The following is a 131052-nucleotide window of genomic DNA, read 5'->3' on the forward strand; positions in this document are numbered from 1 at the left end:
GTCAACTGTGGGACCTTTATATAGACAGGTGTGTGGCTTTTCAAATCATGTCCAATAAATGTAATATACCACAAGTGGACTCTAATCAAGTTGTAGAAACATCTCAAGGATGACAAATGGAAACAGTGTAGATTGACGAGGAAAATGTTTAATTGAATCCTTTTTAGAATAAGGCTGTAACATTACAAAATGTGGAAAAAGGAAGGGGCCTGAATACTTTCTGAATGCACTGTATGTTTGATGTGTTTGATATTGTTCCATATATTCCATTCCAGCCACTACAATGAGCCTGTCCTCCTATAGCTCCTGCCACCAGCCTCCTCTGCACATTGACCTGGTACTGTTACTCCCTGTATATAGCTCCACATTGACCTGGTACTGTTACTCCCTGTATATACAGTGGGGAGAACAAGTATTTGATTCACTGCTGATTTTGCAGGTTTTCCTACTTACAAAGCATGTGGAGGTCTGTAATGTTTATCATATGTGCACTTCAACTATGAGAGATGGAATCTAAAACAAAAATCCAGAAAATCACATTGTATGATTTTTAAGTAATTAATTAGCATTTTATTGCATGATATAAGTATTTGATCACCTACCAACCAGTAAGAATTCCGGCTCTCACAGACCTGTTAGTTTTTCTTTAAGAAGCCCTCCTGTTCTCCACTAATTACCTGTATTAACTGCACCTGTTTGAACTCGTTACCTGTATAAAAGACACCTGTCCACACACTCAATCAAACAGACTCCAACCTCTCCACAATGGCCAAGACCAGAGAGGGTGTAAGGACATCAGGGATAAAATTGCTACAGGACAATATGCAAGCAGCTTGGTGAGAAGGCAACAACTGTTGGTGCAATTATTAGAAAATGTTCAAGATGAGTTCAAGATGACGGTCAATCACCCTCGGTCTGGGGCTCCATGCAAGATCTCACCTCGTGGGGCATCAATGATCATGAGGAAGGTGAGGGATCAGCCCAGAACTACACGGCAGGCCCTGGTCAATGACCTGATGAGAGCTGGGACCACAGTCTCAAAGAAAACCATTAGTAACACACTACGCCGTCATGGATTAAAATCCTGCAGTGCATGCAAGGTCCACCTGCTCAAGCCAGCGCATGTCCAGGCCCGTCTGAAGTTTGCCAATGACCCTCTGGATGATCCAGAGGAGGAATGGGAGAAGGTCATGTGGTCTGATGAGACAAAAATAGAGCTTTTTGGTCTAAACTCCACTCGCCGTGTTTGGAGGAAGAAGAAGGATGAGTACAACCCCAAGAACACCATCCCAACCGTGAAGCATGGAGGTGGAACATCATTCTTTGGGGATGCTTTTCTGCAAAGGGGACAGGACGACTGCACCTTATTGAGAGGAGGATGGATGGGGCCATGTACGCGAGATCTTGGCCAACAACCTCCTTCCCTCAGTAAGAGCATTGAAGATGGGTCGTGGCTGGGTCTTCCAGCATGACAATGACCCGAAACACACAGCCAGGGCAACTAAGGAGTGGCTCTGTAAGAAGCATCTCAAGGTCCTGGAGTGGCCTAGCCAGTCTCCATACCTGAACCCAATAGAAAATCTTTGGAGGGAGCTGAAAGTCCGTATTGCCCAGCGACAGCCCTGAAACCTGAAGGATCTGGAGAAGGTCTGTATGGAGGAGTGGGCCAAAATCCCTGTTGCAGTGTGTGCAAACTTGGTCAAGAACTACAGGAAACATATAATCTCTGTAATTGCAAACAAAGGTTTCTGTACCAAATATTAAGTTCTGATTTTCTGATGTATCAAATACTTATGTCATGCAATAAAATGCAAATTAATTACTTAAAAATCATACAAATGTGATTTTCTGGATTTTTGTTTTAGATTCCGTCTCTCACAGTTGAAGTGTACCTATGATAAATTACAGACCTCTACATGCTTTGTAAGTAGGAAGACCTGAAAAATAGGCAGTGTATCAAATACTTGTTCTCCCCACTGTAGCTCCATTCTTGTTTATTTTATTCCTCGTGTTACTATTGTATTTTAATTGCTTTTAAACTCTGCATTGTTGCAAAGGGCTCATAAGCAAGCGTTTCAAGATAAAGTCTACACCAGTTGTATTTGGCGCATGTGACAAATTTGACTTGATTAATAATGAAAGACCTGTAAGGTAACTTGGGCCTCTGACATGCATTGAACTGAGTGTCTCAGACGCCACTTTAAGAGTACACAGAGCAGGGCAAGTACAGCCAAGTATTTTTTTTTAAATCAAGAACAAGTGTGTTTGTTCCAGGCCAGCCAACAGGATATATCGAAAATCCCTTTCCTCCCTCAGCTCTCTGCGTCAGCATGCTGTGTACTTGAGGATATGACTATTTTCCCAAGTCTGCACCTTGAAAGTACATGGACAACTTTGCTTTTACCAGTGCTCAATCAGGAAGGATTCTGTATGCAGGAATGGTCTAAGATCCCTCAGTGTGTTCTCCAACTCATAAATCATTTAAGAAAAAGGCTCAGTGGCGTTATCATCGCAAGGTGAGGTATTGAAAACCGGGTTGTTAATCATTTTGACCGCTACCTTTCTGACAAATATAATTAATACTTGTTAAACAAAATCTCCTTCGGACCCCACAGTAAAGTATATAGCACAGAATGCACACATCAAAAAGTACTAGTGTTTCAGTGATGAAAGTTCATCCTCACCTGGACACCCTGCATCTCTGCAGGCCTTGGAGGGGTGTCGCCAAAGACCATCTGTCCAAGGTTAGATGTGTTCGCCACTGATCTCAGGACTAAACCTTCAGAAACATACACAATACCTTAATACATGCTTTAGTGATAACACAGTTCTTGTTTTCCTTTAAACCATGTTTTATTATTCCTAATATTAGATGTAGATACACAAGTCAACAAACATTATTTTCGATCTGTAATGAAAATGCTCCACAGCACACTGACATCTTGTGGAAGGGTCTGGTATTACAGACACGTACCTGAAAATGGACAGCAGTTATAGTTGTAGTAACAAATATGTTGCAGTAGTAAGAGTAGTAGTAACAGTAGCAATAATAATAATTAATCATAGTAGTGGTATTCACAACTCGCAATTAGTTAAGTCACAGAAGAAGGAAATGACATTATAAAAAAAAAGGGAAATGGCAGTGGGTGGAAAGGTTTATCAAATGCTGCAAAACAGATCAGACCACTGGATGAGAAAATACAAGAACCCCGTGAGACCGCACATCTCCTGTCTAACTCTAGAAAATGGAAGCTCAAATTTGCCATCAGTCCTCTGGTTAATATATACTGTGTTTCTTTTTCTCTTCAAATAAGAGACCAAGAAACCTTTTTAGGTGTTCCACTAACTTTTTAAACCAAAATGCTCAAAACCGTCTTAGGCTCTCTCTTACCATTAATAATACAGTCTATCCTTTTACGCTCAGCACTCACCAGTAGCACACAGACTGCACAACATCAACCCAAATCTGGCACCAAATCACAATCAGCTCCACATCTTTCTGCTTGACTGGAAGGCCAGGGTCATTCCACCTTGGTATATCTGTGTGTGGATATGTGTGAGTGTGTGAGAGTGTAAGAGAGAGAGGAGAAAGCAAGAGAGAGGTAGTGTGTCTCCAAGTATGTCCATCACATGACCAATTTGTCCAACCCATCTTAAAAGCCATTAACATTAATAAGAATTCATAGTAGAATGGGCCTGAGGAACCTGCTCATGTCTGTGTATAACCTGCCTGGGACTTGAACTGGGTCACTGTGGGAGCAGTTCAGCCAGTAGAGGGCAACACAAGCTACTTTTAGAAGTGCTATGGCCGATCTGGCATCAACTGCCCGATAGTAGTTTTTCACAGTGAATACCACAGAGCGAGGCTCACTCAGCTCTACTCTTGAGCATCGCAGACTTTGTTGTCTCATTTAACAGGTCAGTGGGGTTCGAACTGTGACTAGGGAGCCGAGGGTCAGCTCAGTACATTAGGCTGAGATCAAGAGCTTAGGCTCACAGCTGGGATACAAACCAAGGCAGACCAAGTAGTCTACAGCCTCTTGTATGGCTCTACTGCTGCTTATTTACCCCAAATCATATGAACTGAAATGGCAATAGTCCAATAGTCTTGCCTGTTGAAAAGCTGCACATTTCTGACATGTATTCACTGTGGTTCTTTCCCTCTCTGGTTTAGGGTGAGCCATCTCAGTCAAACAATAACCTAACTGGGCTTTGATATGCCACACCCTTGCCCCAGATAAGCCTACCACCGAGTAACAGATACCATTGGCTACATGAAATTTGGATTTTTCTGTGTTTTGAGCAGTTTCTTGTACAGAACCCTTCCACTCATCTCAGACACTAAAATAAATCACTCACTGTGCCAGGACCCGACGTCGCTATCAATGTCCTCTTTACTTTATTATTATTTGATATAATTTAATCATTTTCTTTTTGCCCAATGTGAATTCTTTCCAAACTGCTGGAGGGGTACTAATGATACGCCTGGGCATTCTGGTGTAATACACCACCTTCCACAGCATAGGCTTCATGGTATCATGGGCTTCATGGTATCATGCCATGCTGTACATCGCTTACGGGTGAATCTCATGTACCAATAACATCAAAGTAGAAGAGAATTGGCGACAACAACGAGACACATACAAGTACAATCCTATAATGAAGTCATGCCACATATGGAGGAGCTCAAAGCCCTCCAGAAAAACAATTTAAGACTATTCTCTCGGTCACCATCAAGTGAGGAAAGCGCTCCATGGTTACGCCTCTTCCAATCCAACACAGCTATGCTAGCATTTCACTTGCTTCAACCGCTGATGCGGGGGAGCCTGTCCATATACGCTCAATGGAACCTGGGTACAGAATCCATATACATACACGGAGTCGATGCCAAGGGGCACATATTAAACATTCTTCTGAGATTTGTTTTGTGATCGATAAAGCCTCCTTTGTGATTAAGCACTATTCAAATAGAAGGAATCTCAGCCCTCAGAGTCCAACCCTACCCCATCTGAAATGAACCCTCCACCCTCCTCTTCCTACTAGCCAACCTCCGCAACTCTATGCCACATTGATGTGCTTCTGCTTACAATCCTCACTAGTGTTTGGCAATGTCAGTGATAACCAACAGTGTTAACCTGCCCCAGCCATCCCATTACAAAACAACAGAGGGATCAGGAGGAAGTATGTGAAGTCTGAAAATCATCTAGAAGGGAATGTTTCATTAATTAGCATTGTCATCTACATATTCAAACCAAAAAAACAAACAAAAATCCTTAAAGAAAGCCATCCCAACAACTTATTTGAGCGTGTGTGTGTGTATATATGGTGAGTGTGTGTGTGTGTGTATATATATGGTGTGTGTGTATGTTAAGTCAGAAAAGCAGCATCCAACTGGACGCTTCGGATTTAGAATAACAAAAAAAAAAAACACATGCAAAACCCATATCACCATAACTCCCACTCTCACCCTTACTAGAAAACAAACTCTCTGGTTTGAATAGAAACAACAAAATTCAAAATCAGAAATAATCCCTCAGAAGAACAAAATCAAATACAGGCAAGATCCAAGTTAAAATAAAACCACTTTAAATATATATAATTTCCCACTGGTGAAAATCACTTACCGCACACTGCTAAAAGTTACCGAGCTTCATTTTTTTTAAACACCTCAATAACAGTCTTTCCTCAACAAAAGAAACAAGACCAACATGGTCCCGTAGATCAAACTCTTGTTTTGCTCTGCAACATGACTCAAGAAATCTACTGACATACTCTTTAAATTATTTATTTTAATTTTCCCCCCTCAAAACCTGCAACAGCAAAAAGATAAATAATAATAACACCAATACCAAAAAAAATAAAAGATATGGGGCTTCCCAAGGAGCACGATAGAGAAAAGGAGAGACTGGAAGAGGGGACAGCACTCTTTACAACAGTTTCTCTGTTATTGGTAAAACAGCATTAAATCATTTTGCTTGTCTAAAGATTGGTTGAGCCAGGACTAATTTCAACCAACAAATGATCCAGTGTGGGTGAATGAAAGAGAATTGACTTTGAGGGTCCTCTTAGCCTCTCGGTTCTAATGCTAACTACCCCCTGCCCTCTCCTCTCCCAACAAACCCCTTGGTTTCCCCCGATGATGAGGCCAAAGAGAGTTCTTATTAGTGACTCTGATCAACAAACCCTGCGTATCGGCTGAAAATGCAACTAAAGCTATGGACAAGGGCTTACATTGGTAGGATGAAGCCAAATGTGAGAGATGGAGAAGGAAAGAGAGATATAAAAGAGAAAGAGATGACAAATGAAAACAGAGAGGAGAGAGCGAGAAAGAGCAAGCTCTGTGTGAGCCAGAAATTAGACAAACCCCTCAGGACCCCGGCCGACAGCGATGCGTTTATGCGACAAGAGTGCTTTCATTTCTGCCCGTTTCAGTTTGTTGGAATTTTGAGGAATATAATTTTCCTTGAAGTTGTTGTTTTACAAATGTTTTATTTCTTCTTTCCAAAGAAGCTGAACCTCTTCTCACGGTCCCTCTCCTTGCCCTCCTTGTTGCGCATGGTGACTCCGGCAGCGTCTGCTGAGCTGGGGGAGATGGGGGGCATAGTCATGGCTCGGTTCAGGGCCCTGGGGCCTCTGGGGGAGTGGTCTCCTGACCCCCCTGCTGGGATGGAGCTATGAATGGAGTGGATCCACGAGGCCATCTCCGTCTGGGACAGACAACACAGGGTTAGTCCTCAGTAGACCACATACATCAGAGGAGCATCAGAATCTTGTTTGGTTTGAAATGTGACACTCACCTCATCTTTAGCTTGGAACAGGAACTCCTTACCGTCCCCTAGCCTGCAGACACACAATGTGGAACAGAAAACTTGGGTCAGTATAGATGCATATCACACTCCCTTGCTTTTAAGTTAAGTTTACAAGACTATTCTCTATTCAAACCGTCCAGTTCCCCCTCCCTCTCCTCTCACCGTAACTTGAAGACGTGTTTCCTCTTCTTGTAGTCGTGTGCCACCTCACACACAGCCTCTCCCAGGCTGATAGGGACTTCTCCGTGGTAGGGGATCCCGCTGGAGGCGCTCTTCTGGTCCTTGTAGAAGCCAAGGCTGCCCTTACGCAGAACACAGTACACATTCTGCCAGGACCTATGGGAAGAGAGAGAGAAGCTGTTGGCGGAAGGCATGCAGGCATGCGCCTGAAAAGGTTAGGGACATCACCAAAGAGTTCATGGCGACACACCACATACAAAATGTAATTTTCTGAAACAAAAGCATGTACATTTCATAAATTCTATTTAAATTTAACTTAATCTTAAATTGATATTGCATTTGCTTAAATTAATCCCATCCTTCAACAGAAGTCTATATGAACTAGGGCTCTCCATTTACCCTTCAGGGAACTCTCACTCTCCCTCCAAGACGGCCCTCCATGCCCCCTGCCCCATTCCCCTCCTGATGTCTTACCTGCTAGCTGCCTTCTTGGCGTGGGACTCCATCTCCTGCTTGCGGTAGAGCATGCCCTCCATGGCATCTGTGCCAGGGTCAGCTCTCTTGCTGGGTAGCGTGGCAGACGGGTCCAGGCGTGAAGACGCCAGCCCGCTGTCTCTCCCCGGACCATTCACAGAGTCAGAGTCAGAACCCTGTTGTCCAAGATGGAAAACACACGGCAGTCAGAACAAAACCATTCCAAACTATAAGCCTGTAAGTCCAGTCCATTGACTGTCGGTCTGAAGTTGACAAAATTATCAATGCTTTAGGGACACCAGCAAAATGGCCATATTCATATGGTAGCTTTGAACATGGTGTAGAAAACATACAGGACTACACAAAGACTGACACAGAAACACACCAACAGACACATGGAGAACAGAACAGCTACAAGCCCACAGATGGAGGGTCAACCTTCATCTGGACGTCATATCCTGCCTTAGAGGGCAACTGAGAAAAATGTTGAAATATATGTTTACATTTTTACAATCCAGACTTGGAACATGACAAAGGCAGCACAACGTGTTCCAATGGTGTTGCTATGATATGCTTAAAGGGGGTGTGGCATTGTTATCTTCGTTTCCTGGCACACAACATCAAATTCATTTTGAAAGGAAATCAACATTTCCTCTCGTCAAAAAACCTTTTCCTACTAACACCGCTTTCAAAACCACCTACCCAAGCTAGGCCCACACCACCCAAGGACCTGTTATGTAGGAGACAGCTATGGTTTCCCATTTAGGACAACACTCACATCGTACTAACAATAGCTTGGTGCTGAAACTACTACAGCAACTAACTGCTCTTACAAACACTCATGTCCTGGTCCTTTTGAAGATGGGCACAAACGGAACAGCACCCAGAAAGGCTTGAGAGCCCAAGATTCCTTCATTGAGACATAATGACATCATTATTGTAATCTGTGTAAGGCATGGAAGCCTGAACATCAATGGGACTGTGTGCTTTCCCTCAATCAAATAAAGCAAAATGGTACAGCAGTGACAGACTGATGGCGCCCTCTATTCGGCCATGCTGAGGTACTGCAGTAGACCAGGAGCTGAGTGAGGGCAGTAATGGGGGGGGATGAGGAAGCTTGGCTAGGGCTAGGATAGGTACTCACACGCGGCGGATGCTTTGGCTTAGACACAGGTTTAGAGACAGGTTCACATTTCTCTTTCTTTCCCACTGACACTGATGATACTGATAAAGACTGCAGGTAAAGATGCAACAAGACATTGTTAAGAAGTCCTTGTGCTTGAAAATAGCATGCTACACTATGCTAACATGTTTGAAAGAGACCCTGACACACACACATACACACACAAATAGATATTACAATTTGACGCACACTTATATCATAAATAGACAAACAGTTACTCACGTCTAACGTACAGTACCAGTCAAAAATTTGGACACAGCTACTCATTCAAAGGTTTTGCTTGATTTTTACAATTTTCTACATTGTAGAATAACATCAAAACTATGAAATAACACATATGGAGTCATGTAGTAACCAAAAAATGTGTTAAACAAATCAAAATATATTTTATATTTGCGATTCTTCAAAGTAGCCACAAATTTCCCTTAACGACAGCTTTGCTCACTCTTGGCATTCTCTAAACCACCTGGATTGCTTTTCCAACAGTCTTGAAGGAGTTCCCACATATGCTGAACACTTGTTGTCTGCTTTTCCTTACACAGCCTGAAGGTGCGTTGGGTCATTGTCCTGTTGAAAAACAAATGATAGTCCCACTAAGCGCAAACCAAATGGGATGGTGTATCGCTGCAGAATGCTGTGGTAGCCATGCTGGTTAAGTTGTGCCTTGAATTATAAATAAAATTGGTGACAGTGTCACCAGCAAAGCACCCCCACACATCACACCTCCTCCTCCATGCTTCATGGTGGGAACCACACCTGCGGAGATCATCCGTCCGCCTACTCTGCGTCTCTGAGACACTGCGGTTCGAACCAAAAGTCTAATTTGGACTCATCAGACCAAAGGACAGATTTCCAGGGGTCTAATGTCCATTGCTCGTGTTTCTTGGCCCATGCAATTCTCTTCTTCTTATTGGTGTCCATAATTATTGGTGTCCTTAAGTAGTGGTTTCTTTGCAGAAATTCGACCACGAAGGCCTGATTCGCACAGTCTCCTTTGAACAGTTGATGTTGAGATGTGTCTGTTACTTGAACTCTGTGATGCATTTATTTGGGCTGCAATTTCTGAGGCTGGTAACTCTGGGTCTCTGGTAACTCTGGGTCTCTTATCCTCTGCAGCAGAGGTAACTCTGGGTCTTCCTTTTATGTGGTGGTCCTCATAAGAGCCAGTTTCACCATAGCGCTTGATAGTGTTGGGTTCACCTTGGGGTTATGAGAGGGGCTCTACCAATTGTTTGATGCATTATAATAACTGATTATGCTTATGTGGTACTAATAGAAGGGAAAGGGTTATAAGACCCCTCCCTCTTTACATTTATAGGGTCCTAGACTACAGATTAACAATATATATATATATGCATTATAAGGTTTAATATTGCTCCACAGTTATTTTCTAGTCTCTGCCTCTTATAAAGAAACGGTCTGAGAGATGTGTGAGTTATGGCAGTCAAAACAGGGTGTCTGTGAGACTTGGGGAGTGGACGTTCACTGCTGAGCCTTTAGATAAAACTGAAACTCTTGTTTGTATAGCTGTGTATGCTTGGTCTCATGAGTCGAAGGTAATGACATAGGCAGTGACATCACTAAGGCTGGACTTCGGGCTTAATAAAATAACTTGGACCCTTTACTATTTTGCAGAACTTACTGGGAAACATGCATGCTATGTTCCTGTTGTAAACGTCTGTCTGCAAATGCATTAATAAGTGAATAATTGATTTACTTAAAGATATTGTCTGAATGCTAATTTCCCTAATAAGCAAATGATTGACAAGGAACAAGGAACGAACCCCAACAATGGTTTTTGTAACAGCACATTTTCCAGATTGACTGACCTTCATGTCTTAAAGTAATGATGTCATTTCTCTTTGCTTATTTGAGCTGTTCTTGCCATAATATGGACCTGGTCTTTTACCAAATAGGGCAATCTTCTGTATACCACCCCTACCTTGTCACAACACAACTGATTGGCTCAAACGTATTAAGAAATGCGGACACCTCATAGGTAAGGAAAGAAATTGCACAAATGAACTTTTAAAGAGGCACACCTGTTAATTGAAATGCATTCCAGGTGACTACCTCATGAAGCTGGTTGAGAGAATGCCAAGTGTGTGCAATGCTGTCATCAAGGCAAAGGTCAGGTACTTTGAGAAATCTCAAATATTTTTTTGGTTACTACATGATTCCATATGTTATTTCATAGTTTTGATGTTTTCACTATTATTCTACAATGTAGAAAAAAGTAAAAAATTAAGAAAAACCCTTGACTGAGTAGGTGTGGCCAAACCTTTTGACTGGTACTGTATACTTAAAGGTTTGAATCCAGTTATCCACATGAGTTACACTAAATACATTCTCTCACACATAGAACATAAAAAAATTATTTCATTCAAATCTCCTCAAAACATATGGACAAGACAACACGAAGAGGAACAAGACATAAAACAACACTTGATGGACTTACAGTGCATTCGGAAAGAATTCAGACCCCTTGAATTTTTCCACATTTTATTATGTTACAGCCTTATTCTAAAATGGATTAAATCGTTTTTTCCCACATCAACCTACACTGAATACCCCATAATGACAAAGCAAAAACGGTTTTAAAAAAAATGTTTGCAAATGTATTAAAATAAAAAAACTTAAATATCACATTTACAGAAGTATTCAGACCCTTTACTTAATACTTTGTTGAAGCACCTTTGGCAGTGATTACAGCCTGGAGTCTTCTTGGGTATGATGCTACAAGCTTGGCATACCTGTATTTGGAGAGTTTCTCCATTCTTCTCTGCAGATCCTCTCAAGCTCTGTGAGGTTGGATGGGGAGAGTCGCTGCACAGCTATTTTCAGGTCTCTCCAGACATGTTAGATCGGGCTCAAGTCAGGGCTCTGGCCGGGTCACTCAAGGACATTCAGAAACTTGTCCCGAAGCCACTCCTGCGTTGTCTTGGCTGAGTGCTTATAGTCGTTGTCCTGTTGGAAGGTGAACCTTCTCCCCAGTCTGATGTCCTGAATGCTCTGGAGCAGGTTTCCATCAAGGATCTCTCTGTACTTTACTCTGTTCATCTTTCCGTTCATCTTTCCCTCTAAAAACATTACCACAGCATGATGCTGCCAGCACCATGCTTCACCGTAGGGATGGTGCCAGGTTTCCTCCAGATGTGACGCTTGGCATTCAGGACAAAGAGTTCAATCTTGGTTTCATCAGACCAGAGAATCTTGTTTCTCAGGGTCTGAGAGTCCTTTAGGTGCTTTTTGGCAAACTCCAAGCGGGCTGCCATGTGCCTTTTACTGAGGAGTTCCTTCCGTCTGGCCACTCTACCATAAAGGCCTGATTGGTGGAGTGCTGCAGAGATGGTTGTCCTTCTGGAAGGTTCGCTCATCTCCACAGAGGAACTCTGAAGCCCTGTCAGACTGATCATCGGGTTCTTGGTCACCTCCTTGACCAAGGCCCTTCACCCCTGATTGCTCAGTTTGGCCGGGCGGCCAGCTCTAGGAAGAGTCTTGGTGGTTCTAATCTTCTTCAATTTAAGAACGATGGAGGCAACTGTGTCCTTGTGGACCTTCAATGCTGCAGAAATGTTTTGTACCCTTCCCCAGATCTGTGCCTCGACACAATCTTTTAGAGCTCAAAGGACAATTCCTACGACCTCATGGCTTGGTTTTTGCTCTGACATGCACTGTCAACTGTGGGACCTTATATAGACAGATGTGTGCCTTTCCAAATCATGTCCAATCAATTGAATTTACCACAGGTGGACTCCAATCAAGTTGAGGAAACATCTCAAGGATGATCAATGGAAACAGGATGCACCTGAGCTCAATTTTGAGTCTCATAGCAAAGGGTCTGAATACTTATGTAAATAATGTATTTCAGTTTTTTTATACATTTGCAAAAATGTTAAAACTTTTCGCTTTGTCATTATGGGATGTTGTGTGTAGACTGATGAGGACATTTTAAAAAATTAAATCCATTTTAGAATTAGGCTGTAATGTAACAAATCATGGAAAAAGGGAAGGGGTCTGAATACTTTCCGAATGCACTGTATAATGTGGTGAAAATCTGGAATATTTAAATACGAAGTTTAATGGGGGGCTTTTAAATTGTTTAATTTGAGTATATTAAACAGGAGGTAAGAATCTTTGTCTAGATTTGACTCAATATGGATATTCTGTCTCGCAATGTCCTCTCTCACCTGTGAGGTGTCCTGGTCGCTGTGGATTCCATTCACTGATACTGACTGGTTCAGTGTGGTCTGGTCCAGGCTGGTCCTGGGTTACACAGGAGGAGGAAAGGGAGTGAGAACGACATCTAGCGGGAAAATATGATGGAAAAAAAAACATCAAATATCTCTGGTTGCTAGGAGTTCGTCCAGTCTTACCTGGCATCATGTGTTTCAGCCTCAGACGGGGCCACGTCTTCTGTAGGTGGTGGTGTGGGGGGTCGCCTCGCCCGCTCCTCCTCCTCTCTCTGCCTCTGGATCTCCTGCTCCTCTAGCTAAAAGAGAAGCCCAGGTTAGTGGCTGTTAGAGGAGACACTACCCTACCTTCCTAACAATGCCAAGCACATGAATCCTCCCAACTCTTGCCCTGGTCCACCATCATCCAATTTACCACCTCTTAATAAACCTTGACCCATTTTCTCCTGCCCCTTGTCCCCCTCCTCCCTCCAGTCCTGCCCCGTCCCCCTCCTCCCTCCAGTCCTGCCCCCTGTCCCCCTCCTCCCTCCAGTCCTGCCCCCACCCCGTTGCCCTCCTCTCACCGTAGTGAGTTTCTCCAGCAGGGTGAAGCGCTCCTCCCAGCCGGCGGCTAGCTTTTCAAAGGCCTCGTGGCGTTTGATCAGGCTCTCCACCTCATCCACGTTAGAGCCCAGCTCGGCCCCTCGCACCAGGGGCTCCTGGCCTGCCAGCCATGTCTCTGCCACATATGCATCCCGGCCAAACTGCAGCACCTCCAGAACTGAGACAGAGGGACAGGAGAAATGAGTAATGAGTAACCATGAAAGGACCCCTCCCTCCCTCCCTCCCCACAAACACAGCTGAAACACAAACATACAAACACACACCCAAACACACATGCTAAAACACACCTGAACACACAAGCACTAACACACGCGCGCTAACACGCGCGCACACACACACTTGTAAGTCGCATCTGCTAAATGACTAAAATTAAAACATTTAAAATGTATTACAAACACAAACAAATTAAGAAACACCACCACCACAGCCTGAAGTACACATACCGATCTGAAGGTGATCCATCTTGTCCTGCCATTTGTTGTTGATCTCGTCCCTCTTGCCTTGGAGCTGGTCCAGTTTCTCCCGGATCTGAATTGAGGCAGATCAATAACACCACATGAACAAACTGCACAATACAAACCCCACTCACACATTGCATAAACACACCTTTGACATTGGATTTTGTCCTAATCCCTTTTTTATTTGTTTAATATTTATTTCACCTTTATTTAACCAGGTAGACAAGTTGAGAACAACTTCTCATTTACAATTGGGACCTGGCCAAGATAAAGCAAAGCAGTTCGACACATACAACGACACAGAGTTACACATGGAGTAAAACAAACATACAGTCAATAATACAGTAGAAACAAGTCTATATACGATGTGAGCAAATGAGGTGAGATAAGGGGGATAAAGGTAAGAAAAAGGCCATGGTGGCAAAGTAAATACAATATAGCAAGTAAAACACTGGAATGGTAGATTTGCAATGGAAGAATGTGCAAAGTAGAAATAAAAATAATGGGGTGCAAAGGAGCAAAATAAATTAAATAAAATAAATACAGTAGGGAAAGAGGTAGTTGTTTGGGCTAAATTATAGGTGGGCTATGTACAGGTGCAGTAATCTGTGAGCTGCTCTGACAGCTGGTGCTTAAAGCTAGTGAGGGAGATAAGTGTTTCCAGTTTCAGAGATTTTTGTAGTTTGTTCCAGTCATTGGCAGCAGAGAACTGGAAGGAGAGGCGGCCAATGAAATAATTGGTTTCTGCTGGAGCGCGTGCTACAGGTGGGTGATGCTATGGTGACCAGCGAGCTGAGATAAGGGGGGACTTTACCTAGCAGGGTCTTGTAGATGACATGAAGCCAGTGGGTTTGGCGATGAGTATGAAGCGAGGGCCAGCCAACGAGAGCGTACAGCTCGCAATGGTGGGTAGTATATGGGGCTTTGGTGACAAAACGGATGGCACTGTGATAGACTGCATCCAATTTGTTGAGTAGGGTATTGGAGGCTATTTTGTAAATGACATCGCCGAAGTCGAGGATTGGTAGGATGGTCAGTTTTACAAGGGTATGTTTGGCAGCATGAGTGAAGGATGCTTTGTTACGAAATAGGAAGTTGATTCTAGATGTAATTTTGGATTGGAGATGCTTATTGTGAGTCTGGAAGGAGAGTTTACAGTCTAACCAGACACCTAGGTATTTGTAGTTGTCCACCTATTCTAAGTCAGAGCCGTCCAGAGTAGTGATGTTGGACAGGCGGGCAGGTGCAGGCAGTGATTGGTTGGTTGAAGAGCATGCATTTAGTTTTACTTGTATTTAAGAGCAATTGGAGGCCACGGAAGGAGAGTTGTATGGCATTGAAGCTTGCCTGGAGGGTTGTTAACACAGAAGGGCCAGAAGTATACAGAATGGTGTCGTCTGTGTAGAGGTGGATCAGAGACTCACCAGCAGCAAGAGCGACATCATTGATGTATACAGAGAAGAGAGTCAGTCCAAGAATTGAACCCTGTGGCACCCCCATAGAGACTGCCAGAGGTCCGGACAGCAGACCCTCCGATTTGACACACTGAACTCTATCAGAGAAGTAGTTGGTGAACCAGGCGAGGCAATCATTTGAGAAACCAAGGCTGTCGAGTCTGCCGATGAGGATGTGATGACTGACAGAGTCGAAAGCCTTGGCCAGACCAATGAATACAGCTGCACAGTAATGTTTCTTATCGATGGCGGTTAAGATATCGTTTAGGACCTTGAGCGTGGCTGAGGTGCACCCATGACCAGCTCTGAAACCAGATTGCATAGCAGAGAGGGTATGGTGAGATTCGAAATGGGATTTGAAGACCTTAGAAAGGCAGGATAGGATAGATATAGGTCTGTAGTAGTTTGGGTCAAGAGTGTCCCCCCCTTTGAAGAGGGGGATGACCGCAGCTGCTTTCCAATCTTTGGGAATCTCAGACGACACGAAAGAGAGGTTGAACAGGCTAGTAATAGGGGTGGCAACAATTTCGACAGATCATTTTAGAAAGAAAGGGTCCAGATAGTCTAGCCCGGCTGATTTGTAGGGTCCAGATTTTGCAGCTCTTTCAGAACATCAGCTGACTGGATTTGGGAGAAGGAGAAATGGGGAAGGCTTGGGCGAGTTGCTGTGGGGGGGTGCAGTGCTGTTGACCAGGGTAGGGGTAGCCTGGTGGAAAGCATGGCCAGCCGTAGGAAAATGCTTATTTAAATTCTCAATTATAGTGGATTTATCAGTGGTGACAGTGTTTCCTATCTTCAGTGCAGTGGGCAGCTGGGAGGAGGTGTTCTTATTCTCCATGGACTTTACAGTGTCCCATAACGTTTTTGAGTTAGTGTTGGAGGAAGCAAATATCTGCTTGAAAAAGCAAGCCTTGGCTTTTCTAACTGCCTGTGTATAATGGTTTCTAGCTTCCCTGAAAAGCTGCATATCACGGGGGCTGTTTGATGCTAATGCAGAACGCCATAGGATGTTTTGTGTTGGTTAAGGACGCCATAGGATGTTTTGTGTTGGCAGTCAGGTCTGGGGAGAACCAAGGGCTATATCTGTTCCTGGTTCTACATTTATTGAATGGGGCATGCTTATTTAAGATGGTTAGGAAGGCATTTAAAAAAAATAACCAGGCATCCTCTACTGACGGGATGAGATCAATATCCTTCCAGGATACCCCGGCCAGGTCGATTAGAAAGGCCTCCTTGCTGAAGTGTTTCAGGGAGCGTTTGACAGTGATGAGTGGAGGTCGTTTGACCGCTGACCCATTACGGATGCATGCAATGAGGCAGTGATCGCTGAGATCTTGGTTGAAGACAGCAGAGGTGTATTTAGAGGGCAAGTTGGTTAGGATGATATCTATGAGGGTGCCCGTGTTTACGGCTTTGGGGAGGTACCTGGTAGGTTCATTGATAATTTGTGTGAGATTGAGGACATCAAGCTTAGATTGTAGGATGGCTGGGGTGTTAAGCATGTTCCAGTTTAGGTCGCCTAGCAGCACGAGCTCTGAAGATAGATGGGGGGGAAATCAGTTCACATATGGTGTCCAGAGCACAGTTGAGGGCAGAGGGTGGTCTATAGCAGGCGGCAACGGTGAGAGACTTGTTTTTAGAGAGGTGGATTTTTAAAAGTAGAAGTTCAAATTGTTTGGGTACAGACCTGGATAGTAGGACAGAACTCTGCAGGCTATCTTTGCAGTAGATTGCAACACCGCCCACTTTGGCAGTTCTATCTTGTCTGAAAATGTTGTAGTTTGGGATGAAAATTTCAGAATTTTTGGTGGTCTTCCTAAGCCAGGATTCAGACACAGCTAGAACATCCGGGTTGGCAGAGTGTGCTAAAGCAGTGAGTAAAACAAACTTAGGAAGGAGGCTTCTAATGTTAACATGCATGAAACCAAGGCTATTACGGTTACAGAAGTCATCAAAAGAGAGCGCCTGGGGAATAGGAGTGGAGCTAGGCACTGCAGGGCCTGGATTCACCTCTACATCACCAGATGAAAAGAGGAGGAGTAGGATAAGGGTACGGCTAAAAACAATGAGAATTGGTCGTCTAGAACGTCTGGAACAGAGAGTAAAAGGAGGTTTCTGGGGGCAATAAAATAGCTTCAAGGTATAATGTACAGACAAAGGTATGGTAGGATGTGAATACAGTGGTATTGAGTGATGATGAGAGAGATATTGTCTCTAGAATCATCATTGAAACCGGGAGATGTCATCGCATGTGTGGGTGGTGGAACTAATAGGTTGGATAAGGTATAGTAAGCAGGACTAGAGGCTCTACAGTGAAATAAGCCAATAAACACTAACCAGAACAGCAATGGACCAGGCATATTGACATTAAGGATAGGCATGCTTAGTCGAGTGATCAAAAGGGTCCAGTGAGTAGTGAGGTTGGTTGGGGTCACGGCGATTCAGACAGCTAGCCGGGCCATCGGTAGCAAGCTAGCATAGGATGGAGGTCTGTTTTTAGCCACCTCGTGCGTTTCCGTCGGTAGGATTAGTGGGGTTCCGTGTGGTAGAGGGGATCAATCCAATTCGCAAAAAAATAGATATAGTTATAGAGGCCCAAGAAAAAAGAAAAAAAAATGTCCGATAGGTCTATTCAGATAGCAGCTGATAAGACAGCTAACGATTAGCGAACCGCAGATGGGCGTTCAAGTAACGTCGCGACGGAGGAGCCAGCTGGATAACTCCCTCGGGCAGATAACATCGGTAGTCCAGTTTTGAAGGCCCAGTGGGGCTCCGCGTTGGCAGTAAAACGGGTCCGAATAGGTGATTGTAGCCCAGGAGTGACTGATGGAACTCTTCAGCTGGCTAGCTCCGGAATAATTGATGTTTGCTCCGGAATCGACGTAAGCCGATAGTCACACGGATAGCAGCTAGCTAGCTGCGAGATCCAGGTATAAATGTCCAGAGCTTGCGGTTGAAATCCGGGGACATGGAGAGAAAAATAGGTCCGGTATGTTCCGGTCTGAGCCGCGCCGTATAAAACTGGTGATAGATTTTCGAGCTAAAGGATAGCTGATGACCACAAACCGTGGTTAGCTGAATACTAACGATTAGCCAGTAAAGAAGCTAACTAGCTTCTGGTTAGCTTCAGGCTAGCTTCTGGTTAGCTTCTGGCAAGCTTCTGGTTAGCTTCTATGGAAGATTACAGATGAGGTAAATAATATATATATATTTTTTTACATATATATAAATTGGTGAGGCGGGTTGCAGGAGTGTTTTGAAGATGAGTTTATGGAAAGGAAAAAATATATATAAAAAGGTATGCGAAGAAAGTTATATATATATATATATATATATACATACATACGGGACACGACAAGACGAGGACAAAGGACGTCTGACTACTATGCCATCTTGGTGACAAAAGGATGACTTGACTACATACTAGTGTGTGTGAATTGACGGGAGTGTGTACTGTACTGTATGTGGTGTAACAGTGACATGCCCAGGCCCATACCTCATCAGCTGCATAGTGGTTGTTGTTGATGAGAGAGTGTCCCATCTCATTGCAGGCTGTGAAGCTGTCTGCCCGGGTCTCGATCTCAGACTTGATGTCCTGATGGTTGGCTATGACCAGCCCTGCAGAGGACACGTCCCTGAGAGAGAGAGAGGATGGGAGGGTGGGGCGGGGAGCGGAATACATTAGTGAAAGGGATTTTAAATTGGGACTCTAACCATTGACCTTAATAAAACTAACATTGGAGAACAACAATGACACACAACAGAAAGATGATCAGGTCTGACCTGGGGCTGTCGTGGGCGTCGATCTGCAGGTTGACCCCGTCCATCCACAGCATGAGGTCACGCACCATGTTGAAGAAGCGGAACTTCTCCACGGTGTCCAGCAGGAGGTGTCGGCGAGCCTGGCCGGCCCCCAGCAGATCCTCCCAGGCCTCAGTGACAGAGTGCTCACTCCGGTGGATCTCCTCAGCCTTCTCCCCAGCGTAGGCCTTCTGCAGCCGTGCTGCGTCGTCCTGCACCTGGTTCACCTGGGGATGGAGAGGGACGGGGCAGACGGGAGCTTAAAAACCATTAACCTTTTGCTCTGACAAATTGCTAATATCACGTAGTGTCTGCATTAAAGTGTGTTCAGAGTGTGTGTAATGACTGGTGTTCCTGTAAGTATCCCTGTACTCCCGTTGTATGGTGCCAAATTAATTTAATGCAACTTCTTTATTGTCCCTGAAGGGAAATTCATGGTGCAGTCAACAGTTAAAAGCAGCAGGCTACCTGTCCACTGAGGGCCTGGATGTCGTGCTCATAGGCATTGTGCTGTCGGTGGAGGTGCTGGACGGTGTTGAGGTCACGGCCCAGGTCAGAGGGCAGCGCCTCCTTCTTCTCCCGGACCCTCCCCATGGCCTCGCGGGCGTCCTGGTGGAAGCGGTGCAGCTCGTAGGAGGCGGCCAGCATCTGGGTGCGCGTGTCGATCAGCTCCAGCAGGTCGGCCCACGCCTCGTTCAGCCCGTCCTTCCACTCTGCCACGCTGGCGTTCTCAGGGTGACCCGACTCGATGAGGTCATCGGCCTGACCGTTAACGGCGTCCACGCGCTCCTGGCCAATGGTGCTGGTGTCCCGAGCAAACTCCCGGAACTTGTCCCGCAGCATCTAAAGAGAGAGAGGGATTACATATGGTTGAACATCATACTGACTTGTCCCGCAGCATCTAAGGAGAGAGAGGGATTTCATATGGTTGAACATCATACTGACTTGTCCAGCAGCATCTAAGGAGAGAGGGATTACATATGGTTGAACATCATACTGACTTGTCCAGCAGCATCTAAGAGAGAGAGGGATTACATATGGTTGAACATCATACTGACTTGTCCAGCAGCATCTAAGGAGAGAGGGATTACATATGGTTGAACATCATACTGACTTGTCCAGCAGCATCTAAGAGAGAGAGGGATTACATATGGTTGAACATCATACTGACTTGTCCAGCAGCATCTAAGGAGAGAGGGATTACATATGGTTGAACATCATACTGACTTGTCCAGCAGCATCTAAGAGAGAGAGGGATTACATATGGTTGAACATCATACTGACTTGTCCAGCAGCATCTAAGGAGAGAGAGGGATTACATATGGTTGAACATCATACTGACTTGTCCAGCAGCATCTAAGAGAGAGAGGGATTACATATGGTTGAACATCATACTGACTTGTCCAGCAGCATCTAAGGAGAGAGAGGGATTACATATGGTTGAACATCATACTGACAAAGAACAAAGTGTTGTTGGTGAGAAATCAGTGCCTGTGTGAGTTGTGTTCCTAAGTGTGTGTTTGTTTGTGGGTTACTAAGTAATTGAAGGTCAGTAATTGATGCTCTACAGATGGTCATACTAACAAACTATCTGTTGATAAGCAACTGCTTGCTAAGGTTACAGTTAGGTTTAGAATAAGGGTTAAGGTTAGTGCTGGGGTTAGGATAAAGGTTAAGTTCAGGGTTAGGGCTAGGGCTAGTAGATAGTTGAAATGTCACTGATAGTCTGCAGAGTAACTACAGTAGAAAAGGGTTACTCACTGTGACATGTTCATAGTCCTGTCCCAGCTCATGGGATCCAGCCACCACCTCCCTCTCAGCGATCCACTGCTCCAGGTCGTCCACCTCTCTCTTCAGCTGGGTCAGCCTCAGACTCTCCTGGAGACGCCCACGACGCTCCTCAGCCAGGTCTTTCAGCCCTGCGTACAGCTTGTCCACCTGGGCTTGCCGTAGGTTGATACGCTCGCTAATAGTAGTGGCGAATAAGAAATAGTCAGGCCAGTTGTAATGAGAGAGTCAGGCCAGTTGTAATGAGAGAGTCAGGCCAGTTGTAATGAGAGACTCAGGCCAGTTGTAATGAGAGAGTCAGGCCAGTTGTAATGAGAGAGTCAGGCCAGTTGTAATGAGAGAGTCAGGCCAGTTGTAATGAGAGAGTCAGGCCAGTTGTAATGAGAGAGTCAGGCCAGTTGTAATGAGAGAGTCAGGCCAGTTGTAATGAGAGAGTCAGGCCAGTTGTAATGAGAGAGTCAGGCCAGTTGTAATGAGAGAGTCAGGCCAGTTGTAATGAGAGAGTCAGGCCAGTTGTAATGAGAGAGTCAGGCCAGTTGTAATGAGAGAGTCAGGCCAGTTGTAATGAGAGAGTTAGGCCAGTTGTAATGAGAGAGTCAGGCCAGTTGTAATGAGAGAGTCAGGCCAGTTGTCATGAGAGGAACATTGTGACTGTAGTTAAATCATATTGTAAACTTTTAGCTTTACGTATTGAGCTATTAAAGCATATTTTTTTATTGTCACATACACCGTATATGTGCAGTGAAATGTGTTGTTTTACAAGGTCAGCCATAGGAGCAAATTCGAATTAAGTGTCTTGCTCAAGGGCACAGACAGATTTTTCACTGTGTCGGCTCAGGTATTTGTACTAGCAACCTTTCGGTTACTGGCCCAACGCTTACTTGGTTACTGGCCCAACGCTTATTTGGTTACTGGCCCAACGCTTACTTGGTTACTGGCCCAACGCTTACTTGGTTACTGGCCCAACGCTTACTTGGTTACTGGCTCAACGCTTACTTGGTTACTGGCCCAACGCTTACTTGGTTACTGGCCCAACGCTTACTTAGTTACTGGCCAAACGCTTACTTGGTTACTGGCCAAACGCTTACTTGGTTACTGGCCAAACGCTTACTTGGTTACTGGCCAAACGCTTACTTGGTTACTGGCCAAACGCTTACTTGGTTACTGGCCCAACGCTTATTTGGTTACTGGCCCAACGCTTACTTGGTTACTGGCCCAATGCTTACTTGGTTACTGGCCCAACGCTTACTTGGTTACTGGCCCAACGCTTACTTGGTTACTGGCCCAACGCTTACTTGGTTACTGGCCAAAACTTACTTGGTTACTGGCTAAACGCTTACTTGGTTACTGGCCAAACGCTTACTTGGTTACTGGCCAAACGCTTACTTGGTTACTGGCCAAACGCTTACTTGGTTACTGGCCAAACGCTTACTTGGTTACTGGCCAAACGCTTACTTGGTTACTGGCCAAACGCTTACTTGGTTACTGGCCAAACGCTTACTTGGTTACTGGCCCAACGCTTGCTTGGCTATTGGCCCAACCCCACATTATAAACCTGTTGTGTTCTCTCACCTCTCTGGGTGTTCGCTGGTCATCATGGTGCGGCTGCTGTTGGCCAGCTGGTGGATGGGCTGGGCGTAGTCCTCCAGGGCCTGTTCTAGTGTCTGGTGCTTCTTCACCATCACCAGAGCACTCTGCTCATCCTGGGTCACACACATCACAGACAGACACACACATCACATATATGGAGTCAGCATCATTAAGCAAAGGATAAACAAAGCAATCGAGTGTGCAGAATGGACATCATTAGCATCATCATTAACACAGAAAGCTTTTTAACTACAGCCCGTCGTTGCTACAGCCCGTCTCTCCACTCACCTTGGCCTTGTCCTCTGACATCATGTGTAGCTCCTGCTCTCCCATCCAGGCCTCGGCCTCGGCAGCGTCGGTGTAGAACTGCTGGGCGCGGTTAGCTTCCACTAGCCGGGCGTGGCGCTCATCTGTCTCAGCGATGAGCTGGGCCCAGGACTCCCGGAGCTCCACCAGACGTTGCTCCAGAGCAGACTGCCACTCCCCGTCCACCTCCTCCTTCCCTGGGGACATCCCCCTGCGGTGGGTCTGGATGTCATCAATACGGGGCTGGTGGCCCTGGATCTCCTTCTGCAAAGTCTGGGAGACAAAACAAAGGTTTAGACAAATGCAACATCTCTTCTCCAATGTGAATTATTTCCTCCCACTGTCCTTTCACTCTGATAGAAGTCCAGACTTCCTCCCTCATCTATGCACCTGGTTCTTCTTGATGAGCAGCTGTACACTGGGCAGGTCCTTGCCATGGTCTGTGGAGGTGGCTAGGGGCATCCTCTCCTTCACCCACAGCTAAGTGATGGAAGAAAGTAAACAAGAATTACAAACAGGAGAAAACTGTGCATACAACACACATGATGATTCAGTATTAAAATCTCTGAATTTAGAGTCAGGTGGTCCCACTCACAATCTCATCCTCCAGGTCTCTGTTGAACTGGTGGGCCTCCTTGGATGCCAGCAGTTGCTGCCTCCTCTGGTTGAGGGGGTCCTGGAGCTGGGAGAAGCTGTCAGTGACTCTCCTCTGCTGGCTGTCCACCTCCACCACCGCCACACCAGCATCGTCCTGGGACAGCGCCAGCGCCTGGGACTGCAGCGACTGCACCTCTTTCTCACGCACCTCCATCTGGTGCTCCAGCATCTACACAGAGACACGTGGAGAAGGAGAGCATGTTTTATTACCTCTTTTATATTGAAGTGACACTTATCCATTCAAATGGTCACAAAGGAGTATGACAACTGAGGACTTGAAGTGGTAAAGATGATGCTTGGATTGGACAGTGTAATGTCACCCACCTGGTGCTTATTGAGCAGGATGTTGACGGATGTCAGATCCTTTCCGAAGTCGTCACTCTGCAGCTGTCCTGACAGGTTCTTCAGCCAAATGTCCAGGGCAGAGCAGCTCTGGGTGAAAAGCTCTGCCCTGTTGGCATCGAAGAGGCACTGTGCCTTGGCGCGCGTAGTGCTCTCTAGCTCCTCCCACTGGCTCTGCAGGCCTTCAAGAGTCTGTTGGACAACAGACTGCAGCTCCGGCTTCTCTGTCACCAGCACTTGGCCCTCCTAACGGGGGAGAGGGGAGAGAGAGTCAGACAGTAAAATACTGGCACACACACCATATCTGATTTATTTTTCCACTTTTCCTCTCTTGAATATTTAATCCTTCATAGTCATACTGTACCTTGTCGATCTTGTCCAGCCAGTCCTTGTTGGAGGCCAGCTCAGCCATGAAGGCCTGGTGTTTCTGCCACTTGCTGTGGAGGTTCCTGGCCTCGTCATACGACATGTCCTGAGCTGTCAGCATCTTCTCATTGATCCACAGAGTCAGCTGCAGAGGAAAAGGAGAATGATATTACTCAATGAACTGTACCTCAGGTTAATTACCTTGACTACTGATTTGTCAGATTTCTGAATACAGGACAAAGAACGTCTCAATTAAATGTATCACACCACCATTATTATAGTAAGAGTTAGTTGATGGTTTGTACCTCCTGTCCGTCCTGCAGGAAGTGCTGAAGTTCACGGTTGTCCTTCAGTTTAGAGAGGAGTTCATTTGCAGCTTCCCTATTCTTCTGATGTCTCTCCTGGATGGAGTCGGCCTTCTCCTGGATCTTGTCAGAGTTGGCGTTGAGGTCGTTGACCAGACGGCGTCCAGCCTCCACCACGCCCGTGATCTTCTCCTCGCTGGCCTCCATGGTGGTCAGGAAGTCCTCGTGCTTCTTGATGGCCTCCTCTGCTCCCTGCAGGCTGGAGGGCATCTCAGTGTGGGACAGTACATACTCCTACAGAGGGAGAGAGAACTATTAGTAACTTCATCAAGATAAACAGTATATTTGTATGTTTCTTCTCCTTCCCTGGTGTCCTGGTCCTCACCTGGCTGTTGAGGAAGCCCTCAGCCTGCTTGACGTCTCTCAGGAAGGTCTGGAAGTCGAAAGCTTGGGCCAACAGGCTGTGGCGGTTCTCCCACATGCGGCGCAGATCTTGCCATCCGGTGTCCAGCGCCTGCAGTCTCTGGGCCAGGAACATGTACTGGGCGTCCGTCTGACCCTGAGTCACCTCATCACCCACCGCCCGCATCTTCTCATAGTCCTCCTTGTAGTTGTCCCATTCATTCTTGATGCTCTCGTGCTGGGAGAGCAGGCGCTCAGCCTCTGGCAGCGAGGTGGGGATGTCCTCGGACGCCACGGCGGTCTGCGTGCGGGACAGCCAGGACTGGAAGTCATCCAGGTCCCGGAGGAATCCCTGCAGCTTACTGGCTTCGCCCAGAGACTCCTCACGACGCTTCATGGTGGCGTTGAGCTCCTCCCATACTTCCTGGATCCCCCCCAGGTGGGCATGGATCTCCTCGGCCTGGTCCGGGTGCTCCTCAGCCAGCTTCTCTGCCTCATTTCTCAGGTCGTCCAACTTACCCTGAAAAGATATGGAAAATATACCTGGTTGTCATCAACATGTGACATAAAATTATTCAAAGTATTGATGATGTCTTTAACAGTTAATGACTCAACAATACTGATCATCTCTTTAAAATGATCTGATGCTGTGGTTTCATTAGGTTTACCCTAAGTCTTTGTCCACCTCCATAACCGTTGACCCTGCCGTACCTGAATGGCCTCCAGGTCTCTCTCCATGCCGGTGAGTTTGCGCTGCAGGGCCATGACACCAGCCAGGTCGTTGCCCAGGCTCTCGGTGGACTCGATCACCTTGGTCTTCTCTCTCATCCAGCTCTGGATCTCGTTACACTCCAGGTGGTAGTTCTGGATGTTGAGGGCCGACTCCAGGGCCTGTTTCCTCTGGTCCGCCAGACGCTGGAACTCCTTCCACCTGGGGACCAGAGCAAGGGGAAGTCTCAATACCTGTTCCCAGTGCTAACTTTATACAGAGTATTGGCTGTGTATCAGATGGTATGTGTGTTTTTCATGTCCGAGACATGTCGAGTACCACTAACCTGTTGTTAAGCTGGTCTTGTGTCTGGTGGATCTGCTCTTTGCTGCGGTTGTCTGATCCCAGGAGCTGCTGGGCCACCTGGTTGACATCAGAGATACGAGTCCCCAGGTTGTTCATCTCAGGCTCCAGGGTCTCAAACCTGCAGACACACAGATATATCAGACAGTCTCATTTCGCATCACTCATATTTCCATTGCTTTGTCTCTACAAGGGAGACTAAAGGTGAAATATTATCATACTCAAATGTTGTTTGATGTCAGTTTGATCATTTACCGGAGCACAGTGAGTATGCAGATCGATATCGCTCAAGGAAAGGCCATTTAAATCATTGCCTACAGATAATGTCTTTCTTCTTATAACATCATTCTAACACTCCTCCCTTATTCCTCCCTTCCCCAGCTCACCTCTGCTGCACCACCTCCAGGTCTTCCAGTTTGGTGGGGATCATTATGCCGTCCAGCCACTGTTCCTTCTCCCCCACCCACAGCTGGCAGGCGCCCGCCTCGCTGTACATGCGGTAGAGGGCCAGCGCCCCCTCCAGGGCCTGACGCCGCGATGCAGACAGAGACACCAGCTCCTCATAGCGCTGCTCAATAGCAGGCAGACGCCCCTCCACCTACACAGACAGCAACAATCAGTCTGGTAAGAGAAGCATCTTCTAGATGTGTCAATAACAACCAGTCAGCCAGAAGACACTCCTTTGACCAGAGTCAATAACAACCAGTCAGCCAGAAGACACTCCTTTGACCAGAGTCAATAACAACCAGTCAGCCAGAAGACACTCCTTTGACCAGTCAATAACAACCAGTCAGCCAGAAGACACTCCTTTGACCAGTCAATAACAACCAGTCAGCCAGAAGACACTCCTTTGACCAGTCAATAACAACCAGTCAGCCAGAAGACACTCCTTTGACCAGAGTCAATAACAACCAGTCAGCCAGAAGACACTCCTCTGACCAGAGTTAATAACAAGTCAAGAAATACAGAATGGGAACGATAAATAAAATATGTCTCACTTAAGCGGAGACATTGAGAGTCTGTATGTAATACATATGGGCCAGTGTCTGTATATATCAGAAAGAGAGAGAAACAGCGGGAGAGTGTGCAGTAGTGTAGAAAGTGGGAGTTGGCTTGGTATACTGTTCCAGGGGTAACTGACCTGAGGGGCGTTTGCATGGACCTGGGGCAGGCCGAGGGCCTGCTCATGCAGGGAGTCGATGAGGGTGCGGTGGCTCTGGATCTCCTCCTCCACCTCCCTCTGCTTGCGGGCTAGGGTCTGGGTGGAGAACTCGTCGTGGCCCACCTCCTGGCTGGACACCTGGCGCAGCGTCTCCAAGATCCAGGCCTCCATGTCATTGGCGTCAGTCTGGAACTGGTGCAGGGCCACCGCCTCCTTCAGCTGCACTTCCCTCAGCTGGGATGTCTGGGGACGCAGGGAGAGAGAAGGAATCAGAATACAAACAGAGGAAATACATCAACTTCTGAAATACTAATACTCTATATATTAATTTTGCTCGTGGACTGACTACTCTCTAGACTTGTCCATCTCCTTTCCCCTGCCCACTGACCTCCTCCAGGTGTGCCCACTGAGCACGTACGTCCCTGATCCTCTCAGTGCACTCTGGGGCTCCAAAGTGTCCCTCCTCCACCAGAGTTTGTCCGGCGGCAATGCTGTGGCCGAGAGGACCGTAGCGGGCTGCCATCTCGTCCCTGAAGGCCTCGTGCTTACTGAGGAGGTGCAGGGCGGAGGTGAGGTCGCGGCCACAGTCTCCTCCTGACAGGATCTGCTCCTGCTCTCTGATCCAGGCCGCCTCTTCTCCCATCTCCCACAGGAACTGCCAGAGGCGCCGTGAGGCCTCCAGGCGCTCCCTCCGCTCCCCAGCCAGCTGGCCCAGCTCCTCATAGGCCCGGCCCAGCAGAGACACCTTCTCTCCCACCAGCGCCGGCTCACACGGCTTGTAGACTGAGAGAGAAAGATGGAGAAAAATAGCTAGTTATTTAGTTAGCAGTGGAGGGGCAACCAAACAAATGTTGCATAGTAGTCAAATGTCATCTTTTTCATAATTACTCAAACAGTAACAATGTGTGTAGAAAACTTGTGGTCTCACCCTGTTGGTCGGAGGTGAAGCGCTGAGCAGCTCTCTGGACCCCGCGGACCCTCTCGGCCTGGGCTGAGATGTCTGCCTCCACCAGGTTGTGAGTCTGCAGCAGGTCCTCCACATCATGCAGATGCTTCCCACTGTCCTGGGACTGCAGACGACCCTGGGAGAGCACATGGCAGGAATACATGTTAGAAACACAGTCATTCACCATGTCTGGACTATGTAGGCCTATAGTATAATTATCTCTGTTATCTCAGTACAGAACCTTTATATTATCATATACATGTATGTAGCTCTGTCCTTGAGCTGTTCTTGTCTATCAATGTTCTGTGTGGACCCCAGGTAGAGTAGCTACTGCATTAGAAGTAGCTAATGGGGATCCTAATAAAATACTAAATTCTCTACCTAGTGAAGACATGCTCGTAATGAGATGGTAATGGGAGAGAGAATTGGTAAGACATTATGGTTCCAGCAGTCACTGAGAGTTATAGATTAAGCAAAGCTGTCAATATCGTAAATGAGGGGCAAGCTTTCTTGGTGACTGATAAGCAAGACTTTATCTTGAGAAAACAGAGTGCTCATTTGGTATTGATGAGGCAAGGCTCCCTGAATCACAACATAATCACAATAACATCAATCTGTTAAAGGGCAATTCTACCACTTTCCAACATTTTCATTATCTCTAGCACAATACCAGTGTCTACATATGTGAAAACGGCACATTTCTAGAATTTAAAATAAATATTAAGTTAAAAAGTTCTATAAAAAATGAACCCTTTCCACTCACAGTCCCTGTAATCCCGTATAAGGGTTGAAAGTGGCACATTTTTGTCATTGATACAGTCAGTGCCTAAATTGGACCAGAGTGGCTGTACATGCTATACATGATGTCAGAGCTCAGGTTCTCTGCTTCACAACGCTGTATGGCTTTTGACTGACAGTCATTATAAAAACTTGAGCACCGTGTGCGACAGGAAGATGTCCCCATCCCTTCCGCTACTTTTGCACATTTGTTGTCTGAGTGAGGGAATTGCTGTGAATCGAAAGGACTTGATGTGTTCTGAAAGACGAGACATTGGGGATTATAATGAATACCGCTTTGACGTCGTACAAGCAAACCACACAGCCATGAGTTCAAATGTGCACTTCACATTTCCATATTAGAAAACGTACATTTAAAAAATGTACAGTATCAATGTTTATGATCGCTATGTTAGATCCACAGTTAGAAGGCTGACCTGAGTTATACCCTGGGTTGTCCTGAAAATAATGAGCCCGTTTGTCGAATTGTGAAGAAAATAATTAGCAACAGAACATTCACTTGGATGCACTTGACTCCATTCTATGCACACCAATATTACGATCTGATTGTCTGAAGTGCTTTTTGAAAGCCTAACACTAAGATTTGTAAAACTTAGCTAGCCACGTTGGTACTAGAATAATCTTCCAAAATGATGCATACCTAACCCAGATTGCAATTTATACTGGAACGTTTTTGGATTGCGTGTGAGGGCTGTGTTGCAAACAAAAAACTACAAGTGTGCTTGCTTCAGTTCCTTAAATGGCAAAGCTAGGAAAGCTCAAATAACACCTTATAGTTCTTTCCTTGACTCATAAAAGTGCATTGAAATTACTTAGGAACTGGAGAGGTGTGTGGCCACTTGGAGACACCAGTTAGTCCTCTCACTCAATTAAAAACATTTTTTTAAATAATCTTGCACCGACTCCAAATTTCAATGAATATTCTTATTATGTTACTGAATGTATCCAGAGTATTTTCACATTTCGTTATTGACAAATGAAAAGTACAGTAAATGAAAGGCACATAAAATCAAGAGTGTAATGTTTGGATTCAGTCTTGTGTCAGGTGAACTGTTATTCTGATAATTTCCCCATAAATCTCCATAGTGTTCTTTCAATTGTTACCATGGTCATGCATATGCTTTTTGTAGTTCTGTTAGAAGCATATCCATTTGACCCTATCCATATAGGCCAATTTCCACAAGTGTAAGGGATTAAACCATTTTAAAAACAGTTATTTTCAAACACTGAGATTCACGGTGAAGTGAGGAGCAAGAAAATACCCTCACCCTGGCTAGAAACTCGCTGCAGGCTTTGAAAATCACTGCTTTTCTTATTTTGAATCCTGCCCTGTGATGTCACAGAAAACATTTTTTTTAGGACCTTTCTGCTTATCTTGTTAACCACAGGTCATACAAATATGCCATGTTCTTCTAGGGATGAGCATCTTTCCCTTTCAAAATGATTGGATACGTATCTAGTAGACACATGGGCTCCGATATGATACAGGAACAATACGTTTTAGTTTGAAATTATTCGGTGTGATTTGGTTTGATATCAGAATGAATCAATGCGTTTCGGTGCAATTCGATGCACTAACATTTGTTGCATAAACACATTTTCTATTCTAAATTAACATCTGCTGCTGATGGAACTCATGAGCTGAGCCTCTCAGAGCTGGATCTGTCTGAGCCGACTTCTGTGTGTGTGTGTGTGTGTAAATGATTCATGGCTATGGTGTATGTACTATGTAGGCACCTGAGCTGAGCAATAAGGGAGACTAGGCATCTAACAATATCAGAAAACGGAGGGGCAATGTAGCGTATGTTTTTTTGTCCCAGACTTTGGTTCTGAAATCACCATCACCCACTAATTAACTTGATATTTTTGCAGATGAAGTGTTTGTGCTAGTAATGTATCAATATTTATGGTTTACAAATGAGCTTTGACATAGCTCAGTGGACCATTTATTAGGTACGCCATCCCATTCACGCAAATGGTTGCTCCTACAGACAGTGGGTCACGTGGCCATGGCTTGCTATATAAAACAGTCAGACAGGCATTGAGTTACTGTTTGATTGAATGTGAGAATGGGCAAAACAAATGGCCTAAGTGACTTTGAGCGTGGTATGATCGTCAGGGCCAGGCGCGCCAGTTCCAGTATCTCAGAAACGTCTGGCTTCCTGGGCTTTTCATGCAAGACAGTGTCTGGGGTTTACAGAGAATGGTGTGACAAACAAAACAAAAAACATCCAGTCAGCAGCAGTCCTGTGGGTGAAAACAACTTGTTGATGACAGGTTAAAGGAGAATGGCCAAAATCATGCAAGCTAACAGGAGGCCACAAACAGGCACATTACACCACAGTACAACATTGGTGTGCAGAACGCCATCTCGGAACGCACAACTTGTCGGTCCTTGTCACAGATGGGCTATTACAGCAGACATCCACACCAAGTTCCACTCCTATCAGCTAAAAACAAGAAGACGCGGCTCCAGTGGGTACAAGATCACCTACACTGGACAATTGAGCAGTGGACAAACATTGCTTGATCCGACGAATCCGACGAATCCGGTTCCTGTTTCATCATCCTAATGGCAGAGTCAGGATTTGGAGTAAGCAGCAGGAGTCCATGACCCCATCCTGCCTGGTGTCAACAGCACAGGCTGGTGGCAATGGTGTAATGGTGTGGGGAAAGTTTCCCTCGAACACGTTAGGTCCCTTGATACCAATTGCGCGATGATTCCATGCCACAAATAATTCAGTCTGTTCTGGAGGCAAAGGGGGGTCTGACCCGGTACTAGATGAGTGTACCTAATAAACAACTTTGAATTTCACCCTCATTTCTAAATCAAATGGTTTTGACCGGTTTGTGAGTGATCATCTCTTCTCTCGATTCGGCCATGCTGTGCGCCTTGCAAAAGTGATTGCTGTCCTCGTTATGAAATTATCAACTTTACCCTGTATATCAAAAAATTCCGATATACACATTGATTATTTAAAGAAAAACTACCAAAACTACTGCTGATGGTGACCCTGAACAATCTAAATAAAATGCATTGTAAGCAGGTATAGCCAGATGAGAGTTGTCTCCAATAGCTTACTTTTATTCTGGTAAAAACCATCTGCAACAGCGCAGGGATAACAATAACCTATCAAATGACAAAGTAGGCTTTATTAGTTGAGTGACAACCTATCACCCAAGACATTTCTGAAGGTGCTGCGCAGATGTGCAAGGTCAGGAACAGGCCGTATACCTCACATTGGTCAATGCACTAAGCTGGGCATAGTGTGCAGTTCGACAAGGCCTGGGGTTATTCGGCATGCAAAATTACTTGCAGATCAATGACTGTCAACACAGTTACATGCAGTTGGACACTGAAAGAGAGGACACATCAGCTGTCACAAAAGATTAGGTATTTTCGGAAGGTAGAAATAATGTACTAGGAGCAAGACATTTTTGGGAACCGGCAATTCGTAACATTTGAATTCATTTTCTGACTGATGCATGCTACATTTGGATCGGGTTGGGGTCCGCAGACCGATGCACTTGTATCTTAAACATTTGAATCAGCGACAGATGTGTATCGGTGAATTGTTACATCCCTAATTTTCACCTAAATTTATATAGACACTGGTATGGTGCTGGAGATAATGAATACAGGGATGAAAAGTGGCGCATTTGCCCTTTAAGGTAGTCAGGGGAAAAGGAATCAGCTGAGGCCAAGAGCTAAGAATGCACTCAGACAGACTTAATTCACCCAGTCAACCTCTGTAAACCCATTACACCCAGGAGTAGTAACCATTTTGAAAGGAGTACTCGCATGCAGGGTTGATAGTGTGAAATGTACAGGATTACAGAAGGTTGTCAATGACCAAGAGTACATATTCTACACTGGGAGTATATACAGTGGGGCAAAAAAGTATTTAGTCAGCCACCAATTGTGCAAGTTCTCCCACTTAAAAAGAAGAGAGGTCTGTAATTTTCATCATAGGTACACTTCAACTATGAGACAAAAGGAGAAAAAAAATCCAGAAAATCACATTGCAGGATTTTTAATGAATGTATTTGCAAATTATGGTGTAAAATAAGTATTTGGTCAATAACAAAAGTTTCTCAGTAATTTGTTATATACCCTTTGTTGGCAATGACAGAGGTCAAACATTTTCTGTAAGTCTTCAAGGTTTTCACACACTGTTGCTGGTATTTTGGCCCATTCCTCCATGCAGATCTCCTCTAGAGCAGTAATGTTTTGGGGCTGTTGCTGGGCAACACGGACTTTCAACTCCCTCCAAAGATTTTCTATGGGGTTGAGATCTGGAGACTGGCTAGGCCACTCCAGGACCTTGAAATGCTTCTTACAAAGCCACTCCTTTGTTGCCCGGGCAGTGTGTTTGGGATCATTGTCATGCTGAAAGACCCAGCCACGTTTCATCTTCAATGCCCTTGCTGATGGAAGGAGGTTTTCACTCAAAATCACGATAGATGGACCCATACATTCTTTCCTTTACACGGATCAGTCGTCCTGGTCCCTTTGCAGAAAAACAGCCCCAAAGCATGATGTTTCCACCCCCATGCTTCACAGTAGGTATGGTGTTCTTTGGATGCAACTCAGCATTCTTTGTCCTCCAAACACGACAAGTTGAGTTTTTACCAAAAAGTTATATTTTGGTTTCATCTGACCATATGACATTCTCCCAATCTTCTTCTGGATCATCCAAATGCTCTCTAGCAAACTTCAGACGGGCCTGGACATGTACTGGCTTAAGCAGGGGGACACGTCTGGCACTGCAGGATTTGAGTCTCTGGCGGCGTAGTGTGTTACTGATGGTAGGCTTTGTGACTTTGGTCCCAGCTCTCTGCAGGTCATTCACTAGGTCCCCCCGTGTGGTTCTGGGATTTTTGCTCACCGTTCTTGTGATCATTTTGACCCCACAGGGTGAGATCTTGCGTGGAGCCCCAGATCGAGGAAGATTATCAGTGGTCTTGTATGTCTTCCATTTCCTAATAATTGCTCCCACAGTTGATTTCTTCAAACCAAGCTGCTTACCTATTGCAGATTCAGTCTTCCCAGCCTGGTGCAGGTCTACAATTTTGTTTCTGGTGTCCTTTGACAGCTCTTTGGTCTTGGCCATAGTGGAGTTTGGAGTGTGACTGTTTGAGGTTGTGGACAGGTGTCTTTTATACTGATAACAAGTTCAAACAGGTGCCATTAATACAGGTAACGAGTGGAGGACAGAGGAGCCTCTTAAAGAAGAAGTTACAGGTCTGTGAGAGCCAGAAATCTTGCTTGTTTGTAGGTGACCAAATACTTATTTTTCACCATAATTTGCAAATAAATTCATAAAAAATCCTACAATGTGATTTTCTGGATTTTTTTTCTTCTCATTTTGTCTGTCATAGTAGAAGTGTACCTATGATGAAAATTACAGGCCTCTCTAATCTTTTTAAGTGGGAGAACTTGCACAATTTGTGGCCGACTAAATACTTTTTTGCCCCACTGCATAGTGTGTGCAGAGTTGACATGTTGATATGTTCCAGTACCTTCATATCTCCCATCCAGTCCATGATGTATCTCATCTCCTCCAGCAGTCTCTGCAGGTCTCGGTGTGCGTGGAGTCTCTCCCTGCGAGCGGCTAACAGGTCCTTCAGGTACTCCCACAGCCGCAGCACGTTGTCCCTCCTCGCCAGCACGCGACGCACATCATGGTAGTTCTCTGCCTCCAGCTCCCTGGCCACCGCCTCCACGGCCGCCACCCGCTCCCCGTACGCCCCGATGTCCGTCTCGATGGCCTCGTGTTTACGGGTGGCGGCCTCCACCGCTCCCAGGTCAACGCCAAAGTTGTCCTGAGGGACAAGAGGACAGATTGAGGTTAGAAGTGGGAGAGGTCAGTGTGTACATTGGTCATAAACGTATATGTGATTGACTCTTTCTATGTGTTCAAATGCATACAAGGGTATTAAATTGTCTATTAAATTGCTAAATTCACTCTCACTTCTAGAAATGACAGTGATAGCAAATTATAGTTGTAAATGCCATTAAAATGGAGATCAGCTAGCTACAGTGTGTCTGTAGTCATTTATCACTCCCCTCCACATTACTAGATAATTAGACTGGCTGGTCTGCAGTAAACATGTCTCGTCAAAATAATGTAATCACAACCATCACTTATGATTACTGATATCTCTGGTCTGTGGACACCTGGGAGACAAATATAACCACCCTCCTCCTCATTGTGAAAACATTATCAGGTCTCAGCCAGGGGTGTTACCTGAGAGACGAGCCGCTGGTTCTCGCTCAGCCAGGTCTCCCTCATGGCGGCCTTGCGGTCGAAGCGAGCAGCAAGCATCTCCAGCTTCTCCTGTCGAATCAGCTCGTTCCTCAGCGCCAGCTCCCGCTCGTGCTCTGCCTTCTCCAGACGCTCCCACGCCTGCAGAGCCAATCAGAACACAGCTAGTCAGAGAGGTCCCTTAATTAAACCAGGGGTGTTATTCATGATTTTAAAACACCTGCAGGGTTAACTGTTGTTTATTGAAGCTCCACTCAGGACAAGTAATGCATTTAAACAGCGAGTAACTGCAGCCCTATGGGTGATACCTTGTTGATGTCAGAGATGAGCTTTCCCTCCCTGGGAATGTACACCTTCTGGTTGTTGGCTCTCATCTTGCTCTGAATGGTGAACAGCAGCACCTCCAGGTTGCCTTTCTCTGTGAACCTGAGGAAAACCAACACAGCCAGGTAAGATACCTAACATGGAATATGCGCAGTTATGATTCCAACCTGCTAGAACATCACTCCTGTTCTTAAATTCTAAATTTCCCCCCAGCGTGTCTCCTTGTCGTACTTTGGGGGTTTCTCCACTGTGCGGTAGGTGTTGAAGGCCTGCAGCTGGTTCTGCACACCGTTTAGGGAGTTGGCCAGCTGCCGGTCATTCAGAGTCAGGATGGTCTGCTCAATCCACTGCAGCAGCTCTGAAGCCAGGCTCTCATAGTTCCCTACCAGCTGGTCAGCCTCAATGGCATAGTCCAGCACCTGGGAGGAAGGGAGGGAGAAAGAGAGGGGTTAGACAAGCTCCAAAGACAGTGACAGGAAGACATGCACGTACGCACGCACACACACACATAAAAAGTTTAACAGCCGTTGCACCCCACCTTGCCAACCCTCTTGCCCTCCACAGCCAGGGCCTTCATCTTGGAGAAGTAGTGGTAGTAGGTGGCCACATAGGTGATGATGGACTTCTCATCTGGCTGGTCAACGTTGACATCTGGAAAGAGAGACATTTGATTCTCATCTCCTCTCCACATACTACCCACACAGTCAGACACACACTGACACAAACATGCACACACACAAACTTCCAATCCCAGTCGCACACACATACACACACACACACACACACACACACACACACACACACACACACACACACACACACACACACACACACACACTGTCTCCCATCTTAAACACACATGGTGCTTGTCTCTAAATGTGCCCTGATTGATGGCCCCAGAGCGTTGCCAACCCCTCACCATGTATGGACTTCCTCTGTGATGTCAGAGGGTATCATTAAGCCCTGCCCCATGGCCAGCCTGGCCACATAGACCCTATTCTCACTTAAGTTGTAATTCATTCCAGTAATCCTCCTCCCTTCTTCCTCCCACACCCCATCCAGCTCGCCTGGTATATGACAGGAGCACTGTGTTGGTGACAACTAGCCAGAGGGCGAGGGCAGAGACCATATACAATTCCGACACTTGTCCAGTCTGAGCTCTGACCTCCCTGACTCACCTTCTGGGTCGAGGAGTTTGGTGAGGCCTAGCTTATTCTCTGCTGTGTTGAAGGCATTCTGGAGGTTATAGTGGGCGTTGGACCGCTTCAGGGTGTCAAACTCAATCACGTCCGGTCTGGACGGGGAGGGGAACACAGGTGTTGCTTTTAATGAAAGGAATCTCATATATAATGCGTAAAGACAGCATCCTAACCACTACATGTTGAGTTCATCAACACGTGACCATGATTTTGTATGGTGAGACACTAAGATGTGTAGGCAAAGTCAACTTCAACATTGTTCCATTTATTCAGATCGACTCCATTCTAATCAGATAAGGAAAATGGCAGTGACAGAATGTACATGATTGCCTTGTAGCTCATTCAGTCCACATTTCAAACTACTCGTACTTTGAGTCTCAAGTGAGCAATATACACTAGCTGCAGGCATACATTCAAATGTGCCAGTACTTAACTGATGAGCATCATCCATGGGCCTCCATTTGTTACAGTACTTGTCATGATAAAAATCACACTCTAGGGGTCTTAGTCCCACCGTAATGCAGTAGGAGTCACCAGCAGATGGCAGTGGTGAGTCACCAGGCATGGCCTTGCATGCAAAATGAGTTGGTTTTATTCGTTATCTAGGTCAACTAACTCCTATTTTATTTTCATCCATTTATGGGGATACAGACCCCCCCCCCCCCTGTCACCAGGCCTATTCCTCAACGGCACTGCAAGGACAACAGGCCAAGGTACTGGACATCTAGTCACGGACAGAATAAATATATCACTTCACACGGACAGAGTGCCAGGTGAAGGACAATGTCAGGGCCTACAGTTAACATGAGTGACTAACTTATTTCATAGTGTGACAGGCAACATGGATAAAGGGGGAAGGTAATTGACCTGTGTTTGTGCACGATGGCGTTGAACGCCAAGCCATCTCTCCAGCTGGTGGTAAAGTTGTGAACGTTGACGTTGGGGTACCTGCAGAGTCAAGGTAATTGCTCATTAATCATCAACTCAGTACCCAGGCTCTTTTGGTGTCGACCAACACTGGAAATTATTAAAATAAAATAACTCAGCATTTCACATATCTTCATCATACATTCACATTACTGGACACATCCTAGAATCTCTCCCTCTCTCCCTTCTCACCCAGCGGTCTTCATCTGGCACCAGAGCAGCAGAGCCTCCTTGGCTGACTTCCTCTCCTTGTTACCCTCAGTCTCCACACTGATGTCCTGGATCTGTTAAGCAGAGCACCCTCTCAGTCAGACACACTGCCTACATATTTCTCTCTCTCTCATTAGGACCTCACTGAAATCATCGGTCTTACATACAGCTCTTTGTTAAGTTTGATGATGAAGCTCAAACGTCAAACAGGAGAATATGTAATTGTCATGAAAAGAAGATGAGGGGAAAAAAGAACACTGAAATCTCGTTAGAATATTAACATTCTCTGAAACCAAAGCCTCAGAAAACCACGGAACAGAGGTAATTGCTTCCATTCCCATTAGTTTTGAACTAGGCAGGGTGGGGTTGACCCAGGTGAGGGTGGTGAACGGGACACAAGTGGGCTGGGATGTGTAATATTCACTTGCGCCATCTACTCTCTAGGAAGGCCCATAGAAAGGCATTGTACAGAACATTACAAGGAGTCACACGGTACCTGGAAGCGGAGGATGATGGTCCAGATGAGACCCAGGGTGAGGCGGTGGTTCCCGTCCACAATGTCGTGGGAGCCCATGTTCTCCAGGTGGACCTTCTGCTCCTTGAGGAACTGCAGGGCCTTGTCCACGTTCTCCAGGCAGTGGATACGCATACGCCCCTTAGTGGGCTTCGGCTGGACAGAGACAAGAGAGAGAAGAGGGAGAGAAGGAGGAGAGAAGGGGGAAATTCAGGATGGTGTGAGAGAGTGATGGAAAGTGACATGAAAAACAGAGAGGGAGAGGAAGAGGGTATAAGAATGAAAATAGATTTCATGTTAAGCAGAATGGAGCACAGCGAGGGAAAAACAACGAGAGAGGACAAGAGAATACAGGAATGAGAGAGGGTTAGTTCAGGACAAACAAGGTGAGCCATGAGTGATCGGTCAGGGTTAAGGTTAGGGTCAGGGTTAGGAGGACAGATAGAGGTATTCTGAGATACTGACCAGCTGTTCTCCTGACAGCACCTCCAGCAGGCGGATGAGCATGCGTCCATCTCTCAGGTCAGTGTACAGGTCCCCGATGCGGCACGTCACGCGGCCCAGGTGAGAGTTCACCCACTTAGTAAAGGTCTTCTTCTGCACCGCTTCACGCTCATCTGGAGAGGAGAGGAGGGCAGGTTGATGTTAAACCAATCATCTGGAGAGCAGAGGAGGGCAGGTTGATGTTAAACCAATCATCTGGAGAGCAGAGGAGGGCGGGTTGATGTTAAACCAATCATCTGGAGAGCAGAGGAGGGCGGGTTGATGAGAGGGTAAACCAAATCAGAAACCAGCTCATAGGGACTGGCAGGCAGGTGTGAAGTCATTCATTGCTTTGTAATAACCTATTCCATGTTCAATAATCCAATACTGTCAGCAAAATAAATATTTTTGGGGATTGGGGATGCAGTTTTGTTGGAGAAAAACACTTATGTAGTCTTATACAGCCATTAAAATGCCTGAATCACCCCTCAGACTGAGACTGATGCCAGTGAATCATGGGGACCTAAGCTCCGCTATGCAGCACTTCATTTCACAGATGAGCTACGCCATTAGGTCGTTGGGATTACTGCGTTGACAGACAGCGTAGTAGAGAGTTCTTTAGGCCTCTAACTGAACCTAATTGACTGGGCTGCTGACGGGGCGTCCGTCAGTCGCCTGGGACTACACCATCTGAATAGAAGACCAGTCTTGAATAGCCAAGCTAACGGTTCACAATGACGCTAACCGACACATAGGTGAAAGACCGAGAAAATCAATGATGCAATATTGCAGGAACGAGCACAGAATTGTGTTGGGGTCTGAAGAGAATAGTTCCCTATAATGTTACAGGAAGATAAAGGGGACACAATGAATTAAACAGTAGCAGAGGCAGCACAGACATATGCAGCAGAGTAAGATGCTAAACATGCCTCCAAACAAGGTGACCTCAATTCTAGGTCACATGGTCTTGGTCTGTGTGAGTAAGATCTAGGGCAAAATATAGCATTACAGTCTAGTGGCTAGAGGCCCACACATAAGAAATTAACTGTGAAAATAAACTACAATTGTAATACAATGCAATTCAAATCAGATGAGCTATGAGGTAAGAAAGCAGTGAGGTAAAAGAGCAGATCATTTGTGAAACTGTGTGATGTTAACTGTATTAAAGATTAGAGCATCTCCAAATCCTATCAGAAAAAGGTCATGGCTTCACAATCTTAAAATTCCTGGTGGGCTTCCCGCTATCTCTAAGACATAGTGAAATGGTTCTCCATGTGACAGAGAATTAGTGTGCGTGAGATACATGGAACTCCTGGTGAGATGTGCCATGTGACACAGACAGGCCTCTGTGATGGACAGGCGCAATAGGTCATGCTCTGTTGGAAAGAAACACCGATATTTAGTAGCTGTACTGTGACATACAGTTGAAGTCGGAAGTTTACATACACCTTAGCCAAATACATTTAAACTCAGTTATTCACAGTTAGGATCACCACTTTATTAAGAATGTGAAATGTCAGAATAATAGTATTATTTATTTCAGCTTTTATTTCTTTCATCACATTCCCAGTGGGTCAGAAGCTTACATACACTCAATTAGTATTTGGTAGCATTGCCTTTAAATTGTTGAACTTGGGTCAAACGTTTTGGGTAGCCTTCCACAAGCTTCCCACAATAAGCTTGTGGAATTTTGGCCCATTCCTCCTAACAGAGTTGGTGTAACTGAGTCAGGTTTGTAGGCCTCCTTGCTCGCACATGCTTTTTCAGTTCTGCCCACAAATTTTCTATGGAATTGAGGTCAAGGCTTTGTGATGGCCACTCCAATACCTTGAGATTGTTGTCCTTAAGCCATTTTGCCACAACTTTGGAGGTTTGCTTGGGGTCATTGTCCATTTGGAAGACCCATTTGCGAGAAAGCTTTAACTTCCTGACTGATGTCTTGAGATGTTGCTTCAATATATCCACATAATTTTCCAACCTCATGATGCCATCTATTTTGTGAAGTGCACCAGTCCCTCCTGCAGCAAAGCACCCCCACAACATGATGCTGCCACCCCCGTGCTTCACGGTTGGGATGGTGTTCTTCAGCTTGCAAGCCTCCGCTTTTTTCATCTAAACATAACGATGGTCATTATGGCCAAACAGTTATATTTTTGTTTCATCAGACCAGAGAACATTTCTCCAAAAAGTACAATCTTTGTCCCCATGTGCAGTTGCAAACCATAGTCTTGACTTTTTTTCTGGCAGTTTTGGAGCAGTGGCTTCTTCCTTGCTGAGCTGCCTTTCAGGATATGTCGATATCAAACTCGAATTACTGTGGATATAGATACTTTTGTACCTGTTTCCTCCAGCATCTTCACAAGGTCCTTTGCTGTTGTTCTGGGATGTTGTTCTTTTCGCACCGAAGTATGTTCATCTCTAGAACGCGACTCCAAACTAAGTGTATGTAAACTTCCGACTTCAACTGTAGCCTTCAGCATGAGGACTGTGGCCTATGTTACTTGTGAATGAGGTATAGGCTATGTCTGACAGAATCTCTCTCCCCAGGGCAGAGTCATGTCACACAGTGACTTAGGATAAATGACCAGGACCAGTCCCATCTGGACTGACGCTACCCTGCAGTCTCAGGCCTGGAGCAAGAGGTCAATTAGGCGGAGCCGTGCCCCACCTCAGTCCAGCTTAACAGTAGTGATGGGGGGGGGGGGGGATCAATAGTTACATATCGGGATATTATCTTTGACGATATGTTGTATCGGTGACAATATCACAATATTATTTTTGCACTAGTTGGCTGTACCTGCACTAAAACTCAATTTTAATAGGGGAGTCAATTAGTTTTCAGTACTTTAATATTGTATCGTGACATCCCTGGCAATTCCCAGCCCTAGCTAACAGCTCGCATGCTGGGGCAGGGGACAGAGACAGGCGGCACCCCACCCGGTGCCCTGCCCGATGACAGGGCCGGGGAGCAGCTGGCTGGGTGGCAGAGAGGTGGTAATCCTGAGGTGATTTACGGCAGTACTTGAAGGATTAGGGGGGCCACTTTACAAGGTTTAAAGAAGCCCATTCTCCATGCTGAGGATCCTTTCAATCAAACACTAATGGGTTTGTTCAGGAGGAGAGAGAGGTAGAGGGGGGAGACAGTGACGGGCAGGCAGCCAGGTCAGACAGGCAGGCGGTCAGGCAGAGAGGTCTCAGAGGTCTGGAGAGGGCCCGCAGCAGCTCACTCAGAGATCACCTCCTGCAGACTTCCCAGCTCTCTTTGGGTGACACTAGGATGGAGTGAGGCATGTGGAGGAATACTATTGGTGTGCATCCCTTGCTTTAACATGGGGGTAACCTATCAGGGAAGGAGGGTTTTCAACTTCAAACACTCCACAGTGCATTCCAAAAGTAGTCAGACCCCTTGAATTTTTTCACATTTTGTTATGTTACAGCCTTATTCAAAAACGGATAAAATTTTGTTTTTTAATCGTCAATCTACACACAAAACCCCATAATAACGAAGCAAAAACAGGTTTTTAGACATTTGTGCAGATATATTAAAAATAAACAACTGAAATATTACATTTACATAAGTATTCAGACCCTTTACTCAGTACTTTGTTGAAGCCCCTTTGGCAGTGATTACAGCCTCTAGTCTTCTTGGGTATGGCGCTACAAGCTTGGCACACCTGTATTTGGGGAGTTTCTCCCATTCTTCTCTGCAGATCCTCTCAAGCTCTGTCAGGTTGCTGGTCATTGTCCTGTTGGAGGGTGAACCTTCGCCCCAGTCTGATGTCCTGAGCAGGTTTTCATCAAGGATCTCTCTGTACTTTGCCCCGCTCATCTTTCCCTCGATCCTGACTAGTCTCCCAGTTAATGCCGCTGAAAAACATCCCCAACCGCATGATGCCGCCACCACCATGCTTCACTGCAGGGATGGAGCCAGGTTTCCTCCAGATTTGCCAAAGAGTTCAAACTTGGGTTCATCAGACGAGAGAATCTTGTTTCTCATTGTCTGATAGTCTTTGGGTGCCTTTTGGCAAACTCCAAGCAGGCTGTCATGTGCCTTTTACTGAGGAGTGGCTTCTGTCTGGCCACTGTACCATAAAGGCCTGATTGAAGGAGTGCTGCAGAGATGGTTGTCCTTCTGGGAAGATTCTCCCATCTCCACAGAGGAACTCTGAAGCTCTGTTAGAGTGACCATCCGGTTCTTGGTCACCTCCAATGCCCTTCGCCCTTGATTGCTCAGTTTGGCCAGGAGGACAGCTCTAGGAATCGTCTTGGTGGTTCCAAACTTCTTCCATTTAGATGGAGGCCACTGTTCTCGGGGACCCTAAATGCTGCAGACATTTTTGGATACCCTTCCCCAGATCTGTGCCTCAACACAATCCTGTCTCGGAGCTCTGCGGAAAATTCCTTTGACCTCATGACTTGGTTTGTGCTCTGACATGTACTGTCAACTATGGGACCTTTATATAGACATTTTATTTATTTAACTAGGCAAGTCAAATCAGAACTAATTCTTATTTACAAATGACGGCCTACCAGAAGGCAAAAGGTCCCCTGTGGGGATGGGGGCTGGGATTTTTTTTATTTTTTTATTTTTTTAAATACAGTTGAAGTCAGAAGTTTACATACACTTAGGTTGGAGTCATTAAAACTCGTTTTTCAACCACTCCACAAATGTCTTGTTAACAAACTATAGTCTTGGCAAGTCGGTTAGGACATCTACTTTGTGCATGACACAAGTAATTTGTCCAACAATTGTTTACAGACAGATTATTTCACTTATAATTCACTGTAGCACATTTCTAGTGGGTCAGAAGTTTACATACACTAAGTTGACTGTGCCTTTAAACAGCTTGGAATATTCCAGATAAGGATGTCATGGCTTTAGAAGCTTCTGACAGGCTAATTGACATCATTTTGAGTCAATTGGAGGTGTACCTGTGGATGTATTTCAAGGCCTACCTTCAAACTCAGTGCCTCTTTTGCTTGACATCATGGGAAAATCAAAAGAAATCAGCCAAGACCTCAGAAAAAAATTGTAGACCGCCACAAGTCTGGTTCATCCTTGGGAGCAATTTCCAAACACCTGAAGGTACCACGTTCATCTGTACAAACAATAGTACGCACGTATAAACACCATGGGACCACGCAGCCGTCATACCGCTCAGGAAGGAGACGTGTTCTGTCTCCTAGAGATGAACGTACTTTGGTGCGAAAAGTGCAAATCAATCCCAGAACAACAGAAAAAGGACCTTGTGAAGATGCTGGAGGAAACAGGTACAAAAGTATCTATATCCACAGTAAAACGAGTTTGATATCGACATAACCTGAAAGCAAGGAAGAAGCCACTGCTCCAAAACTGCCAGAAAAAATAAGTCAGACTACGGTTTGCAACTGCACATGGGGAGAAATATCGTACTTTTTGGAGAAATGTCCTCTGGTCTGATGAAAAAAAAATTGAACTGTTTGGCCATAAGGCAGGCTTGCAAGCCGAAGAACACCATCCCAACCGTGAAGCACGGGGGTGGCAGAATCATGTTGTGGGGGTGCTTTGCTGCAGGAGGGACTGGTGCACTTCACAAAATAGATGGCATCATGAGGGAAGAACATGATGTGGATATATTGAAGCAACATCTCAAGACATCAGTCAGGAAGTTAAAGCTTGGTTGCAAATGGGTCTACCAAATGGACAATCACCCCAAGCATACTTCCAAAGTTGTGGCAAAATGGCTTAAGGACAACAAAGTCAAGGTATTGGAGTGGCCATCACAAAGCCCTGACCTCAATCCCATAGAACATTTGTGGGCAGAACTGAAAAAGCATGTGCGAGCAAGGAGGCCTACAAACCTGATTCAGTTACACCAGCTCTGTCAGGAGGAATGGGCCAAAATTCACCCAACTTATTGTGGGAAGCTTGTGGAAGGCTATCCGAAACATTTGACCCAAGTTAAACAATTTAAAGGCGATGCTACCAAATACTAATTGAGTGTATGTAAACTTCTGACCCACTGGGAATGTGATGAAAGAAATGAAAGTTGAAATAAATACTATTATTCTGATATTTCACATTGTTAAAATAAAAGTGGTGATCCTAACTGAAATAAAATAGAGAATTTTTACTAGGATTAAATGTCAGGAATTGTGAAAAACTGAGTTTAAATGTATTTGGCTAAGGTGTATGTAAACTTCTGACTTCAACTGTATAGGACAAAACACACATCATGATAAGAGACACCACAACACTACATAAAGAGAGACCTAAGACAACAACATTTCATAGCAGCAACACATAACAACACAGCATAGTAGCAACACAACATGACAACATGGTAGCAGCGCAAAACATGGTACAAACATTACTGGGCACAGACAACAGCACAAAGGGTAATAACGTAGACAACAATATAGACAGGTGTGTGCCTTTCCAAATCATGTCCAATCAATTGAATTTACCACAGGTGGACTCCAATCAAGTTGTAGAAACATCTCAAGGATGATCAATGGAAACAGGATGCACCTGAGCTCAATTTTGAGTCTGATAGCAAAGGGTCTGAACGCTTATGTAAATAAGGTATTTCTGTTTATTTTTAATATATTTGTAAAAAATTCAAAAAAAGTTGTTGCTTTGTCATTATTGGGTATTGTGTGTAGATTAAAGAGGATTTAAAAATATATATTTTAGAATAAGCCTGTAACATAATAATGTGGAAAAAGTCAAGGGGTCTGAATACTTTTCGAATGTATTGTATAATAGTATAAACTCAGAATACCTCTTCCATTATGCAACGTTGTGTACAGTATAAGAATAACTACTCATAGCGTGGAACAACTCTACTCATAGCGTGTAATAACGACTCATAGCGTGTAATAACGACTCATAGCGTGGAACAACTCTACTCAAAGCGTGTAATAACGACTCATAGCGTGGAACAACTCTACTCATAGCATGTAACAACTACTCATAGCGTGTAATAACTACTCATAGCATTGAATAACTAGTCATAGCATGGAACAACTAGTCATAGCATTGAATAACTACTCATAGCATGGAACAACTACTCATAGCGTGTAATAACTACTCATAGCATTGAATAACTAACTAGTCATAGCATGGAACAACTACTCATAGCGTATAACAACTCTACTCATAGCGTGGAACAACTACTCATAGCGTGTAATACCTACTCATAGCGTGTAATACCTACTCATAGCGTGTAATAACTACTCATAGCATGGAACAACTACACATATCATGTAACAACTACACATAGCATGGAACAACTACTCATAGCATGGAACAACTACTCATAGCATGGAACAACTACTCATAGCATGGAACAACTACTCATAGCATGTAATAACTACTCATAGCATGTAATAACTACTCATAGCATGGAACAACTACTCATAGCATGGAATAACTACTCATAGCATGTAATAACTACTCATAGCATGTAATAACTAGTCATAGCATGGGTTCCAAGCTATGAGTAGTTATTATAGTACTCATAGCATGTAACAACTACTCATAGCATGGAACAACTACTCATAGCATGGAACAACTACTCATAGCATGGAACAACTACTCATAGCATGTAATAACTACTCATAGCATGTAATAACTACTCATAGCAGCATGTAATAACTACTCATAGCATTGTAATAACTAGTCATAGCATGGAACAACTACTCATAGCGTATAACAACTCTACTCATAGCGTGGAACAACTACTCATAGCGTGTAATACCTACTCATAGCGTGTAATACCTACTCATAGCGTGTAATAACTACTCATAGCATGGAACAACTACACATATCATGTAACAACTACACATAGCATGGAACAACTACTCATAGCATGGAACAACTACTCATAGCATGGAACAACTACTCATAGCATGGAACAACTACTCATAGCATGTAATAACTACTCATAGCATGGAACAACTACTCATAGCATGGAATAACTACTCATAGCATGTAATAACTACTCATAGCATGTAATAACTACTCATAGCATGGAACAACTACTCATAGCATGTAATAACTACTCATAGCATGTAATAACTACTCATAGCATGTAATAACTACTCATAGCATGTAATAACTTCTCATAAGTGTCATCTTATCCAATCACAAATTGTGTATGAAAAAATGATTTAATCAATTTTAGAATAAGGCTGTAATGTAACAATATGTGGAAAAGGTGAAGGGGTCTGAATACTTTCCCAAGGCACTGTATATGTATTAATCAAAGACCAACTCAGAGACTGGCTGTGGCAGGTGTTTTATTTGAAGTGTGGGGTCTGGGAGGAGCCCTTCATAATGAGTTAGACTCGGCTAACTATGTTGACTCTATACACATCTTTTTGTTGCAGGGTCTCTACTGCTAGACCAGAACAGACAACACACAAACTCACACCAGACAAGTCCACACATCCCAAACATTTATTTTAAACTATGTTACAGTAGCGCTATATAGTTATTGTGTATGATGCCCGAAGGCTCTATTGTGGAGCATATAAGCTCCTTGCAGGCCTTCGCAAACTATTGTTGTAAAGCAGGATTGCTTGGAATGAGATGGACTGAGGTTAGTTGTTATCAGACCAGATACAGAAATGCACAGAAGATAATGGAGGACCATTAAATCTAACTGAACTCCTATTTACTGAGCACGTCCCATGACGACATGCTAAATGTCTTATCTGATAGCTCAGACAGAAACCAGTTCAGTGAGTTGTCGCCTTGTAGTCATGCTCGGATGGCAACCCAAATGACTGAAACGTCTGCTGTCCCATAAACAACTAACCCAGATACCAAATAAAAATGTACTCATTCTGGATAATCAGAAACCACCAGCGTGACCACTCTGCTCGTTGGTTGTTGGCAAGAAAATCTGCTTCAGCCATCCCAATTAAATTCCCCCAAACTGTGCTTGACCCTTTGAAGCAGTTCTGACACCTCCTATACCCCACTACTACTACCCCTGACTGGGAGGACTGGAATGTTATTTCTCCCTCTATAAAGAGTGCTAAGGGGTACAAGGGATGCACTGCAGTTGGTCACTATTTGGCAGGCTGGGATTATAATGGGATGTTTGACGTCCATATAAATTCTTAAACATTAAATAAAGATAGCAATGAACAAATAAATGGAATTCAAAGGCTGTGAATCTGGCTACTCGTGCATGGAGTTTAGCAACAGAACACTTACCACGGTTATCTGGGATTCATGGAGGTCTTAGAGAGGTGGTGGGCTTGTGTGTGTTCTTGTGGGTGTGCGTGTGTGTTCTTGTGTGTGTGCCATCATAACCTCACCCCTCCTGGACAGAGTCTAGGCCTGGATCTGGCAACCTTGACTGTTGGAGTGGAGCAGACAGACAGACAGACAGACAAGCAGAGTGACCTGAACTTCACTTCTGTACATCATCAGCTTTTCCAAGTGCCATTCCTATTAGTCTCCATGATATGTTTTGATAGCGCCAACAATCCACAGCTCAGCAGTTGAAAACTTGGCTGGGGAAAACGAACGCACTCTGCAGAGAGATCTAGACAGAAACAGGTCACTGTGACATGCAACGGTCAGATGGGCCACAGAAAACAGTCAAGAGTTAGAGCACAGAGAGAGAGAGAGAGAGAGAGAGAGAGAGAGAGAGAGAAGGGTCAAGTGTGCAGTGCAGTGATGTCCCATTTCATCAGGACAGGGCTGCTTTGCCATGCAAATCAGTCAAAAGAAATGGTCCTCATTTGCCAATAACCTCCAAACAAAGCCCGGAAGAGAGATTTTCCACAGTTTAATTAGTTATTCACAGGAGTTTTCCAGTAGAATGGTCATGGTAAGTTAATATGTTCCATGGTCAGGGTAGGTAATATACTACTGTCTAACTGTAATAAATTTGTCATATTCAAACTTGTTAAAAAAGCCAAATGTGCTGTCCTGAGGTGTGCTACAGTGAGGGGGTAACTGAATGTTCTAAAGTGTTCTAGAACATTCTGACCAGTGGGGGGGGGGGGGGGGGGGGGGGGGGGGGGGGGGGGGGGGGGGGGGGGGGGGGGGGGGGGGGGGGGAAACAACAACACATTCTGCCCCACAGAATTCCAGCTCCGCTCAGGGGTATGGATGGGGGGGTGTCAGGGACAATGACTGTCTGAATAACAGGCAACACAACACAAAGGACGGTCACTCCATCTGGCCTTCAGTACACTGCAGGCCTATTATTAATTACACAGCAAACATACCTAGAGACACACATGTATACAAACATTTGTGGACATACAGCTACATCTATGTCATGACTCTAGGGATTACTAGATGCACTATTTGTCACGCCCTGACCTGAGTATTCTTTGTTTTCTTTATTGTTTTGGTTAGGTCAGGGTGTGACATGGGTGATGTACTGTATGTTTTTTGTACTGTCTAGGGGTTTTGTAGATTTTTGGGGTTGTTTACTATCTAGGTGTTTTATATGTCTATGGTTGCCTAGATTGGTTCTCAATTAGAGGCAGGTGTGTATCATTGTCTCTGATTGGGAACCATATTTAGGCAGCCATCTTCTTTGGGTATTTCGTGGGTTATTGTCTATGTCTAGTTGCCTGTGTCTGCACTAGTTTTATATAGCTTCACGGTCGGTTTGTTGTTTTTGTATAGTTTGTTAAGTGTTCTTCATTTTCATTAAAAAGTATATATTCTGGTCTCCTCAGTGCGACGAACGTGACACTATTTTCATTCCTAACCTAAAAGTGACCTCTTGCTGTCACCAATTAGGTTCTTCACAAGGCTCTGTGCTGAATGAACCATGGGCAGCAGCAGGAACCGTTGCTGTTGCAGAGGAAATTGCACCTCTTCTTGCGTTATAGACTTTGCATTAAAAAAGGGACAACGACAGAAATCATGTGTCATCATCATCTCCCAACAAACAGTAGTTTCCTCCAGTTTACACAATACAGACACTTAAAATAAATAGCCAGACAGTACAGTGCATAAACACACATGCAAATAAGGGACTCTGTCACTTCAGTGATAGCCACACCCTTTAGCCTAGATTGCAGTGAAAAATTATAGGTGTTTCCCGGTGTTGAGCACATCCCCCCCTAAATAAATATTTGGTGGTGAATGCATCTCTAGACTTGAAATGACTATTCTACAGTATCCAGACAGAACAACTATGATGAGTAACAGAAGTCTAGATGAAACGCTTTTTTAAATACTGGTCATCACTTCCCAAGCCCCCCTATCTCCCCGGGCACACGAAGCAGAGGAAACGATATGCAGGCACGCAGACAGCAGGCAGACAGACAGCAGGCAGACAGACAGACTGGCAGCAGGCAGGCACAGGCACGAAGACAGCCGGCAAGCAGGCTGAGACAAGTCCACGGCTACACGGTAGTCTATAACCCGGTCGTCACTAGTTACCACCGCCACAAAGTCATAATGGCGAAGGTGCATAAAGATGGCAGCCTCCATGTACTTACCACAAACGCCTCATCTGCTAAATTGGCCAAATTGTGCAGTGCTCTGTTACACTTTTGGGGGATTGGCATTAGCACAGTATACAGGATCCAAATTCTAGCTCCAAGACAGAGTCAATTTGAAAAGAAAGTAAATTGTGCCGATTTATACTGCAGGCATCTTGGAACATGTTGTGCACCGTAGTTTAAAAAGTCTGGATAGTGCTCAAAAGGAAGATGTTATATCTGAATTCCTCCATCTTTATGCACCATTATGTCTAAGCCACGGCTATTTCTACTATTTCTCATTTTAAATTCCGATTTTAAACCTAACCCTAAAACACACTGCTAACCTTACATTTTGTCTTCATGAATTTTTACTATATAGCCAATGTTGACTCTGCGGCTGTGGTAACTAGTGACAAGCCTATTATAGGTGTTTCACGGTGTTGAGCACATCCCCCCCTAAAACAATATTTGGTGGTGAATGCATCTCTACACTTTAAATGACTATTCTACAGTATCCAGACAGAACAACTATGATGAGTAACAGGAGTCTAGATGAAAAGCTTTTTTTAATACTGGTCATCACATCCCAAGCCCCCCTATCTCCCCGGGCACACGAAGCAGAGGAAAAGACAGAGGAACGACATGTTTTTAAGCAGCAAAACTATTCATCTTTCCTTTTTTTTTAACCCTTAAGTCCCTCCCTCCCCCTCTTATTTGTGCGTTTGCCTCAAGGCTTGGCCAGAGAGGAGTAGGACAGGTAGGCACACAGCAGCAGTACATCAAAACACAGATGATTATCTGCAGCTTAAGGACTGTTATCAGGGGCGTCATGCACCCCCAAAATCTGAGGGGGGCACAAAGTACGTGAGGATGGCTGGGCGGGTGGTCCAGATGGGGGCTATGTCCCCTTGTCCATAAGTTGGAGAATTTTCATTTTTAAAACACCTGAAACAGCTTTTTCTGCAATCTAGAGCCATAATCATTATGCTTAATTATATGTAAAAAAAAAAACATTTATTTTTATGGATATCAAAGCTTACCTCTTGAGCTGTCTGTATCCACCTGACTGGAGGTTATTATTTTTTAAATAAACTAAATATGCTTCTCTGCATTTCTGGGTAAAAGATTGAAAGGAATGTGAGTCTTATTCAGTACATTTAGTAATTGCTTTTTCTTTTTTTTGTCTACCAACCTTGCCAGCAGGCATGTCAGCTAAGTTAGTTAGACAAGCTAGCTACTCTAACTTGATTGATAGCCTGAAATTACTTATTGGTAGCTAGTTATGAGGTTGAGAAATGTTAAACCTATTATTATTATTATTATTAGTATCTTTTTTTTACAGGACAAATCTGTTGGGGCATGAAGCCAATGACTTCTACGACCTGACTTGACACAAAAGTACACAAACACGGAACTTGAATTGAATAGAGAAACACTCAAAGACCCACCCATGTACTTTATCTCACTGTTCTCTGACCACAGACAGCTAGGGTCAAACTCAAGGAAACAGATAAGGTCGATTAGATACTAGCCGTACTTGGAGACTTGGGACAGAAAGCTGTGGGGCCTGGTATCAGAGCACAGGAGTCAGGAATAGTGAAGTCTTTCTCAAGGCCCTGCCACAAGGTTCGTAGCCGCCACCGTAGTCATAGACACACAGACTTACTCTAGCCTGTCCTGCTCTCAAGGTAAACACCGTGATAGGATGGAATAATATGCTACTGAGATACAATAATGGATGCAGAGGCCAAGGAGGTTGTGTGTACCGCACAAGGCGGAGGGCACTGTTGTTGTTTGTCCAGGGTCTTTGTGAGAACATCTGCCATGTCACACATAGGGTTGCAAAGGGTCGGAAACTTTCCATTAAATTTCCAGAATTTTTCCGGGAATTTCCGTGGGTAAGCCCTGAAATTTGGGGAATTTTGCTCAAAGTCATCAAAAACGTTAGCTTATAACAGTGAACCTTTTTTGTGGGATACACATAAGGCAATTCTAGGTCTTGTGGCATATTTTGGTTAAACTATCCTCAATTCAATGGACTCACAACCCTCTGCATGCACAGTGCATTCTTCCATCACATGTGCAGTGCACTCTTCCATCACATGTACAGCTGATTCTCAAGATCTTGCACACTAATGAGATGCTACTGAGCCCACACTACTACACTGTCTGAGCCAAGGACTACATGTTTTCTGGTAAGCTTTGATTACAATACTGGGTGGGGTGAATATATTTTATATGACATACATGATTGTTTGTTAACTAGTAAATAGTAGCCTACAGCAAAATGTGTTCAAATAATAACTTGTTAATTTCTGCTAGTTTAGTTTTTGCTACCATGTGGGTTTTAGCTTTCTAACAGAGGAGTGTTAATTCACCTGTTTCCATACATGTTTCATTTTAAAACATTTGTCTTATAAAGGAGTTGTTTAATCTAACTGCTTAACTATTTATCTGTACATGGAATTGTATATATATTTTTTTCTCACTTTTTTTTCTTCTAATCTTTACAGGAAAATGCCACGGACACTATCTGATGTGTGGAGACATTTCACTGCAGCTAATGTAGAATGAAAAGCTGTGTACATTTGCAAATACTGTCCCAAATCATATGTGAAGAATGCAACAAAGATGCAGAATCATCTGGCCAAGTGCATAAAGTTCCCTCAGCACTCACAAAAAGCAACCTCTGATAAAAGTCCCTCTACTTTTACTTGAGGTGAAAATAATGAATCAGACACCTTATCGATAGCAACAACTCATGTTTTTTTTGGACTCAATGGAGGAACGTGTCAGAGAAATTCTGATGAATGTCTTGCTCGAGCTGTGTGTGCAACTGGTCCACCTCTGATGCTCACAGGCAATGTGTATTGGAAGAGATTTCTGAATGTTCTTCGCCCAGCATACACCCCTCCAACCAGACATGTTTTATCTACTAATTTGCTGGATGCAGAGTTCAACAGAGTTCAAGTGAAGGTCAAGCACCATCTCTGATGGGGGTTGAATGTTCGTGGGCAGGGAATAATTAACTACATCATCTTCACACCTCAACCAGTATTCTACAAGAGCAGACACAAGGGACAACAGACACACCGGTCTCTACATTGCAGATGAGCTGAAGGCAGTCATCAATGACCTTGGACCACAGAAGGAATTTGCACTGGTGACAGACAATGCTGTGAACATGACGGCTGCTTGGTCTAAAGTGGAGGAGTCCTACCCTCACATCACACCCATTGGCTGTGCTGCTCATGCATTGCATCTGCTCCTCAAGGACATCATGGCACTGAAAACAATGGATACACTCTACAAGAGAGCCAAGGAAATGCTTTAGGTATGTGGAGGGCCATCAAGTTATAGCAGCAATCTACCTCACCAAGCAAAGTGAGAAGAATAAGAGCACCACATTGAAGCTGCCCAGCAACACCTGTTGGGGTGGTGTCATCATGTTTGACGGTCTCCCGGAGGGGAAGGAGTCTCTCCAAGAAATGGCCATATCTGCCGATATGGACAGCCCCATCAAGATGATCCTCCTGGATGATGTATTTTGGGGGAGAGTGGTAAGCAGCCTGAAACCTATAGCAGTAGCCATTGCACAGATTGAGGGAGACAATGCCATCCTGTCTGATGTTTAGACTCTGCTTGCAGATGTAAGAGAAGAAATCCGTACTGCCCTGCCCACTTCACTGATGCTCCAAGCAGAGGAAATTGCCGTTCTGAAATACATCAAAAAGCGTGAAGACTTCTGCCTGAAGCCCATACACACCGCAGCGTACATGTTGGACCCCAAGTATTCTGGCAAGAGCATCCTGTCTGGTGCAGAGATCAACAAGGCCTATGGTGTCAACACTACCGTGTCTCACCACCTTGGCCTGGATGAGGGCAAGTTTCTTGGCAGTCTGGAGTAGTACACTTTCAAGCAAGGGCTTTGGGATGGAGATGTAATATGGCAGTTGTGCCACCATATCTCATCAGCCACCTGGTGGAAGGGACTTTGTGGATCTGAGGCCCTTTCCCCTGTTGCCTCAATCATCCTCCAAATCACACCAACATCAGCCGCCTCAGAGCGCAACTGGTCCGTGTTTGGGAATACACACACACCAAAGCACGCAACAGGCTGACCAATAAAAGGGTTGAAAAATTGGTGGCCATCCGGGCAAATTAGGCTTTTTGAGCCTGACATCGAGCCATCCTCAACAAGGTTGGAAAGTGACATTTAAGATGAGGCCTCAGAGTCTGATGTTCAAGAAGTGGACATTGAGGAGGTCCAGGGAGAAGACATGAAAGCCTGAGAGGAAGACAACCAAACCTTCAGTTTCTAGATTAATCATTTTACAGATGCATGTTGAAAACGTTTTTGGGAGATGTGATTTATCATTGGGGATCATTCAATATTCCCTTTATTTTTGTTGTTCAGTGAAATCATCCCATGAGAAGAGTCAACTCACTTAAAGTTACATTCGTAACTAAATCGTTTTTAAAAATTATATTGGAAGGATTTAATAATTTGCAATTATGTTACTTATAAGGTAAAAGGTATATTTTTCTGTCTCCATAAAAAAAAACATTATCAATGTCAGTATCAATATTAGTTTACATATATTCCCATTAATTCCAACAAAGTTTCCACCTCTGAATATTCCCCAAAATGTGCAACCCTAGTCACACACCTAGGAGTTCTGGGAAACCAGGGAATTTATTGAAAGTTCCCAGAATTTTGCAACTCAACTCTCCCCCTCCCCTCGGCATCATACCTGCCCTGGCACTCCCAAAAACAAAATTGGTAATAATAGCTTATTTTCTCTCACACAATAAGCGCCACACAATAGCATGTGGGTTTCCCTCTGAGCTGAGCCAAGTGTGCGGTTACCTTTTCAGAGGTAGGGTGGGGAGCTGTAGGTGCAACCATGTCAATGAGCCACTGGAGGTGGATTACACTGCTGCTGGGAGGCTGTGGGGTGGAGGTGGATTACACTGCTGCTGGGAGGCCATGGGGTGGAGGTGGATTACACTGCTGCTGGGAGGCTGTAGGGTGGAGGTGGATTACACTGCTGCTGGGAGGCTGTAGGGTGGAGGTGGATTACACTGCTGCTGGGAGGCTGTGGGGTGGAGGTGGATTACACTGCTGCTGGGAGGCTGTGGGGTGGAGGTGGATTACACTGCTGCTGGGAGGCTGTAGGGTGGAGGTGGATTACACTGCTGCTGGGAGGCCATGGGGTGGAGGTGGATTACACTGCTGCTGGGAGGCTGTGGGGTGGAGGTGGATTACACTGCTGCTGGGAGGCTGTGGGGTGGAGGTGGATTACACTGCTGCTGGGAGGCTGTGGGGTGGAGGTGGATTACACTGCTGCTGGGAGGCTGTGGGGTGGAGGTGGATTACACTGCTGCTGGGAGGCTGGGAGGCTGTAGGGTGGAGGTGGATTACACTGCTGCTGGGAGGCTGTAGGGTGGAGGTGGATTACACTGCTGCTGGGAGGCTGTGGGGTGGAGGTGGATTACACTGCTGCTGGGAGGCTGTGGGGTGGAGGTGGATTACACTGCTGCTGGGAGGCTGTGGGGTGGAGGTGGATTACACTGCTGCTGGGAGGCTGTGGGGTGGAGGTGGATTACACTGCTGCTGGGAGGCTGTGGGGTGGAGGTGGATTACACTGCTGCTGTGAGGCCATGGGGTGGAGGTGGGCACATTCCTCCAGACACAGGTCATGTTGTAACAGCACCCAGAGGAGGTGGTGGCGGTAGTATCAGGGGGCTAACAGAAACCAGGCCAATTGTCTAGCTGCTCCACTTCTCCTAATAACAGGACCGGTCATAGAGGATACACACATACCACACATCTGTTGCGTTTTCTATTTTTTTTTTTTTTACCTTTATTTAACTAGGCAAGTCAATTAAGAAAAAAATATTATTTTCAATTACGGCCTAGGAACAGTGGGTTAACTGCCTTCTTCAGGGGCGGAACAACAGATTTTTACCTTGTCAGCTCGGGGATTCGATCTTGCAACCTTTCATTTACTAGTCCAAAGCTCTAACCACTAGTCTACCTGCTGCCTCATGTCACTAAGAACACACAAACCCTTCATCAGCTGTGTTTTAGAGCAAACTGTACCACTGTCATGTCATAGTAACTCAAAATCACCTGTTTTCAGCACGAAAGTGCTGTTTGAATGAATGCTTACGAGCCTGCTGCTGCCTACCACCGCTCAGTCAGACTGCTCTATCAAATCATAGACTTAATTATAACATAACAACACACAGAAATATGAGCCTTAGGTCATTAATATGTTCAAATCCAGAAACTATCATTTCGAAAAAGAAAAAAAAACATTTATTCTTTCAGTGAAATACAGAACCGTTCCGTATTTTATCTAACGGGTGGCATCCGTAAGTCTAAATATTCCTGTTACATTGCACAACCTTCAATGTTATGTCATAATTATGTACAATTCTGGCAAATGAATTACGGTCTTTGTTAGGAATAAATGGTCTTCACACAGTTCGCAACGAGCCAGGCGGCCCAAACTGCTGCATATACCCTGACTTTTTCGGTGCCCAAAAAATACAGATTACCGATTGTTATGAAAACTTGAAATCGGCCCTAATTCGGCCAAAATCGGTCGACCTCTAGTATAGGCACATTGATGGTGTTTGTGTCAGGCAGGCAGCTATAAGTATTTGCCCTTGCTCCAGGCTATAAATGTTACACAATGGTACCTTGTGTGGTGTCCACTGCATAGCAATACTGCCTGAGTCTGACTTGCTACCCTCCTAATTTAACCCCCCCAAAAACCTGATGGTATCTGTATTGCAATACTGATAATAATAATGGTGATCAGGAGATAATCCAGGCAGAAATGCCGCCAATATTAATCCTGTGTCTGTGAGGCCCATACAGGCTGAGCCTGGAGCCTAGGCTGGAGACTTCAGTTCAGATGGGCAGATAATGAACCTCCCTGGTAGGTAGGTAGCTACAGTAGTACATTGTAACATGTAGTTCACATAACACAGTTTGACCCCTTTGACTATACCCTGAAATCTCACTACTGTATGCCATCTACTGTCAGAGCATTGGTGGAAGAATAATGACAAGCCGTAAAATAATAATGTGTTGGGTGCTTATATTTGTCCTGTTTCAAATGGAAATTAGTTTCTGTGTATCCCAACTCCCCGAGACACCCTTGGAGAGTGGAGTCATGGCCATTGTCAGCCTCTATCAACCGTGTGGACGATTATAGATGAGGGCAAAGGGGACCTTCATCATCTGAAGTTTAGGAAGTGATACCACTTGAAAACATCATGATGCTTGACTGCCCTGATATTGTTTATAATTTCAGAGATCACTTCCCTGCCCTTAATAAGTCCTCTGCTACCTGGTTCCTTGGCATGGTCTCAACAGGGTATTACTTGTTCAGAACATAAAGTTGTCTGTCTTTAGGAACGCCTCCACTTGGCTTCATGGAGCCTGACATGTTAGATCTCGCTGCTTTACAGCAGCTTTAGTAACTAACTCATCTCTAGAATCTTCATAACCTTAAATCCTGCTACACCGTCGTATACGGTCAGTTCCAAAAATTCAGCGCCACAAAAGTACATAGAACCACACCGAACAAAAATATAAATGCAACATGCAACAATTTCAAAGCTTTTTGTTACTGTTCATATAAGGAAATCAGTCGATTGAAATAAATTCATTAGGTCCTAGTCTATGGATTTCACATGACTGGGATTACAGATATGCATTTGTTGGTCACAGAGGATATGGATCAGAAAACCAGTCAGTATCTGGTGTGACCACCCTTTTCCTCATGCAGCACGACAACTCCTTCGCATAGAGTTGATCAGGCTGTTGTTTTAGGCCTGTAGAATTTTTTAAATTTCACCTTTATTTAACCAGATAGGCCAGATGAGAACAGGTTCTCATTTACAACTACAACCTGGCCAAGATGATGCAAAGCAGTGTGACACAAACAACAACACAGAGTTACACATGGGATAAACAAATGTACAGTCAATAACACAATAGAAAAATCTATATACAGTGTGTGCAAATGTAGTAAGATCAGGGAGTTAAGGCAATAAATAGGCCATAGTGGCGAAATAATTACAATTTAGCAATTAAACACTGGAGTGATAGATGTGTAGAAGATGAATGTGCAAGTAGAAACACTGGGGTGCAAAGGAGAAGAAAAAAAATAAAAAGAACAATGAGGTAGTTGGGTGGGCTATTTACAGATGGGCTGTGTACAGGTGCAATGATCAGTAAGCTGCTCTGACAGCTGATGCTTAAAGCTAGAGAGGGAGATAGAAGACTGCAGCTTCAATGATTTTTGCAATTCGTTCCAGTCATTGGCAGCAGAGAACTGGAAGGAAAGGCGGCCAAGGGAGGCTTTGGGGATGACCAGTGAAATATACCTGGAGCGCGTGCTACGGGTGGGTGCTGCTATGGTGACCAGTGAGCTGAGATAAGGCTGGGCTTCACCTAGCAAAGACTTATAGATGACCTGGAGCTAGTGGGTTTGGCGACGAATATGAAGCGAGGGCCAGCCATTTATTTTGTAAATGACATCGCCGAAGTCAAGGATCGGTAGGATAGTCCGTTTTACGAGGGTATGTTTGGCAGCATGAGTGAAGGAGGCTGTGTTGCGAGATAGGAAGTTGATTCTAGATGTAATTTTGGATTGGAGATGCTTATTGTGAGTCTGGAAGGAGAGTTTACAGTCTAACCAGACACCTAGGTATTTGTAGTTGTCCACGTATTCTAAGTCAGAACCATCCAGAGTAGTGATGCTAGAAGGGCGGGTGGGTGCGGGCAGCGATCGGTTGAAGAGCATGCATTTAGTTTTACTTGCATTGAAGAGCAGTTGGAGGTCACGGAAGGAGTGTTGTATAGCATTGAAGCTCGTCTGGATGTGTGTTAACACAGTGTCCAAAGAAGGGCCAGAAGTATACAGAATGGTGTCGTTTACTTAGAGGTGCATCAGAGAATCACGAGCAGCATGAGCGACATCATTGATGTATACAGAGAAAAGTCAGCCTGAGAATTGAACCCTGTGGCACCCCCATAGAGACTGCCAGAGGTGCAGACAACAGGCCCGCCGATTTGACACACTGAACTCTGTCTGAGAAGTAGTTGGTAAACCAGGCGAGGCAGTCATTTGAGAAACCAAGGCTGTTGAGTCTGCCGACAAGAATGCGGTGATTGACAGAGTCGAAAGCCTTGGCCAGGTCAATGAAGACAGCTGCACGGTATTATCTTTTATCGATGGCGATTATGATATCGTTTATGACCTTGAGCTTGGCTGAGGTGCACCCATGACCAGCTCGGAAACCAGATTGCATAGCGGAGAAGGTACGGTGGGATTTGAAATGGTCGGTGATCTGTTTATTTACTTGGCTTTCGAAGACTAGAAAGGCAGGGCAGGATGGATATAGGTCTATAACAGTTTGGGTCTAGAGTGTCTCCCCCTTTGAAGAGGGGGATGACCGCATCAGCTTTCCAATCTTTAGGGATCTCAGACAATACGAAAGAGAGGTTGAACAGGCTAGTAATAGGGGTTGCAACAATTGCGGCGGATAATTTTAGAAAGAGAGGGTCCAGATTGTCTAGCCCAACTGATTTGTAGGGGTCAAGATTTTGCAGCTCTTTCAGAACATCAGCTATCTGGATTTGGGTGAAGGAGAAATGGGGGAGGCTTGGGCATGTTGCTGTGGGGGCAGGGGTAGCCATTGACCGGGGTAGGGGTAGCCAGGTGAAAAGCATGGCCATAGGTAGAAAAATGCTAATTGAAATGATCAAATATTGTGGATTTATCGGTGGTGACAGTGTTTCCTAGCCTCAGTGCAGTGGCCAGCTTGGAGGAGGACTTTACAGTTCTCCATGGACTCTACAGGATGCTACAGGATGAAAAAGCTAGCCTTTGCTTTCCTAACTGCCTGTGTATATTGGTTCCTAACTTCCCCGAAAAGCTGGGCTATTCGATGCTAATGCAGTATGCCACAGGGTGTTTTTGTGCTGGTCAAAGGCAGTCAAGTCTGGAGTGAACCAAAGGCTATATCTGTTCTTAGTTCAACATATTTTGAATGGGGAATGCTTACTTAAGATGGTGAGAAAAGCACTTTTAAAGAATAATCAGGTATCCTCTACTGACGGAATGAGGTCAATAACCTTCCAGGATACCCGGGCCAGGTCGATTAGAAAGGCCTGCTCGCTCCTGAGGGAAGTTCAAGTTATAAGGAATAAAAATAGCCGTGCGCAGTGCACGCTAACCAGGTCGCCAGGTGCACAGTGTTTCCTCCGACACATTGCACTGTGTTAAGAAGCTTGGTTGGGTTGTGTTTCGTTGGACTCATGGCTTTCAACCTTCGTCTCTCCCGAGCCCATACGGGAGTTGTAGCGATGAGACAAGATAGTAACTACTAACAATTGGATACCACGTAATTGGGGAGAAAATGAGAAAAATAATAATTACAAAATAATAATAATAAAAATAACTCAACACGTCCTGTGTGTGTTTCCTTAGTACTGTTTTCCTACTACCACTGACCAGTGAATTGGTTCACAACATTACCCAGAACACATAAACAAAACAAGCATCTAGCCAGCCTGCCTGGTATTGTCTCTCTGCTAATCATTAATCTCCTGAGTCCTCTCCTTCTCCTTTCATCTCTCTCCCCCTCTATCACCCTTCAGTGTTCCTTCAGACCGAGTAATTCATCCCTACTGCCAAAACTGTCACGCAAGTGATTATTATTATTATTATTATATGTTTTTAAAGATCAGTGATTTTGGTTAGAAAAATGTATTCTGGAAATCTGTTCCCAAGTATTCCTACAAATAAAGAGAGATACATATGTGATCGTGTCTCAATGTAATCAAGGTATGAAATTATTGTTATTTTCAAATACAATCTCGTTGGGTTCATTTGTGGTCAATTTGATAGGTACAAATGTGTATAAGTATGTTCCCGGCCTCCCTCTACTCAGACAGAAATTGGACTGTGGTTGAATCTAGTTGCCTAACCCTGCCCTACCTCCCTCGTATTACTACTACTGGGCTGCTTGTTTCCCAGTACCAGCACCTCTGGTCAAAAGGAAACTACCAGCATCAATCAGTCAATCAGCTTTTACGGCCATCTGTCACACACTCCAAACTGGGGATCCTATGGGGATCCTGCCTAAGGCCCGAGGGCACTATGGAGGCCCTCGCCACCAGGGTGTAAAAGTGATGGATGCTGGGCTAGAAGTATGTATGTGTCAGAGGAATATGCAGCGTGCTGATAGACCTACTGTATGATCATTTGTTTATTAGTGTCAAATCAAATCAAATTGTATTGGTCACATATTTAGCGAAATGCCCATGTGTGTGTTTGTGTGTGTGTGTATGTGTGTGTGTGTGTGTGTGTGTAGGTACCCCCCCATCAGAAGAGCAGAATTAGTGCAGTCAGATGCTGATCCTCCAGCTCCGTAATTGAACCTTGAACTGGGCTGAAGGATCCATTTTTCAGCCTGCTCCCTCCAGCTGCTGCCATGCAGCCTGTGATTAGAGGCTAGAGCCAGGGTACTCATTAAACACACACACACACAGACATAGACACAGACACAGACAACGTACAGGATAAGATATGATCAAACATAAAACAGATACACATACAGAAATCCGTCATGTCTGATGGCACCAACACACAGGTGTCTAGGTTCTGGGAGGAATTTTATTGTCTCTCACTACCTTATATAACAGAGGACGTAACAAATGCTTTTTTTGCCATTATAATGATACACCTATAAAAACATAAAGTAAACATGGGAAGGGAAAAGAAAAGGGGAAAAAAGACTGAAGTGGAAAACACGTTTGAAAATGCAGTTAGGTCGAGCAACGGTTTGGTTCACATGACCAGTTTAGGCAATAAAGGCATCACAGGAAATGTTGCATCCAACCAGGTCCCTCTATGTATGATACCTGGGTTGTATAAAAATCAATGGAGACAAACCCACCTAGAGGAAGTGAGGGAATTGCAGGCATCCACCACACCCTCATGTCAGCACTAACCGCTTCAACTGTCACTACCCAAGCAGATATCTGAGATCAAAGGCAGCCTAAACCACACACACCACTTCCTACATACACACACAGAGAAACACACACAGAGTTTCCTCACACAGGCTCCACCAAAACACTGAGTCTCTGAGCAAGACTAATGTGGCAACGGCTGTGGTTGTAACATACCCAAAAGCCTTAGAATTGGTACAGGGATCAATTTAACTGATGGCATTTTTCTTCAGCCACCATTTATAGTCCCCTGATAGTACAGTGCTACATCTTTGTTGGACACGGCTCACCTGTCCTCTGTGGGTTAGCCAAGGACAGTACAGCAAGATGGCTGGCTGAACAGGCACAGTGTGCTACTGTCATATTCACTGTACTAGCGCCAGGGCAAGGACTTCTCCTGAAATTCACATTATAGCATGACAGCAGGCTAAAGATGTCTGAAAAAGGATAGCATGCTGAAGGACAAATGCAGAAGGACACAAAAACACACCTCCTCCCCTCTACAATAACATAACCGCCCATACTGCTGAAAACTTCAGAGAGCAGGGCTGCTCCACCAGACTAGCCACGTGTGATGCCGGTTATTTTGATTTCTTTACAGTTTGTGGGCACAGGCATAAAAACAAATGGAGCGTGTCGCCTGATCTAGTGCCAGCTCTGTCCACGTAAACCCCAATAAAAACACTGAATGCGAGAAACAGAGAGGGCAATTTAGAGTAAGAGAGGTTAAACTTTTCTTGACTTAGTAGGCCAGTCTTATGGTGACTGGGGAAGGTGGAGCTATGGACCCTGCCCAGGTCAAGGCTTCTCTCTCTGCCATGTGCAGCTGCTCCTGATAGTGGGGAGAGAAGGGTCTGCTAGTGGGGAGAGAAGGGGCTGCTAGTGGGGAGAGAAGGGGTGCTAGTGGGGAGAGAAGGGGCTGCTAGTGGGGAGAGGAGGGGCTGCTAGTGGGGAGAGGAGGGGCTGCTAGTGGGGAGAGGAGGGGCTGCTAGAGGGGAGAGGAGGGGCTGCTAGTGGGGAGAGGAGGGGCTGCTAGTGGGGTGAGGAGGGGCTGCTAGTGGGGAGAGGAGGGGCTGCTAGTGGGGAGAGGAGGGGCTGCTAGTGGGGAGAGGAGGGGCTGCTAGTGGGGAGAGGAGGGGCTGCTAGTGGGGAGAGGAGGGGCTGCTAATGGGGAGAGAAGGGGCTGCTAGTGGGGAGAGAAGGGGCTGCTAGGGGGGAGAGAAGGGGCAGAGGGCGGCCAAGGCCAGTCCTATAGGATGAAGGCAGAGCAGAGGCATCCCTCAGTCATAATAACATCTGGACACAAAATGGGCATCAACCAGCAGGCAGGGAGCAGCTAAATGCCCTCAAGCCCCCCAAAACATCATTCTTCTTCTACTTTCTCAAGTAGGAAACAGTAAATAAAAATAGAACTGTGTCAACAAAAGCATTCTTGTCGATAAGGTATCGTGTGTATGTAGGATATATCCTAACCTTGGAAATGTGATTCTGAGCTGGAGGCCTCTAGCTGGAGCTGCCTTCACTAGGAGGTTAGAGTTAATATAGAGTCTATGGATAGCCTGCTACTACATCTGTAATGTGACCCTAGAATGGGACATGGATCTCATTAAGTGCCTATTCACTTCTTAAATAAAGTAAAGGAACAAAATGCTGAGAAAATGGAGCCTAAGCGTGCCAATGGCCTGAGGAAGGAAGACCGGTCCAAGTCTCATAATCCCTTAACATTTACGTAGACTCCACAGGGCTTAAATGCTCCAAATGGACACAATCGCGATTAGGTGACAAGAACTTAATCTGTATCTACATAAGTAGCCTACACTACTACAGTGCATCAGGTTGCCTGAGACCAAAGTTAGCCACAATGATGGCCTCTCTCTGCTCGACCAACTCCAATTACGCTAACACAGCCAATCTGGTCTGAAGAGGATTCAAAAAGCCCCTGTGCTGTGACCCTTGGTTTGACAGTTCTTTTCACTTAGTCAAATATCTCTATGGACCATGCTATCAGTTTAACCATTACATTCTACCCTACAGGAACTAGCATTCCACTGTTATCACATAGATCACACTCCAACCTCACCCTTATGTAAGATGTGACAGTGCAAGATCATTATTTTCAAATCAATTCCACAAGGTGCGTAATGACTGTTGGAATGACCCTTATCCCCAGTCGAAGAAACTGACATTCTCTGACCTCTTATCTGGTCAACAGCAGGATTGAATCAATGGTTTTATGGTCCTAAGTGTGTTTCAATCAGGTAGACCAGCTCCACCCTATAGTTGTACGTGTTGAAGGTGCGAATGGCAGATGAACGCAAGATCCACATTTGGTGCCATGTGTGCGAGCCTTTAGTGACACTGGACTAAAACATTGTTCACTGGACTAAAACAATCCTGAAAACGTTGGTACCAATTTGGCCATAATACACACGCTCCCGAACACAACAGCTGTGTCATGCTCTCTAAAAATGAGTGTATCTTTTCCTGTCCTTTCCTTCTGTTAGAATAGAGGCACACTACTAACGGCTACTGAGCTGTCCCCTCCTGAAGCCCACGTCAGTGTTTACTCAGACAGCGGTGGAGGCAGAGGTGACTGGCACCAGGGATAGTGACCCTTTAAATCATGACACACTACCTAACCAAATTCACCATGCCTATCACCTTGGCACTTAATATCTTTCACACTTTATTAAACCAACATTGGGTCGGTTAAAGTGATGATTGTATCACTTACTGTAGCAGGTGTGTTGTTTGTGTTGAGGCACCCACCAGACTGGTTACGGATGGTTTTGTTTACCATGTTAAACAACCAGGGCTCCTAGCTCATCTTATTGTGATGAACACACAGCTGATATGATCTGTACTGTGGTGCTCGGGGAAGCATTCTCCCAAGAAACAACAAACACTCATCAACAGTACTTTCAACCGTTACACATTCACCCAGTGTTGGTGGTTAAGTGTTTACCATGTTGAGTATGTTTTGCCAATGGGAAAATTATATTTCACATTCTTGACGATCAGGAAAGTCATCGGGGGTAGAGGGCTGCATTCCTGCGGGATGGCCGAAGGACCAGCGGGTCACAACAGAGATTATTGCAGTGCGGTCGGCATTTTTCATGCTGCGGGAAAGAGCGGGTGGTCAGACAGACAACTTTGGGATGAAAATATCTGTTGGTCCCGCAGATGATTTGGAAACGGTCATCGTAGCCATTTTATCTCCACCTAAGCCCTCATGTAGCCCCTGTCTGTAACTACAGCTACGCTTGGGTACATCAGCCCCTATCAGGAGATGGAATGGGTGTGTGTCTCTCTCACACACACACACACACACACACACACACACACACACACACACACACACAGGTTGACTTTCTTTTGAATACATGGGAAGTGACAGATAGGATCTCAAGTGAGGGATTTATCACAGAGAAAAATCATGCTGACTAGTAAAGGGGAGGGGGATCTCACACAGACAGACACACAGGACTGAACTGTGGTGAGAAGAGGGGGATCTCACACAGACAGACACACAGGACTGAACTGTGGTGAGAAGAGGGGGATCTCACACAGACAGACAGACACACAGGACTGAACTGTGGTGAGAGGAGGGGGAGTCAAGGAGGTTATACAACTTGGGAATTTAAAGGAGTAAATCAATCCCAAACTCTATTTTAGGGCTCAGAAACACCAATAGAGTTTACTGGCCGAGAGTACTTAGCACCTTGAACGTAATTTGCGAACAGATTTTCCATGTAGAATCGTGTGAAAAATGTCAGACGTCTAAATCCAATCAAATTTTATTTGTCACATGCTTGGTAAACAACAGTTATAGACTAACAGTGAAATGCTGACTTACGGGTGCTTTTCCAACAACGTAGAGTTAAAGATAAAAATACAAAATAGTGACGAGGAATAAATAATGAATAACAATAACGACTAAAGCGGGTGGTCCCTAAAACACAGTTCGCTGAGCGATCGGCAAAAGAACGCGAGATCCACATTCTGTGCCATGTGTTTGAGCCTTTAGTGACACTGGACTGATTGCCCAATCCAGGAGGTGAAATATCATTAGAGCACACAAAGAATGTCAAACATAGGGTGTGTGTTGACTTGCCCCACAAGTCAACTCTTTGAACACGCTCCATTCCAGACGACAACGAGGAAGCAGAGAAAACCGGCACAATGTTGTGATCTTTAGTGATTGCTTCATTGATTGACTGCATAACACTCTAAACCTGCCAATCTAAACCTGGCTACTGGCCCATGACTAGGGAGGAGTGCAGCTCATAGGAACCAGGCACACCTGGTCACACACAACCCAGATAGACAAAATAAACACAACAACACACACCTACACTACACTGTTCCTTACTGCTAGTCTGCTATAGCACCTCAACCCTATTATGGCCATCTTGAAAAGGGGGATTACCATATTTGCATAAGGGGATAAGCCCTAAATGAATCACCAAGTGCATGGGTAAATCTCCCTTTGCCACAAAATATGGCAAAACCTTAGCCTCCAAGGCTAGATGTTAGTCAGCTATTGACTTGTATTCATCTGACTGTGTGCCTGCGTTACTATAGTCACGGTGATGGCGTAGGCCACAGACGGAGGCCAGGGCTGTAATTGGATATGGAAGGCCAGGTGGCCTGGTGATCAGGTGGAGCTGATCTGTCGGCCAGCCAGTCAGTGTCTCTAACTGACCTGAAGACGCTGGACCTGGGACAGGAACTACCCTCTGAAATACAGCCCACAAAAACAGGGACACTCTCCAGGAGCGGGCCAGTGGTTACCACGGACACCAGGAATAAAGGAGACACATTGGGGACACATCTCTCTGAACTGGTGAATATTGGATGGACTTTCTGCACTCTAGCTCAACATAATATATAATACATCAGGAGCCAAAAAGCTCTTAACATCTTTCTTTCATTTCTTATTCAAGCAGGTTTAGGAGATTCCAGAATAGGTGTTAATCCAGCCTAGTATAGCAGTTGGCTCTTACCTTGCAGCTGTTTAAACCTCCCCTCCAGGATGTTGGAGTACTGCACCTGGTTAACAAACGCTGCCGGGGAGAGACAGGGCTCCTTTGCTCTCTGGTGGTCCAGCTCCATGTTGGAGCTCTCCCTCTCAGCCTAAATCACCTCCTCAGGTATGGCGCTCTGCAGTGTGTCTGGGCAAGTGGGCTCTCCAGCATAGCACAAGGCCAGCAGGGCTGTCCCCAGGACAGGAGGTAGCTATCTACCCGTAGATTCTACTCAATAATCTATAGGTTTCAGTTGAAAAAAATTCTGTAAAATCCCAAACAAGCTTTTTATGGACAGTTTTCCCTCCTCAAATCCAAGTCCTTCTTCTCTACCAGAGTGTAAAGGCAGTTTAAAAAATGATTTCTCCTTTCTTTTCTTCCCCCTCTCACTTCTTTACTGAAAAAGCAGTAGTATGTGCAAGGGTGGAGAAGTTGTATTTACTAAGAACAAAATGTTCTCTTCTTTTCCCCTCCTGTTCTGAAGTCTTTGGTACACTCCTCTCAGCAAAGTAGAAACCTTTAGGGCAGCACAGGTTCTCTTCACATTCACACTAACACACACTGGCTCTGCGGTTCCTCCTAACTTTGAGCGCATTCAGCCTCACACACACCTTGTTTTCAGCACAGCAGGAGAACCGGCTGCTGTCGGACGGCTGTGTAAACAGAGCCTGCTGCTCTCTGAAAGCTGGGGCATTAGCATAAGGTGTGTTTTAGGGAGGAGCCTGAGGGAAGAGCAGGCAGAGGGCTGGATCAGTGGAGGAGGGGCGACAGGAGGAGTGGAGAGGTGGATTAAACCATTCTGCAACGTACAATAGGGTGAGGCAGAAGGTATATCATTCCAATCCTTTTAAATGCCAAGTAGGTAGTGTAGGAGGTGTGGTCAGCCAGTGAGGTGTATCACAGTAGCCATACTTGTGTTGTTCTCTCATTCTCTCCATCTCTGTTTTACATCTGATCTCTCTAGTCCTCTTTCTGCTCCACTGCATGGGACTAAAATAAGGTGTTAAGACAGGAAGGAAGTAGTTGAGAAACTGTCAGCAGCAGCAACAATCTCTTTCCTGCCCGAGCAGGAAAGAGATTGTTGCTGCTTTTTGTTTGTATACGTGTGTGCGCGTATGTGGTTTCTCTGAGCAATCACAGTCTACTGAGACCCACCTAATCAAAACCTCTCAGCAATGATTTCCAACATGTCTTTTAACACAAACAATGATTTAATGCTACTAAAATAAAAATATCAATACATTCCTCAGAAATAATAGTCTAGATAACAGGTGTGTGCATTGCTCTCGTTTTGCTGCAGCAGCAGAATGTCCTCTAGTGATCTGGATATGGCACACCAGACCCGTGTTGTTCAGTAGAAACAAACAGGACAAAATTAAATGAGCTTTCTTACAGAAAAGGTTTGGGTAAACTTGTTTCGCAGAGGTCAGAGCCAGTGTCTGTGCTAATCATACAGGAGCCCCTAGGGTATAGGCCTACAGCCTGCCCTATCCAGGGGGCACTGGTCTTCAGTCCGTTGTTTAATAGGCTGTGTTTGGCATGCTTTGGTTTAAGTTTGTTAAGACGGTAGAGTACAGGGGACATGTGGACTGCAGAAGATCTAGGGGCCAGGGGCTTCAGAGTGACCAGGACTTTATAGAAGGAAGTGGCCTAATGAGTCCCAGAGAACAGACGCAGGGCTCTCACTGGGGGTTGAGGGGTTCTGTCACAGTTGCCAGGGGTGATGAGAAGAGCACAGAGCTCAGTGACGGACACATCGCAGCCCAGACCATATATCAAACATCCCTGTTAACATGCAGGCCTGTAATGAGGAGGGCAGGTCTCTCTCTCTGTGTGTGTGTGTGTGTGTGTGTGTGTGTGTGTGTGTGTGTGTGTGTGTGTGTGTGTGTGTGTGTGCGTGTGCGTGCATGCTTATGCCTTGGGATAAAGAGGCTTCCTTCCTCTATAAACAGCTTGTCTGCTTGCTGTGCAGATGGTTGGATAAACAACCAGGGATAAACAACCACTTTCTGCAACTTTTGAAAACAAATGGGGAAAAAAGTATTCAAGCAACCATTTGGCAGGAGCTCCTGTATGAAGCACACTGCAATTACAGATAATGATCTGGCCTACGGATATGAGTGAGACAGTGGAGCAGAGAACAGGAAGGGAGAGAAGTGAACCATCTGACAGGGGAACAGAGGAGAGGGATTCCAGGGATTCCAGTCAGTGAGGAGATGTGGAGAGAGAGAAAGAGAGAGAGATAAAGATGTCTGTTACCACAGGAGTGAAACAACCACACTCTGCAGGTCAATAAGAGGCATCATGGTCGAGTTGAGGCTGTCAGTGTTCAGGCTCCACACTGAGGGCCATTACCTGCACTTTCATACCCTCCACGTTTTCCTCTCCCTGTCCCTCCGATGGCTCTCTCTGCCCGAGTCTCTCAGTCTGTCATGTTTTACCTTGGCTCTTACCTGCCATGTTACCTTCCAGGCATTTCACACTCCACAGCTTCCCCATGGCCAAGATACACCAGTCAGGTGTGTGAAGACATCCCGGGACGTCAGATATTATTAGGCCACGAACACAGTTGGATGAATCACACCAACACACACAAACAGAAGCCGGAAGCATTTAAATGAACACCTGAGGGAAGGAGGCACTACTAGGTCATGACAGGAAAAAAGGCAGGTAACCAGGGAGCTGCTGATCAAAGTCACAGTTCTAATAGCTCGTAAAGTAATGAACCTTAGAGGCTACACATTATATATAGACTCTGTCCTCAGACTACAGAAGTCTAGATAGGACATTTAGAGCTAGCTGTGCATAGAGGAGTCCACAAATTGAGAGCCAAATCCATGCAAATGAGCCTGGGCCCAGGAGATGATATCAGCTCCTTCACTGTGTAGGGGGAGTAGAGGATGAAAAGAGAGATGAGACAGGTGGACTGATCATAGATCCTGTGACCGATGGACTGACTGATCATAGATCCTGTGGGCTAAGGCTGTTTCTCCTAGGACTGTCCCCAACAACAACAAAAATATTAGTCAATCGATTCATCTCAATGTATTTTTCATATATTAGGCACTGAAATTGTATGATGCTTTATGCACGCCATTTGATTAAATAAGTCTATTTTCGTGGAACAGTTTCATTTATAATAATCTTTACCTCAAAATCATTGTCTGTGGATATCCTTCTATTTAAATTAAAATTATACAAATCTAAAAGTAACTTTTATTGCCATTGCCAACTATGTAAAAATAGCCTACAGTAGCCAAAAAATAAAAACATTGCAGCCTGCAGGTAGAAAATATCCTGATAAAATAAATATCCTATAAATCACATTGGCTGTGCATGGCCTGTCTACAGCGAAATTGAAACATTGTATCAACTATCAACTGGGTCGGCACGAAACGCACACTAGCTAACTTGCAACATTGCATAAAATATCCGTGCCAGTGAGCTCAGGACAGACACAGCTGTGGGCTATTTGTGCATGGGATAAGAAGTAATCAGGTATTTTATGAAATCTCCACTGGATCAGAGCATTACATTTTCCCTTTCTTGTCGAGTGGCTATTGAAAGGGAGAGAGTTGGAAATATTTTTCTAATACTTTGAGGAACTATTGTCCTACAGGAACTATTGTCCTACAGGAACTATTGTCCTACAGGAACTATTGTCCTACAGGAACTATTGTCCTACAGGAACTATTGTCCTACAGGAACTATTGTCCTACAGGAACTATTGTCCTACAGGAACTATTGTCCTACAGGAACTATTGTCCTACAGGAACTATTGTCCTACAGGAACTATTGTCCTACAGGAACTATTGTCCTACAGGAACTATTGTCCTACAGGAACTATTGTCCTACAGGAACTATTGTCCTACAGGAACTATTGTCCTACAGGAACTATTGTCCTATATTTTTCTAATACTTTGAGGAACTATAGTCCTACTTTTATATGAGTAACCCGGTGCGCGTCCTTACTCAACATTGACAGGAGCATTTCAAACAAGACGATGAATAAATTGACAAAACTCAAATGGAATTTTAAAAAAAAAAACGTGTTTCTCACAAGTTGTGAGATAGGTTGTGAGTTCTGCAAACAACGTGTCCACTCCGACCATGACAACAGTAAACAACTGTAATAATATATTGAATGCATTAACAGAAATGACAATAACCAAACAAATTATTATAGAAATGATGGGAACTAATGGTAAATGTAGGCTACTACTGGTGATTACATGTAATGGGGAATTGATGAACAGCAAACAATGCACACAATGAACTTATGAAGCAGTGAATATGCAGGAAATAGCGGGAGAAAGTGCATTCTGAAGAGCGACGTGCCTTGTGCAGCTTAGCCAAACTCCACTTTTTCTTGGACCGTGGCACCCCCGCGGCCTCCTCAATGGATTAGTCCACTGAGACAGGTGCAAATCAGACAGGTGTCTTGTGTGCCACGAAAAATAATTAACTATTTGCCACTGCTCGACTAAAAAAATATTGCTCAACCAACAACCTATCGACTAAATGGGGCCAGACCTAGTTTCCCCTATGCTATATATTTTTTAAATAAGATCATCTTGGAGAAGTAACAAGCACCAAAATAAAAACTAGACAGTCAGGGAGAATGTAAAATTAAAATTCATCAAATTAGCTTTGAAACGGCAATTTTTCTCTCAGACCCATGACAAAATGTGTAGAATTGCAAGGGACTAGTTTTAAAACTACAACATTTTCTCCACCCCATGGCAAAATGTGTAAAATTACAGGGGACTAGTTTTAAAACTACAACATTTTCTCCACCCCATGGCAAAATGTGTAAAATTGCAGGGGACTAGTTTTAAAACTACAACATTTTCTCCACCCCATGACAAAATGTGTAAAATTGCAGGGGACTAGTTTTAAAACTACAACATTTTCTCCACCCCATGGCAAAATGTGTAAAATTGCAGGGGACTAGTTTTAAAACTACAACATTTTCTCCACCCCATGACAAAATGTGTAAAATTGCAGGGGACTAGTTTTAAAACTACAACATTTTCTCCACCCTATGGCAAAATGTGTAAAATTGCAGGGGACTAGTTTTAAAACTACAACATTTTCTCCACCCCATGACAAAATGTGTAAAATTGCAGGGGACTAGTTTTAAAACTACAACATTTTCTCCACCCCATGGCAAAATGTGTAAAATTGCAGGGGACTAGTTTTAAAACTACAACATTTTCTCCACCCCATGGCAAAATGTGTAAAATTGCAGGGGACTAGTTTTAAAACTACAACATTTTCTCCACCCCATGGCAAAATGTGTAAAATTGCAGGGGACTAGTTTTAAAACTACAACATTTTCTCCACCCCATGGCAAAATGTGTAAAATTGCATGAAAATTGCTTTAAAACAGCAAGAAAAGGGCCTCTAAAACCGTGCCATTTGCCACACCCACCCAAGCTAACCTTGCAACTGCACCATTGGCCACACCCTCCCCAGCCCGCCAACTTTGCCACCGCTGCCCCCAAAAATCCTAGGGGAATCACTGAAAAAGTGTAGAAGAAATGCAGGGTGCTGTGGGGGAGGGGGAGCTACTGTAGCTGTTGCAAAGTGTCAAAGAATGTGCACATCAAGCCCCTACTTGTAAAAAGGAGACGTGTCAGCAGCATTCCCAGGGAGTAAAGAGCACACACACCCACACTTATGGAGTCTTATGGAAAATACTGTATGAATACACAAACACACACAGCTCCTCTAACCACACACACACACATCTCCACAACTCGGGTCATACTAGTTTGTTAGTCAGTTCAGTGTGATCTATTGCCGTGGTGTTATGAAGTTATGTCGGGAGAAGATGACAAACAGCCAACACACAGCTCTGTTCTCCTTTCCATAACTGATCCATAAGGCATTTGGTTAGTGGTTAAAAATCTACATACATTAACATACATATGACATTATGATGGTGACAGGGTCTGAACGGGGCTGTTACCACAGAGAGAGTGGTTGCTTTTCAATGTGTGATGGTGAGACTAACCTTTTAACAGTATACTAGTATCAGTGTACTATCATGTACTCACAGTCTGGAGTTGTGGTGTCAGTTGTTTTTCCTCCAGTGTGGTGTGGTGTGTCTGTGAAGGGTGGGGTGTGTTTGAGACTGTGACTACCACAGAGAGATCAGTATTGTTGCAAAACAGAGGTGCCTGATGCTGCTGCCTCTGGTTGCCTGTTGCTCCCTCTGCTGGGCCCTCCACACTACTGCAACCTGCATGGCTGGTCATGTTCCAGCACAGGAGGGTGTACTTGAAACACACATCTGGTCCTATACCCTGACACACATCACATGTATGCACAATACACACACACTAACACATTGGGTTGTCCCACCTGCCAGAGCTTTGATGCGCGAGCGCTCAAAGAGGCGTGCCGAGCTGTTCTCATTGTCCCAGTTGGTCTCTGCGGCCAGGTCCCAGCGGTTGTTGATGTCATTGTACTGCTGCTGGATCTCCTGGCTGTCGAAGTCGGTGGGAGAGATGGTGCTCATGGTGACCGGGACTGGGGGAAAACCATCCAACCTGCAGTGGAACAGAGAGAGATGGTTATCATGGTGACCGGGGCTGGGGGAAAACCATCCAACCTGCAGGGGAACAGAGAGAGATGGTTATCATGGTGACCAGGGGGAAAACCATCCAACCTGCAGGGGAACAGAGAGAGATGGTTATCATGGTGACCGGGGCTGGGGGAAAACCATCCAACCTGCAGTGGAACAGAGAGAGATGGTTATCATGGTGACCGGGGCTGGGGGAAAACCATCCAACCTGCAGTGGAACAGAGAGAGATGGTTATCATGGTGACCGGGGCTGGGGGAAAACCATCCAGCCTGCAGGGGAACAGAGAGAGATGGTTATCATGGTGACCGGGGCTGGGGGAAAACCATCCAACCTGCAGGGGAACAGAGAGAGATGGTTATCATGGTGACCGGGGCTGGGGGAAAACCATCCAACCTGCAGGGGAACAGAGAGAGATGGTTATCATGGTGACCGGGGCTGGGGGAAAACCATCCAACCTGCAGGGGAACAGAGAGAGAAGGTTATCATGGTGACCGGGGCTGGGGGAAAACCATCCAACCTGCAGGGGAACAGAGAGAGAAGGTTATCATGGTGACCGGGGCTGGGGGAAAACCATCCAACCTGCAGTGGAACAGAGAGAGATGGTTATCATGGTGACCAGGGGGAAAACCATCCAACCTGCAGGGGAACAGAGAGAGATGGTTATCATTGTGACCGGGGCTGGGGGAAAACCATCCAACCTGCAGGGGAACAGAGAGAGATGGTTATCATGGTGACCGGGGCTGGGGGAAAACCATCCAACCTGCAGGGGAACAGAGAAAGATGGTTATCATGGTGACCGGGGCTGGGGGAAAACCATCCAACCTGCAGGGGAACAGAGAGAGATGGTTATCATTGTGACCGGGGCTGGGGGAAAACCATCCAACCTGCAGGGGAACAGAGAGAGATGGTTATCATGGTGACCAGGGGGAAACCCATCCAACCTGCAGGGGAACAGAGAGAGATGGTTATCATGGTGACCGGGGCTGGGGGAAAACCATCCAACCTGCAGGGGAACAGAGAGAGATGGTTATCATGGTGACCAGGGGGAAAACCATCCAACCTGCAGGGGAACAGAGAGAGATGGTTATCATGGTGACCGGGGCTGGGGGAAAACCATCCAAAATGCAGGGGAACAGAGAGAGATGGTTATCATTGTGACCGGGGCTGGGGGAAAACCATCCAACCTGCAGGGGAACAGAGAGTGACACAAGCGGTGAGAGAGTGAGTTTTTAAACGGTGTGGAGTTACTTTCAGAGCCTAACAAATGCTTTTTAATAGCCCAAAGTTGACTTTGGAGAACCCCACATTCTATTCCTAACATCTCCAGCAGTCTAATAGGCTCACACTTTAACTTGGCACATTTTCTAGCATGACATGACAAGGTCGATGCAAATACTAGCGCGAACAGATATGGTCGGTACAAATGAGGCCGAGAGTGGGAGGGAGAAAGGTGAGGGATGGAATGGTACAATACCTGTAGTTTAGCTTCTCTAGTATACGAGTGTAATATTTAGCTTAGTAAACGGCCAGTTGCATGGCAATTAATGTCATTCATATGCAGACTTGGCAAGGGGAGTAGAACTATGGTTTCAATTGCACACGAAAGTTAACACACACCCACACACGTACGCAAATGGATGACGTGAGCAGCAGATACTTATATAACCATAACGTCTCACAGTCAAATCTGTTTGAAGGACGCAGGCAAAACTGCTTCATTAAAGGACGCACACGCCTCACAAACAAACACACACATCAATTTCTCAATCCACTCTGGCCTGGTGCCAGGGGTCAATGTCACCTGACCTGACCTGTCCAATCTGCCTCCACAGAACATAAATATCTGGCCATCACCAACAGCTTTTGAACCTGACCCCTGTGGAAAAACTGCTCATAACTTCCTGGATCATGTCCCTTGCTGTTTTTGAATGCGATTCAAGAGTATATCATCAAATTCATGAAAACGCAGTCATTTAAGATACACTACCATTCAAAGGTTTGGGGTCACTTAGAAATGTCCTTGTTTTTGAAAGAAAATCTTTTTTTTTGTCAAATTGATCAGAAATACAGTGTAGACATTGTTAATGTTGTAAATGACTAATGTAGCTGGTAACGGTTGATTTTTAATGGAATATCTACATAGGCTTACAGAGGCCCATTATCAGCAACCATCACTCCTGTGTTCCAACGGCACGTTGTTAGCTAATACAAGTTTATCATTTTAAAAGGCTAATGAATCATTAAAAAAATATTTTGCAATTATGTTAGCACAGCTGAAAACTGTTGTTCTGATTAAAGAAGCAATTAAACTGGCCTTCTTTAGACTAGTTGAGTATCTGGAGCATCAGCATTTGTCGGTTCGATAACAGGCTCAAACTAGCCAGAAACAATTAACTTTCTTCTGAAACTTGTCAGTCTATTCTTGATTTGAGAAATGAAGGCTATTCAATGCGAGAAATTGCCAAGGAACTGAAGATCTCATACAACGCTGGGCACTACTCCCTTCACAGAACAGCGCAAACTGGCACTAACCAGAATAGAAAGAGGAGTGGGAGGCCCCGGTGCACAACTGAGCAAGAGGAAAAGTACATTAGAGTGTCTAGTTTGAGAAACAGATGCCTCACAAGTCCTCAACTGGCAGCTTCAGTAAATAGTACCAGCTAAACACCAGTCTCAAAGTCAACAGTGAAGAGGCGACTCCGGGATGCTGGCCTTCTAGGCAGAGTTGCAAAGAAAAATACATATCTCAGACGGGCAATAAAAAGAAAATATTAAGATGGGCAAAAGAACACAGACACTGGACAGAGGAAATCTGCCTAGACAGCCCATAGCCATGGTATTTGTCATGTATTGTCATATTATGTCTTGTTCCTGTTCTTTCTCTTCACTCCGTCTCCCTCTGCTGGTCGTATTAGGTTACCTTCTCTTCCTCTCCTTCCCCCAGCTGCTCCTCATCTTCTCTAACTACCTCGTTCACCCTCTTCCCACCTGTTCCCTTTTTCCCTCTGATTAGGTCTCTATTTCTCTCTCTGTTCCTGCTTCTGTCTTTGTCAGATTCTCGTTTGAGTTTCTCATGCCAGAACCAAACTATCGTCTCGTTTGCTTCACCCTTGTCCTGTCCTGTCGGAATCTGCCTGTTCATCTGATGCTACGTGTGATCAGGTACCTCTGTCCTCTACGACCCGCGCCTACCCAGAGAGACCAGCAGTCTGTCGCCACTAACCCAGCTATTCTCCTCTGCTGCTAGAAGGGGAACTCTTCTGTGAATATCAGAAGGACTTTATGATTTATTTGTCGCCCTCTCTGCGGGTTGTTTATTTTGCCATTATATACATTTGAAGAGGATCTATGTCTTACCTGTGTTTTGACATTAAAGGACTCTGTTTTTGTTAAACCGCTTTTGGGTCCTCACTCACGTACAGTATTGGCTATATACCACACCCCCTCGGGCCTTATTGCTTAAATATGTATTCAATGACTGCATTTTCATGAATTTGATGATATACTCTTGAATCCCATTCAAAAACCGCATCGGACATGATCCAGGCAGTAGGCAGGACTTTCATAGTGTCTAGAGGGATTTGAAATCTAGACATCACATCCTGCTGTTTAATACATGGAGATGGGTGTGGGTCTGGGGAGGGGTGTTGGTGTTGGGAGTTGGTGTGGGGTGGGGTGTGGGTGTTGGTTTGGGGTGTTGGTGTTGGTGTAGGGTGGGGAGGGGTGTTGGTGTGAGTGTTGGTGTGGGGTGTGGAGGGGTGTTGGGAGTTGGTGTTGGTGTGGAGGGGTGTTGGGAGTTGGTGTTGGGGTGGGGAGGGGTGTTGGTGTGGGGTGGGGTGTGGGGTAGGGGTGTTGGTGTGAAGTGGGGTGTGGGTGTTGGTGTGGGGTGGGGTGTGGGTGTTGGTGTGGGGTGGAGTGTGGGTGTGGAGTTGGTGTGGGGTGTGGGTGTTGGTGTGGGGTGGAGTGTGGGTGTGGGGTGGGGTGTGGGGTGCACTAGACTAACTCCTCCATGTCGTCCTGGCCAGAGACAGATCCCAGGAGAAAAGACTGAACTCTGATCAGGAGAGACTGCTGATGAATATGTCAGAGCAGAGCCACAGAGCAGCCGCCCAGAGAGAAAAATCAGGTAACAGCCAGGAGAGGAGAGAGACACACCATGGCCATGCACTGCTCCTGTCCAGAACCTCTTCCCATCCACTCCCCTGTGGTCTGACTGAGCTGTGGCATGGTCAGAGTTAAGGCCCTAACACCATGGGGAAGGAGGGGGGGGACATTCTCTCATTCTCTACAGGAGAGGACAGGATTTCTACCTGGTTACAGTGACCCCTCCCCCCCATCCCCTCCCCGACAGCTATGCGGCCTGGTCCCTCTCACTTCCCCTCCCGTGAAGGATCTATCCAGATTAAAACCCCCAGACAGACAGTTAACTAAAAGGCCCATTAGCTGACACAGCATGTTTGTTTAAGTGGTCAGATAACAGATTGGATCTGTCTATTGTCTGTTGATCAGGGCCTGTTATTTGTTTGTTCTATTCTGTCTGTCGTAATTCTCTCAGTGGGATCCGGGGGTTGGGGTGGAGTGATAGGGCTGCTGGGGGTCTTTAGGGCGGAGCGACGGTGAGGCTGCTCCCCCTGTCCTCCTGCTGCAGGCTCCATGCTCTCTCTTCCTGCCCTACGGGAGGCTGTCTTAATCCAGAGGATTGGGCCAGGGTATGCTGCCTCCCTCCCTCCACCAGGATAGACAGCTCCATCAGTCACTGGCCTGCTACTCCATGTTCTGCTATAGGACACCACTCGTCCCCTGAGCTAGTGGCAGCACTACTCTACCACATCTACTAGGAAACAGGGAAGAGGTGACCTGCCAGGGGACAGTTTACCTGCTACCAGAGCTATTTTAAAATACTGGTAAATATTCATGGAGGTAAGTACGCACACACACTGACTCACCCCCTAATTCAGACATAAAAATTGGGACTAGTTAAATCTGTACTCCAACAATGAGTCCCCTTTAATACACAGATGTCAAGATGCACAGGCAGATCTGTGTCTGAGCAACCATGAGGGGAAAGAACAGAGGAACTTCAGGCTCATATACTCGGCAGATACAGCAGAATGTGATGCCTTGCAGACAGTGAGCATCCACCGTCTCACATTGAGTATTCACAGTCTCTCTTCTCCTGGGTCTGTCTTCCCTCAGCTCAATTCGCTCTAATATAAGCAGGAAGCATAATGGTGAGAAATGTGGACATTATTCCAATGAAAATGAAAATGTGTCCTTCCCAGTCCCTCCTCTAAATGAACTGACAACAGATAAAGGACACGTGTGATGGGGAGAACGGAGGGAGTTCATGAGGGGACACCGTGGAGGATGACGGGAGGATGGGGTGTTAAATCTAGTCTGAGAGGTGTGGAAGGAGTCTGTGACAGGGAGAGCCAGGAAAGCTTCAGACAAAACTCCTAGGGAGGTGGCGAAGGAAGATATTGGTTCACAAACTGTAGATCAGCAGGGGGGGAATCCCCCCTCTGAAAAAATAAGACTGATGTAATGTCAGTCATTGCATACAGGGCCTAAAAATGTACAGATTTTGGCATTGCCGGGTAAGATGTTTATTTCACCGGGTGGTGTGGTCAGGACTCCACATATATGTGTGAATATAAATGGTCCAGTATGATCACATTTATAGTCAAAGAAATGCTGCAGTAGCTGTTTTCAAAGTGTTTCCACAAAAGACTCAGGTAATTAAACAATATACCACATTACTTGTTACTAGTAATACATGTATTGTTTTACAAACATAAAGCATGCTCATCTGTTTTTTGTCGGTGTAATTTTTGCGTGAAAAAAATATTGTGGCTAGTAGATTTTTTTTACATCTACCTGCCATAGTGTCCGGTAGACCAAAACGCTAATTTGATGCCCTGACTGCATACCTTAGAGAGCTATGTATAACTTGACAAAAATGTCAAGATCAACTAGCCCATGTCAGCTCACATTTTTTAGCTGGGTTTTTAAGCCCTTAGATTTTGTTGTAATGTTTGACTCCCTCAAATATCACATCAATACACCTTAGACATGACAAAATGTGTAGAATTGCAGGAAATAAGCTTTAAACCTGCAACATTTTCTCTCCACCAACAAGAGGGGTGTGAACAGTTTGTGTCATGAACAGTGCATGTGACCATAGAAATAGATGTGGCGTGTATGCGCAGGGGGGGGGGGGGGGGTCAGGATGTTCCCCAATGTTGGAAGGGGGCCTGACTGAAAGTGGGAACCCTTGTCCTAGAGGGCCAGACAATACAGTCCATCCAGTAATGGATTAATTTGATAGGACTGTAGCTAGCAACCTGGTGATGCCATATAATAGGGTTGTCACGATACCAGTATCTTGATACTCTGAAGTATTGTGACAGGGAAACAATGACAAAACATGCAGAGAAAAACATTCTAATGTTTCAAACACACAGCCTCCTGCTGTCTTCCAGAGTTACATCCCCCCCCCCCCCCCCCCCCCCCTCACACAAAATATATAGCACACAATATTTTACATACAGCAGGTTTTTAAAGGACCATAGAGTTCATTCTGCTTCCTGTTTATTTTTTTCCCTGGAAAATAGAGTTTTGTGGTGTCACAATACTGATATCATGACAACTCACAGGACCATCTATTCTACTGCCGATGTGCCTCATCTCAATGGCCTTATGCTGAAATCCCATTTCTAAATCAAATGGGGAAGTCAATGTGTCAGCCTAGCAGTGGATAGAACACACATCATGCTGCAACACATAATGTAACAAGCGTGGACGCCGCACTGCTCCTCACACATGTAAACATCCAAATAAAGAAAGAAGCAGGGTAAATCCCATTAGGGTCAGATTAGGAAGTGGCTCAGAATAGAAACCCAGCAGATAGTCATTATCCTCAAAGAAAGACAGGAGGAACAGTCAGCAATACTTCCATTCCCTCCCTCCCTCCAGTCCACTCTGACACAGAACCCCATAACCCCCAACAGACACCCATAATGGACCTTCTGGGGCTGACTGACTTACCAGGACACTACAGTCCACTCTGTCCCAGCAACCAGCCGACCCCATAACCCCCCTACAGACAGGCACCCATAATGGACCTTCTGGGGCTGACTGACTGACTAGGACACTGCTAGAGCCTGAAGACTTGAGCCTGGGGGAGCTTTGGGTCCTCTGAGGCAGTGTGAACAGACTCATGGCTCAACACCAGGCCCGAGACAAAATTATTTCCAGAGACCCCAATTAATTGTAGCAGTCAATGACAAAAGTAAAGCTAAACATTGAATGAAAGGGGACCAGCAAATGGAGTACCTAACTAACTGATTAGGCACAACTATTATTAATTATTATACAACATTCTTGCCAAAAACAGAATGTTATATAACAATCTCAGCTCTGCAGATTTCTCTGTGAAGAAACAGAATCATGAGATCATTTATTCTGGTATCGTCCCCATGTAGCTTGTTTCTGGTCACAGGTTCTCTCAACCAACTTTACCTGGAATGCTTTTCCTTCACTCTGCGTTCAACTCATCCCAAACCATCTCAATTGGGTTGAGGTTGGGTGATTGTGGAGGCCAGGTAATCTGATGCCTGTTTTAGGGCACTCCATCACTCCCCTTCTTGGTAAAATAGCCCTTACAAAGCTTGGCAGGTGTGTTGGGTCATTGTCCTGTTGAAAAACAAATGATAGTCCCACTAAGCGCAAACAAGATGGGGTGGCGTATCGCTGCAGAATGCTGTGGTAGCCATGCTGGTTAAGTATTCCTTATATTCTAAAAAAATCACTGACAGTGTCACCAGCAAAGCACCCCCACACCATCACACCTCCTCCTCCATGCTTCCCGGTGGGAACCACACATGCGGAGATCATCCGTTCACCTACACAGCGTCTCACAAAGACACGGTGGTTGGAACCAAAAGTCTCAAGATTTCCACCGGTCTAATGTCCATTGTTCATGTTTCTTGGCCCAAGCAAGTCTCTTCTTCTTATTGGTGTCATTTGGTAGTGGTTTCTTTGCTACATTTTGACCATGAAGAACTGATTCATGCAGTCTCCTCTGAACAGTTGATGTTGAGATGTGTCTGTTACTTCAACTCTGTGAAGCATTTATTTGGGCTGCAATTTCTGAGGCTGGTAACTCTAATGAATGTATCCTCTGCAGCAGCTATTCCTTTCCTGTGGCGGTCCCCATGAGAGCCAGTTTCATCATAGCGCTTGATGGTTTTGGCAACTGCGCTTGATTTTTTTTTTTTAAGTTCTTGACATTTTCCAGATTGACTGACCTTCATGTCTTAAAGTAATGATGTCGTTTCTCTTTGATTATTTGAGCTGTTCTTGCCATAATATGGACTTGGTCTTTTACCAAATAGGGCTATTTTCTGTATACCACCCCTACCTTGTCACAACACAACTGATTGGCTCAAACACATTAAGGAGAGAAATTCCACAAATTACTTTTAACAAAGCACACCTGTTCATTGAAATGCATTCCAGGTAACTACCTCATGAAGCGTCTTTGTTATGTAACTGTGTAAAAAAAAATGTGCCATGTATGTAAAATGTTTATGTAACAAACAAAAAAATATATATACACACAGCTGAAGTCAGAAGTTTACATACACTGTAGCCAAATACATTTAAACACAGTTTTTCACAATTGCTGACATTTAATCCTAGTAAAAATTCCCTGTTTTAGGGCAGTTAGGATCACCACTTTATTTTAAGAATGTGAGAAATGTCAGAATAATAGTGGAGAGAATTATTTCTTTCAGCTTTTATTTCTTTCATCACATTCCCAGTGGGTCAGAAGTTTACATACACTCAATTAGTATTTGGTAGCATTGCCTTTAAATTGTTTAACTTGGGTCAAACATTTCAGGTAGCCTTCCACAAGCTTCCCACAATAAGTTGGGGAAATGTTGGCCTATTCCTCCTGACAGAGCTGGTGTAACTGAGTCAGGTTTGTAGGCCTCCTTGCTTGCCCACGCTTTTTCAGTTCTGCCCACAAATGTTCTATAGGATTGAGGTGAGGGCTTTGTGATGGCCCTCTCCAATATCTTGACTTTGTTGTCCTGAAGCCATTTTGCCACAACTTTGGAAGTATGTTTGGGGTCATTGTTCATTTGGAAGACCCATTTGCAACCAAGCTTTAACTTCCTGATGTCTTGAGATGTTGTTTCAATATATCCACATCATGTTCTTCCCTCATGATGCCATCTATTTTGTGAAGTGCACCAGTCCCTCCTGCAGCAAAGTACCCCCACAACATGATGCTGACACCCCCGTGCTTCACAGTTGGGATGGTGTTCTTCAGTTTGCAAGCCTCCCCCTTTTTCCTCCAAACATAACAATGGTCATTATGGCCAAACTGTCTGTAAAAAATTGTTGGAAAAATTACTTGTGTCATGCACAAAGTAGATGTCCTAACCGATTTGCCAAAACTATAGTTTGTTAACAAGACATTTGTGGAGTGTTTTAATGACTCCAACCTAAGTGTATGTAAACTTCCAACTTCAATTGTATAGAAATAAATAAATAAAAGGAGAGGACAGTGCTCCCTGGATAGATGGTCATGGCGACCACAACTTCCTGTACGTGGACCAGGGGTATGGCTGGGAGAGTGGCCATGGCGGAGAGTGGACTAGGGAAGTAGGGGGAAGGAGACGGGACTGGGAGAGTAGGGGACTAGGGGAGTGGGGGACAGAGAGGGGACTGGGAGAGTGGGGGAAGGAGAGGGGAATGGGGGAGTAGGGGGAAGGAGACGGGACTGGGAGAGTAGGGGACTAGGGGAGTGGGGGACAGAGAGGGGACTGGGAGAGTGGGGGAAGGAGAAGGGAATGCGGGAGTAGGGGGAAGGAGAGGGGACTGGTAGAGTTGGACAGAGAGGGGACTGGGGAAGTAGGGGGAAGGAGACGGGACTGGGAGAGTAGGACAGAGAGGGGACTGGGGAAGTAGGGGGACGGATACGGGACTGGGAGAGTAGGGGACTAGGGGAGTGGGGGACGGAGAGGGGACCGGGAGAGTGGGGGAAGGAGAGGGGAATGGGGGAGTAGGGGGAAGGAGAGGGGACTAGGGAAGTAGGGGACTGAGAGGGGACTGGGGAAGTAGGGGGAAGGAGACGGGACTGGGAGAGTAGGGAACAAGGGAAGTGGGGGACGGAGAGGGGACTGGGAGAGTGGAGGAAGGAGAGGGGAATGGGGGAGTAGGGGGAAGGAGAGGGGACTGGGAAAGTAGGACGTAGAGGGGACTGGGGGAGTAGGGGACTAGAGGAGTAAGGGGAAGGAGAGGGGACTACGGGAGAAGGAGGAAGGAGAAGGGCCGCCCCCAGGTGGTGAGGGTAGGAAACAACATCTCCACTAGAGGTCGACCGATTAATCAGGGCCGATTTCAAGTTTTCATAACAATCGGAAATCGGTATTTTTGGGCCTTTTTTTACACCTTTATTTAATCTTTATTTAACTAGGCAAGTCCGTTAAGAACACATTCTTATTTTCAATGACGGCCTAGGGGGCAGAACGACAGATTTTTAACCTTGTCATGTCGGGGGATCCAATCTTGCAACCTTACAGTTAACTAGTCCAATGCTCTAACACCTGATTACATTGCACTCCACGAAGAGCCTGCCTGTTAGCTAATGCAGTTAGCTAAGGTAAGTTGCTAGCTAGCATTAAAAAAAAAACAATCAATCAATGACTGTCATTGCTCCAATGTGTACTTAACCATAAACATCAATGCCTTTTTAAAATCAATACACAAGTATGTATTTTTAAACCTGCATACTTAGCTAAAAGAAATCCAGGTTAGCAGGCAATATTAACCAGGTGAAATTGTGTCACTTCTCTTGCGTTCATTGCCCGCAGTCAGGGTATATGCAACAGTTTGGGCCGCCTTTTTGATACCCATGTAAATCTCACTAGGATAAGGTAACATTTGTCAACATATTTTCATAAATCCACTCTACAAAAAAAAATGATCTTCGCTTATATTTAGCCAATATTGATCAGAGTTACCTTGTCCTATGGATATCTACACAGTTATAAAATTGGCACGGTGGTGTAAGCCTACACGAAACACAGACCTTATTTTAAGTGGATCTAAAAATATCCTATGGAATAAATGAAAGAACCGCTTTTCAGATTTTGCTAGGTGTCATGGGAATTATGACTCGCACTTTGGTTGTCAATTCTTACCATGCCCATTATTAAAATAGGATTTCCTGCATATAGAAATGAAAGTTTTTGTTTTCAGCATTCATCACAGGTAACTTAAAACTCTATTTTTATTCAAACAGTTAAGAGTATTTGTCTTCTAAGCAGACTCTTCAGTATCATTGTCACTTCAGAGCTGTGTGTGTGTATTTATGTATTATATTAAGTTAAAATAAGTGTTCATTGTTCATTCAGTATTGTTGCAATTGTCATTATTACAAAAATGTGTGTGTGTGCATGATATATATATAAAAATTCTAATAAAATCGGCCAATTAATCGGTATGGGCTTTTTTTTGTCCTCCAATAATCGGTATCGACCTCTAATCTCCATCCTGCTTATCCTCAACACTGGGGCCCCACAAGGGTGCTTTCGCAGCCGTCTCCTGTACTCCCTGTTCACGCACAACGGTGTGGCCATGCACGCCTGCCTCCAACTCAATCATCAAGTTTGCAGACGACACTACAGTGGTAGGCTTGATTACCAACAGCGATGAGACAGCCTACAGGGAGGAGGTGAGGGCCCTCAGAGTGTGGTTGTCAGGAAAATAAGCTCACACTCAACGTCAACTAAACAAAGGAGATGATCGTGGACTTCAGGAAACAGCAGATGGAGCACCCCCCTATCCACATCGACGGGACAGTAGTGGAGAAGGTGGAAAGTTTTAAGTTCCTCTGCGTACACATCACGGACAAACTGAAATGGTCCACCCACACAGACAGCGTGGTGAAGAAGGTGCAACAGCGCCTCTTCAACCTCAGGAGGCTGAAGAAATTTGGCTTGTCGCCAAAAGCACTCACAAACCTCTACAGATGCACAATCGAGAGCATCCTGTTGGGCTGTATCACCGCCTGGTACGGCAACTGCTCTGCCCACAACCGCAAGGCTCTCCAGAGGGTAGTGAGGTCTGCACAACGCATCACTGGGGGCAAACTACCTGCCCTCCAGGACACCTACACCACCCGATGTCACAGGAAGGCCATAAAGATCATCAAGGACAACAGCCACTGCCTGTTCACCCCGCTATCATCCAGAAGGCGAGGTCAGTACAGGTGCATCAAAGCTGGGTCCGAGAGACTGAAAAACAGCTTCTATCTCAAGGCCATCAGACTGTTAAACAGCCATAACTAACATTGAGTGGCTGCTGCCAACATACTGACTCAAATCTCTAGCTACTTCAATAATAAAAAATTGGATGTAATAAATATATCACTAGTCACTTTAAACAATGCCACTTTATATAATGTTTACATACCCTACATTACTCATCTCATGTATATACTGTACTCTATACCATCTACTGCATCTTGCCTATGTTGTTCGGCCACCGCTCATCTGTATATTTATATGTACATATTCTTATTCATTCCTTTACACTTGTGTGTGTATAAGGTAGTTGTTGTAAATTTGATAGATTACTGTTAGATATTACTGCATGGTCGGAATTAGAAGCACAAGCACTTCGCTACACTTGCATTAACATCTGCTAACCATGTGTATGTGACCAATCATTTTGGGGGGGGATTTGAGGAGGAGAAGGAGAGGGGACTGGGGCAGTAGGGGACTAGGGGAGTAGGGGGAAGGAGAGGGAACTAGGAGAGTAGGAGAAGGAGAGGGCACTAGGGGCAGTAGGGGAAGGAGAGGGGGCAGTAGGGGAAGGAGAGGGGGCAGAAGGGGAAGGAGAGGGGACTAGGAGAGTAGGGGAAGGAGAGGGGACTAGGAGAGTAGGGGAAGGAGAGGACTGGGGCAGTAGGGGACTAGGGGAGAAGGGGAGGGGACTAGGGGGGAAGGAGAGGGGACTAGGGGAGAAGGGGAGGGGACTAGGGGGGAAGGAGAGGGGACTAGGAGAGTAGGGGAGGGAGAGAGAACTGGGGGAGTAGGGGAGGGAGAGGGGACTGGGGGAGTAGGGGAAGGAGAGGGGACTAGGAGAGTAGGGGAAGGAGAGGGGACTAGGAGAGTAGGGGAAGGAGAGGAGACTAGGAGAGTAGGGGAAGGAGAGGGGACTGAGGCAGTAGGGGATGGAGAGGGGACTAGGAGAGTAGGGGAAGGAGAGGGGACTAGGAGAGTAGGGGAAGGAGAGGGGACTGAGGCAGTAGGGGAAGGAGAGGGGACTAGGAGAGTAGGGGAAGGAGAGGGGACTAGGAGAGTAGGGGAAGGAGAGGGGACTAGGAGAGTAGGGAAAGGAGAGGGGACTAGGAGAGTAGGGAAAGGAGAGGGGACTAGGAGAGTAGGGAAAGGAGAGGGGACTAGGAGAGTAGGGAAAGGAGAGGGGACTAGGAGAGTAGGGAAAGGAGAGGGGACTGGGGAGTAGGGAAAGGAGAGGGGACTGGGGAGTAGGGGAAGTAGAGGGAACTAGGAGAGTAGGGGAAGGAGAGGGGAGTAGGGGAAGGAGAGGGGACTGGGGGAGTAGGGGAAGGAGAGGGGACTGGGGGAGTAGGGGAAGGAGAGGGGACTAGGAGAGTAGGGGAAGGAGAGGGGACTAGGAGAGTAGGGGAAGGAGAGGGGACTAGGAGAGTAGGGGAAGGAGAGGGGACTAGGAGAGTATGGGAAGGAGAGGGGAGTAGGGGAAGGAGAGGGGACTGGGGCAGTATGGGAAGCAGAGGGGACTGGGGCAGTAGGGGAAGCAGAGGGGACTGGGGGAGTAGGGGACTAGAGGGGAAGGAGAGTGGACTGGGGCAGTAGGGGAAGGAAAGGGGACTGGGGGAGTAGGGGACTTGGGGGAAGCAGAGGGGATGGAGAGGGGACTGGAGGGGAAGCAGAGCGCACTGGAAGGAAAGGAGAGGGGACTAGGAGAGTAGGGGAAGGAGAGGGGACTGGGGAGTAGGGAAAGGAGAGGGGACTGGGGAGTAGGGGAAGTAGAGGGAACTAGGAGAGTAGGGGAAGGAGAGGGGAGTAGGGGAAGGAGAGGGGACTGGGGGAGTAGGGGAAGGAGAGGGGACTGGGAGAGTAGGGGAAGGAGAGGGGACTAGGAGAGTAGGGGAAGGAGAGGGGACTAGGAGAGTAGGGGAAGGAGAGGGGACTAGGAGAGTAGGGGAAGGAGAGGGGAGTAGGGGAAGGAGAGGGGACTGGGACAGTATGGGAAGCAGAGGGGACTGGGGCAGTAGGGGAAGCAGAGGGGACTGGGGGAGTAGGGGACTAGAGGGGAAGGAGAGTGGACTGGGGCAGTAGGGGAAGGAAAGGGGACTGGGGGAGTAGGGGACTTGGGGGAAGGAGAGGGGATGGAGAGGGGACTGGAGGGGAAGCAGAGCGCACTGGAAGGGAAGGACAGCGGACTGGAGGGGAAGAAGAGCGGACTAGGGGCAAGGAGAGGGGACTAGGGGAAGGAGAGCGGACTAGGGGCAAGGAGAGCGGACTAGGGGCAAGGAGAGGGGACTAGGGGCAAGAAGAGCGGACTAGGGGCAAGAATAGGGGACTAGGGGGAAGGAGAGCGGACTAGGGGCAAGGAGAGCGGACTAGGGGCAAGGAGAGGGGACTAGGGGGAAGGAGAGGGGACTAGGGGGAAGGAGAGGGGACTAGGGGGAAGGAGAGGGGACTAGGGGGAAGGAGAGCGGACTGGAGGGGAAGGAGAGCGGACTAGGGGCAAGAAGAGCGGACTGGAGGGGAAGGAGAGAGCGGACTAGGGGCAAGGAGAGGGGACTAGCAAGGAGAGCGGACTAGGGGCAAGGAGAGGGGACTAGGGGAAGGAGAGCGGACTAGGGGCAAGGAGAGCGGACTAGGGGCAAGGAGAGGGGACTAGGGGCAAGGAGAGGGGACTAGGGGCAAGGAGAGAGGACTAGGGGCAAGGAGAGCGGACTAGGGGCAAGGAGAGCGGACTAGGGGCAAGGAGAGGGGACTAAGGGACTGGGGGAGTAATCCCCATTGTGGCTAGGAGGAGTTAGGGCTCAGTGTCTTTACTAATCACCCCTAATCCAGACACACAATACCCTGACCCACTATGACACTGACTCCCATACAGGACACAGCCTACAATACATACATCACACAACACAGGCTATGACGTAGGCTACGACACACAGCCTCCGTCTGACACAGGCTCTGACATAGCCAGCCTCCCTAGAATAGATACAACCTCAGAACACAGCCTCCGACACACACAGCCTCCTCCGACACAGCGTCGCACACCGGCTCACAACCTCTAAAACAGCATCCCAAAAGTTTATCAGGCAAAAAGACATTCCATTCTGCTATTTTTCACCATGATACCGAGCTGTCACCACCACTATCCCCCAAAACACATCTTGCGTCAATACACTAATCATATCAACAGACCGTGCCTCAGATAAGCCCAATTCATAAATGTAAAAAACAACAGTTTAAATGGCCTTCTCTGCTATCTAATGGTTAATTACAATATTCCCCTGGTCACTGATAAGGTGATGAATTGGAGGGGACATAAATCAATCGGGCTTAGAGCTGGGGAGGGAGGGAGGGCCAAACACAGGACCCAGGGGGAGTGTCTGCCTGCCTGTTGGGGATGAGATGACAGGGCTTTGTTAGGACAGTCTGCTACACACACACTAGCCAGACTGTGGAGAGCCCACAGGTAATACACTAACTACATACCCAGAAATACACTCTACTTTACAGTCATATTCATTCCCATCACACAAATCCTCCGAGTCACACGCCACCAACACACCAACACCTCTCTAATCAACCTTAATGAGACCGTGACCACCCTTAATGAGACAACAAGACCTCTCTAATCACCCTTAATGTATGTCGTTCTACAGCTAATGTATAAGCTTCTCTCTGTTGTGATCAGATCAGCTTTATGCCTCCCCCCATTCCCTGGCCCCCCTCTCCTTTCAATAGCCCTACCCCCTAGCCCTCCCCCGGGCCCCCTCTTCCCTAGCCCTACCCCGTGCCCCCTCCTCTCCCCTAGCCCTATTCCGTGCCCCCTCCGCCCTAGCCCTCCAACCGGGCCCCCTCCTCTCTTCTCCTCCTCCCCTTCATTGAGCGCCTGCCTCGTGTTGATAGCCATTATGGTGCCTGAGCATGTTTACGTCTGCCGAGCCGCTGCAGTGGATTTATGGGACAAACCTTTGACCCCTAAACCCACATAATGGATGATTTACTAAATTTGTCATGGTTGTCCTTAATTAAAGGAACATTTCACCCAAAAACTATATTTTTTTGTTTCATTAGTCCATTGTTGATATGGTCCCAAAATGTTTTGCATGTGAGCAATCAAGTTAGGATAAATAACTTTCAAAAGACAGAAATACAGCCGGTAAGATGCATTTTGCATCATATGATGAAAAACATAGCATTATATGATGCAAAATGCATCGTACCGGCTGTATTTCGAAAGTTATATATCTTGAAAACTTGATAGCTAACATGAAAAACATGTTGGGAATATATCAACAATGGACTAATGAAACAGAAACAAAAATATGGTTTTGGGGTGGAGTTTTCCTTTAACGTGCTACAATATGACCAGGATAATCACCTTGTGACCCTTTAACAGAGCCATCAGAGGGAAAACAAACACACACACAGTGTAGTGGTCATAATCACACAAACAAGATGTCACAGCTGGAATGGGGGGGGGCTAAGATGGTGGAGGGCTAAGACACTGAGCACTATAGAACTCTCCTACACCATGAAAAACAGGATATCCTTTTGTGATGGGACTCTGAAAGATGTGAAATTATACAATAATGGCTCTTAGAAATCCTTTATCAATAAGGGTATTATAAAGGGGTAATACATCTGTAATAAAGTAGGCTACAGACTTGGAGATAGAATTGTTAGTGTAGTGACACAGCAGCACTGGAACATGAGAGCAGTAGTCTCTTCCTGCTATGTTGAGCAGAATGAATGAATGAATCATTTGAGACAGGAAAGGGAGGAACGCTCCCAAAGCGCTCATCCTGCTCTGCTGCCCACAAGATAATCCCCAATATAAAACCCTGCTTTAGGCGTAACAGTTAGAAGGAAACTGGCTATTCTTTCTAGAATTGGAGGAAGGCTGGTGTGTTTGGTGGCAACAAAAACTGTGAAGCTCCTGCCCATCCCCTTGTCAAACACGCAACACATACAACACAAACATAATGTAAGGGGGGCATGTCTGTGTGATGGTTCAGAAGAATAGCTCTTTACTAATGTCAAGCATGAAAACAAGGCATTCAGAAATGCCTCTGGGGTTCTGAGCTGTGCTGCGTTGAGGCCCACCTAGCCTCTGACCAGCCAGACACCAGGAGAGGAGAGGGCATCACTTTTTAGGAGAATGATGCGAGCTCCGAGGTAAAGCAGGACAGAGAAAGCAGCATCACCGCCACCTCTCTTTCTCCCAATCACTACTCTCCCCCCTTCCCTTCTCCCCTCCCTGACCTGCTTTCCTCCTTAGCTGGTCTGTTTTCCCAGATAATCAGGGAGAGGGAGAAAGGGAGCCCAGCACAATCGCCTGGAGGTAATTAGCCCAGTGCACAACATGCCAGACGGGCACGCAGGCAACCCTACGCCAGGGGGATGGAGCCACACTCCCTCACCAAGACAGACAGGAACTAGAAGCCCCAACACAACAATTCTTTAGCTCCTTTTTCAAGACAGGCAGAGAGAATACAAGGAGTCTTAAGCCTTTCGCGTGCTTCGGTTTGGCTGGCGCCTAGCCAAACTCGACTGGGCGAACAGAATGAGTGTATTCGCATACTCCCTTAAAAGACCTTCGCTTGTATAGTACTGTTTGTCCATCTTGAGACGCCGTCGCCACTTCCTCAAGATAGTCAGAATTAATCGAAGATAACTCAGTACATTTTTGCAGAGATCTTAGTCACGCAATTTTACATCAAACAAAGATGTTTGGTGCCGTATTTCTCATGTGGAAAAATGTGCATGAGAACACGTCAATAGTTTAATGACAAACACTTAATTGAAGAATCCCTAGGTTAACCAATGATGAAGGGGCGAAGACTTCGGCTACCGAAATGTGGCTTTTTTTGCCGAAAACCAAAATTACAAAAATGTCGCAAAATGAACTGTTCTGAACGTTTTAGGATGGGACGCCTTTAATAACACACACCCTACTGATCAAATCATTTTGTTCTACTAGTCCAGGAGCTGCATGGCCGCCCAGACCAACCCCCCACAGCACTGGATGATAGAATTTCTCTATGACTATATGCAAATAAAGAGGAATGTTAATCACTGCAGCAAACCCCCCCTCTACACACTTCACATCAGCTGATGGCCTCTCCTCTCCTGGGGGGGTAACCCCTCTCTGGCTCCATGTCCTCCTGTCAGTCAGGCTCAGATGGGGTAGGACAGAGATGGGGGTGAGATCCCCAAAAAGCCCACCACAAAGCCTATTCCGCCACAGTGGCCCCACACAATGGAGGAGTCAGCAGAGACAGGGGCCAGAAGCTTGCGCCTTTCCTGTTTGCAGAAATGAGGCGGCCAGAGACACACATGTATCACAGGGCCATCACAGAGAGTCTGATCCAGGCCTGAATGCTCTGTTGAAAAGGGTAGCGGCGACCTATTGTCAACCTGTAACATCACATTCATCAAACACTCCAGCGCCCAGCGCTTACATCCCCCCCGCAGCCTGCTCAACAACACGGTGTCCTCCGCACATACACGTCAGAGATCACACTCTCCATGACATACTCTCATATTCAACTCAATCACTTCAGCACCTCTAACACCCAAACTCATCTCTCCATCAAATCTCAGTGACCATTCAAAACCCTCTCTCATTAGCCAGATTGATTCACTCATTCAACGACAGTGATCATGCCATTGCTGCTCACCCATGTCATGTGTTCACCCGTGGAACACACACACGTACCTTCTTCTATATAGAACACCCACCTCCTCTACAGGAACAATGTACTAAAGCTCAATACACTAGAACAGAGACTCAGACATAGCCACACAAACGACAGTTCCTATACATGTCATGTAATGTGACCATGACTCACCGGAGACTCACTCATCAGGCCTATTTTCCCATTTGTGATTAAAATGGAACACCTTTTAGCAAAAAGTTGCAAGACCATGACGGCTACAGCCACAGAATGTCAACTGAAATGTATGAAATGCCCAGAGAACGGAGCAGATCAATATTGTAGAGGACGGACCTGGATAATCATGAAAATCGCTCAAGACATTTCTCCACATCGGACAAGCAATAACTGAAGCTACAGTAGGGCTGGGCGATATGACCTAAAAATCAAATCTGCATTTGTTTTCTAACTTATGAGTGATTCACAACATACAGTACCAGTCAAAAGTTTGGACACACCTACTCATTCAAAGGTTTTTCTTGATTTGTACTATTTTCTACAATGTAGAATAACAGTGAAGATCAAAACTATGAGAAAACACATATGGCATCAAATAGTAATCAAAAAAATGGTTAAACAAATCTAAATATATTTTATATTTGTCAGAATGGTGGGTGCAACTGGTGCATGCAGTCAGGGGCAGGAGAGCAGAGAATAGGGAGCAACGTAACTTCACTCAGAATAATGAATGGTGCAAGGTAAAACACTACACTTGCCCAAACACAAACACACGAACATCAACTTTTACCCGCGGGCAAGAAATAGCACCAGTCGAAATAACCAGTCACCAACATTACCAAACATGACATAAAACAATCCCGCACAACACCATGGGGGAAACAGAGGGTTAAATACATGAACTATAATTAGGTTGTGATACAGCCTGGATTCTAACCATAAGACCCACTAATAATTAAATTATTTTATCAAAATAGTTCAACCTGTTTTTTTTTTGCAATAGTCACTGATCTGGCTTTCAAGTCTATTAAATGCCATTTTTTGTTACAAATGTAACTAGAACCATGCATAATGCACATTCACTAATAATGACTCACTTCTTGTAACAGGCATTAGGCTATAGAAAATGAACACAGGTCTCATCAACAATCTCTCAAGCCCAGGTACTAGTGATTAGCCAGCTAATCTTTATATTTCAAGTTTAGCCAACTTGGATCTATGTACTAGCTAACAAGGTTGAACAGTTGAATTGTTATTACCTCTCTGTCGGTCTCCAACGGTTTGAAAAGCATGTTAGCCTGTCCACTTTGTTCAGATGTTGAAATCAAGTGGCCTACCTTGTTTCTCGAAATGAGAATGAGTTGTATAATAATTGTGTTTTATGTTTATTGGACATTTATAAAACACGGACTAGACAGCTAGTATAACAGTCTTTGAATAAAATGATGCTAGCGGTACCCCAATGCCCCGTGTGACAAACTGAGCATTCATTTTCCAGAATCAATGTTCATTCATACTCCCGTTTTAGTAGTGTCTGTTCTGTGTGGAATCTGAGTAGTTGAGACACTAAAAGGGTAGAGTTAGAAAAGGTAACTTCTCTTTTACAGTAAAATAATGTCTTTGTGTTTCAGTGTCGATATGACCCATTCTGTTTGACCAAACCTCAAATTTAAATAGCGAGTTGAGGCCACTTGTCAGAGAGGAAGATGTGATCTCTCAGCGGTGTTGGTGTGAGAGGCAGGGGGAGGGGCTTGGTGTGTGTAAACCCTAGATATCACTCGCTAAAATCTGTCCAAAATAAGCCCAATGCGTTTCTACGAGCTTATTTTGGACCTGCGCTTGTCGCCTGCCTTCCAGGCTTTGGGACAACTACTCCCATTGTTAGGTCGGAGATGCATCTCTTCCTTATATACAGATCTCTGGTGTAAATGGGGAGGTGCACACAGCACCGAAAGAGACAATACAAAAAATACAACACGAGACCAAGCGGACAAAAGCTCATAAAAACGATAAATAGCAAAACCTTGTTTCTTGCGATACAGGCATTTGGAATATCGTGTGAAAACATATATCAAAGTCTATTAACTGGAATTTATCGCCCAGCCCGAACTGAAGCTATCTTTCATTGCTCTACACTGGGTAACAGAAATGACATGACTGTGCAATAGGCTAATTATATAGTGACTGGCCAGGAGTTGGGCATTTAGGCTACATTCCAATACAGGAGTCAAGTTTAGTGTGAAGCTATTTTTCTGATCTTGACTTCAGTATTGTTCATATAGGCCAATCAGTGCCAATTTCTTTGTGGCCTGACCCACCGCAATGCAATTACAAACCTTGAAAGCACCCCCGCTCTTTAATAGACATCTGTTATATGGCCCCATATGGACTGTCACTTTGAGAGAAGCTATGGTCTTTAAACCATCCTCTCTATCACCCTCCCTTATTGTACTGTGTTTGAATTTAGCCAATCTGGCAGAAGTCAGTCATGGGATGTTGTCTAAAGCACTCCTTCACAGTCTTGTGACCTTCAACACAAATACCACAGGGCCCGGGTCATGAGACTTATAGGGAAGGTCAGGGTCAGGGTTGGCTCTCCACTTGGGTAACAGACCTTTAGCCTAATCACAGTCACTGAGAACCTCACAGATTCTAATATTGGGTCAATCATCAGCCTGAGCTCTGGATACACCATGTACCAGCTCTGAACCTCAGGCCCTTCTCCATTTAAGGCAATGTGCACCCTATCAGTTGGACATTGTTGCTTCTTTACTTGAGATGGCTCAAGTAAAGCATGGACTCCAGAGGAAAAAAGAAGGAATCCCAAGGCCCAAGAATGTGTCCACAACTTGCAAAATATTCCAACCCCCGTCGCTCACCCACTCTATCCAGAGTGGCAAAACGCCTGCCTGCCTTGGATAACTGGACGGATGATGTGGGAGACAAACTTATACCACCATCTAAAAAACAAAGCAAATGGTTAGAGGACCGCATTTCCCACTACAGCCAAGCTCAATACAAGAGACACGTTGCAGAACGACACAGTACAATGTAATCTAACTTGAGGCAACCCATCTATGAAATGCTTAGGCCTAAACCTAAAACAATCCCATCCTTAAACACTAATGAGTCTATATAATAACAGCCCACCACTGCTACCTCCCCTACAGTAGCAGTCTTCAATAGAAGTTGTGTTTCAGCACTACTTTTTAAAGACAGAAGGATCTCACAACTTATAATGAGACCAAGCATAGGCTTCTCTATGACAGATCATGAAACACCCAAGAGGCTCCAGTAGATATGAGCATCATCTAGAGTAGACAACTAGAGGTGAGTAGTGTAGAGTAGTGTCGAGTAATTATAAAGGACAATTTATTGAAGCATTATGGAAAGCCCAGTGAACCAATGACACAATACAAAACCCCAACCAGAAGGACATCACTCTGTCCTCAAGTAGTCTACGCCTGCAGGTATTCATGTCTCTTAGCCTCTTCAATGTGTTTACATTTGCTGTGATTGTGGACTATTGACCACACATTGGTACATCCACATTCAATCTTGAAAAAAACTAAAACAACTTGAGATGATGTCAGAACAACAATCTTCATTGAGCAGATTATAATGAATCCTGCTTAAGAGTCTGAGAGCAACACTCAAATATCAAGAGGTGCTTGAGTTGATTCAACCACCAAATTCTAAAACCAAAGAATAGGCTGAAACAGAAAGGGGAAAACTGTAGGCTATTTGCCTTTTATCTCAATGGCAGACTGACGTCTGTACTTTATGTTTAAAATTAGTAATTGTTGCCTCAAGACCTGCACATTGGTTCCCACTAGTTAACCCAGCCACAAAGTGGCCACATCGTTCAAATACATGAAGACAAAAATTTGCTTTTTGGTCTTAATTAAAGGTTTGGCATGAGGTTAGCAGGGGAGCAAATGTTTTTATTATGGTTAGCGTTCTGTTTAAAATCAAATTTTAATGAGAGAAATAGCTAGGATTTATGATTTTCTGGCTGTGTTAACTAATGACGAGTGATGACCCTGCACATCTGATAAGGACAATAACATTTGGAAAATTTGGTTGACTGCAGCACAATGATCCTGTGAGTGGCAGGAGTTGAAACAAGCTTGTATAGGAGGGGTTTTGAGCATCAGCACTATGGGGGGCACACAGCTAGTGATTTCCAACCATCCATCCATTCCTCGTCCACCCTAGGTAGGCAACAACTGGAGGACACTCATCCGTCCAATAGCCTATCAACAGATCTGAAGTAGTCACTAGTTCTCTCAACAAAAGCATATAAATGTATAGAATAAACAGGTTACCAACAGCATGACTAATAGCCTACCTTCAAGCTAGTCATAAATTCAAACATGCAATCAAAAATAAGAAACATTGGCAATTAGGCTCAGTGATGCACCACGTAAACATTTCATTTCACAAATATTGAACAAGCCAAACACCAACGACTGGGCTACATCCAACTAGATTACACAATACTGTACTCATAAAACTGTTAGAGTAGAAAATAGTTGGTCTGTCTAGGTTTGGGACCCCAAAGGTATGCTTCTGAAAGATAAAGGATGGCTTTGCTATAAGGTGGTTTTTGCTGTTGGTCCATAAAGATTCACAGTAGGTGGTCAAACAGTCATAATCATACCTCAAATGGTGACTAGAATTTAGCTGACAAAACACCGGTTTAGTTTCCTACTAAATCATAAATGTGTTTTTTTCATAACATTATCTTATTTACGCTACTGCATGCATCTAAACTGATGCTCTTCATACAGGAAACAAAGGTTCTGTCCAGGAAAAATGACTTGAAGGAAGGAGGTGGACATCAATAAACCACTTAAGCATTATACATTGAACAAAAATATAAAGGCAACTTGTAAAGTGTTGGTCCCATGTTTATTGGGCTGAAATAAAAGATCCCAGAAATGTTCCATATGCACCAAAAGCTTATTTCACTCAAATTCTGTGCACAAATGTTCTTACATCTGTTAGTAAGCATTTATCTTTTGCCAAGGTAATCCATCCACTCGATAAGTGTGGCATATCAAGAAGCTGATTAAACAGCACAGTCATTACACAGGTGCACCTTGTACTGGGGACAATAAAAGGCCACTAAAATGTGCAGTAAAAATATTTCTCAAGTTTTGAAGGAGTGTGCAATTGGCATGCTGACTGCAGGAATGTCCACCAGAGATATTGCCAGGGAATTGAATGTTCATTTCTCTACCATAAGCCGCCTCCAACGTCGTTTTAGAGAATTTGGCAGTACGTCTAACCGGCCTCACAACCACAGACCACATGTAACCATGCCAGCCCAGGACCCCCACATCCAGCTTCTTGAGCTGCAGGGTCATCTGGGGGGGTGCTGAGCAGTATTTCTGTCTGTAATAAAAACCTTTTGTGGGGAAAAACTCAATCTGATTGGCTGGGCCTGGCTCCTCTGCCCAGTCATGTGAAATCCATAGTTTAGGGAGTAATGAATTTAACTCAATCGACTAATTTCCTTAAATGAACTGAAACTCGGGAAAATCGTTGCGTTTTATATTTTTGTTCAGTATATATATATATAGACCTAACAAGCATGCAGGCCAGCTATCTTGCAAATAATGAAATTGTTTATAGTTTATAATATCCACAGGCAAATAACAGTACAATAGTGAGCCAGCAGCAGATACCTGGGTGCCCCCAGAGAATAATTATGGTGTTGTTTGTTTGTCCTCATGAGACAGCGCAAAAGCCAGGGTTACCCATAACTACGAATTACATTTCAAAACTCCTATGAAGCTCTTCCAGCAGAATATTTACTAAGGTGTACTAACATTTAATGAAAACGTTTAATATAAGCACCGTGTATGAATTTGAGGGTTAGGTATGAACGAAACATTTATTGAGAGCGAGACAGTTACGTTGGCTAATGTCATGTTCAGCGGGACATCAGATAGTGACATACAGGCAGCCTCGATCCAGAGAAGACAAGAGGAGCTGGCTAGTCATCAAGCTAACTGGCAAACACCGACTCAAACAAAGCCAGTCAACACACAGCATGGCGAGGTGGCCAATAGAAGATACCTTGTTAGCTAGTCAATTGGAGAGCCAATGTTTTATTACTGTATGGATAATATATTTGAAAATAATGTGCCATTTTAAAAAGGGCATCCCAATAACGTCTTTACCTGAACATTAGGATTTGCCCATGTCTGCTAGCTAGCTAACGTTAGCTGGTTGGTGGAGGTGGTGTTGTTGGAGGAAAAATAATCACGCTTACCCGTTCTCGTTGTTTATCTTCGTTAGTGGGAGACTCACTATATTTTTACCGCGTCACTGATAACATATAACACTAACATACATATAGTCGCTGGTTACTGGCATTAGTGACTTAATTCAATGTTAATGATAATGTTTAAAATCCCAGTTGACAGCGCATTTTTGTTAAATCCGCATCCTTGAATAAGAGCTGTTCACGCTGATTGTGCAGCACCGCGTGTTACGAAACATAAGCAGCCTTAGCACCTGACATAATAAAGGTAAAGCAATGTTGGTACAAAGGATATAAAAAATAATGTATAAATCAGCATCAGAGAGATGTCCTTAGCTTCCTATTCCTCCTAACAAACCTCCGACGGTCGTCCACTACTCCAGTTCGTTCAACAGCGAGAAAGAAAATAATGAATGATGGGGAGGGGGAGGGTGGGGGGCTGAGCCTTCTCAGTCAATCACATTCAAATACTGTATAGACACTCTCAAAGGCTCCACACAATAGCAGCGGTTGCGCGTGCGGTGGATTCCTTGTCAGTGGAGCTGTCCCTGGTGCTATCACTGGTTCATAATACCAGGCTAATTCCAACCTTACAGATTCCGTTTATTAGTCGAAATATTGGGGTCATTTGTGGGCCCCATGCATACACGGTATCCTTTCTGCAAATGTGAACTTGAGAAACATTACGTTTTTGATGGTGGCGGATGAATATTTTAGCTAGGCCTACATAATACTGCAAGTGTAGTGAGGTAGGCTACAAATTGCGAATGTAACTCACGTATTGGGACCCCAATCGTGTTATTCTAACGAGCCTACATCGATATGATCCTCCTGGCAAGTATATGTTTATTAATCGGACCTTTAGTCAATTTATCTCTCCAACCTCCTTAGAAATAGAAACGGAACAATATATTAGCGGTACACCTCCATAGACTAGTGTGTGAATGTACAGTGAGAATGAGAAACACAAACCGTATTTAAGAAAATCTTTCAAGGACAGAACATGACAAAAGAAAGCTAGGAAAACTATTGTACAGAGACCTATGTGCAGGATATGCAAGGATATCACTGTATTGAAGAAAATATTTCAAGTCCAGAACATGAGCAACCAGTTTAAAAATGACTGCAAACAGACAGAGAGGGGCAGAACTTGCTCCAATGTATAAAGTGAAAGGTATAAGATATGGCCCAACTATGTTTTTGACAAATAGTAGGAGCACACTCTACTAGGAGCACACCTACTTTCTCTAGTAGGAGCACACCTACATTACATATGTGTGTGTCAGTGTGGCCAAAATAGTCTAAACAAAACAATGATCCAACTTTTCTCTATTGTCCTCGTGTTGGTCAATGGGACCCTTGTGTATGTCTGTGAACTATCTCCCACTTCTCTCCATTCTAAGCTTATTACAGCCATATAGTGCAGTGAATAGGAGATGAGCGATGACTCAAACGGTTGTCTGTTTGTGTGTGTGTTGTGCTGGGCAGGGGGCTGGGACTGAGATCTAACAGTGGGGGGTGAAGAGTCAAATCTACCAGTCTGTCCAGGCTTTAGAAGATGGGGTGGCAGGAGGGGAAGGCCTCAGGGCTAGACATTCCCCATCTGGACTATCCCTCTACATCAACAGGACTGACACAGAGTCAGAGAGAGTGACCCACCACTCATCTATCTGAAGCGGGAATAGGGGTGTGTGTGTGTTTATTTTTTTTATTTTTTTAAGAGGTAGGGTTTCAGATGTTTTCAGAAGATGGGCATGGGCCTGTCCAAACCTTAGACAACCATGCTGTTCTACCTCCAAGGTGCTATAGACTGAAACAAATCCTTGCATTTTACAAGTATTCAGTAGAGCCTCCCAATCTTTCATAGCCCCCCCAGTCCATTCCTGTCTCTGTCCCACCCCTACCTGGTCCCCCCCTTTTTACCAGAGGGCCCATCCACAATCCACTGTGACAAAGGGAAAGAGCTGAGTGCAGGATATCAGGGTGCAACTGGCAGCCAGACACTGGTCGGCACAGTGCTTACACAGGGGTGCTTTCTGCAGATTGCAGCAGTTTGAGCTAAACCCCCCTCTGTCCACTCACTATGGACAGGACCTAGAGGGGGAGCGGGAGGAGAAGGGCATCATGAGTGTTAGGGATGGGGTGGGGTCTGGGTAGTCAAAATCAATCATTGTTGTTTGTTACTTAGACGGTTTGTTTTACACACCATTTTCATTTTGCTGTCCATGATCACAGCACATGGTTTGCTCTCATAATTAGTGTGTCTATGTTTTTGTGTGTATGTGTGTGTGCAGTTGATAATCCCATCCTCAGGCAGGGCATTTGAAGCATGTGACTCCAGCCCTGACCGTTGCAGGGCCCACCACGCTGCTTAGGCCCCTCAATCACCTGTGGGCCTAACTGCTGCAGCTAACCCCAGGAGAGGGGGAGGAAATAGATGTACAGTATATAAAGAGAGTGAGACACAGGAGGAGACAGGGAGGGAGGGAGGGTGGGTGGGATTATACCCTAGAGAGGCTGTGGCAGAAAGCATACAGCCCTCTACTTCAATTCCCAACATCAGGCCCACCTTATCTGGCCTTTCCTCACAGCTCTTACCTCAGATGTGTGATTCACTCACAGGATTCACTCCAGAAGAATAAACTTCCTCAAAATGTTGGCTCTCACAGAATGGGATTCTGTGGTTGAAATTCTACAGTTGTATGGCAAGGTCGGAACCACAGAATGTGAAAATATTATTATTATTGTTATACATGTATTCATCAGCTATATCATTATATACTGTAGATCCTAGGAACACAATTTGTCATTGTGTTAGCCCAGCACAAGATTGTGGATGGAGGTCTTTAATGTCCTCCAATCAAAGAATGCATGTTTGTTCAGGTTACAGAACTATGTAATCCAACTGAGCAGGTGGAGGGTACTGTAAGTTTTCCAGTTACGTTAGCATGACTTATTTTATCAACTCCAGGTGACTTACAGTATGTGTCAGTGTCAGTTACATATATGAACCTTTTACTGCAGTTTGCTAAGTCAGGGTCCCACAGAGTGTTTCTTGGTAGTCTTAAACAAATCTGCTTTGAAACAAAAGTATACACCTCACACACATGGTTATGGGCTTAACAAAAAGAGGACACCGGTACCATGTCAGATATAGAGTTGAAATGAGTTGAAATTGAGTTGAAATATTCAATTTTAAGTTTGCATCACAACATTACATTACACATCACGTTAAACTGAAATCTAACAAAAAAGGGCTACTCATACCAATTGAGGTTGAAATGCTACTGCAGTGCTATTGGCATAGATAGAGCTGAGTAACGCACTGTCATCTGTCACCCCCAAATCCCCATACCTCTGACCAAAAAGGAGAAACTTGCAAAGTTGCAGTCTCCAGCAAAACCCTATGAAACAGTATCCAACGGGTTGCTCTCTGGTTGATACGACCTACTTAAAGATATTTATATTCCTCCCATTGCTTTTTGGAGTAATCTCCCTTGGACGGCCAGCCTATTTCTGGTGTCTTTCTTGCTCATCTTCCCTCTTGCCCTCCCCTCACCACATCTCCCTGCCTCCCCAAACTAGTTGGTGAAGGTCACCCTGCTGTTCTAGTTTGAACTTAGAGAATAATTAGACAGAATGAAACCAGGACAGTGAGGAGGAGAACTGTCGCTACGGCAACGTGACTCAGTGAGATCAGGGGAGGAGGGCCGCAGGTCGGTTACGTATCAACGTTCCTAAGGAAGGAAGACATCCTGAAGCTCAGTGGGCGACGACACTTATACACACCACGCATCTGTTTCATGATTGGCTAAACCTCAAACAGTCAGTGAGTTTCAGGATGTGCATCCTCACCATCTTACCCTATGTGTTTGCTAGTGAAGCAGAAGAGGGAGGGGTTGTGTGGGGTCAAAGAAGTAGATAAATGGAGGTGGTGGCTAAAAATACAAGACAGAATGTAGGAGAAATAGAGACATACATGGACAGTATTTCGGAAGGTTCTCCTCCCGACATCTCTTATGACCTCTCCCTGCATAGACTGCAACTAGGTCACCTTCAATGGGGTCTGGGCTGTGTGGGCAGGATTCAGCTGCTTGTTTACCATTTTCAGTGATCTGATGTGGATATGTCACAGATACTTTCTTTATACAGTACACAAAACATTTCAACAAACACTTACCTTCACCTCATTGGGGCGGCAGGTAGCCTAGTGGTTAGAGTGTTGGACTTAAAACCAAAAGCTGACAAGGTAAATCATCTGTCATTCTGCCTCCTGAACAAGGCAGTTAACCCACTGTTCCTAGGCCATCATTGAAAATAAAATGTTGTTCTTAACTGACTTGACTAGTTAAATAAAGGTAAAACATTTTTTTAACTTAATTTAATTGCCAATATGGCTCAATAGGCAGCTTAATCTGAGAGGTGCATGATGGGTATTTGGGTGCAATCATGTAATCAGTCAGGTGCATGTGTATAGCTGACAATTGAAGCGGACAGAACAGACCTTTACTCTCAGTTTACCTTTTGAGGCCAGTGAGATTTCATCCTGGTTTATGACAGAACTAAGAACTTTAGCTCCAGGACCAGAACATTTAAATATAAACGTTTAAAATAAAAAAAAGATACAGGGCCCAACATTTGCCTGAATCCTAGTTTCCTGTGCCATGAAACAATTACATTTGACCAAGAACTGAGATGACTAAGCAAGCTTTCCAACAAACAGTGCATGCTCTCATTTTAGTCCATATACCAGTTGCCATCACATAATTAACCTGATTGCTCTCCCTTTTGGGCTCAGCAGTGAAATAAAGTGCCCGGAGAGAGATCCCGTTTCAGAGTGAGGATGTAGTAGAGATCTCGCCAGGATATGACCTGATTTGAGAGCATTGTTACACTTGTGGGTGGAGGGAGGCAATGATTAAATCAGGCCACAGGAGAATCAGCCTGTTGTAGAATAAAACCGGATAAACTAAAACCATCCATTCGTCTCCACGCACCCTCTGCAAGCTCTTGTTTCCAGGACAACTCCCACAATGAACATCTGATGTGTTCTTATGCCAGGGCATGTTTTTGAGATACAGTAGAATTGAGCGCAACAACTTGTTGCTGCAGCACTGCCTTCCTATGTTATCTTCCAGTCTGAAGTTCACCATCCCAACCATTCATCACTATTCACTGCACCTTTGTGTATGTTCCTCAGAACTTTAGTGCTTAGTGTTCCTCTGCAATACAATGCTCAAACTGATGAAAGCCAGGAACAGCGACTTCTGTCACGTAGTGTCTATTGTGTGTCGGCTTGTTTTGTTTATGTAAGTGGTCTTGCTGAGGGTTTTGGGTACTGGCCTTAGGATGTGCACTGAGCATGTCATGTTAGAGGGTAAGTTAGAATACTCAACAGTGTACTGTATAGGAAATATGTGTGTGAACAGCAGGTGTGCTAGCTAGTGTTGGTGTTCTATTGGGTAGCAGACAGTGTGTTTGTGTAGGAGTGGTGGGTGTAGCTGAGTACATTCACTGTGTTTGTGTAGGAGTGGTGGGTGTAGCTGAGTACATTCACTGTGTTTGTGTAGGAGTGGTGGGTGTAGCTGAGTACAGGCAGTGTGTTTGTGTAGGAGTGGTGGGTATAGCTGAGTACATTCACTGTGTTTGTGTAGGAGTGGTGGGTGTAGCTGAGTACAGACAGTGTGTTAGTGTAGAAGTGGTGGGTGTAGCTGAGTATTAGTGTACTGTAAGTGTGACCCCGTGTAAAGAGTGTACTATTGTGTGACAAAATACCGCCCCACATATTTAACACCCCCTTCCCTCCCTCCCTCCCTCCCTCGGCCCTGCGGACTGGGATCTGCTACCTCCTCCTCATTAGCAAACCTCACTAATTATACCCTAACGAGGTGCCGTGCCTGTGGGGCCTTGATCACTTCAATATTTAAAGAAAGTAGTCTCTGTGGCTTATTTCTACGGCTGCGTTCCCCTGCTCAGACGTTGCATGCATCAAACAATGGTTGCGTGCCACGTCATTGATTGTGTCATCAACTGACAGATTGCTATAACATATGATGTGGTTACCTGATACTTAAAATACCTATCCAGGCGTTGTAAGATCTGGCAGGCATCAGCCACGCCTGGGCAGAGGAACGCACCCTTTATTTGGTCCGTGAGATGGAAGACAGGAAGGTGGGATGGAAGACAAGAAGCGAGACATGGAGGCAAACCTACCACCTCTGGCCTGGTCTCCATACTGTTAGGAATAGTCTTTCTCACTCCCCACTGGGCACAGACGTCAATTCAACGTCCATTCCACATTGGTTCAACTTATTTTTATTGAAATTATGTGGAAACAACGTTGATTCAACAGTGTGTGCCCAGTTGGTCATTACCGTCCAACATTACTTTCCCTGCAGTTTGACCGGATCCAGTCAAATATGGATCCGGTTGCTATGCAACGACAGTATCATTCTCGTTTTTACCAGTGCCAGTAGAACATGGAGCTCATAACAGATCATATGAGAAAGCAAATCGATACAACATTTCTAAATTGGATTTGATTTGCTGCTCGTCGGTTTGAGTGGCACACAGAAAAAGGTTAGGCTTTGAGTAGCCAATTACTACCACAATATTATTGTAAGTATTTAGTTAGTAAATAGGACGGCGGACTCTAAACCTGATCCTCCTAGAATAGTCTTGCCTTTCATTGACTCCGCCCAGCCAAGCACTGACCTATGACTCCCTCCATCCTCACCCTCTTCACCGTCACCTAAACCGGAGTGATCCAGAATTTTCTATCACAGGAGGCCACTGAAATAACTGCTTCACACTTCCACCTCATCTGACCTCCAGGGCCTTTAGACTGAGCTGGAGGGAGATCTGAGAGTGGATAGGCAATTCTTGAACTGTGTTTGTTTTCTGTGATTGTGTTTTGCTTTTCATGTATTGATGTGTATAGTGAATACTGATGTGTATAATGAATACTGATGTGTATAGTGGATACTGATGTGTATAGTGTATATTGATGTGTATAGTGAATACTGATGTGTATAGTGTATATTGATGCGTTTGATATGTAATGACGTGTGTAAAAGAGACCTTTGTCTCAGCATGACTCCCTGTCAAAATAAAGGTTCAATAACAAAACAGTTAAAACCAAGTGCTGATCCATCTGTGGCTGTGTGAGGATAACAGAGTTGTTTTAACTTGTCTAATTCTATGTGTAATCCTGACACACCTCACCACCACCACCCAGACACACCTGTGTGTCTGGGTGGGGTGGTGGTAGTAAGGTGTGTCTGGGTGGGGTGGTGGTGGTGGTGAGGTGTGTCTTGGTGGGGTGTTGGTGGTGAGGTGTGTCTGGGTGGTGGTGGTGAGGTGTGTCTGGGTGGTGTGGTGGTGGTGAGGTGTGTCTGGGTGGGGTGGTGGTGGTGAGGTGTGTCTGGGTGGGGTGGTGATGAGGTGGGTCTGGGTGGGGTGGTGATGAGGTGGGTCTGGGTGGGGTGGTGGTGGTGAGGTGTGTCTGGGTGGTGGTGGTGAGGTGTGTCTGGGTGGTGTGGTAGTGGTGAGGTGTGTCTGGGTGGGGTGGTGGTGGTAAGGTGTGTCTGGGTGGGGTGGTGGTGGTGAGGTGTGTCTGGGTGGGGTAGTGGTGGTGAGGTGTGTCTGGGTGGGGTGGTGGTGGTGGTGGTGAGGTGTGTTGGGGGTGGGGTGGTGGTGGTGAGGTGTGGCTGGGTTGGTGGTGGTTGGAAGGTGTGTCTGGGCGGTGGTGGTGAGATGTGTCTGAGTGGTGGTTGTGGTGAGGTGTGTCTGGGTGGAGTGGTGGTGGTGAGGTGTGTCTGGGTGGGGTGGTGTGGTTGTGAGGTGTGTCAGGGTGGGGTGGTGGTGGTGAGGTGTGTCTGGGTGGTGGTGGTGAGATGTGTCTGAGTGGTGGTGGTGAGGTGTGTTGGGGGTGGGGTGGTGGTGGTGAGGTGTGTTGGGGGTGGGGTACTTCTTAATGTTACAGTCACTAACAGTATGCCATATCTATAACTAACATATCTCACTTAATTATAAATGTACAGATCAAAATAAATGTACAGATCACAGGAGGCTGCTGAGGAGAGGACGACTCATTATAATGTCTGGAATTGAGTAAATTGAATTGTATCAACTACATAGAAACCACATGTTTGATGTGTTTACTATCATTCTATGTATTCCGTTCCAGCCCATCCTCCCCAATGAAGGTACCGCCTGTGATACCGACACATTCCCTGAAGCTCTTGGCATTTTCAAGCAAGGGTTCCACCTAGTGGATGGACAATCAGTAAAACACCTACAACTGCAGCAGTCTCATAATTGAATGAGCTTATTTTGAGACGTGCATTCTAATTTGTACAATGTATAAAGATTAGGAATAAGGATGTCTTAGTTGTAGTTTGCATAGTTAATCATTATTCACTGTGCTTGACATCTTGTGTTTGGCATTTTCACTACTAAGATGAGAATTGTTCAAACCATGTTGTTCTTTCTGGTTTGGCCAAAGTAACAATCAGATGCTGCTGAAAGTATTAACATAATCCTACATTTTGGCATGTGAGAATGTTGTCCTGCATTTGACCTCAGATCTGGGTATGCTTATGAAAGCTTTTAGGCCAGGTTGGTTTCAAGTAACCTGCTGCAATTTGCCTGTGCAAATTCGGAAAGTATTCAGACCCTTGACTTTTTCCACATTTTATTACGTTACAACCTTATTCTAAAATGTATTAAATAAAACATTTTCCTCATCAATCTACACACAATACCCCATAATGACAAAGTGAAAACTGTTTTTTAGAAATGTTTGCAAATGTATAAAAAATTAAAAACAGAAATACCTTATTTACATAAGTACTAAGACCTTTTGAAACAAAACTCAAAATTGAGCTCAGGTGCATACTGTTTCCATTGATCATCCTTGATTGGAGTCCACCTGTGGTAAATTCAAATGAAGGGACATGATTTGGAAAGGCACACACTTGCCTCTATAAGGCCCCACTGTTGACAGTGCATGTCAGACCAAAATCCAAGCCATGAAGTCGAAGTAATTGTCCGTAGAGATCCGAGACAGGATTGTGTCAAGGCACAGATCTGGGGAAGGGTACCAAAACATTTCTGCAGCATTGAAGGTCCACAAGAACACAGTGGCCTCCATCATTCTTAAATGGAATACGTTTGGAACCACCAAGACTCTTCCTAGATTTCACCACCCGGCCAAACTGAGCAATTGGGGGAGAAGGGCCTTGGTCAGGGAGGTTCACTCTAACAGAGCTCAAGATTTCCTCTGTGGAGATGGGAGAACCTCCCAGAAGGACAACCATCTCTGCAGCACTCCACCAATCAGGCCTTTATGGTAGAGCGGCCAGACGGAAGCCACTCCTCAGTAAAAGGCCCATGACAACCCGCTTGGAGTTTGCCAAAAGGCACCTGAAAGACTATCACACCATGAGAAACAAGATTCTCTGGTCTGATGAAACCAAGATTGAACTCTTTGGCCTGAATGCCAAGAGTCACGTCTGGAGGAAACCTGGCACAATCCCCACGGTGAAGCATGGTGGTGGCAGCATCATGCTGTGGGGATGTTTTTCAGTGGCAGGGACTGGGACCCTAGTCAGGATCGAGGGAAAAGATGAACGGAGCAAAGTACAGATGGATCCTTGATGAAAAAAAACCTGCTCCAGATCGCTCAGGGCCTCAGACTGGGGGTGAAGGTTCACCTTCCAACAGGACAATGACCCTAAGCACACAGCAAAGACAATGCAGGAGTAGCTTTGGGACTACATGTAGTCTCTGAATGTCCTTGAGTGGCCCAGCCAGAGTTCAAACCTGATCAAACATCTCTGGAGAGACCTGAAAATAGCTGTGCAGCAACGCTCCCCGACCAACCTGACACAGCTTGAGTGGATCTGCAGAGATGAATGGGAGAAACTCCCCAAATACAGGTGTGCAAAGCTTAAAGCGTCATACCCAAGAAGACTCCAGGCTGTAATTGTTGGCAAAGTTGCTTCATCAAAGTACTGAGTAAAGTGTCTGAATACTTACAGTACCCGTCAAAAGTTTGGACACACTTTCTCATTCTAGGGGTTTTCTTTATTTTTCTACTTTCTACATTGTAAAATAATAGTGAAGACATCAAAACTATGAAATAACACATATTAGATGTAGAAACCAAAAAAGTGTTAAACAATTCAAAATATATTTGAGATTCTTCAAAGTAGCCACCCTTTGCCTTGATGACAGCTTTGCACACTCTTGGCACTCTCAACCAGCTTCACCTGGAATACTTTTCTAACAGTCTTGAAGGAGTTCCCACATATGCATAGAAGTTGTTGGCTGCTTTTCCTTCACTCTGTGGCCCAACTCATCCCAAACCATCTCAGTTGGGTTGATGTCGGGTGATTGTGGAGGCCAGGTCATCTGATGCAGCACTCCATCACTCTCCTTTTTGGTCAAATAGCCCTTACACAGCCTGGAGGTGTGTTGGGTCATTGTCCTGTTAAAAAAATAATAATAGACCCACTAAGCGCAAGCCAGATGGGATGGCATATCGCTGCAGAATGCTGTGGTACCCATGCTGGTTAAGTGTGCCTTGAATTCAAAATAAATCACCAATCACCAGCAGAGCACCCCCACACCATCACACCTCCTCCTCTATGCTTCACGGTGGGAACCACACATGCGGAGATCATCCGTTCACTTACTCTGCATCTCACAAAGACACGGACAGACCAAAGGACATTTTTCCACTGGTCTAATGTTCATTGCTCGTGTTTCTTGGCCCAAGCAAGTCTCTTCTTCTTATTGGTGTCTTTTAGTAGTGGTTTAATTGCATCAATTCGACAATTAAGTCCTGATTTTCCTCTGAACAGTTGATTTTGAGATGTGTCTGTTACTTAAATTCTGTGAAGCATTTATTTGGGCTGCAATCTGAGGTGCAGTTAACTCTAATGAACGTATCCTCTGCAGCTGAGGTAATGCTGGGTATTCCTTTCCTTTGGCAGTCCTCATGAGACCCAGTTTCTTCATAGCGGTTGATGTTTTTTGTAACTGCACTTGAAGAAACTTTTTAAAAAATGTTCATGTCTTAAAGTAATGATGTACTGTCGTTTCTCTTTGCTAATTTGAGCTGTTCTTGCCATAATATGGACTTGGTCTTTTACCAAATATAACTATCTTCTGGATACCACCCCTACCTTGTCACAACACAACTGATTGGCTCAAACGCATTAAGAAGGAGAGAAATTCCACAAATAACTTTTAAAGTCACACCTGCTTATTGAAATGCATTTCAGATGACTACCTCATGAAGCTGATTGAGAGAATGCCAAGAGTGTGCAAAGTTGCCATCAAGGCAAAGGGTGGCTACTTTGAGGAATCTCAAATATATTTTGATTTGTTTAAAACTTTTTGGGTTACTACATGATTCCATATGTGTTATTTCGTAGTTTTGATGTCTTCACTATTATTCTACAATGTAAAACATAGTCAAAATAAAGAAAACTCCTGGAATGAGTAGGTGTGTCCACACTTTTGACTGGCACTGTATGTAAATGTGATATTTCAGTTTTTAGTTTTTAATACATTTGCAAAAATGTCTTAAAAGCTGTTTTTGCTTTGTCATTGTGAGATATTGTGTGTAGATTGATGAGGGGGGGGGGGGGGGGGAGAGAGAAACAATTTAATCAATTTTAAAATAAGGCTGTAATGTAACAAAATGTGGAAAAAGTCAAGGTGTCTGAATTCTTTCCGAATGCACTGTACAGATTAAAATAATCCTGAAACTTCAGCTGCAATTTCATATGGAACAACTGATATAAACAGACTTGAAACATCATCCACAACCACAGATACAAAAAACCCATCAACCATATCTGAAAAGTCATCCACCACCACGTTTAGAACATCCCCATCAACAAAACCTGAAACATCATCCACAATTACAACTGAAACATCCCCGACTACAACATCCCTATCCCTACAACATCCCAACATCATCCAAATATACAAACTTCCCATCAACTGCACTTGGAAAATCGGTGAAAGTCAGTTCTGATTCTTAAACCTTTACAACAGATGGAACCATACCCATTATTTCATTAGAAAAACTAAACTAACAGCATACATTCAAAGATCTGAAACTGATACATCAACTATAACTACAAGTGGCTCTTCAATTATTGCTGTATCTGCGACACGGTTGATAGTTACATAAGAAATGATAACCTGAAGGATCATCCACAGCCACATACACAACATCCTCTTCAACCGAAACAGAAACACCATCCACAACTTAAACATTCCCATCAACCAAACTTGAAACATCATCCATAATTACAACTCAAACATCATCCACAACTACAGCATCTCTATCACCTTAAACTGAAACATCAACAACATCCCTCTCAACCGAAACTGAAACATCATCCACAACTACAGATACAACATCCCAATCAACCAAACCTGAAACATCATCCACAGCCACTACACAACATTCCCATAAACCGGAACTGAATCATCATCCACAATTACAACTGAAACATCCACGACTACAACATCATGTTCTTAACTGACTTGCCTAGTTAAATTAAGGATAAATAAAATCATCCACAGCCACATAAACAACGTCATCAACCAACGGAAACATTGTCCACAACTACAGCATCCCCATCAACCAAACCTGAAACATCATCCACAGCTACAACATCCCCATCAACTGAAACATTATCCACAACTACATCCCTATCAATCAAACCTGAAACATTTACCACAACCACTAACTCAGCAGAAAAGCTGTCAACAGCCTCCCTTCAAACATTTAAAACCACAAATGCAACTGAGACATCAACTATAACTACTCTTGAAACTTCAGTTTCTACAACGTGACTATTTAACTATTACTGTGCCTGCAACACTGTCTACAGTTACATCAAACTACAGCCCCACCTGAAACTTCATTAGAAATATTCAAAGTTGTGTCTGAAACCATTCCAGTTACCATTCCAGTAACTACGTAGATAATCCCCACTGGAATATCAGCTACAACAGGAAGTGGAACAGCAACAACCTCACTTGGAAATGTACTGACAACTACAATCACATCCTCAATATCTGATTCCCCTATTATTGATGTTGGTTGTTATAACTTTTGTTAATTTTATCTTTAATAAATATCATTGGAGAGGAAGCTATAATTTATGATATCTTGCTCACAGAATGTATTTTTGACTGAAAGGATCTCATGTACTTGACCATTGCAACCTCAATAGAGTGAATTTAAGAGATAGATTTTCCTTTTCCAGTGTTTATTCTTGCTATGTATAACATTTTCCATTTTTGTCATTTAGCTGACACTCATATCCAGAGCGACGTACAGTAGTGAGTGCATTTTGATACCCACAACACTGGCATTGCAAGCACCACGCTCTACCAACTGAGCCACATAGTACATAACTACTACTAATGCTAGAAAGGGGTGATACTCCAATATATCTTATTTGCATCTAGTGTAAATGGGTAATTTCTGGGCACTGTGTCACAACGAATAACCAAGTGACCCTTTCTTTCTATTATTGTATCATGTAATGACTGTAAATAGACTGAAAAACTGTACAATTTAGAGTAAAACACATTTGAATCTTGAGAGAAAGTGTGCTGAATTTTACTCTATATCATTCTATTCTAAATGATGAAGTTTGGCATAAATTACTCCGGTATAATAAGATTTTACTTCATAAGTACATTAAAATTCTCATAAACATGGATGATGTTGACCATGGGCATACAGTTGAAGTCGGAAGTTAACATACACATAGGTTGGGGTCATTAAAACTCGTTTTTCCAACCACTCCACAAATTTCTAGTTAACAAACTATAGTTTTGTCAAGTCGGTTAGTACATCTACTTTGTGCACCAATTGTTTACTGACAAATTATTTCACTTATAATTCACTGTATCACAATTCCAGTGGGTCAGAAGTTTACATATACTAAGTTGACTGCCTTTAAACAGCTTGGAATATTCCAGAAAATGATGTCATGGCTTTAGAAGCTTCTGACAGGGTAATTTACATAATTTGAGTCAACTGGAGGTGCACCTGTGGATGTATTCCAAGGCCTACCTTCAAACTCAGTGCCTCTTTGCTTGACATCATGGGAAAATCAAAAGAAATCAGCCAAGACCTCTGAAAAAATATTGTAGACCTCCACAAGTCTGGTTCCTCCTTGGGAGCAATTAACAAATGCCTGAAGGTACCACGTTCATCTGTACAAACAATAGTACACAAGTATAAACACCATGGGACCATGCAGCCGTCATACCGCTCAGGAAGGAGACGCGTTCTGTCTCCCAGAGATGAACGCACGTTGGTGCGAAAAGTGCAAATCAATCCCAGAACAACAGCAGAGGCCCTTGTGAAGATGCTGGAGGAAACAGGTACAAAGTATCTATATCCACAGTAAAATGAGTCCTATATCGATATAACCTGAAAGGCAGCTCAGCAAGGAAGAAGCCACTGCTCCAAAACCGCCATAAAAGAGTCAGACTACGGTTTGCAACTGCACATGGGGACAAAGATCGTACTTTTTGGAGAAATGTCCTCTGGTCTGATGAAATGAAAATATAACTGTTTGGACCATTGTTATGTTTGGAGGAAAAAGGGGGAGGCTCGCAAGCCGAAGAACACCATCCCCACCATGAAGCACGGGGGTGTAACGGTTTTCTTGTGGTGAAGGAGAGGCGGACCAAAATGCAGCGTGGTGGTTATTCATGTTCTTTAATAAAGGAACTATACATGAATAAACTAACAAAACAATAAATGTGTGAAAACCTAAACAGTCATATCTGGTGCAAACACAGTGACAGGAACAATCACCCACAAAACCCAACACCAAACAGGCTACCTAAATATGGTTCCCAATCAGAGACAATGACTAACACCTGCCTCTGATTGAGAACCATATCAGGCCAAACATAGAACTAGACAAACTAGACATGTAACATAGAATGCCCACTCAGATCACACCCTGACCAACCAAAACATAGAAACATACAAAGCAAACTATGGTCAGGGTGTGACAGGGGGTGGCAACATCATGTTGTGAGGGTGCTTTGTTGCAGGAGGGACTGGTGCACTTCACAAAATAGATGGCATCATGAGGTTGGAAAATTATGTGGGTATATTGAAGCAACATCTCAAGACATCAGTCAGGAAGTTTAAGCTTGGTTGCAAATGGGTCTTCCAAATGGACAATGACCCCAAGCATACTTCCAAAGTTGTGGCAAAATGGCTTAAGGACAACAAAGTCAAGGTATTGGAGTGGCCATCAAAAAGCCCTGACCTCAATCCTATAGAAAATGTGTGGGCAGAACTGAAAAAGTGTGTGCGAGCAAGGAGGCCTACAAACCTGATTCAGTTACACCATCTTTGTCAGGTGCAATGGGCCAAAATTCACCCAACTTATTGTGGGAAGCTTGTGGAAGGCTACCCTAAACGTTTGACCCAAGTTAAACAATTTAAAGGCAATGCTACCAAATACTTATTGAGTGTATGTAAACTTCTGACCCACTGGGAATGTGATGAAAGAAATAAAAGCTGAAACAAATCATTCTCTCCACTATTATTCTGACATTTCACATTCTTAAAATAAAGTGGTGATCCTAAATGACCTAAAACAGGGAATTTTTACTGGGATTAAATGTCAGGAATTGTGAATAACTGAGTTGAAATGTATTTGGCTAAGGTGTATGTAAACTTCCGACTTCAACTGTACATACATAAATACATACAAATTACAGACAGGGAGAGCAGGGACCCTGAACTCTGACTGGCACATTCTGAAGTGTGTATTTCTTCACACAGTTTATATGTGGATCACAGTAGAGTTTACCTTCAGCCAGTCACGTTGAAGTACTTTGAAGGCTTCTTTCTGACAGAGGCAGAAAACAAACTCCTTTCTTCCAGTGGTGAAAAAGTACCCAATTGTCTTATTTGTCTTTTGCACCCAATTGTCTTGCTTGAGTAAAAGTAAAGATACCTGAATAGAAAATGACTCAAGTAAAAGTGAAAGTCAGCCAATAAAAGTATTTGGTTTCAAAAGTAAATCTAATTTCTAAAATATACTTAAGTATCAAAAGTACAAGTATAAATAATTTAAAATTCCATAATATTAAGCAAACCAGAGAGCACCTTTTTTTATATTTAAATGTTTTTATTTAATTTTTACGGATAGCCAACACTCAGACATAATTTAAAAATGAAGCATGTGTATTTAGTGAGTCTGCCAGATCAGAGGCAGTGGGGGTCATCCTGGGATGTTCTCTTGATAAGTGCGTGAATTGGACCATTTTCCTGTTCTGCTAAGCATTCAAAAATGTAACCAGTACTTTTGGGTCTCAGGGAAAGTGTATGGAGTAAAATGTTCATTATATTCTTTAGGAATGTAGTGAAGTAAAAGTTGTGAAAAATGTAAATAGTAAAGTACAGATACCCCCAAAAAACGACTTAAGTAGTACTTTAAAGTATTTTTACCTAGGCATTTTACACCACTGCTTTCTTCACTAGTTGAATACATCTCTGTCAGATATTCCGTTTGATGGTATACTCTGTATCAGAGTTTCACAGCCAGAGGTCTTAATAGAGGGAGAATTTCACACCAATCAATGACAATGAATATTTAAAACTGATTATATTTATATTTTGATCATAATTTCTTTGCTTGCCAGAAGCTCTTATCTTAATCGTCTCACTAAGCGTACATTTAATATGTTATTAATTTATGAAGCAACCTGTTCTGTATTGTGTTAGTCTCTGTTGATTTTCTTCTCATGGACAGAACACGATATGGATGGGAAAGACCTCTAATCCCAAAGAAAGAACAAACCTGCTTTATAAAAAATACACTTACAAACACATATTTGGGTGGTTGACTTCTACCGTTCATTTATTTTTCCGCTCAAAAGCCTCTTTCGTTCCTTACAATGCATAGACAAACAAACTGACATTTTGTTAAGAGAAGTCACAAAACATGCCATTCCATTTACTTTGGGGTCGATTTACCACCGTACTCCTGAGGATTCCCTCTGAATCCACGAGTTAGGTCTGAATACGACCTCTCACCCCTTTACCTTTAGTCAGCTTCAATTGTATTCAATGTGCACATGTCAAAAATGTAAAAGTTGTTTAATGGCTTTACAATGAAGTATAATCATAAAACATCCCACAAAACAGATGATTACAGGAGCATGATAGGCACTGAGCTAACAGTCAACAAAGTAATCTCCACTTTACATACTGTACAAAACTGGACAATGGAGGAGGGCAGAGACAGAGGACGATAAAAACATTTACGATAATGGTCTGCTACTCATACAGGCATTCAGACATACAGGAAGCGAGAAACCTCCTCATCAAACTGCAGGAGAGCTTAAGATTCATGGATGTATAAGATCAATGCAACAAGGACAAAACTCAACAACTAAACAAAACACAAGTTTAACAGTCAATGGAAACAAACATTAAAAAAAGAAGAATAATTACAAAAATACATAAAAAATGTACGAATATGTTCCCTTCGTCTGTATTTTTCCCCCAAATCATTAACTGATCTAGGGATGAGGGAAAAATTGTTGTTCAGAGCCAAACTGGAAGCCTATGGTGCATCTCATTTCAGTGAAGGAGAAGCCGACAACAACAGCAACACATTTAGTCCATTTCAAACATTTCAAATGAGCCTATTGAAGACACCACAATGTTTTCGAGGGACACTTCAAGGAGAGACAGGTACACACTGAATACTGAACTTATAAGACAGAGGGGTTACATGTGCGTATTTGTGTGTGTTTGACAGAGATAAAGCTGTTATAGAGCCCTGGAACGGATATGTTGGGCCTTGGTGCCTGGTACACACATGTTGGGCCTTCGTGCAGGGACAAAGCCATTTTTGCAGTAGCACTTGAACGAGCCTATGCTGTTGACACAGCGGGCATTCTTGCATGGATTAACTCGGACCCCTGGTTCAGCACACTCATCAATATCTGAAAGAGAGAGAGAGAGGGAGGGAGAGAGAAAGGGAGAAGGTTTGAAACAAAACAGAGAGCTCGCCATCTCTGCCTGTACATCTATTTACATATGAAATCAACAACCAGATGTTCCTTTAAATTCTAAATTAGATTTCAGGTATTGTCGGTCAAAACACTTGAACAAAGGACAACAGCTACAAATTATACAGAGACACTTCTGTTCACAGAATTCATAAGCATCCAATTGACAAGACAGGAAGAATATGTGGGTTGTTAACATACCTGTGCAGCGGGTGCGGGAGTGGTCCAGTCTAAAACCTGTGTTACAATCACACATAGTGCTCAAGTAGGAACGCACACAACGGCCATTGGCACAACTACACTCATCTGAGTCCTCTTCTGAACTGTCACCTTCTGAGCCAAAACAGAAAGAGAGCGCGAGAGAGAGAGAAAGAAAGATAGAGAAAGAAAGAGAGACACAGAGAGATAGAAAGAGAGAAAGAAATAGAGAAAGAGAGAGAGAGAGAGAGAGAGAGATACAGGAGAGAGGGAGATAAAATGTTATTCAAGTGGTAGACTTTGTGCTCTGAGGTGATTTTATAACCAAATTCAGAGAATAATAAAATATATTACAGGCATTACCAGTACCTGGGTTGTAGTTGGCGAAAGCTGCCAGGAAATCTCCCTCACCATCAGACTCTGTCTCCAAGTGCATGTCACACAGCCGGTTAAAGATCACTGAACGAGAGGAAGAATTAAGATTAACTTAATTAAGTTATTAGTATTAGACTATTTATGTTGATACGGGCTAAAACTGTAATGACCAGCAGACTAGACACTAAAAACCAGTAAAATAATGACTGAGTGCTGGTGCCCACCCGAGTTTCTTTGGGGGCAGGTCCTACACTCAGGGCCCCAGCCACGGCCATAGTGACAGCAGCACTCCGAGTAGGTGAACACCAGGCCGTTTCTGGGGTGGCTGCAGATCAGATCCTCATCCACCTGCAGGAAACACACGTCCTTATGGGCCGCCGTGCGGTCTAAGGTAGGGAGAGAGGGGGGAAAGGGAGAGAAAGAAAGAGACAGATAGAGAGAGAGAGAGCGAGAGAGCAAGAGAGAAAGAGAGAGAGAGAAATATTAAGGATTATTCCATCAAATCAAAAAGCCAATCTTTGCTTCTACATTATAGAGCAGGCCAGATCCTGCCACTTATAATGACCTCTATGATTAACCAAGTCATTACTCAGCATGTTAATAGCCGGCAGATAGATATGAATAAGTGATGAGGCCTAGCTTGAGGTGGTAGGGGTCAGTGCTATACCAGACCCCTCTTCTGGACATTCATTTACAGTCACACATCACACACAAGGATAGCCCCATAAAAACCACACAGACACAATAAAGTAAAAGCTGGATTGTCAATACAAACTTGTGAGACTTTACAACAAGAATATGCAAAGAAAGTAACACAATCGGAAGAGTAATGTCACAACATCATATCCAAGTGTTACAGCATCACATGTATCGCAACAGTCAACAGTTTGGTTAAAAGGAAAAACAATGCTTTGGAGAAAGGTGCAGAAAATTCCACAAGCAATATCACTTTTACTTATACTCTCTCATTTTACTTATACTCTCCCATTTTACTTATACTCTCCCATTTTACTTATACTCTCCCATTTTACTTATACTCTCCCATTTTACTTATACTCTCCCATTTTACTTATACTCTCCCATTTTACTTATACTCTCCCATTTTACTTATACTCTCCCATTTTACTTATACTCTCCCATTTTACTTATACTCTCCCATTTTACTTATAGTCTCTCATTTTACTTATACTCTCCCATTTTACTTATACTCTCCCATTTTACTTATACTCTCTCATTTTACTTATACTCTCCCATTTTACTTATAGTCTCTCATTTTACTTATACTCTCCCATTTTACTTATACTCTCTCATTTTACTTATACTCTCCCATTTTACTTATACTCTCCCATTTTACTTATACTCTCCCATTTTACTTATACTCTCCCATTTTACTTATACTCTCCCATTTTACTTATACTCTCCCATTTTACTTATACTCTCCCATTTTACTTATACTCTCCCATTTTACTTATACTCTCCCATTTTACTTATACTCTCCCATTTTACTTATTCTCACTGCGTCTCAGACGCACAAGCACATGCACACAATGAAGGATGAAGTAATGAAGTGTTTTCCTGTGACTATGCAAGCTTAGTGGGGTAACCACATAAACAGAAACTGAGAAATGTGCAACAGGATCACACTGGACCTATAGAACTGAGATCACATTGACCATCTCAAGTCTCATGATCTCCCTCACTAAACTGAGAGTGTGTTTCTATAGAAACAAGCAAGAGGGGGAGTGCTGAGCCTGTGCATGGAGTCAGTATTGGGGAACGGGGGCTCAAAGGGGGAGGAGTTAAAAAGAGTAGCAGGAGTGGCAGGTGTACAGGTAAGCCAAAACTCAGGTGAGCTGAGCACTGATTGGTTAGGCTCAGGTGCGTTGAGTGCCGATTGGTTATACCCACCGTCATAGACGCACTGTTTGAGCGCTGCGCTGAAGGTGAGGGGCTGGGTACATATACAGTGAAAGGAGCCGGGCGTGTTCACACACCTCCCATTCTTACAGTACGAGGGGTCCTGGCACTCATTGATATCTGCAAGGGGCACCACAGACACCACAGACATGGGTTACACAACCTACGGATGGAGGGACAGACACCAGCCTGGGGCCAGCTCTTAATGTGATGTGACGTTGAACAGGCCTGCTGGCAGATCACTATGTTACACTGCTTCCTGAGAGCATGCACCAGAGTGTTTGGGTGTCTATCGATGGGTTGAGGATCTTCACAATTAACATGGCCCAGCAGTGGCCATAGTATAGGACCAGGGTTGTGTTTGAATTTATCTCTTATCTATCTACAGTATGTCAGGAGTTGACAAAACTTTTGGATCCAGGGACCCATTTTGTGATATAAAATTCATCAGGGACCCCCCCACAAAAGCAGAACACAACTCTGACTTTGGCGTGCGATAAAAATAGCATACAAGGAGTTTACTGTGACAGCTGCAGTGCATGGCCAGACTAACGAAGTCTCAGGCCCTGGGAAATAACATTTTAAAGGCCCCACTCTTTGCATCGGAGACAACATTTTAAAGGCCCCACTCTTTGCATCAGAGACAACATTTTAAAGCCCCACTCTTTGCATCGGAGACAACATTTTAAAGGCCCCACTCTTTGCATCGACGATAACATTTTAAAGGCCCCACTCTTTGCATCGGAGACAACATTTTAAAGGCCCCACTCTTTGCATCGGAGACAACATTTTAAAGGCCCCACTCTTTGCATCGGAGACAACATTTTAAAGGCCCCACTCTTTGCATCGGAGACAACATTTTAAAGGCCCCACTCTTTGCATCAGAGACAACATTTTAAAGGCCCCACTCTTTGCATCGACGATAACATTTTAAAGGCCCCACTCTTTGCATCAGAGACAACATTTTAAAGGCCCCACTCTTTGCATCGGAGACAACATTTTAAAGGCCCCCACTCTTTGCATCGGCGACAACATTTTAAAGCTAATTTTCTGCAATTTGACACATTTTGCCATAGGCAGAGAGAAAATGTTGCAGTTTAAAAGCTAATTTCCTGCAACTCTTCACATTTCCACATGGGGCAGACAGACAATTTTGCAGTTTTAAAGCTTAAATTACAGTGCATTTATGTTCAAAACAACATTTTTAGGGAATACAAGAAGTATTTCAAAACTAGATTTTTGTGAGTACTGTGGATCCCTGTGAGCTTCCCAGGCCCTGTTGTGCATCCGAGGGTATATGATAGATACAAAATATTAGTTTGCATTGCACTTTCCAAACTTCTTCCACAGACCCCTTGGACAAATCAGTTAAATGTTTTATATTTATACAAAAAAAATCTGTCCATGGACGCCATGCAGTACCTCCGCGAACCCCAGGTGTCCAGTTGGTGAACCACTTATCTATGTGACAGATATGAGGTATGTGAATGTAAGAGCGTGTGAGGCTGGAGGGGCAGGCCTGGCTGATTAGTAGTGTTAGACCGGAAATAACATTAAAAAACATTCTCTCATTCATCCTTCCTCGCCCATACACAGAGATTCACCACTGAGAACCAACCCACTGTGAACTACACTACCCAGCCACCTCACACCACCACCTCCAAATCATCCATCCTGAGAATCCTGAGCCCACCTCCTCCCCTCTTAGACTCCTCTCCTCCACTCACCAGCCTGCTCTTCTAAGGTCACACAGCTGTTGCGGTCCGTGGCCAGGATCCAGGGAGGAGAGCAGATGCAGTAGTAGGACCCAGGGGTGTCCACACAGTGGCCACTCTTACAGTTCAATGGATCCTGGCACTCATCCACACCTGCAGCAACAAAAAACCACTGCTGACTTAACACACGTCCTCCTCTCTGGCCTGGCCTGGCCTGTACCTCCTTATGTGTGTGGATACAGCATGTACAGTAGAGGGCCTCTAACCAGACCTCACCTGCCACAGTGGGAATGACACACTTCTTATTGGAAGCATCTGGGGTCCAGGGAGAGTTACAGGTGCAGTAGAAGGAGCCTCTGGTGTTCTTACACTGACCGTTGGTACACAGAGACTCATCGTGGCACTCATTCACATCTGAGGAGACATTAACATACAGAATCTGTGACTAAATGGGTTCATCTGATGTGTATTAATTAAGCAATAAGGTCCGAGGGGGTGTGGTATACGGCGAATATACCGCAGCTAAGGCACAACGCAATGCGGCGTGCCTGGATACAGCTCTTAGCCGTGGTATATTGGCTATATAACACAAACACTTGAAATCCCTTATTGCTATTATAAACTGGTAACCAATGTAATTAGAGCAGTAAAAATACATGTTTTGTCATACCCGTGGTATACGGTTTCATATACCACGGCTGTCAGCCAATCAACATTCAAGGCTCGAACCACCCAGTTTATAATGTGTAATAATACATCGGTGTGTTTTGGTGCAGAACGGAGTGAGGTGGGGCTCAGTGGTTACCAATGCACTCCAGTAGGTTGCTGTCGTAATAGAAGCCCTGTTGGCAGTAACATTCATAGCCAGGCTGTGTGTTCATACAGCGGCCCTCCTTACAGATCTCATTGGAGAAGAGCACACACTCATCGATATCTGTACACAGAGAAACAGGAGCAACGATCTCAACACAAACAAACTCCTGAAAACAAATCCTGCCATGTAAATGAATGCTGTAAATCTGACAACAGAAAACCTACCGTGGTTGGGCTGAGGTTGTGTAGCTACTCACCAATATGGACAGACAGGCCGTACTCAGTTACTCCCTCCTCCTGGTAGAAACCTCGGCCCACCGGACACAGGGAATGGAACTCAGCTGGTTGGAGGAAAAACAACCAGCTTACTTAAGAGTGACATTGAACAGTGCCATTAACTGAACAGATACCCAGCCCACCTGATGGCTCAGAGGCTTGGTAGACTATTGTGTGTGTGTATGTATATATTTATTTATATTCATGCATTTATATATTCTTTATTTATATATTCTTAATTCTATTCCTCTACTTTAGATGTGTGTGTATTGTGTGTATTGTTGTGAAATTGTTAGATATTACTTGTTAGATATTACTGCACTCTTGTAGCTAGAAACACAAGCATTTCGCTACACCGGCAATAACATCTGCTAAACATGTGTATGTGACCAATACAATTTGATTTGATTTGATGTTGTTGGGCCTGAGGTACGTACATGAGTGGTAGACGGGACAGGGGTAGATCTCACAGTGGTCCCCCCAGCCCACGCCGATGGAACAGCAGCACTCCTGCTTGGTGACGTTGGTGGCCAGGACACTGTCACAGAACACTGTGTCATCCAGGTTCAGGTAACACTCCTTCTTATCCTCCATGTCCACCTCAATCTCTGGATGGAGAGGGAAGACAGGAAATAGATTGGTGTGTGTGTGTGTGTGTGTTTGCATGCAGAATACAGCTATATAGAGAGAGGGCTGAGAGGATATCAGTAATCTTACCCTCACAGCTGTGCTTGTCCTCAGACAGAATGAAGCCGTCTTTGCACACACACACATAGGAGCCCTGTCTGTTCTCACACACACCATGAGGCTGGCACAGACCCCTGTCTATCGCACACTCATCTATGTCTGCGTGGGTGGGTGGAAGGGAGAGAGAGAGAGAGAGGGAAGGAGAATGTGTTACTATCATCATGACTTCCATTAAAGGCCCAGTGCAGTCAAAAACATTATTTTTCTGTGTTTTATAAATATTTTCACAATAGGAGGTTCGAATAATACTGTGAAATTGTGAAAATAATGATAATGCCCTTTTAGTGTAAGAGCTGTTTGAAAAGACTGCATGAAATATCAGCCTGTTTTGGTGGGAGGGACTTTTGGCCTTCCATGGTGACATCACCATGCAGTAAATTAGTTAATAGACCAATAAGAAAGTGGTGTCCAAAACCTCTCTGCTAATAACAGCTAAATGCCAGGTTCCCCCTCCCCACTTAAACCACTCTCAAAATTATTGCTTGAGAAATTGCTCTCAAGAAGCTAATTTGGTTTATTTTTTTACATTTGAATTTTAAACAATCACAGTAAGGTACTTAATTGTTACCCAGAAATGATTTGATATGGAAATAAAAACGACTGCATTGGCCCTTTAAGCTTGACTTATGATCATTTCAAATAATTACAGAGCTCCACTGCCAAGTTGGTTGACAGTACATATTTTATTTCCCTGAACTCATAGAGAGGGTGGAGACTGACTGACCTTGGCACCGCCTCCCTCCGACAAGCATGTAGCCCTTCTGACATTCACAGCGATAGGAGCCCATGCTGTTGATACAGCGCCCCCTCTGGCAGTTAGAGGGACGCTCGCATTCATTTATATCTGAGGGAGGAAAAGACCACAATCAAACGGCAACTGTGTGTTTGATCACCAGCTCTATACAGTGGACATGTTACTCATACTTCACTAGTTGTGTAAAAACACTGTTAACATGTCCATGAAGCTATAGTGATGTGATTCATAGGAAGTAGTTCCTGCCTTCACAATGGCTGCCCTCCTGAGTGCGCTGGTATCCTGGGTAGCACTGGCACTGGAAGGAGCCTTCTGTGTTGACACAGCGCCCGTTGGCACACAGTCTTTCATCCTCACACTCGTCAATGTCTGGAGGGGAGAGAAGGAGACACATGCAGTCTGTCAATAAAACCTGTACACCCATTGGTTTTCTTTGTTCAATATTATGAAGAAATAGTGGTAAACACTATAGCACTGCAAGTCTGCAAGCATATAATGGTGTGTGTGTAGAAGTAAGAGATATTCTACTCAATGTTAATGAGTACACTGACCTCTGCAGCCTTTGCTGTCTGCAGCTGGGAGGAAGCCTTCATTACAGAGGCAGCGGTAGGTTCCTGGCAGGTTCTCACAGCGCCCGTTGGGACACACCCCGCGCTTCTGGCACTCATTGACATCTAGTGGAAAGGCAGAGGGGTTGCAGGCAGTGATTTACACTGAGTATACAACACATCCCTCCCTCATTGATGTGACTTGTTAAATCCACTTAAATCAATATAGCTGAAGGGGAGGAGACAGGTAAAACATTTATTTTTAAACCTTGAGACAATCGAGACATGGATTGTGTATGTGTGCCATTCGGAGGGTGAATGGGCAAGACAAAATATTTAAGTGCTTTTGAACAGGGTATGGTAGTAGGTGCCAGATGCATCGGTTTGTGTCAAGAACTGCAACGCTGCTGGGTTTTTCACGCTCAACAGTTTCCCGTGTGTATCAAGAAAGGTCCACCACCAAAAGGACATCAGACAACTTGACACAACTGTGAGAATCCTTGGAGTCAACATGGGCCAGCATCCCTGTGAAATGATTTTGACACCTTGTTGAGTCCATGCACTGACAAATTGAGGCTATTCTGAGTGCAAAGGGGGGGGGGGGACTCAATATTAGGAAGGTGTTTCTAATGTTTGGTATACTTATTGTATATAAACCGTAGATTATTGATGCTATGTATTGATCATTGAGAGACTTTGTGACCAAAAATGTGACCAAAAAACGAATGTAGACATTAATGCATGCATTTATATAGCTTCCTAAATATTTTTTACAATGGTGGGGGTATTAAGATGGGAGCATGGTGGCTTCAGCACAGCGATCCCTATCAGTCATCTAGTGTTTATATAGGCAATTGGTTGCAGATTGCAGGAGGTAGGGGTGGAGTATGGGGGGGTAGAAACACCGTCAGAGGAACACCAGCTCTACACAGCCCTGACTGACTGGATTCGCTTGGTGCCCGTTGGAATCCTGCCTGCTGCTGTGTGTCTGGGTCAGACTCCCTCTGGCTGATAGAAACACCGTCAGAGGAACACCAGCTCTACACAGCCCTGACTGACTGGATTCGCTTGGTGCCCGTTGGAATCCTGCCTGCTGCTGTGTGTCTGGGTCAGACTCCCTCTGGCTGATAGAAACACCGTCAGAGGAACACCAGCTCTACACAGCCCTAACTGACTGGGTTCGCTTGGTGCCCGTTGGAATCCTGCCTGCTGCTGTGTGTCTGGGTCAGACTCCCTCTGGCTGATAGAAACACCGTCAGAGGAACACCAGCTCTACACAGCCCTAACTGACTGGGTTCGCTTGGTGTCCGTTGGAATCCTGCCTGCTGCTGTGTGTCTGGATCAGACTCCCTCTGGCTGATAGAAACACCGTCAGAGGAACACCAGCTCTACACAGCCCTAACTGACTGGGTTCGCTTGGTGTCCATTGGAATCCTGCCTGCTGCTGTGTGTCTGGGTCAGACTCCCTCTGGCTGATTTACTGACTATGACTGATCAAGACCATTCTCTACATCACACAGCTCTGAATAGTGAATACCTTCCATGTCATGGTTCAGACAAAACACACTGGGGAAGATCAACATTAAAATGTTCAGAATCAGTATTCAACTTTCTGATTTGACTGGCCTTCATAGTTTTTCCATAAGACTATCCTATTCACCATTCAGTAACGCTGACTACGGTGACATGGCCACTAGGTGGCAATACATCACCAAACGTAATGATAGTTAGAACAACAGCGAGATAGACAGTTAAAGGTAACGAAGGGAGTTGATTGGTGTGTGTGTGTTCTCTTTAGTATGTGTTTATCCATGTGTATGAAGACGTAGGTCTCACCGTAGCAGACACCACCCTGGGCCTGGTGACCAGAGAAGCAGGGAACACACTCATAGGAGCCTGGAGTGTTCTCACACTGCTCATTGGGACAGCTGCTGGGGTCCAGACACTCATTTATATCTGAGACAAGAGAATACACCAGACAAACACAGCCATTCATAAACACAAGAGCATTATTAAACCAATGCAGACACACATACACATACATTGAGTGTAGAAAACATCAGGAACCCCCCCCCCGCCTTTATGGCCACAGAACAGCCTCAATTCGTCGGGGCATTTAACAACTGACATCAATAAGGGATCATAGCTTTCACCTGGATTCACCTGGTCAGTCTATGTCATGGAATGAGCATTCTTAATGTTTTATGCACTCAGTGTACATACACATAGAACACACACAAGTGTAGAGACAAACACCCTATGAATAGAGAAACGAGGACAGCAGCAGTCAGTGTATACCTTCACAGGCTGGCTGGCGTTGGGACTTGCTCCTGAAGCCTTTGTGACAATCACACTTGTAAGACCCTGGCAGGTTAACACACTGACCCCCCTGCCCACAGACGTCCGGCTTGGAGCACTCATTCACATCTAAAGATAAGTCCAAAACACACTAATGAGAAATCACAAGTGACAACGTAAAGACAAGACAGGGAGAAACAGAGAACAGAAAACATATAAACCCACACACCACTCACCTAGACATCTGAGTTTCCCATGATACACCAAGAGCTTGTAGCCATGGAGACAACGGCAACGGTAGGAGCCTTCTGTGTTGATGCAGATGCCTCTTCCATGGCCACATGGCTCAGCATCACACTCATCATCATCTGGTAGAGAGGGGTAACTTGGAGGTTTAGGGAATTGGGAGGTTACAACTCCCTTTGAGAATTGACATGCAAGTTCAGTGAAGCTATTCTGATATATGGTTCGTTATATGGCTCTGGTCAAAATATTTTGCCCGGTAAATACCTCCCATTCTTTTGGACATGTCTCTGTCAGTCCCTTGACTTACCCACACAGGCGTTCCTCTGAGGGTGGAGCCGGTAGCCAGCGTAGCACTCACACTTGTAGCCAGTGTGCACATTGACACACTCCCCATGGCCACAGAGGTTCCTGTTCAGCCTGCACTCGTCTGTCTCTGCTGTGGGGAGGGGGGCACACATCAATCTACATAAGACAGTTGATCTCTGGACTGTGCATCCCATCATGGAGACGACAACGTTGCAGCTCTTAATGTGAACATGAGATGGTCGTTTTGATTGGACTGTGTAGTGGAACTCACGTGAGACCTGCGTCTGTGCCACCTCCAGGGGGTCACTGTCTGGGTTCAACCTGATGATGGGTGGAGGGGTGGGCTTTGTGATGATCTCTGTAGGATCAACCAGAGAAACACACAGACCCACTCAATGCCCCATGTCTCCCTGAATATCATCAGGCTTTCCTAGTAAAAGGTCTCTCTTGACCTCAACAGGACTTTCTGGATGAATTGAAGTGAAATAAAGACTAAAGGAATAAGAGGGCGTACCGGGGCCGCGGGGGGCATGGGTGGAGAGCTGCATGGGTGTGGTTATCTCTGGAGGCTCCTCCTACAGGACAGGACATAGAGACACAGGTCAGTATGAAAATGCAGGGGCACAACTTTCACGGTGGACATTCTGAAATTGCATTTTTGTTCCCTCCAGTTTTATCACTGGAATGTGATACAAAACGAGGCAATGGTGTGCTTTAGGACCATGCGGAAGCCTCAGAGCGGTCGGGTAGGCTGTTTGGAGTGTTTATCCAACTGGATAAAAGTAAAAAAATCCCCCCCCCCCCCCCACTTCTAAAACCAAAGTTGCACCCCTGCGAAAATGTATGCACTCACTACTGTAAGTGCTCTGGACAAGAACGTCTGCCAAACGACAAAAAATGTCAAATGTAAGAGGAGCTGCACACACACAGTCTCTCACACAATGACTGGTGTCTAAAGGAAAGTAGATTCTTACCGGGGGCTTGACTTCTGAAAAGAGAACCCACAGAGAAAAACAGGTCAAAATGCAGAATAATTACGTATTGTAATTCACAGATTATGAATTTTAGGAACTATTAAATAACAATAATATGAAGGCATCCCCAATAACCTGACAGAATGCTCTCACAAGCTTAGCAATATCATCTTTCTAAGTGACTAAGAGACTCCAGAATGTAGTACATCTGTTGGCAGGCAGACCAAGGTAATCGTGCCAAGCCTTCATCTACGCCTTGGGAAAGCCACGGTGACGTTCTCACCCTCCTGCTTGTGCTCCTGCTCCAGGCTGGTGTGGATCTGAGGAGGGAACGCCACCGTCTCCCGGACACTGTGGAGGAAGTAGCCCTTCCCTGCTGGACAGATCTTGCTGAAGGAGGCTGGGGGACCAGGGAGAGAAGACAAGAGAAGGAAAAACAAGGGATCAGATGAGCACTAATCATACAGCATATCACCTGTCAAATATTGGAAAATGTACCCCGCTCTCCTCCTCTTGCATTCTACTGACCTGTGCCGTCTTGGGGACACCTCTCACAACTGGAGCCCCATGCCTTGCCCACGGTGCAGCAGCACATCTCCTGGGACAGGCGCGTGGGTAGGGCGTGCTCACAGCGACCCGCATCCGTTGCCATGAGGAAACACTGAGCCTGCTCCACCGGAGACGGAGATTCTGACAGCCAGGACCAATCAGAACAGAGCAAAACTCAACAGAGGTCTGAGCTAAGACTTTAGCCTGACAAAAGACGTAAATCGGTGTAGTGCTATTTATTGAGTGTAAAATCATATGAAATTTCTATCATTTCAGATGAGTGGCATTTTAAATCATGGAAATAATGGATGTGTAAAAACAACAAGCAAAATATTGGGACATCAAAGCTGTCTGCTTTGGTGACAGCTTTGTGGATGTGAAACACATTTCAGCCTCTCGATTGCCAACAAATTAAAAAAACAATTTAACACCTCACAGTCTCTAAACCAGCCCCAGATGGGAGGAGAATAAAGTGAATAGTGATGCTGCTACTGAAAATGATATGTCTGTGCTTAGTGAATGCAGAGTCCTGTGTTGGGCAGGGCACAGATTCACAAAACCTTAAGAAAATGTTTTTTCCTTAACTATAGACTTATGAAGAAAGTTAAGCCAAGTTGCTGTTCCTCTTAAAGGTTCTTGGAAATGTTCTTGCATTATTTCTTATGTTTCTCCTTACGCAAAAAAATTAAAAGTTTGATTCTTGAAAATAAAGTTATTGAATTTGTTCTTAAAAATGATTAATCCTAAGACTACTAAAACATTGTCTTAAACTCAGGGCAGTGAGAGAATATGCTAATGAAGGCAACCGAACATGTTTTTTAACTTAATCGGAACATTTTAAACCCAAGAACATGTTTTAGAACAATAATCTCGGTACGAAATATGCTAACATGATTGCCATTGCTAGCTAGATAGCTAGCTGTCATACACTGATCTGTTTCACCTGTCCTTGTGATTGTCTCTTCCCCCATCTAGGTGTCGCCCATCTTCCCCATTATCCCCTGTGTATTTATACCTGTGTTCTCTGTTTGTCCGTTGCCAGTTCGTCTTTTTTGTCAACGTCCCACACGGTTTTCTCAGCTCCTGCTTTGTCCCAGTCTCTCTTAACTCGCCACCCTGGTTTTGACCCTTGCCTGTCCTATCTCTGAGCCCCCTGCCCGACTACTCTGCCTGTTCTGACCCTGAGCCTGCCTGCCATCCTGTATCTTTGCCCCTATACTCTGTATTATTGACCCCTGCCTGCCTTGACCTGTCGTTGCCTGCCCCTGTTGATATAATAAACATTGTTACTTTGACAGTCTGCATCTTTGACAGTCTGCATACCTTAATTCCCGATACAAGCTAATGTGGATATTTGAGAGGTTCATCAGAAAATCATGAATTATTAAGAAATGTTGGAGGAATTGCACTGATGAACTATTTTTTTTTTTTCTTAAGAAGCTTCTTCAGGTTTTGCGTAAGAAGTGTTTTGTGAATCTGGGTCCAGGTCTGTCTGGAAAAGGTTCTGAGTCTCACCCACACATCTGGTCCTGTCCAGGGTGAAGCCAGGCTTACAGGCACACAGGAAACTACCCTGGGTGTTCAGGCAGTCCCCGTTCTGACACACCCCCTGCATGGTGCACTCGTTGATGTCTTACAGGTGAGTGGCAAAGAAAATGAGAGTGGGGGACAGAGTGGGGGGAGAGAGAGTGGGGGACAGAATGAGGGGAGAGAGAGTGCGGGGAGAGAGAGTGGGGGGAGAGTAGGGGACAGAGTGGGGGGAGAGAGAGTGGGGGACAGAGTGAGGGAAGAGAGAGTGGGGGGAGAGAGAGTGGGGGACAGAGTGGGGGGAGAGAGAGTGGGGGACAGAGTGGGGGGAGAGAGAGTGGGGGACAGAGTGAGGGGAGAGAGAGTGCGGGGAGGGAGAGTGGGGGACAGAGTGGGGGGAGAGAGAGTTTGGGACAGAGAGTTGGGGACAGAGTGAGGGAAGAGAGAGTGGGGGGAAAGAGAGAGTGGGGGACAGAGTGGGGGGAGAGAGAGTGGGGGGAAAGAGAGAGTGGGGGACAGAGTGGG

The 131052-nt window shown here is 44.8% G+C and overlaps 2 protein-coding genes across 13 annotated transcripts in view; both read right to left on the reverse strand.

Annotated features, from left to right (window-relative positions):
* Positions 1-2840: 2840 nt before the first annotated feature.
* Positions 2841-99303, reverse strand: LOC139387895 (spectrin beta chain, non-erythrocytic 1-like). 6 transcript variants are annotated; one of them, XM_071134240.1, is made up of 39 exons: positions 99198-99303; positions 73706-73893; positions 38798-38949; positions 38315-38488; positions 37801-37892; positions 37549-37629; positions 36661-36776; positions 36021-36133; positions 35714-35901; positions 35467-35584; positions 35141-35299; positions 34413-34715; positions 28074-28227; positions 27534-27928; positions 27125-27388; positions 26370-26581; positions 25967-26104; positions 25623-25842; positions 24895-25431; positions 24510-24803; positions 24203-24349; positions 23821-24084; positions 23435-23665; positions 23230-23319; positions 22822-23112; positions 22516-22646; positions 20917-21121; positions 19624-19998; positions 19138-19382; positions 18851-18989; positions 13886-13970; positions 13403-13599; positions 13023-13138; positions 12837-12912; positions 8608-8697; positions 7464-7639; positions 6972-7145; positions 6798-6840; positions 2847-6707 (listed from the first exon to the last, which is right to left on the reverse strand). In XM_071134240.1, exons 2-39 carry the CDS (start codon positions 73860-73862, stop codon positions 6489-6491), a joined length of 7161 nt encoding a protein of 2386 aa, XP_070990341.1. In that variant the 5' UTR covers positions 73863-73893; positions 99198-99303; the 3' UTR covers positions 2847-6488. The 6 variants fall into 6 exon arrangements, with proteins under 6 accessions (XP_070990343.1, XP_070990344.1, XP_070990341.1 ...); XM_071134239.1 differs by having other exon boundaries at positions 6972-7166; XM_071134242.1 differs by lacking the exon at positions 8608-8697 and having other exon boundaries at positions 2841-6707; positions 6972-7166.
* Positions 99304-116347: 17044 nt separating this feature from the next.
* Positions 116348-131052, reverse strand: part of LOC139388079 (latent-transforming growth factor beta-binding protein 3-like) — a 41999-nt gene continuing 27294 nt past the window's right edge. For 2 of the 7 annotated variants that reach the window (XM_071134607.1, XM_071134614.1), the window contains exons 6-29: positions 130516-130632; positions 128980-129141; positions 128735-128851; positions 128452-128465; positions 127992-128052; positions 127749-127835; positions 127479-127607; positions 127162-127293; positions 126926-127054; positions 126464-126583; positions 124631-124753; positions 124326-124448; positions 124050-124169; positions 123296-123424; positions 123016-123186; positions 122560-122643; positions 122295-122423; positions 121766-121903; positions 121502-121642; positions 119766-119894; positions 118082-118243; positions 117852-117941; positions 117486-117617; positions 116348-117218 (exon numbers count right to left, since the gene is read on the reverse strand). In XM_071134607.1, the coding sequence (XP_070990708.1) occupies positions 117043-117218; positions 117486-117617; positions 117852-117941; positions 118082-118243; positions 119766-119894; positions 121502-121642; positions 121766-121903; positions 122295-122423; positions 122560-122643; positions 123016-123186; positions 123296-123424; positions 124050-124169; positions 124326-124448; positions 124631-124753; positions 126464-126583; positions 126926-127054; positions 127162-127293; positions 127479-127607; positions 127749-127835; positions 127992-128052; positions 128452-128465; positions 128735-128851; positions 128980-129141; positions 130516-130632 (2915 nt within the window). In that variant the 3' untranslated portion in view covers positions 116348-117042. The remainder of the gene's footprint in view (positions 117219-117485; positions 117618-117851; positions 117942-118081; positions 118244-119765; positions 119895-121501; positions 121643-121765; positions 121904-122294; positions 122424-122559; positions 122644-123015; positions 123187-123295; positions 123425-124049; positions 124170-124325; positions 124449-124630; positions 124754-126463; positions 126584-126925; positions 127055-127161; positions 127294-127478; positions 127608-127748; positions 127836-127991; positions 128053-128451; positions 128466-128734; positions 128852-128979; positions 129142-130515; positions 130633-131052) is intronic. The other 5 variants (XM_071134608.1, XM_071134609.1, XM_071134612.1 and 2 more) reach the window with 5 other exon arrangements.

This window comes from Oncorhynchus clarkii, chromosome 29 (assembly GCF_045791955.1).
Source record: "Oncorhynchus clarkii lewisi isolate Uvic-CL-2024 chromosome 29, UVic_Ocla_1.0, whole genome shotgun sequence".
Lineage (NCBI taxonomy): Eukaryota > Metazoa > Chordata > Actinopteri > Salmoniformes > Salmonidae > Oncorhynchus > Oncorhynchus clarkii.

Bases quoted from the DNA above. Each gene is read 5' to 3' on its own strand.
- LOC139387895 (XM_071134239.1), bottom strand. From the start codon at position 73,862: ATGAGCACCATCTCTCCCACCGACTTCGACAGCCAGGAGATCCAGCAG. The intron at 35,585-35,713 runs GTACGACAAGGA...GGTTTTCCTCAG, and splicing joins ACAGTGGAGAAACCCCCAAA to GTTCACAGAGAAAGGCAACC. The intron at 24,804-24,894 runs GTGAGGACCAGG...CTCCCTCTGTAG, and splicing joins AGGGCTTCCTCAACAGCCAG to GAGTATGTACTGTCCCACAC.